This window comes from Carassius carassius, chromosome 23, assembly GCF_963082965.1.
Source record: "Carassius carassius chromosome 23, fCarCar2.1, whole genome shotgun sequence".
NCBI classification, from domain to species: Eukaryota; Metazoa; Chordata; class Actinopteri; order Cypriniformes; family Cyprinidae; genus Carassius; species Carassius carassius.
Window position 1 is genome coordinate 29824948 of NC_081777.1, and position 144179 is coordinate 29969126.

General features: G+C 38.0%; 2 protein-coding genes across 2 annotated transcripts; both read right to left on the reverse strand.

Annotated features, from left to right (window-relative positions):
* Nucleotides 1-13921: 13921 nt before the first annotated feature.
* Nucleotides 13922-81833, reverse strand: LOC132101734 (sucrase-isomaltase, intestinal-like). Its single transcript, XM_059506911.1, has 48 exons — nucleotides 81565-81833; nucleotides 80501-80624; nucleotides 77886-77971; nucleotides 77686-77806; nucleotides 77018-77127; nucleotides 76780-76934; nucleotides 74691-74862; nucleotides 73906-74005; nucleotides 73584-73696; nucleotides 72317-72442; nucleotides 71386-71517; nucleotides 71107-71223; nucleotides 69893-70006; nucleotides 69179-69263; nucleotides 68732-68849; nucleotides 67212-67383; nucleotides 66260-66376; nucleotides 65670-65824; nucleotides 65108-65192; nucleotides 63242-63298; nucleotides 59508-59632; nucleotides 58671-58759; nucleotides 58010-58059; nucleotides 57712-57879; nucleotides 54849-54992; nucleotides 54519-54713; nucleotides 53925-54079; nucleotides 52982-53150; nucleotides 51613-51709; nucleotides 46454-46566; nucleotides 46043-46168; nucleotides 44859-44990; nucleotides 44312-44431; nucleotides 43139-43201; nucleotides 42565-42681; nucleotides 41068-41158; nucleotides 40835-40973; nucleotides 40604-40737; nucleotides 40078-40112; nucleotides 39703-39819; nucleotides 19774-19922; nucleotides 18406-18490; nucleotides 18193-18249; nucleotides 17903-18027; nucleotides 17544-17632; nucleotides 16516-16565; nucleotides 15813-15974; nucleotides 13922-14147 (listed from the first exon to the last, which is right to left on the reverse strand). Exons 2-48 carry the CDS (start codon nucleotides 80622-80624, stop codon nucleotides 14067-14069), a joined length of 5436 nt encoding a protein of 1811 aa, XP_059362894.1. The 5' UTR covers nucleotides 81565-81833; the 3' UTR covers nucleotides 13922-14066.
* A 24305-nt stretch (nucleotides 81834-106138) lies between these two features.
* LOC132101744 (SLIT and NTRK-like protein 3) lies at nucleotides 106139-112898 on the reverse strand. Its single transcript, XM_059506923.1, has 4 exons — nucleotides 112851-112898; nucleotides 111689-112605; nucleotides 111293-111368; nucleotides 106139-110426 (listed from the first exon to the last, which is right to left on the reverse strand). The coding sequence occupies exon 4, from the start codon at nucleotides 110375-110377 to the stop codon at nucleotides 107762-107764; it is 2616 nt and encodes an 871-aa protein (XP_059362906.1). The 5' UTR covers nucleotides 110378-110426; nucleotides 111293-111368; nucleotides 111689-112605; nucleotides 112851-112898; the 3' UTR covers nucleotides 106139-107761.
* Between the last annotated feature and the right edge of the window lie 31281 nt (nucleotides 112899-144179).

A 144179-nucleotide genomic window follows, 5' to 3' on the forward strand; every position in this document is an offset into this window, starting at 1 on the left:
TCTCTCTAACTCTTTCTCTTCCCTCCGGAAAAATACAGTCTATATATAAAATGTGTGTTGTGTACAGTGCTTATTTAAATGGCACATACAATTTCATAATGCATAAAAATTACAATCATATCCTTTTATCTGAAGCACCAATTCCATCCTGCTATCAGAAGCGCCACTATAAATTTCAATTTCAAAATCAGGGAAGAAAATGTCTTCCCTGAATAAAACTATTATCTTAGCCACCTGATACATCACACTATCGCACATGTCTGGAATAACAAGAGCTCCTGGAAGCTGATGACTGGCATGCGGCTGGACGCTCATATTCCGACTCAATTACAACTGAAATAAATTAAACCTGAAAGTTTCAGATCCATTGGCCGGACTGATCTCAACATTAGACCAGTCAACGGGGTTATTTCAGTAAACTAAACCATATTTAAAAAGCACACACAGTCAGCCTGGGTTGTTATAGTTAGCTAAAATTACTAATATTTTATATATATATATATATATATATATATATATATATATATATATATATATATATATATATATATGTGTGTGTGTGTGTGTGTGTGTGTGTGTGTGTGTGTGTGTGTGTGTGAGAATATACATTATTTTCAATTAGTTTAGTTTTAGTACTATAATAACTACAAATAAAACTTAAAATTATATAGTTTTTATTTTTTTATTAGAAACCAAATTTAACAAATCTAGCTATATATTACTATACTGAATAATAATAATAATAATAATAATAATAATAATACAAAGAAAAAACACTTAATATTATCTCAATAATACTAAAATATCAAAAAAGTACTAAAATCATTTAACCAGAACTGTCTGTTGTGACATATGTACTATAATATGATTTATACCATTGCTATGATATAAAACGACTCATATTTTAGTCACCCAACTTGCAATTTGATTGAAAAAGCACAAAGTTGTATAAGTGTTTTTGAGAGGAGATGAAGGGTCATTAAGATGCTTTGAGAGGAAGCAACAATACTTTATAAGAAGTGTCTGGAATATGTCCACTAAAATGATTTTTAGCAATTATTTGAATGATCATGATCATGTCTTTAGTGATATTTCACCAATTTAATGGTTCGCCTCTGTGTTTACGCCTCTGTTGTGGGTGGATTTGATTGGTCCTGTCTGCACATTTCTGACACATCTAACAAACAATGTTGCTGTCTTTAACCTTCAAAATACAAGTGTCAGTGCGTCTTTCATTTCAAACACAAACACATCTACAAAACTACATTCAGAGAAACTTTAATACAACACTGATAAAGGGTTATAAACCAAAAATAAATAGATAAAATGCGATAAAATAATGAAAAATCTTTTGAAAAAAAATAATCTTAGTTAATATTAATTTAAGTAGTTGTATGTTAAATTTATTTATTGCACTGTGAAACCACTGCTATTTTAATATTATATACAATAGTATTTATTAATACTTTGATTTCACTGATTTCAATATATATATTGTGCTTTGTCATGTGCTTTTATAATTTTTCTTTATTGATTTTAGCACATAAAATGACCATTTTTAACCTTTAAGTCTTTTTTGTAAAATCAGATGGACACAAAGGAACCACATTTTAATTAAAATGTTTATTTTTTATTTCAGTTTTAGTTTTAGTAATTTAAGTATTTCAACTTAAACTTAAAATATCTTTTTTTATTTCCATTTAAGTTTTGTTATTTTAGTTAGCCTAAACGTAAAAATAGATATTTATGTTTGTAACGTTAACTAACTTCAACCTAAATTTCAAAATCTTTATATTTAGCTTGTTTTTTCTATTTAATTTTAGTAATTTATTACTTTTTAATTTTTTAATATCTATTTAACTTTAAATTATTTTCATTTATTTAATACTTTAACCTAAACTTGAAAATATTTCTAATTGATTTTTCTTATATTTTTTTATTTCTATTTTAGCTTAGTACTTCAACTTAAACTTGAAAATATTTCTATTTAGCTTTAATTTATTTGTATTTAAATTTTATTCAGTAATAATTTATTCTTTACACTTTTAGTTTTAGTAATTTTAGTACTTCAACGTAATGTTATTTTAATTCAGTCAGTTGTCAAAGTGCCATTTCTAAGTTTTATTGAAGTTTTGTTTGCAAAAACAAATGCCAACCAGAGACCAACACAAATCTGCCTAAAAATGATAACTCCAAATTGACCTCACAGGTCCAAAGCTTAAATGCAGTATAGACGTGGATGAAGGGGGACGTGAAATGAACCGAGAAACTGGCAGGAACCGTCGCTCTATAAATTGTCCTGATTGTCTCTAGAAATCTCCCAGTAAATGTCGGCCCATAAAAAGATTCATATTTTATGTTTATAGACAGTGCAATGTCCTGAAATGATGGTAACACTGATTGCTCACCTGTGACACACCTTGCGGCTCTGTGAGGACAGCAGATGTGTATTAATTAAAGCAGCGTTTAGCTCTGGCCTTGTGCGCTTGATGTCCGTCCACAGCGGCGGTTGACTTTGCGCAACACTCTCTTAACTGACGCTCTGAGTGCCATTATTTCAGGTTCTGTGCTTCACTTATTAATGAAATGGGTCTCTTGGCAAACCCTGTGATTTAAACTGCCAACTGGAATCCCATTCAATCTCAGGGACTTTTGTGGAGCGAAAACATTGAAAACCATTTCTGACAAAACAGCGTATCACATTTGGTTGGTCATGGATGGTTTCTTTGGGGGAACTCTAGTCTTTCAGCAAACTTTTCACAGAAGCCGTTTGAATACATTTTCATTGAATACATTGTCATTTTACATATATATGAACTATTCTATTCTATTCTTAAAATACAATGATTTAACATGAATAATAAAATATTATAAAATAATTATTAAATACATATACGGGTTACAATAACGGGTTAAATTATAATTATTTGATATTAGAAATTATTTTTTAAAATACTAAATAATTATAAAACAATCAAACATTGAATATTTATTATAATTAACTATTATAATGGTATAATATTACATTTTGCATATATAACAAAAAAAAAACTAAATGTGATAAATAGAATTAGGCTATATAAAAATGTAATTAAAACAAAATAATGATTATAATTATTGATAATGAATAGAATAGAATGGAGTAGAATAGTTTTTTTTAGTTTACGTAGAGCTTTATTGATCCCTGTGGGGTAATTAATTTAAGCTTACATGGTGCCTCACATAAAACACTTGACATATACAATTAAAACACATAGAACAAAAGAAGAAAAAAACAAAAACTAAAAAACACTAAAATAAAGTCACCTATGTGTGTTACATAACCGTATTGCTTCATGCACAAAAGTAAATTTATAACGATTAGTAGAGCATTTAATTGCTCTTAAACATCGCCCCAGGGGCATCCACTCAAAGTCCAACTGCAGCGGGTGAGTACTATCTCCTAATATTTTGTGTGCCATCCTCATCACCTTCCATAATAGGAAGTAAGGCTTCTTAAGGGGACACCCATGATTTTAGAGCACGTGCTAACAATACCTTGCAACCGATTTTTGTTTTTTATACACAATGAAGAAAACCAACAAATAAAAGAAAAGGACAAAATGCTTTCAACAAATTAATTATAAAAAGACTTAAGAACAACTCTCTGTACATTAAAAGAATTGAGTTTTCTCAGCACAAACAATCTTTAATGTGACTTTTTGATGATTACCTCAGAATTCTGATCAAACTTTAACTTGATGTCAAAAACCATACCCAGGTACTTATATTGTTCTACTTCCTCTACATGTGTGCCATTAATGACTATCAGTTGAAGTGCTAATGTCCTCCTGCTAAAATTAATAATCATCTCTTTAGTTTTTGAAACATTCAGATTTAGTTTCATATTACTGCACTAAGAGATGAAATTGTACAAAACAGAACCATATTCCTGATCTGAATGTGAAAGCAAGGAGAGCAACACAGTATCATCTGCATATTTTACCAAGTAACTATTATCTTGCAAACTCTGACAGTCATTTGTATATAATATAAACAAAATAGGAGAGAGCACACACCCTTGTGGGGTACCTGTGGAGATATTTACAACATCTGATAACACCTCATTAATCCAAACCCTTTGTTGTCTGTCTGATAAAAAGTTCATAATCCATAAAACTAATCTATGATTAAAATTAAACTGACTGATAAGTTTTTGCCCCAATGTAACAGGTTGCAAAAGATTAAATGCAGATGAAAAATCTACAAACAAAAGCCGTGCAAAAGCTCCGCTGTTTTCCAGATGACGACTAAGAGTATTTATCAAGAACAGTTTTGCATCATCTACTGTACGCCTCTTCCAGCGCGATATGCAAACTGCAGCGGATCTAAAAGTGGTCCAGCAACTGTCATTATATACCTCTTGATCTCTTTTTCAAAAATCTTCATAACTAAGGAGGTCAAGGCGATTGGACTGTAATCTTTCAAGGAATTTGGTTTAGTTTTTTTAGGTATCGGTACAATAATTTAACTTTTCCACAAATCAGGTACCAACCCTTGATCTAATGACAATTGAAAAAGTAACTGGAGAACTTCACTGAGCTGGTCAGCGCAGAATTTCAGTGTTCTACTACATATACCATCTGGACCTGGGGCCTTGTTAAGCGGTGTGGCCTTCAGCTGTCTTGATATATTAGATAAATTAATTTTAAAATTATTAGAAATACTCAAGGTCTTTTTAAAAATGGTTATCTCATCAATAACCGAGGATGTATCCAAACGAGAAAAAAAGTCATTAAACTCATTAGATAGAGTTAAATCATTGTCAATGTTTCCAATTGGAATGTGCATCTTTGGTACTTATGTACTCACTGCAGCCATACTCTTAATTCGTTTCCAGGCAGCTTTAAGATTACCTTGCATGAACACATCCTCAATCTTATTTTTATAATTATTTTTAGCGATTTTAATTGCTCTTTTTACTTCCCTATTTATCTGTTTTTTTCTCCTCATTGGTCCCCACAAGAAATATTCTCTTCTTCTCGTTCAATATGCATTTTAACTCCTTCGTGATCCAAGGTTTATTATTAGGATACAGAGTGATCTTTTCGTAGGTATAACAGAATCAACACAGAAAGTGATATATTTAGAAATGGTAACCACCTGATCGTTCAAATCAGAAGATGTATTCGAAAACATATTCCAATCGGTGCAATCTAAACACACCTTCAAAACTTCAATATTAGAAGTTGTCCATTCTTTCACATGTCGTATTTCTTTCTTCACTTGCTTCACAATGAGAATGTATACAGAAGTCAGTAAAATCAAATTGTGATCAGCTGAACCAAGAGGAGGTAAAGACAGAGACCGATACGCTCCCGGGATGGGACCGTAACTATCCAAGGCTTTATCACCGCGAGTAGCGCAGGTAACATATTGATGATAGCCTTTTAGATGTTTGTCCATAATACAATTGTTAAGATCTCCTACAACAAATTTGGGAGCATCTAGGGATAAATTATCAAGTTTCTCTAGAGTATTTTTAACAGTCTCAATAGCCACATCAAAGTTGGCGCGTGGGTGAGTATATACCACAATAAAAAAACAGCTGAGGGAACTCACGAGGGAGATAAAAAGGACGTACAGATATTGCAATGAGTTCGATATCTGAATTACAAATCTTAAAACGCACCATTACTGTTTTACACCAGCTTTCCTTAATATAAACACACACACCTCCTCGACTTTTGCCTGTTGTATGTTTGTCTCTATCAAGTCGAATAGGTGTTCCAAAACCTTCAATCTTTAAAGTATTATTGTCAACTGAATCATCCAGCCAAGTTTCGGTGAATACCATCATGTGACTGTTTCTGTATTCGTGCATAAAACTCACATTGGCTTGTAGTTCATCAAGTTTATAGCGAAGCGAGCATACATTGCTTAGGAGTATTCCAGGCAGCGGGATGAATCTTTGAGCTCTCTTTAGTCTGCGTCGAACTCCACCTCGCTTCCCGCGTTTCCTCCTAGTTTTCCTTTTCGATTCCTGAGTGTTTGCAGAAGACTGGAGAATTTATTTGGGAATCTCCCAGGCAGGGTCGACAAAGCCGGCATTAAAACGCAGAACCATCAGGTACTCCCTGGTCAACACTGGCACGCTCTCCACCAAAACTCCGCCATTCACCAAGACGGTCACATTTCCCCAGTTGATCAGCAGTAACATAAAGAGCACCAACTTCCACAGACTTATCATTTTCTTAGAAAGTGATAAGAACGAATTAAGAATGATAAAAAATATTAAAAACAGGACAGAAACCAACGTACACAGTTGAGGCACACACACAGCTCAGCCAGTCACCGCAAGAACAGCGCCCGGAACCCGAAGAGAAGAGAAGAGAAGAGAAGAGAAGAGAAGAGAAGAGAAGAGAAGAGAAGAGAAGAGAAGAGAAGAGAAGAGAAGAGAAGAGAAGAGAAGAGAAGAGAAAACTACTAAATACATGACAGTAATAGATGCTGAAATTAACTTTTTTCAAATATTTGTTGCAATGTGGAAAGTTGATCAAATGGATATTAATAATAATGATAATTAAAAAAAAATCTAATCTGTAATATCATGTGAAATATGATATGAAGTTCATCACTGTTTTCAACTTCTTAGTTGTAAAAAAATACTGCTCAGATTAAATTCCAATTCTATCATCTGACTATATATATATATATATATATTATACAGAGTTGGCAGACAAGCTAGGGTTTAAAAATAGTTGAAGAATGAATCTTGTAGTGTGAACAGAAACTAACACAGTGGGGAATCAGTGAAGGAATTACAGGAGAATCAACTTTGTAAATGTGTAACATCTGGTTTGAAATGTAAAGCTTCACACAGTGCTGGATCTAAACGCTAAAGGTAATAACCTGAATGTGAGCGCACTTATCCGTCCTCAGGAGTCATACAGTTCTCCAAATCAACACTCTCCATGGCAAACACCCAACTAAAAGCAGATAAAATCACAGCAGAATGAATGTGGAGGGTCAAACAGAGACACCATATCAATACAAAGTTTTAAGTTTGAGACAGACACCAACAGAGAAAAACTTTGCCACCCTTTAAAAATTTAGTGCAAACTTGAGTTCTTTCAATAGTGATAAAAGCCTCATTTCAGAACAATATAGTCATATATTGTCTTATTTCAATTAAGAAATATACCAAAAGTTGTATTTTCTGATAAATGTTATTATTGTTAAAATTAAACCATACTTTTATTTCATATTCTAAGCAATAAAGTATTATATAAATTATATTATATTATAAATATAAATTATAATTTATATATTTTCATTTTATATAATTTATAATATTATCTATTATATATTTGATAACTATATTTATTTTATTATTTTTTTATTTTAATAATATATGTAACATACACAATTAAATTATATAACATTAATTATATATTTTAATGATATATAATTAAGATTATTATAATTCCACATACATATACTCATGATCACTCAAAATATAATATAATATAATATAATATAATATAATATAATATAATATAATATAATATAATATAATATAATATAATATAATATAATATAATATAATATAATATAATTAGTGCTGGGCAACAATTTTATTTTATTATCGCGACAAATCACATTATTGTCTACGATTAATTGCAATTTATCGCATTGTTATGCAAAAAACTAATAATGCATTCAAAAGCAATTTTTACATTTAAAAGTACTGCTAGATGAACAAAAGTGCAATAATATTTGGTTTGCAAACCCTTTAAACAAATAAGGTGCTTTTTTACAGCCATATTCCTTTTACATAGTATCAGTTAAAATATTTCTTGTAAATCTTAACTTATAACACTAATGTTATTAAATTAAATATATAACAAGCTATTTGTCACTGCCAGGACATTAACTTTTTTCTAGAAAATATTTTGTAGTTTGTTATAGTCCAGAGTCTCGATCATAACATTATAACAGGCACCTTCCTATTGGAGACCTGCACGATCGCGGGACAACACTTAATGTGTGGGCAGAGACTCATGTGTGCGGGATGCCGGAGAACAATTATTGTGTGCTCACAACTAGGCAATCTTTACCCCCAAAGCCTGGTTCGTTTGACTAGTATGATTGCTCTGTTTAGCAGTCCCTGGCTCGGTTGGGAGAGGTGGGCAAGAGCACGGTTCAGTTTTGTATAGATCAGTGAGTGTGAGTGCTAATCGCGCTGGAGTGCAGATCTTGTGATATGTGTTGCATGATTGAGTGAAAATTTCTGAGCTGCAAAAGCGATAGATCTGTAAAGCAATATATTGTGAGGGACGCATGTTACCATGTACATGTATGACTCAAAATAATAAACCACAAAGTTAACAAAATGATTCACTCCACTGTGTTGAGCGAGAGCTCTTCTCTGCTGTCTTCACGTGCTATCGGAAACTTCCTATTTCCAACTTATAAAGTCATGATTGAGCTCGTTGAATTCTTTTCTGTTAAAAATAACAGTGGACAGTGGTTTGTGAATGCTGATGCTTAGCCTAAATAATTTGATCAGTAGCATTCCCTCCTGTGACCCATGATTTGTCTGTATGTGTATTCAGAGCCAGTGAGCAACGGACTTTCACAATAATAATAAATAAATAAAAACCTGCATTAACACCGCAGTAAAAATAATTATCGGCTTTTTTCAATTAATGCCTTATTGCGATAAAAACCCGCCAATTTGCCATAAACATTATATATAAAAATAAAAAATAATAAAAAATAATAATTCCCACGGTTTTCAAGAAACGTTACAATTCCTTGCTGACAGTGGCTGTTTTCAAAATATTGTAGACTTTTCATATAAGATTCTGTGACCCAGTTTTCCCTCATGTTTGATTGTGTCATTTATTTCAGTTGTGTCTGGTTAATTATCCTCATTTGCTCATATTATTTGTTTTGTTTTCAGTTTGTCGTTCAGTCTACTACGTCCCTACGTGTGAACTGTACTTCCTGTCCATCATGTGTTTGCCCTATTGTGGATTATTAAATATAGATTTTTTGCATTCATCTTCATCTTCTTTGTGCGTTTATCTCACCGTAACTTGACACAACAATGTCAAATTATTCGACAATTATTTGTTATTATTAAAAATGATTAATGCTCATGATTAAATCATATAATAATTGACTAATCAAATTAAATGTAAATAATAAATATTAAAATAAAATATGTGCATTAATTGTGTTTTGCTATTTTGCAGAACCTAAACAAGTTATCCTTTTTCACATAAGTAGGCTATACATTATTAAACTTCATATATATTCTGATTGCTTTCGGGTGCTATTTTTCCTTTCAGCCAAACTGTTTGTTGCTTAAAATTACTGTTATTGCAAACTACAAATCAGTATGCGCGCATGTGGGAATCGCAGAGAGACGCAAGCACAACAAACAGTGTTTACCCGCACAATTCACAGCAAAACAGAATAATATAATATAATATAATATAATATAATATAATATAATATAATATAATATAATATAATATAATATAATATAATATAATATAATATAATATAATATAATATAATATAATATAATATAATATAATATAATTAGTGCTGGGCAACAATTTTATTTTATTATCGCGACAAATCACATTATTGTCTACGATTAATTGCAATTTATCGCATTGTTATGCAAAAAACTAATAATGCATTCAAAAGCAATTTTTACATTTAAAAGTACTGCTAGATGAACAAAAGTGCAATAATATTTGGTTTGCAAACCCTTTAAACAAATAAGGTGCTTTTTTACAGCCATATTCCTTTTACATAGTATCAGTTAAAATATTTCTTGTAAATCTTAACTTATAACACTAATGTTATTAAATTAAATATATAACAAGCTATTTGTCACTGCCAGGACATTAACTTTTTTCTAGAAAATATTTTGTAGTTTGTTATAGTCCAGAGTCTCGATCATAACATTATAACAGGCACCTTCCTATTGGAGACCTGCACGATCGCGGGACAACACTTAATGTGCGGGCAGAGACTCATGTGTGCGGGATGCCGGAGAACAATTATTGTGTGCTCACAACTAGGCAATCTTTACCCCCAAAGCCTGGTTCGTTTGACTAGTATGATTGCTCTGTTTAGCAGTCCCTGGCTCGGTTGGGAGAGGTGGGCAAGAGCACGGTTCAGTTTTGTATAGATCAGTGAGTGTGAGTGCTAATCGCGCTGGAATAAATTAAATAAATTTCAAATCAGACCGAATTGTTTCAGTTCGACTCAACACACACACACACACACCTGTCACAGCCAATGTGAAGTGAAGCATAAGCAGCTGCAATTACAAGGTATCGTCCCTCTCTGCCCAGTGTCGTCTGTGGCGCGCAAGTGAAGGGAAAATTGCGTGGGCGCGCCGCCCTGTCACCGAGTGTCACGTGGTGAAATGACTCGTGAGGAAGCGGCATGTTATTGGATCTGTCAGCGATTTAGTGTCGCGTTAAGATTGACAATACAAGCGTGTGTGTGTGTGTGTGTGTGTGTGTGTGTTTGAGATCAACCCAGGCCTTCTGCATTTCATATTTATTTCAATCCCAGCAACGCATTTCTAAGGACAAAACATCCATCTAAGAAAACTATTAGCTTTATTGCTAGTAAATTAGCATAACGGAAAGCTATTAATACTGAGTGTTTTTTTTTTTTTTTTTGCAAGATGCACTGTCTAAAAGTTAATTCAAGTGAATTGTTAAATAGACATGCTAATGAAGTACATTGGTTAAAGTAGACAAACAATGGACAAAGCTTCTAGCATTTATTAATCCTATATAATAATATTATATATATATATATATATATATATATATATATATATATATATACTAATACTAATACTATGTGTGTGTGTGTGTGTGTGTGTGTGTGTGTGTGTGTGTGCAGGGGCATAGCACCAAATTCTGGGCCCTGTATACTCTCAATTTCAGTGGGCCCCCTACACATGCCATTGTACGATGCGGGTTAGCAAAATGAAAATTCAATTTTGAATGAATTTTTTATTTTTTATTATTTGAATATAAACAAGTATAAATAGTGTTTAAATCTATAATCAAATCAGATTATAGTAATGACTGGTTCTTTCATTCACCACCTGAATTGATGCATTTGGCCTACTTGTGCTCAAATACCTTTAAACCTTAGGCTACATCGGGTTCGTTTGTGTACTAACATTTTGATCCATGATACTTATGCAAGTTTTAAATTAAAACATTTATTTTTGAACAGGAGAACACGAGACAACTGTACCCTCAGAAACCAATCAAATAAGCTAAGCCTGCCATAATGAAAAAAAAAAAGTCAACTATAAAGGAATAACCTTTCAGTTGTGTAAATTCCCATTAATTCCCTTACATTCCTGTTAACTCCCATGGAAATTTTCCAACTTTGAAAATTCCCAGAATTTTGCAACCCTATTCATTGGCTTTGATAACATCATGAACTTATTGAGCATTGACTATAGCTTTTAAGCACAATACTGTTTGTTACTGAAACTGGTTAATGTTGGCAACCTGACGTTAGGCCTGGCACATAATTTACTTACAGCAACAAGCAGCCTGGTTGACAAACTAAGCTAAAGATTTAACATTAGCATACATACATTAGCAGCAGCTGTCTGGAGTTGACTAACTTTAATTGGATGTAGGTGCATAACAAGCAAACTCAGTTCACCTTTTGGAAAGAAAGCAGTCATCAGCTGCTTCCCCTCATTCTGCCTCCTTTCTTTTTCCTTCCTGTCTTTCTTTTTTTTTGAAAGCCCGATTTGGGCTTTTTTTTTGCGCAGCATGATCAGGCTCCCAGGCTGTAGACCGCTTAAGACTCACTGCGTTTTTTGTTTGCCGCCGGCTGCCGTCTATAAAAAAAACCGCCCATAGAGTGTCTGGCACTGAGTTCATTCTCTCAGTTGGTGTTATCAATACATTTTGAAATGAATAATGACATCAATTGGAGGGCCCAATTAATTCAAATTAGGCTACAAAAAAATTAAAAAATGTAAAAAAAAAAAAAAAAAAATTGATGGGATTTCAAAGGGCCCTCTCCCTAGACAGGGTCCTGGGTAGTCAGGTCCACTTTTCCCCCCACAACCACGCCCATGTGTGTGTGTGTGTGTGTGTGTGTGTGTTTGTATTTTCAGTTTTCATATTTAATTTGAGTAATTTTGTTGTGATTGTGTAGGATTTTTATTATTATTATTATTATTTTAAGTTTAGTTTTAGTGAGTTTACTTCAGTATGTTTTAAAGTGTAGGTTTTTCATCTGTTTGTATTATTTCAGCTTTCTTGCAAATAACAAAAATAATTTTTAATAGTTTTACCCTTAAGCTAGTTGACAATAACAACAGTCAAACAATAAAAATTCTATACATTTTAATATCATTGATATATATATATATATATATATATATATATATATATATATATATATATATATATATATATATATTTACTCTATACAGTATATAGCTTAGGATATATATATTGGTGAATTGAATTCACCAATTAAATTGTGTGCTATCCAAGTGATATCATACTAAGTTAGACTATATTTGTAGATTTATCTTAAATTTTCACAATGAGATTGAGACGTATTGAGAAAGTTAATCATTGATAATAATAATAATAATAATAAAATCATTATTATTCATTATCCTATCATGTCACATCTGTAATCTGCGTGAAAACAAAGGGTTAGTGTTCTGGATCAGCGTGTCAATGTTTTCTTTGCGCTTTTGTCCCTAATCCATGTTTTGTCTAATGTATTCCAGCATACAGACGTCACAAACACTCACAATCACATGTTGATGCTTTGAAGTCACTTGAGTGTGCGTTTCATCTTTCATGTCCTCTTTTTGTTGTTTCCCTCTATTTTATTTTTTCCATTTGTACTTTTCTCTCAATCCCAGTCTTTGTTTGGAGCGTTGGTTAAATCAAGACAACATTCGCTGTCTGTTTTTGATTTATTTGAATACGATTGATTGTTTTAATGCACCTGACTTCTGACTGATGTCTGAATTGCGTTGCGTGCATGCAGGAAAGAAACAAAAAAAAAGAAGCAAATATTACCATAAAATCAGCAAGTCAAATCAGTCACAGGCTTCCTGAGGTTTAAATCAGTTTATTGCAGTTTTAAAATCTTTCTTCACGTTACAGCTGTATTATTCTTTCATATATCGCTTAATGGACAGTATTGAACTTCAAATGGTAAAATTAACACTACCAACTCAGGCACAGCTGATGTTTTTATAACACTGAAGTGTGAAACTTTGTATAAACTCCATGAATAATTGTATGTTTCCTCACTGCCTGACTAGAGAAGGAAAACTGCTCTTTTTCTTGTAAAACCCCCAGAAAGCAGGACCGCTGTCCTCTGCTAATTAAATACAAGCTCTGGATAAACCCCTTTCACATAATAGAAAACCCAAATAATTACAGTCTCAGTCAGAACGGCCGCATCCTGTTTCACACTTGGATAAAAAAAAGCTCCTCAATTATCATTGTTTTTGGCTAGCGTCTAAATATCGAAGGCACTCCCTTCCTGCCCTCTTCCCTGTGGCGTCCATCTCTCCAGCTCGCAATGATTGCCAATTAGAGCAGAAATCAATTTACAGTCTCCATTGCTTAATTGATATCATTATGTTTACTGTAGAATGAATAATTGATTATTGTATCATCATCACCGCCACTAAGAGGTTCTCTCGTTAAAAAGCTGTGATTGTCGATAATTAAGGGTTATCATTATATTCCCACTTTCCCAAATGCCGGCATAACAGATCCACCCTTCCAAGTCCAGCCTGAAGTTGCACAACCACTTATAGTTTCTAAAATCAGATCCAAATCAAAAACAACGTCAGACATTTATTTTAGAAATAAAAAATTTCATATTTTAAATCCAGACGATATCCATAAAAAGCTTCCAACAGAAATGTTAAATAAATTACTAGTTGACTGAAAATTCATAAATAAAAACGTAAACAATCGTTTGATTGCTCTTGTCTCAAGCTGCTCTCTGTAGACTTGTGTCCATGACTAAGTTTTGTTCCAGGTGATTTTGAAAGGTTTTTCGATGGTGTGAGATTGTGATGAAGCGTCAATATTCAGCTCCTGAGTCTGAGGGAAAGGAAGAGAGAGTTAATCCAACAGAAAAAAGCATATTTTCCAAACAAAATGAAAGCTAAATTTAGCTCTACATCTCTTGCTCAGCAATGGATCATCTGCAGTGAATGGGTGTCGTCAGAATGAAAGTCCAAACAGTTTATAAAAACATCACAATAATCTACAAGTAATCCACATCACACCAGTACATCTCTTAACATCATGTGAAGCCAAAAGCTGCATATCTTTGTAAAAACAAATCCATTGTTAAGGTGTTTTAGCTTAAAACATTTGTTTTTGGCCAAAACATGAGTCCATAATCCATAACTCCTCCTCCAGTGATAAAGTCCATTTCCTGTATTCCTTTCACATCAAAATCCACCAACATATTTCCTCAGCTCTGTTTCGTACTCTTGTTGTTTGTAAATGATGGTTGATCTGTGCATATTTCTCTGCTGATTCAGATGAGGCAACGTTTTCACTGGAGAAAGCTATATCATGGATATGTTTTAACCAGAAACAACAGTTTTGATGGATTACAAACTTGCATCTTTTCACTTCATAAGAAGTGGTGTGGATTATTTGTGGATTATTGTGATGTTTTTTATCAACAGTTTGGACTCTCATTCTGACGGCACCCACTCACTGCAGGTGATGGGATGCTAAATTTCTCCAAATGTGTTCCCATGAAGAAACAAACTCCTCTACATCTTGGATGGCCTGATGGTGAGTACATTTAACTGTACATTTTCATTTTTTGGGTGAACTATTCCTTTAAGAGTTTAAACGCGTGTGTGATTACAGACCAATTCAGTCAATGACCTCATAATAGCATGATGAAGAAAAATAAAAGATATTCGAGCGGATCGTTGGGAAACGCCACCTCTGATCTGACATACGCCGCTGAGGGCAAACACACACATGGAGACAGATGGAGCTGCCTTGCCTCTTTCAGACTTATTATGCAGTCGGGAAATACTAAGAAAGATAAATGATTTGGTGTGGGCTGGAACACTAGTTATTCAGATTCACATGCACACAGTTTGTTTGTCATCCCCCCCCTTCGATTCTTCTCATGACTCGTATAAATCTCAGGCTCTGGAACTCCAGCCTGCAGTCTTATTAATAGAAATGGTGCGGTCGATGCACATAAAACTTTTAAAAGATTTTTTTTTAAACAGTCCAGGAGAATGTAAACTTCTCTATTTTATCAACCTCAATGTGCATGGGCAAAGGTAGGGAGGACTAGGAAAATATCTTACATATAATATAAACTATTTTACATTTAAATCATTTAATTATTCATAGAAATATTACAATTAAATAGTTTTCAATATAAATAACAAGCATTTATACATTTCATATAGTCATATAAATGTAATATACAACATACTCGGCAAACACATGGCAAATACAGAGCTTCAAAAACAATCAATTTAAAATGACTAAATTACAAAAATGTATAAATAAAATTTATACAATTACCTGGTATTTTATATTTTTAAACATTACAAGGTCACATGATTTATTTACTTATATATTTTCAATTTAATAAAACTGAATATATATATTAAGCAGCACTCCACATGAAAAGTACCATTTTTAATAATTGTATCAGTGGTTTTGACAGCATGAATGGTAAATGAATGGTAAAGTATATGTCTGCATGAACCACCTCACCTCAGGGTTATATTTGAAAACCAAGTTGGCATCAGGTTTCCCATTCACTGTCATGGTAACCTGAGTGACACTGCTTGTTACTCCCCAAACCCTCACGACACCCAGGGTCAGTCTGTCAGCCTCGGCCAGCCCATTCATAGAAACCTCACTGGTAAGAGTGCGCTATAAACATAATCACACAGCACAGCTGTTACACACACATGCCAATTTACAAATAATTAGGGCTGACATTAAAACATTCTGGTACATTAAATGGACATAATGAACATATGACCGATTTCTTAAGATTCTCTCACTTAGATATTAGTAGAACAGAATGAATAATAACAGAAGGTAGTTGTTTCAGTATTTATGTAACATCTGTGGTGAGACAACTCAACCTAGCTGAGTCTGACCTCGTTTTACAAACAGTTCTCAACTCCATAGGGCCGTGTTTTCCCCACCGCTCAAATAATCTCAGCACATACAGTACGCCATCAAACCCACAGGATGTCCAGAGAGCTCTGACCTGGGCCAAGTGGCCTTGAGCTGCTAAAGCATGAAACAGTTTTGGATCTGGATTTGTTTATAAATAGAGAGTGGCCACAGATGTTTGGCTTCAAGTGTGATGGACAATCTTGGACTCCCTATTGGTTCTAATGACCACAGTCCAAATAAATCCCAAAGAACTGCACACTGCACTCTTCAAAACATATTAACTTACATCAAACACAGAGAAAGATGTCAAGAGGTATTTGCCATTCTGGACAGTATCTGTAAGAAGAAAGAATAGACAAGAAGAGAGGAGCCACTGTGATAAATGTTTTTAGAATTATCTACATAAAAATAAATAACAACATACAAATACAAATATATAAATATATGCTTTCAGAACAGGGTTTTACTGATTGCATTGCTGATAAGACTTTAAAATAAAATACTGTATTTTACCATGATAGTATTAACTATGAGAAAATTTAAATTAACAAATCCAACACAGGCTCATTGGTTTCTTTGCTAAACTCCAAAAACACGCCTATACTATACTTAGAATTCACTGCAGTTTTGAACTAAAATGAAAACCACTGGAAGTAATTCTCTAACAACATTTATTCCTTTTCACACAAGTTACAGGAGCAGATTAGTGGTAAATCAAGACTTATTTTCACGTGTTTCTTTGCACAATACTATGTAATGACCCCCAGAATGCTTTTACCATAGTGCATGATGAGTGCAATGCTGTACCGGGTGCGCTACAGAACAAGTTTACTACATCAGCAAATCCATATGGAGCTGGTTAAGTGTCAAAATATTTTATTTTAAGTATAGAAAAAAAGAAATAGTTTTTATCTATTTTATTAACCCTGTCATTAAGGTTTAACTTTGGTGTTAGTGTAGGTGTTGTCAAACGCAACAGAGCATGAACCTTTTAGTGTAACTTACTGGACATTTAAATTCTGAACTGCCACAATATATGCAACCAAGAACCAACGTTGCAAAAGTTAGCTTTGTATGTTTTTGATAATAATGAATGCAGCTTTAGCACTACTCCCTGAACATTTCATTTTTAAAGTGTCCCAAAATGCTGCAACAAGCAATGTAATCATTTTATAGAATTGTTGTATTTCCACATATTTCCAGTGAAGCGGGTTGAATAAATCATTAATGGAATTGGAAACATCAAGCGGAGTCAAAACCATTAAATTCCCCATGATTCCCATTCCTACGGACACACGACCAAACAAAACTCACCGATTCCCTCTCCATCATCCCAGAACAGGGATCCCTTTGCTGCACCTCCATCATCAAGAGCAACAATCAGACCAAGAGTATTCTGACGACTACAAGAAAAAAACAAAACACATTAAACAAACATACAACATACTGTACTGTATAAACATACAGCCACTCACATTTACATAATAATAATTATTCAGTGTTCAGGCACTTGCTCATCTTGATAAACAACAGTGTGAGATCTCTTAAAAGAGGAGAAATTGGAAAATGGGGATATAAAAGAAAACTTGGCTGTTTGTGGGGCAAGAAGCCTATGCAAGTAAAGCAAAATGGCCCATTGAAGAGGTATTAACACAGATGTAGCCTCTCTTCACCTGTAGTGCGTGTTGTTCTCTGGTTTCTGCCAGGGAAGAATGTGGCCTGCTCTCACATGCAGGTTAATTTTGTCTAACGGTGTATCCATATCCACAAACTCTCCTCCTGTTCTTATAGCTTTACCCTGGATGATAAATCACATACAAGAAGATAAGAGGCTCCAATATATAGAGGACAATGTACCGCAGGCAGAATTTGTTTCAGAAACTAGTTTCATTATGACTGGTTGTTAAATTGAATTGAACGCTTACTAATAAAATGCTTACTTGCATGTTGGTAAAATGCTTACCGTGTGGTAATCGTACCAGACGCCATTTGGCAGGTATCCCTTGACCACAGTGACGCCCTTCACAAAAAAAAAAATTAATGAAACAAAAGTCATAAATAATGACCCAAAAAATAATAAGAACTATCTCCTAGTATCTCCTAACTGACTGAGTATTCAAATTATAACTAATGTAGTATTACATTAGTGTAGTAATATAGCCAGGGTGTTTCATACCAGGTCCAGAGCAGGTGTGATTAGAAGAGCGGGACCCCAGAGGAACTGTTTGTCAATGCCCCAGGTTTTTTCATCTGTGACAAACCTACAGTAAAGAACACAGTACTGAGAACATCATCCACTCAACACTGTACAGTTCATGAGGGAGAGAACAAAAAATGAGCAAGAGGGAAATATAGAGAAAGAAATGAAAACATGTAGAGGTTGAGATGCTGAACAAAATAGCAGATTCCGGAAGAGGAAGGATAGATGGGTCAGAGTAGTGATATCAAGATACAGTAATATAAGTCCAATACAGACACAGAGCATTTGGTCCAAGTTCTGATTAGTCATTCCCATGATACTTTAGGGGAAATGTAATTGAAACGAGAGGATGGACTGAAAATAGTGTCAGAAAGAAAAGATGGTGTAATGAAGATATATTTGGAAGGAGCAGGACATGAATGAAGGTCTTACAGAGATATTTCACACAAAAAGGAAACTTCTGTCATCATTTACTCCCAGACCTCGTTACATTCACAGAACTTCACTAACGTTCTGGCAAAGTTCTCTCAAAGTTACAAACAAGTACTTTAAGTAACGTCAATAAAATGTTTGTTCAAAGTTGTGTGGTATTTAATAATGTTCTCTAAACGTTACCAAAAAACATTTTATGACTCAAAGATAAAAAAGGGTTCTCAAGCATCAAAACAATAAAAGTATAACACAGCTTTAATTTTTTTCAGACATTAGAATGCACCCTGTTTAATTTTATTCATTTATTTTTCTGAGCATCCACTAGGTTTGACCCATTTGTCAGCAGCAAGTTTTTAATAATTTACAATATTATAAATTTGATGTTCACTTATTATTATTGTTTTTTTATAAATGTATTTTAACATGTAAAGGTCAGAATAAAGATGTTGTTTCATTTGTATGTACATATTTTTGTTATGCTGAATGCAGTGGAACATTATTTCATCCATATTTGGACATTTTATCTCCACAGAAGTTATTTGAAACATTAAAGTAGACACTTGACATGATTTAAGATGCTGTTTGCATTTATAATGATCCCTTTTGTTAATGTATTTGATGCATTCTAAAAAATGTGACATCTCATATTTGACCCATACACATTTTTCATGTTTTAGTAGAATTTTTGAGAGTTTTTAAATGACACATTCAAAGGTAACATTCGCACAATGTTTGCAAAATTCTAAAATGGAATGTTCCCTTAATGTTTGCATAACCAAGAAGAAACATTTCTAAATTGTTCAAAGTCACATACAGTTTTTAAACTTTTCTTCCTTTTTTTATGGTTTTGAAATTGTATGAGGGTGAGCAAATGATTTTCTTTGGAGGATCAACTAAATGATGGACACTTACTCGTGCAGCATGGGTCTGACCACAGTGTTTCCGTGCACGTGGGCTTCATACATCAGTGTGTACAAATACGGCAGGAGGGTGTAGCGAATGTTCAGCACATCACGAGACATCTCAGCAAACTCTGGTCCCCAGGCCACGGGATCCTGTCTCTGTCAAACATCACAAAACTCATCACATCACAGTCATTCAACACTGCTGAAGAAAACCTGAGTTCTCATGCAAAGATCACTCCTCCTTCCTTGCAATGTAAATACTAGGATTTTGTGGTATATATTTTAAAAAGTTTAGTTTTGAGCCTGCTCAATAATTGTATGGAGCTATTTTATATACAGTTGCTTTTCAACAATATTTATAATGTAAATTTGAAGTGATTGGATTAAATTAGAATTTATTGGAAAAAAAGATTATTTAATAATAACAAACTTATCACACACACACACACACACACACACACACACACACACACACACATATTTATAAATGTATGCATTTAGCAGATGCTTTAATCCATCAAATTTTACCTATCATGTTTTCCTGGGGAATCGAACCCCCAACCTTGCGCTTGATAACGCAATGCTCTACCAATTGAGCAACAGGAACACTATATATATGTTTTTTTTTTTCTTGAGTATATATAAGCATATTATCAGTATTTCATTAGGTATTTATACTTTGCATTTTCTCAGTAACTGATTTATTTATGATCTAGCTGCAAGCAGATAGATCTGGAACAACACCACGTGTCCTGCATTATGCATTGTGACACTATGGGAATAAATACTTTAGCCCTGAACTATATTTCGTATTTGCACAATCCAAATCTGTACAGCTGTGGCCCATTGAATCCAGACATAACTGTACACCCCGTTCATCATCTGTGCCCGGGCGCATGTGTGTTTGTGTGTACAGACTGAATATTAGACAGACAGAGCGAGAGCGAGGCTGTGGCCTGTGTGTGGGTCTGAGTGCTATTAAGAGCCATGGGTGTGAGTTAATGCGCTCACAGATATAAAGGTGAACTATATCTGATAATTATTTCTCAAGTGCCACACGTTCACAGGTCTGACCACTAATGCATGTGTGCTAACACTTAAACATGAACTAAACACTTTATGAAGTGAGAACTACTCTCAGTTTCTATATGTTATTCTTAGGCCTAAAAAAGGCTCCTCTAAATGTCCCTTTAAACAATCTGCATGAGATATTAAACCTCATTTTCAGAGAAATATTCTTGAATAAAACTATATTTAGTCTTGTTATTAAGATGGTTATGGTTAAAATAAGTAAATAAAAATAATAATAATAATTAAAGCTGCAAGCAGCATTTACCGGGGTTCAAGCATTTAAGGCCTCTGAGGTAGTCACAGTCAGACACATGCACTGAAATTAAATGATTAAACTAGTTTTTCAGAGTTTAGATGTCATTTTCAGGTTTCACTGTAATCATAATGTGGCAAACATTTAAAAACTGATATATATGTATAAACAAAATGGAAAACTTTAACTCAATGAGATTTAAAATTTTGTAACAGTGTTTTTTGATTGTTTAGGCATGAATTAATGAATCCTTTCAACAGTACTGTTTAACTTAGCTGAATGAGCCCATTATTGGTCTTCCGCTGCCATCTAGTGGTTATAAATGGCATTTACTCAAACAACAATGTGTTTTTAAACATAACTGTTATAGTGTTATTTTTTTTTTTGCCAAATCTCTCTTAAATTTTGCATGCTTGTTTAGAATGAAATTATGCATTATTTTACAGTTTTGATAATTTGTGGGCTTTCTTGTTTGTATTAATAGGCCTTTGTGTACACTATGCAAATAACATATTATAAAATTACTGGTTTATAGTTGTCCAAATGCAATTGTTCAACATGTTTTTGATAATTATTGACCTTCAGAGTCTAGAGAATTGTACTTCAGTGGTGTTATTGATTTTCAGCTTAAACCCTATCACTAGTTTGCCAAAGTAACTTTTTAAAATAATCTTGAATATTTAATTAACAGCTTTATTGACAACATTGGTCCCAGAGGCAAAGTTGTTCAGAATGAGGAGATCTATCATATGATATGAAGATCTAGTGTTTTTGAGTGAATATATGAGCATTTTCAAACAATTTGAGGGCATTTACCATATAAATCTTGTGTTTTGAGACCTTTTCTACTGTTATAGCGCCACCTATGGTCCGATCTTCATGAAACTTTGCATGCTTGTTAAGAGTCACCTGTTACATGATTTCACCAAGTTTCATAAAGTTTTGAGTTTTCGTTTAGGTTTTATAGGCTTTGGGGTGTGTTTGGCCACACCCCTTTTCTAAATTACCCCTTTAAAGCCAACCAAAGTACAAAATTCAACATTTTTTTGATAATTATTGATCTAGAGAGTCCACAGAATATTACTGCAGTGGTTTGGTTCCAATCGGACAAAAAACCTAGGACTAGTTCGCAAAAGTAGCTTTTTAACATATTTGTGAATAACAATTGATCGATTTGATTGACAGCAATGGTTCTTGAGACAAAGTTGTGCATTATGAGGAGATCTATCAAATGATATGCATATTGTGTTGATATGTGAAACACCACGTGATTACTGAGCCATAAAACTCGTTAGCGCCAACTAGTGGCCGATTTCTTTCAAAATTCGTACAGACCTTAAGGTTCATGAGTCGAACGTACCCAGCGAGTTTCGTTCCGATCAACATCTGTTAACCCTTTCAAATAGGTGCCTAAAATTTTTTGGCCAATGGCGGCCATGTTTTTTGAGATATGCAAATGTCCTCATAGGTACTTGTGCCCCTTCAGACCAAGACACTGCATACAAATTTTCAAGTCGATCGAGCCAACGGTTGCCTAGTTATAGCCGTTTATGTGTTTTTTCTTTTTATAGCGCCCCCAAGTGGCAGAGGTGTGCAATTTTTTTTATTTGACCAAAGTTTTAGCTCATAAAAATGTTCAGCAAGTTTGGTTAAGATATCTCATTTCATTCATGAGTTATAGCCTGTTGCGTAAAATTGGTCTTCGACTTTCGAACATTTTGGCATCCCATTACGACAGTGAGTCGAAATTTCTACTTTTTTTTTGATAATTATTGATATGCACTGGCCAGAGAACATTTCTGCAGTGGTTTGGTTCAGATTGGGCGAAAAACCTAGGACTAGTTCGTAAAAGTAGGTTTTGGACATACGTCAAATTTACGAAAAAACGAGGCCTCCTAGACCCAAAATCAGAGTGACCGTTTTTCATTTCGCATGACCCAAGGATTCCAGAAATGTTAAATTTTTGGCTCTATCACAAGCGCTTTAGGAGCTATTAGCTAAAACGCATTTTCGATCACTGTAGCGCCCCCTATTGGCCAATTGGGCTGAGACTTTAATAGGTTCTCCCCAAATTGAGCTCTATCATCTGACCAAGTTTCAAGTCTCTAGGCCTTACGGTTTGGGCTGCACGTTCAGTTTTAGGGGAGAAGAATAATAATAATAATAATAAAAATCCTAACAAAAACAATAGGGTTTCAGCACTGCGTGCTTGAACCCCTAATTAAAGCTGCAAGCAGCATTTACCGGGGTTCAAGCATTTAAGGCCTCTGAGGTAGTCACAGTCAGACACATGCACTGAAATTAAATGATTAAACTAGTTTTTCAGAGTTTAGATGTCATTTTCAGGTTTCACTGTAATCATAATGTGGCAAACATTTAAAAACTGATATATATGTATAAACAAAATGGAAAACTTTAACTCAATGAGATTTAAAATTTTGTAACTGTGTTTTTTGATTGTTTAGGCATGAATTAATGAATCCTTTCAACAGTACTGTTTAACTTAGCTGAATGAGCCCATTATTGGTCTTCCGTTGCCATCTAGTGGTTATAAATTGCATTTACTCAAACAACAATTTGTTTTTAAACATAACTTTTATAGTGTTATTTTTTTTTTTGCCAAATCTCTCTTAAATTTTGCATGCTTGTTTAGAATGAAATTATGCATTATTTTACACAGTTTTGATAATTTGTGGGCTTTCTTGTTTGTATTAATAGGCCTTTGTGTACACTATGCAAATAACATATTATAAAATTACTGGTTTATAGTTGTCCAAATGCAATTGTTCAACATGTTTTTGATAATTATTGACCTTCAGAGTCTAGAGAATTGTACTTCAGTGGTGTTATTGATTTTCAGCTTAAACCCTATCACTAGTTTGCCAAAGTAACTTTTTAAAATAATCTTGAATATTTAATTAACAGCTTTATTGACAACATTGGTCCCAGAGGCAAAGTTGTTCAGAATGAGGAGATCTATCATATGATATGAAGATCTAGTGTTTTTGAGTGAATATATGAGCATTTTCAAACAATTTGAGGGCATTTACCATATAAATCTTGTGTTTTGAGACCTTTTCTACTGTTATAGCGCCACCTATGGTCCGATCTTCATGAAACTTTGCATGCTTGTTAAGAGTCACCTGTTACATGATTTCACCAAGTTTCATAAAGTTTTGAGTTTTCGTTTAGGTTTTATAGGCTTTGGGGTGTGTTTGGCCACACCCCTTTTCTAAATTACCCCTTTAAAGCCAACCAAAGTAAGAATTCAACATTTTTTTGATAATTATTGATCTAGAGAGTCCACAGAATATTACTGCAGTGGTTTGGTTCCAATCGGACAAAAAACCTAGGACTAGTTCGCAAAAGTAGCTTTTTAACATATTTGTGAATAACAATTGATCGATTTGATTGACAGCAATGGTTCTTGAGACAAAGTTGTGCATTATGAGGAGGTCTATCAAATGATATGCATATTGTGTTGATATGTGAAACACCACGTGATTACAGAGCCATAAAACTCGTTAGCGCCAACTAGTGGCCGATTTCTTTCAAAATTCTTACAGACCTTAAGGTTCATGAGTCGAACGTACCCAGCGAGTTTCGTTCCGATCAACATCTGTTAACCCTTTCAAATAGGTGCCTAAAAATTTTTGGCCAATGGCGGCCATGTTTTTTGAGATATGCAAATTTCCTCATAGGTACTTGTGCCCCTTCAGACCAAGACACTGCATACCAATTTTCAAGTCGATCGAGCCAACGGTTGCCTAGTTATAGCCGTTTATGTGTTTTTTCTTTTTATAGCGCCCCCAAGTGGCAGAGGTGTGCAATTTTTTTTATTTGACCAAAGTTTTAGCTCATAAAAATGTTCAGCAAGTTTGGTTAAGATATCTCATTTCATTCATGAGTTATAGCCTGTTGCGTAAAATTGGTCCTCGACTTTCAAACATTTTGGCATAATTATTATATTATTATTATATTATAAATGATAATTATTGATATTCACTGGCCAGAGAACATTTCTGCAGTGGTTTGGTTCAGATTGGGCGAAAAACCTAGGACTAGTTCGTAAAAGTAGGTTTTGGACATACGTCAAATTTGCGACAAAACGAGGCCTCCTAGACCCAAAATCAGAGTGACCGTTTTTCATTTCGCATGACCCAAGGATTCCAGAAATGTTAAATTTTTGGCTCTATCACAAGCGCTTTAGGAGCTATTAGCTAAAACGCATTTCCGATCACTGTAGCGCCCCCTATTGGCCAATTGGGCTGAGACTTTGATAGGTTCTCCCCAAATTGAGCTCTATCATCTGACCAAGTTTCAAGTCTCTAGGCCTTACGGTTTGGGCTGCACGTTCAGTTTTAGGGGAGAAGAATAATAATAATAATAATAATAAAAATCCTAACAAAAACAATAGGGTTTCAGCACTGCGTGCTTGAACCCCTAATAATAATATAATATATATGCCATTGCCTCAAAATAAAATACTCTCACAGTATATTAAACATAAATTCTCTGAAAATTTGCCTTAATATCTTATGCAACTAATCTTGCCCAAATGATATTTAAATGAGCTTAAAACTGGAAAACACAAAGGTACTCTTTAAGAAAAAGATTTTTTGCATTAAAGGCTTTCAGCGTTCAAAAAATAAATGTATAAATAAAAGACCATATATAGTAAGTATTTTTGTAGGAAGTAACATTAATATTAACAAGTAGCCAAGTTTATTTTTATTTATGTATTTATTATTATTAGGGGTTCAAGCACGCAGTGCTGAAACCCTATTGTTTTTGTTAGGATTTTTATTAGGGGTTCAAGCACGAAGTGCTGAAACCCTATTGTTTCTGTTAGGATTTTTATTATTATTATTATTATTCTTCTCCCCAAAAACTGAACGTGCAGCCCAAACCGTAAGGCCTAGAGACTTGAAACTTGGTCAGATGATAGAGCTCAATTTGGGGAGAACCTATCAAAGTCTCAGCCCAATTGGCCAATAGGGGGCGCTACAGTGATCGAAAATGCGTTTTAGCTAATAGCTCCTAAAGCGCTTGTGATAGAGCCAAAAATTTAACATTTCTGGAATCCTTGGGTCATGCGAAATGAAAAACGGTCACTCTGATTTTGGGTCTAGGAGGCCTCGTTTTTTCGCAAATTTGACGTATGTCCAAAACCTACTTTTGCAAACTAGTCCTAGGTTTTTCGCCCAATCTGAACCAAACCACTGCAGGAATGTTCTCTGGCCAGTGAATATCAATAATTATCAAAAAAAAAGTAGAAATTTCGACTGACTGTCGTAATGGGATGCCAAAATGTTCGAAAGTCGAGGACCAATTTTACGCAACAGGCTATAACTCATGAATGAAATGAGATATCTTAACCAAACTTGCTGAAGATTTTTATGAGCTAAAACTTTGGTCAAATAAAAAGAATTGCACACCTCTGCCACTTGGGGGCGCTATAAAAAGAAAAAACACATAAATGGCTATAACTAGGCAACCGTTGGCTCGATCGACTTGAAAATTGGTATGCAGTGTCTTGGTCTGAAGGGGCACAAGTACCTATGAGGACATTTGCATATCTCAAAAAACATGGCCGCCATTGGCCAAAAATTTTTAGCCACCTATTTGAAAGGGTTAACAGATGTTGATCGGAACGAAACTCGCTGGGTACGTTCGACTCATGAACCTTAAGGTCTGTAAGAATTTTGAAAGAAATCGGCCACTAGTTGGCGCTGACGAGTTTTATGGCTCTGTAATCACGTGGTGTTTCACATATCAACACAATAAGCATATCATTTGATAGATCTCCTCATAATGCACAACTTTGCCTCAAGAACCATTGCTGTCAATCAAATCGTTCAATTGTTATTCACAAATATGTTATAAAGCTACTTTTGCGAACTAGTCCTAGATTTTTTGTCCGATTGGAACCAAACCACTGCAGTAATATTCTGTGGACTCTCTAGATCAATAATTATCAAAAAAATGTTGAATTTTGTACTTTGGTTGGCTTTAAAGGGGTAATTTAGAAAAGGGGTGTGGCCAAACACACCCCAAAGCCTATAAAACCTAAACGAAAACTCAAAACTTTATGAAACTTGGTGAAATCATGTAACCGATGACTCTTAACAAGCATGCAAAGTTTCATGAAGATCGGACCATAGGTGGCGCTATAACAGTAGAAAAGGTCTCAAAACAAAAGATTTATATGGTAAATGCCCTCAAATTGTTTGAAAATGCTCATATATTCACTCAAAAACACTAGATCGTCATATCATATGATAGATCTCCTCATTCTGAACAACTTTGCCTCTGGGACCAATGTTGTCAATAAAGCTGTTAATTAAATATTCAAGATTATTTTAAAAAGTTACTTTGGCAAACTAGTGATAGGGTTTAAGCTGAAAATCAATAACACCACAGAAGTACAATTCTCTAGACTCTGAAGGTCAATAATTATCAAAAACATGTTGAACAATTGCATTTGGACAACTATAAACCAGTAATTTTATAATATGTTATTTGCATAGTGTACACAAAGGCCTATTAATACAAACAAGAAAGCCCACAAATTATCAAAACTGTAAAACAATGCATAATTTCATTCTAAACAAGCATGCAAAATTTAAGAGAGATTTGGCAAAAAAAAAAAATAACACTATAACAGTTATGTTTAAAAACACATTGTTGTTTGAGTAAATGCAATTTATAACCACTAGATGGCAGCGGAAGACCAATAATGGGCTCATTCAGCTAAGTTAAACAGTACTGTTGAAAGGATTCATTAATTCATGCCTAAACAATCAAAAAACACAGTTACAAAATTTTAAATCTCATTGAGTTAAAGTTTTCCATTTTGTTTATACATATATATCAGTTTTTAAATGTTTGCCACATTATGATTACAGTGAAACCTGAAAATGACATCTAAACTCTGAAAAACTAGTTTAATCATTTAATTTCAGTGCATGTGTCTGACTGTGACTACCTCAGAGGCCTTAAATGCTTGAACCCCGGTAAATGCTGCTTGCAGCTTTAATTAGGGGTTCAAGCACGCAGTGCTGAAACCCTATTGTTTTTGTTAGGATTTTTATTATTATTATTATTATTCTTCTCCCCTAAAACTGAACGTGCAGCCCAAACCGTAAGGCCTAGAGACTTGAAACTGGGTCAGATGATAGAGCTCCATTTGGGGAGAACCTATCAAAGTCTCAGCCCAATTGGCCAATAGGGGGCGCTACAGTGATCCAAAATGCGTTTTAGCTAATAGCTCCTAAAGCGCTTGTGATAGAGCCAAAAATTTAACATTTCTGGAATCCTTGGGTCATGCGAAATGAAAAACGGTCACTCTGATTTTGGGTCTAGGAGGCCTCGTTTTTTCGCAAATTTGACGTATGTCCAAAACCTACTTTTGCGAACTAGTCCTAGGTTTTTCGCCCAATCTGAACCAAACCACTGCAGAAATGTTCTCTGGCCAGTGAATATCAATAATTATCAAAAAAAAAGTAGAAATTTCGACTCACTGTCGTAATGGGATGCCAAAATGTTCGAAAGTCGAGGACCAATTTTACGCAACAGGCTATAACTCATGAATGAAATGAGATATCATAACCAAACTTGCTGAACATTTTTATGAGCTAAAACTTTGGTCAAATAAAAAAAATTGCAGACCTCTGCCACTTGGGGGCGCTATAAAAAGAAAAAACACATAAACGGCTATAACTAGGCAACCGTTGGCTCGATCGACTTGAAAATTGGTATGCAGTGTCTTGGTCTGAAGGGGCACAAGTACCTATGAGGACATTTGCATATCTCAAAAAACATGGCCGCCATTGGCCAAAAAATTTTAGGCACCTATTTGAAAGGGTTAACAGATGTTGATCGGAACGAAACTCGCTGGGTACGTTCGACTCATGAACCTTAAGGTCTGTAAGAATGTTGAAAGAAATCGGCCACTAGTTGGCGCTAACGAGTTTTATGGCTCTGTAATCACGTGGTGTTTCACATATCAACACAATATGCATATCATTTGAAAGATCTCCTCATAATGCACAACTTTGCCTCAAGAACCATTGCTGTCAATCAAATCGTTCAATTGTTATTCACAAATATGTTAAAAAGCTACTTTTGCGAACTAGTCCTAGGTTTTTTGTCCGATTGGAACCAAACCACTGCAGTAATATTCTGTGGACTCTCTAGATCAATAATTATCAAAAAGATGTTGAATTTTGTACTTTGGTTGGCTTTAAAGGGGTAATTTAGAAAAGGGGTGTGGCCAAACACACCCCAAAGCCGATAAAACCTAAACGAAAACTCAAAACTTTATGAAACTTGGTGAAATCATGTAACAGGTGACTCTTAACAAGCATGCAAAGTTTCATGAAGATCGGACCATAGGTGGCGCTATAACAGTAGAAAAGGTCTCAAAAACACAAGATTTATATGGTAAATGGCCTCAAATTGGTTGAAAATGCTCATATATTCACACAAACACTTGATCATATTATAGATCTCCTCATTCTGAACAACTTTGCCTCTGGGAGCGAAGATGTCAATCAAACCGTTCATTAATTATTCAAGAATATGTTAAAAACCTACTTTTGCGAACTAGTCCTAGGTTTTTAGCCAGATCAGAACCAAACCGCTGCAGTAATATTCTCTGGACTCTCTAGATCAATAATTATCAAAAAAATGTTGAATTTTGTCCTTTGGATAGCTATAACAGGCTAATATAGAAAAGGGGCGTGACCAAAATACCCAAAAGCCTATAAAACCTAAACGAAAACTCAAAACTTTATGAAACTTGGAGAAAACATGTAACAGGTGACTCTTAACAAGCATGCAAAGTTTCATAGAGATCGGACCATAGGTGGCGCTATAACAGTAGAAAAGGTCTCAAAAACACAAGATTTATATGGTAAATGCCCTCAAATTGTTTGAAAATGCTCATATATTCACTCAAAAACACTAGATCTTCATATCATATGATAGATCTCCTCATTCTGAACAACTTTGCCTCTGGGACCAATGTTGTCAATAAAGCTGTTAATTAAATATTCAAGATTATTTTAAAAAATTACTTTGGCAAACTAGTGATAGGGTTTAAGCTGAAAATCAATAACACCACTGAAGTACAATTCTCTAGACTCTGAAGGTCAATAATTATCAAAAACATGTTGAACAATTGGATTTGGACAACTATAAACCAGTAATTTTATAATATGTTATTTGCATAGTGTACACAAAGGCCTATTAATACAAACAAGAAAGCCCACAAATTATCAAAACTGTAAAATAATGCATAATTTCATTCTAAACAAGCATGCAAAATTTAAGAGAGATTTGGCAAAAAAAAAATAACACTATAACAGTTATGTGTAAAAACACAATGTTGTTTGAGTAAATGCAATTTATAACCACTAGATGGCAGCGGAAGACCAATAATGGGCTCATTCAGCTAAGTTAAACAGTACTGTTGAAAGGATTCATTAATTCATGCCTAAACAATCAAAAAACACAGTTACAAAATTTTAAATCTCATTGAGTTAAAGTTTTCCATTTTGTTTATACATATATATCAGTTTTTAAATGTTTGCCACATTATGATTACAGTGAAACCTGAAAATGACATCTAAACTCTGAAAAACTAGTTTAATCATTTAATTTCAGTGCATGTGTCTGACTGTGACTACCTCAGAGGCCTTAAATGCTTGAACCCCGGTAAATGCTGCTTGCAGCTTTAATTATTATTATTATTCTTCTCCCCTAAAACTGAACGTGCAGCCCAAACCGTAAGGCCTAGAGACTTGAAACTTGGTCAGGTGATAGAGCTCAATTTGGGGAGAACCTATCAAAGTCTCAGCCCAATTGGCCAATAGGGGGCGCTACAGTGATCGAAAATGCGTTTTAGCTAATAGCCCCTAAAGCGCTTGTGATAGAGCCAAAAATTTAACATTTCTGGAATCCTTGGGGCATGCGAAATGAAAAACGGTCACTCTGATTTTGGGTCTAGGAGGCCTCGTTTTTTCGCAAATTTGACGTATGTCCAAAACCTACTTTTGCGAACTAGTCCTAGGTTTTTCGCCCAATCTGAACCAAACCACTGCAGAAATGTTCTCTGGCCAGTGAATATCAATAATTATTAAAAAAAAGTAGAAATTTCGACTCACTGTCGTAATGGGATGCCAAAATGTTCGAAAGTCGAGGACCAATTTTACGCAACAGGCTATAACTCATGAATGAAATGAGATATCGTAACCAAACTTGCTGAACATTTTTATGAGCTAAAACTTTGGTCAAATAAAAAAAATTGCAGACCTCTGCCACTTGGGGGCGCTATAAAAAGAAAAAACACATAAACGGCTATAACTAGGCAACCGTTGGCTCGATCGACTTGAAAATTGGTATGCAGTGTCTTGGTCTGAAGGGGCACAAGTACCTATGAGGAAATTTGCATATCTCAAAAAACATGGCCGCCATTGGCCAAAAAATTTTAGGCACCTATTTGAAAGGGTTAACAGATGTTGATCGGAACGAAACTCGCTGGGTACGTTCGACTCATGAACCTTAAGGTCTGTAAGAATTTTGAAAGAAATCGGCCACTAGTTGGCGCTAACGAGTTTTATGGCTCTGTAATCACGTGGTGTTTCACATATCAACACAATATGCATATCATTTGATAGATCTCCTCATAATGCACAACTTTGCCTCAAGAACTATTGCTTTCAATCAAATCGTTCAATTGTTATTCACAAATATGTTAAAAAGCTACTTTTACGAACTAGTCCTAGGTTTTTTGTCCGATTGGAACCAAACCACTGCAGTAATATTCTGTGGACTCTCAAGATAAATAATTATCAAAAAAATGTTGAATTTTGTACTTTGGTTGGCTTTAAAGGGGTAATTTAGAAAAGGGGTGTGGCCAAACACACCCCAAAGCCTATAAAACCTAAACTAAAACTCAAAACTTTATGAAACTTGGTGAAATCATGTAACAGGTGACTCTTAACAAGCATGCAAAGTTTCATGAAGATCGGACCATAGGTGGCGCTATAACAGTAGAAAAGGTCTCAAAACACAAGATTTATATGGTAAATGCCCTCAAATTGTTTGAAAATGCTCATATATTCACTCAAAAACACTAGATCTTCATATCATATGATAGATCTCCTCATTCTGAACAACTTTGCCTCTGGGACCAATGTTGTCAATAAAGCTGTTAATTAAATACTCAAGATTATTTTAAAAAGTTACTTTGGCAAACTAGTGATAGGGTTTAAGCTGAAAATCAATAACACCACTGAAGTACAATTCTCTAGACTCTGAAGGTCAATAATTATCAAAAACATGTTGAACAATTGCATTTGGACAACTATAAACCAGTAATTTTATAATATGTTATTTGCATAGTGTACACAAAGGCCTATTAATACAAACAAGAAAGCCCACAAATTATCAAAACTGTAAAATAATGCATAATTTCATTCTAAACAAGCATGCAAAATTTAAGAGAGATTTGGCAAAAAAAAAAATAACACTATAACAGTTATGTTTAAAAACACATTGTTGTTTGAGTAAATGCAATTTATAACCACTAGATGGCAGCGGAAGACCAATAATGGGCTCATTCAGCTAAGTTAAACAGTACTGTTGAAAGGATTCATTAATTCATGCCTAAACAATCAAAAAACACAGTTACAAAATTTTAAATCTCATTGAGTTTAAGTTTTCCATTTTGTTTATACATATATATCAGTTTTTAAATGTTTGCCACATTATGATTACAGTGAAACCTGAAAATGACATCTAAACTCTGAAAAACTAGTTTAATCATTTAATTTCAGTGCATGTGTCTGACTGTGACTACCTCAGAGGCCTTAAATGCTTGAACCCCGGTAAATGCTGCTTGCAGCTTTAATTATTATTATTATTATTTAACAAACATACACACACAAAAAAATAAGATTTTTTTTTTATTATTATTATTTTTGATAGTGTATATCCAGCCGGTTATTATCTCAGAATAAACCAGACAGAGTGATCAGGACCCCGACACGAAGCGTCAAATTAAATGGACATTTAAGGGAAACGGTTCAGTCAAACCACTTATTATATTATATTCAAACCCTTAACTCGGTACTAAGCAAAAGCACTTTTACTGCCTCAAGAGAGAAAGGTGACGTTGCCAAGTATGGTGACCCTTACTTTGAATTAGTGCTCTGCATTTACCCCATCCAACATGCACACACACACAGAGCAGTGAACACACACACACTGTGAACACACACCCGGAGCAGTGTGCATACATTTATGCTGCAGCGCCTGGGGAGCAGCTGGGAGTTCAGTGCCTTGCTCAAGCGCACCTCAGTCGTGGTATTGAAGGTGGGAGAGAGCGCTGGACACTCACTCCCCCCACCTCCAATCCCTGCCGGTACGAGATTCAAACCCACAACCTTAGGATTATGAGTCCAACTCTCTAACCGTTAGACCATGACTAAGCTTTGTACATCAGGATTTGGAAATTATCTGCCATTCTTCTTCTCACCTCTCAAGCTCTGTCAGGTTGGATGGGAGCAGACACACGTGTTCAGGTTATTCCAGAAATATTTGATTGGGTCAAGCCCAGGCTCTGGCTGGGCCACTCATGGACATTCACAGAGTTGTCTATAATCCTCCCTAGGGACATTGTCCTGTTGGAAGGTGAAATTTCTACCTACATTACAGTCTACCTGAGGTTTTGAATGCTCTGAACTAGGTTTTAATTAAGACTTTCTCAATATTTTGGTGCACTGAGCTTTTCTTCTACTCTGACGAGCCCCTCAGTCCCCACTGCTGAAAAACAGCCCCACAGCACAAGGCTGCTACCAGCCAGCAACAATAATAATAATAATAGTAATGGCAGCCTAAGCAAACAGACTGAATACTGTTGGGTTTATATTGTTCTTACCCTTCTGACCTCTAGAATATTTAGTATTGTCCCCTTTCTCACTCATATAGTGAAAACGTCTAAGGTTACGTATGTAACCTGGTTCCTCGAAGGAACGAGACCGCTGCGTTGAGAACAGCATGGCGTCTCTGAATAACGTGTATAATCAATCCAATGGAAGGGCGAGACGTCATAGCCGGGTGACGTCAGAGACCAGGAAGCATAAAAGCATGAGCGGCGAAGCCGATAATCAGCCTCAAAGGATGAAGCAAGCGCCGGCCAGAGATGCCGGAAGTGTGGCACTGCGACGCAGCATCTTGTTCCTTCGAGGAACCAGGGTTACATACGTAACCTTAGACGTTCCTCTTCAGGAACTCGAGCTGCGTCAAGAACGAATGGGGAACGAGAATGCCCACGCTGCCAGACTTTCAAATCTCTGCCTAGTGAGGAAGATCACAGCTAAAGCAAGAGAAGTAGCATGACAGAATTCGGGGACAACCCGTCCAATGGCCAAACTTCAGAAGGAGTGAGTCTTGACCCCTAGGAGAGGGGTCCATGGCCGCCACGTAGACCTTCAGGGTGGAGTGGGTCAACCCTGCGGAGAGCCTGCAGGAACTCCAGCACTGTACCATCCGGGCAGTTAACTGGGTCGAGCTGGCGGTCTCCGCACCAAGAAGGGAAAAGCTTCCACTTCAAGGCATACAGTTTCCTCATTGAGGGAGCTCTGGATTGGAGAACGGTCTTACAACCTCGGTTAAGAGACCGGAAGCTAAGAGTTGTGCCTCCTCAGAGACAACACTTACAGCCTCTAAGCTCCATGCGGGGGCGCACCCTCCGCCTGCGAGAGGAGATCTCTCCTGACGGGAACCTCCCATGGAGTGCCGTCAAAAAGAGAAATCAGGCCCAGAAACCATACCCGGCCCGTCCAGAACGGGGCTACTAACAGCAGCCGGACTCCGTCCCGGCGCACTCTCTCCAGAACTCCCGAGAGCAGAGCAATCAGGGGAAAAATGTACAGATGAAGCCTCGGCCATGTCTGTACTATGGCGTCCAGCCCCAGTGGCGCTGGATGAGTCAGAGGAAGCCAGAGGGTACAGTGCGATGTCTCTCGAGTCGCAAACAGATCCACCCGAGTCTGCCCAACATCTCCAACTCTGCTTCATCACCTCAGTGTGAAGCCGCCATTCCCCTGGCCTCGGCCCCTGCCTCAACAGGATGTCTGTTCCCATATTAAGATGCCCAGGAATGTGAACTGCTCTGAGCGAGAGGAATTCGTCCTGGGCCCACACAAGGATCTGGTACGCTAGTTGTATAAACGGCGTGAGTGCAGACCTCCTTGGTGGTTGATGAAAGAGACCACCGCTGTTCAGGGACTGAGCCACAGCATCAGTACTCTCGTAGCTGAAGTCTCCTAAAAACGACGGTCCTCAGACCCACATCGTCTGCTAGGAAGACTAGACCAAACCCTGCTCGGGGCAGGACCCCGTGAAGTACACTTGGCAGGGGATCCCACACCGCCATGTGACCTCCTAAGGGAACCAGTCTCGCGAGACTGGCCTCTGGTGCGCCTAGAGCCACTAGCTCGGTGCCCTGAAGCGGTGGACCGGCAGGGGACGACCGTACTAGCTGCTCTAGAGACCTCCGTAGGGGTAGCGAGCCTCTCAGCACCGCTACGTTTCCGGGCGGTAACTGAGAGAAGCGACCGCAAGATCGCATGCACGGACACACTCCTCGGAGTGTGCCCGGTGAGAGCGGAGCACTTAACAGCGAGAAAAGCACAATCAGCCCCCCGAGACTTGACTGCGCAAGCTCCACTCTTCATTAATGCTGCTTATGTTAATATTAGGCATAATATGCTTGTGTGACTGGTGCTTGTGCAACTGGCAAACTCATAGACGCCTTTCCACATCAATCTCCTCAGAGAAAGACAGGCAGCGCGTCGCGCCCTCTCATCGGGGAGAAAGTACCGCAAACGCGGGCTTCCGACCACCGAGAGCGAGCGCCGGATCTGGTGGCTAAGAAAGAAGATAAGGACTTGTCCGTCTTACCTTCCTTCCAGCAGATCCGAAAGCGAATCCCGCGAGCACAACCACCGCTCCGCCCTCGGCGAAAGAGGGGCTGGCACCGTGAGAAACACCAGTGAAAGCTTTCTCCTCAAAGAGAGCCTTCTGAGAGTGAAGCAAAGGCTCGCATCACAGCCGTCAACTCCCTCCAGAGCTGACACTGCGCGCTTCACTCTCAAGCAGACAACACACGAGCTGCGTGTGTCCCTACCTTTTTGTTTTTTTGTTTTTTGGCAGGGAAAACACACAGCCTGAACGCTGCCTGCTCTCGCCCAAAACTTCTCTTGATTGAAGCTTTGACAATGTAGTTTATCAGTGGACAAACAACACTAAATAAGACTCACAAACAGATAGCGACTGACACACACACAGAGCGCTTGCTGAAGACACAAGGCTGATTACTGGCTTCCCCGCTAATGCTTTTATGCTTCCTGGTCTCTGATGTCACCCGCCTTTGACATCTCGCCCTTCCATTGGACTGATTATACACGTTATTCGGAGACGCCACGCTGGATGCGTTCCCCATTCGTTCTCGACGCAGCGTCTCGTTCCTGAAGAGGAACTCCTTCTGCTAATGTAATGGGGAAATCTAATGTCTCTGTGTTAACGTGTTTGACTAAACTAGACCTTCCTCCAGTTAGAGCCAACTGCTGCTCGCAGACAATAATCCAAATTATTCCAAATGTACTGCCCTCTGACTCCATTAGCATATGACTTAGCATGATGGAGAGACGGACGAACTTGGAAACACTTGCAAGAGTGTAAGAATTATGAGCCACGCTGCAGAAGCCCTTCTCTCTGTATCTCTCTCCTTCTCTCTCTCTGGCAGCTGGCAGAACATAAGAACATTTGTACTGGCAAATGACTGCCAGATATTAGGAGCAAATAAGGTCTTATATAATAAGTCTTTCTGAATTTCTTTCAGTGTCTGTACATCTATCATTTACACCCCCACCAGCTTGTATTGCACTTGAACTTGAGCACACAGTTTCTATGAAATGGGTGGTTGGAGCTGACAATTTCACAATATTCTGCAAAATCTTCTGCTAAAGAAATACTTTTCATAAGTATGTCAATTTCTTGATCTTGTGGAATTGATCTTGTTTATAATTTTATAATTGGAAAACATAGACACTTTTTAAGAAAATTTAATTAATTTATTTTGTTTTATTGTTTTCACAGAAACCAACTTTTATTGCTTGGACCTTGTTTTTCAACAATATTAATCATGAAAAATGCCATGAAAAATACTTTGAATGCTTTAAGTGAAATTATTCAACTTTTAGAAGTACACTACTATAAAGATGACACAAAACTGACTACATTAAGTCTCTGTTATTCACTATCTGACATTTTTTTGTCTCTATCACTTAGAAATTCAGGCCACCTTGACGCTCTCCATCCGTTTGTCTCTGGATGACCTTCCGTTTGCCTGCATAGCCACATTAAAGCTAATGACATCTTGGAGGGGTAATTACAGCAGCAAGGGGACGTGCAGGGATAAACACGTCCGGCGCGGGGTAGAGGCCAGCTGAGGACAGTCTCTTATTGAAACTGTCATTGAGACATGCAGAGGACACATCCACACCGGACCAAGTGAATGACTCGGCAGAACACCAGCAGAAAATGTCACGCAAACACTACTCTGCACTTTTGTTTTAATAAAGCCCTCTAAATTCCCTGGTCTCTGGCAGTGCATGTCGAATACCAGAATTAATACATCTCATGCTATTTTAAAAGCAATTTTGTTAGCATTTTTACTTCTGTGTTTTATTCTAGCCCAAATCCCAAAGGAATATGCACATATAATATTGCACAAATGTTTTTGCTTTTTCGCCAGTTTTATTGAAAAAGACAAATAAATGATAGGGAGCAGATAGCAAACGCTATGTCTTCGACCCCAATTTCTGTCATAATTTGCAGCAAATCCTGAAGGACTGTAATAGAAATTCTCATATGATTGTAACATAACATAACACAAAAAAACCCTGATCTTTTAGTTTCCAATACCTTTTCCAAAAGGACTGTCATAATTACCAACAAGAAAAAAAAGAAAAGAAAAAGGATAGCGAGGTTTAAAGAAATACTGACGGATTTTACAGTTCCTTCAGTTTCTCTACAAATGTTCCTTTAACCATTCAGACATCAATTCCAATACAATAAAATAAGAATCCTGCAAATGAAATAAAATAAAAATCTTAAATTAAATAAATAGTAAATTAAATATTTTAATTAATTGTTTACATTAAGTTTATTTTATTTGAGATTAATTTAAATAAATAAATAAAAATAAATAAATAAATAAATAAATAAAAATAAATAAATAAATGATCTGTGCACATCCTTTTAGGATTATTAGGCTACATTTCCACTGCAAATACTATCTGTTTGCTCGTCCTTTGTTTAATCACTCTTTTAGCAAAGCCGTTTCTAAATGACTGATGCCCAGGAGGGTTCTGAATAACTTTGAGCATTTAATTATACCCCATATATATCTGTTAGCAACGAAGCTGCCACGTCCGCTCACTGAAGAATTTTCCCCACACCATATCGATCTCTCTCACTCCCCGGGCGTATTGGATTTTTGTGACAGGTCCCAGCTCTTGCAAAGGTCACATTTTAAACAAGTTCCGGAGTGAATACCTGACAGCCCACCTGTCTACAGATGCCAGATATTAGTCAGAGGCCGTGTGGGAGGCCCTTTTCAATTGCCGCTGTGTGTTTTGGAGCTACTGTATGTCTCAGTGATCAGGGATCATTTTTTACTCTCTCAGGGCGTCATACAGACAAGCGTTAATGTAGGAAGTTTTCATCGCTGCTCAGTCATTGACATTATCTTGTTTCACCGTGTGTTTTGATGCCCGTCACTCACTGTCACTGATTATCAGGCTTAACACCATACAAGGCTCAATTAAGGTCCATTTCACACTGTTTGCGGTAATGGCCCCACATGTCCCCTGTCACGTCCATCAACTTTCTGAGCATGATTAAGCTTAATAAAACCAAAATTGCTTGGTGAAATTGTCATAAAAGTTGAACTGTAAATAATAATAATAATATTACAGTAGTAATATTCCTTTTAGGTTATTTATTAATATTTTAACTTAGTAATAATAATAATAAAATATATATATATATATATATATGTTTTTTTCTCTCTCTCATTTAAATACTAATTTCTGTATTTTACAATAGTAATATTTCTTTAGTTTAATATTCTTTTAACACAAATAATTATATTATTTTATATTATATTTTACATGCATATAGACCTTTTTGGTCACACTTTATTTTAGGGTCCAATTCACACTATTAACTAACCTTTAACTATAACTTTTGCCTCAATTAACTCCTTATGTGATGCTTACTTATAGATTATAAGGTAGTTGTTAAGTTTAGGGAATTGGGTAGGATTATGGATGTCATGCAATATATGTACTTTATAAGCACTAATAAACAGCCAATTTGTTAATAATAGACATGCTAATAAGCAACTAGTTATCAGTGTGAATTGGACCCTATACTTAAGTGTTACCACATTTTTAATGTTTAATCACTATTTTTTTCTAATTATATTGTATACCCCTACAAACAAGCCCATCACAGTTAGAACTGTGTTCTTACTGGCATGTTGATGGTGTTATGGTTTCTGGAGAATGGATAGAAAGCTCCAAGCTGCATCCAGCGCAAGCACATCTCATATTCAGCAGTGTTAAAGAAGCCGCAGATATCAGCCCCGGTCTGAAACACAAGCGAAAACGGAGAATGAGAATCGAAAAGAGACATAGAGAGAGAGAGAGAAACACAAATATAGATCTCTGTAAAAACAGCTCCACAAGTGCCCACTCCAAAACATTAATAAATAAACTCTATAGGCAGTATAATGGCTGCGTGCTAGTGTAATGTACCCAGTTTAACTAAAAACATTGTTTGATAGGAAATAAAGCAGTAATTAAAAATCAATAGCAAGTGCTGCAGCAGGGCGAGGAATGCACTTACGTAAGGGATGCCAAATATGCTGAACTCCATCATGCCTGAAAGACAGAAAGAGAGAGGAGTTTGGTTTTCATGGATCCAGATATCCAGTTAATGCACTGAACAGTACAGTAGATGTTCAACAAAATCACCATGTTTAATGAGGGAGGTGAGTCAAAAACTAAAGGATAAGGACAAACAGTTTGTATATAAAGCTGATTGCCCATGCTAAACTTGTTGCCATGTTCTTAGAGTGTTCTGGCTGGTTTGTTACTGGCCTGTTTTAAGAAGTCTCTATAATAATCTGAGGCAAGGTTGTGTATCTTGCTGTCCTTAATTTGATTCCAAGTTCTGTTGTGTTCAGTTTAGCACTTGGTTTTCTGTGTTTTTTCCCCACTTGCATATCTCTGCTATCTTTTCTTTAACTCTGGCACCATATTTAAAAAAAATGTCATGACATTTTTGATGCCTCATAAGACCAATACATTGAAATTCCATTGCAGAACTGTCCTAGCTATGCTTATCTTCCCACAAATGAATAAACACATACCTATGATGGACTTCAGAAGCTGGTCCCAGGCGGAGTAGTTGTCTCCCAGCCAATGTCCTGCCCAGCGTCCACTAGACGGGTATGTTGAACGGGTAACTATGACACCTCTCTTTCCAGTTGTACTAAGCAAAGCACTGGGTAATACACATAAAAAAATATCAGGATTTAAAAATCATTCCAGAACAACTAAGTAATAAAATAATATTGAATACAGAGGAACAGAAAACTCACTCATAAGTGGGTTTTGTGTGAGCCCAGCCATACAAGTTGTGGACATCGTAATGTTTGACACGTGTGCCGTCAGCCAGGATCTGCTCGCTGTTCATGCATAAAGTCTTGTGCTTTAGACCTCTCTGCATGGACTCCAGTGCTGGGTAAAGTCACACACATCCCAATTAATTCTGGATGTAAAATGCTAGATAGAAGTGTAAATGTTGCCCATTGTGCACTCATTAGTAACTTACGGGGCATGTATGGAGGATCTTCTAAATCTTTATTCCCTAGACAATTTTCTCCAACGGTGCCATGCACAAAACTGGCCGGCTCATTCATGTCCTCCAGAAAGCAAAACACAATGACAATGTTATGATTCAAAGAATGCAAAGGAGAAAACTGTGAACGTATGCAAATGAATGCATAAATGTTCTTGCACAGCTTACCATGACTTTGTCAAATAGGACATATTCCACAATCATCAACAAGATTTCAACAACATTCCTATGAATCTATAATTTCCCTCCGAATTTTGAGGTATTTATCGGTAACAGTTAGAGTTAGATATGTTGCTTTAAGAGCAACAATGGCGTGCAATGGTACAAATGTGCTCAAACAATATATTTTACCATATTTTTTCATAAAACTGACTGTTTACTTGTCTGCTTACCCCCAGTAAAAAACGTAATACATTTAAATACATTTATTTAATACTAAGTACAGTTTAAACCTATTAACATTTTAGTTACTGATATGAAAATTATAATTAAACTTATTTGGATTACTACTACTGATGAGGACTGCATAATCTGTGAATAATATCAGTCTTTAAATTCAAGATATTTAAAGTGTACCTGAAGTGTACTTGCAATAATTCCACTTAAGCACAATCAAATATACTTCAGTATATCTTAGTTGTGCACTAATTCCACACAATTTAACGATTACTACATGCTGATTGGATATTACAGAAGTACACCATTCTAATTTGAGTTTATTTCCCAGTAAAAAAAAAAAAATAGTTCTTCCAATTTAACAGACTTTAAGTATACCAATTTAGTATACTAAAAGTACAATTGCAGGGTATTTTATTAAGTACATAAATATTTAAATGTCTTTGTAGTATACTTGGTATGAAATAAATGTATTTCAAAAACATTTTAGTATAGTTATTTTTCATTAGGTACATGAAACTGTATGATTTCTAAGTTTCTGTCTAATCTTTCATAATTGAAAACAAACTTTGCAGTGGTATGTTTAATGACAAAAATAGTTTGTAGAAGCCTTCAATACAGTTGCTAAATATTTTTTTTTTATATTTGGGGGGGGGGGGGGGGTTGTAGACATAGTCTCAGAAAAAATATTTGCCCTAATCTTATTTTTCATGATATCTTCTTCAGATTTGAAATAGAAACTCATGAGACATGTGACTTTCAATCAATACATTTTCTAGATTGCTCCAGGTCTGATTTCATGTATTTTTATATTAAAAATCAGTGCGGTAAAAAAGTTTTCAAGGCACTTCAGTGTCTATAACTTTTAATATTTTTGTGGATTATCAAATCTGGTTGATAAAAAATAAAGCCCAAAGGGTCTTCTTTCCAAAGACACCAAAATTATGTGTGTAACTAACATACTAACATAATTAGTTACTTATAGTTATCAGAATGTCTAATCAAAATAAAGCATAACTTTACATTTCTTTGCTTTTCATTCCAGCATGAAAATGAACAAGACAAAGCACTCACGATCCAGAGTCCGTCAAACTTCATGATGTTGTTGTAAAAGTCTTTAATCTGCTCTCCCCACCACTCTGCTGTACTGGTCTTGAAGAAATCAGGGAATGCTGCGAAAGCTCTGAATAGCTGAAAGTTGAAGTGAAACAAACATTCTTAGAATTGCTGCAGGTTTGATGCAGTGGTTTAATGATCACTACATGCTTTTTGGAAATTACAGTAGTGCAAAATGCTTATTTATTTAAGTATTAATGTGCTGGTTCACTTCTGATCTGTTCTCATTGGCTGGTGGTGTGTCTTCTACATGCTGATTGGCTAAAATAATAGTGGGAGATATAGTATAACACTATTTTGTGCTAATTGACTGGTTGTCACGGTGTCTTCTTCATGCTGATTGGTTGATCGTATCTATGATGTCACCTTCATCTCTATTGACTGCGTTTGCAATTATAGCCCATTGTACTGATCATTTCTGAATGAATAGACTTGGATAGGGGGGACAAGAGAAAAGATGTCCGGTTCACTGATTAAAGAGAGATAGAAAGAGTGTGATTTATAGAGATAATGAAGTGAGAGAGGCAGATACCTCTACTTGAGTATCCCAGTCCAAAGAATTGTCCACAGTGATATTGGGATAGTCAGGCCATACCTATGCCAGACAGAAGAGAATACTTTGACAAGCCTTACACTGTACATTGATTAGTTGATTTATACACATTTTAATTTGCCTCTGTTCGTAGAGATTTTTATACAGATGCCAATTTTTTTTTAGGTTGGATAGAATGTGTAATCTCTGACCCAGTTTGTTTGCTGGCTTCCATGACTGCAGTATGATTTATTTTACACCAAATGGCAACATGGGGTGCCAAAATATTATTGGGTACATTGGCAGAGGGTAGAGTAACACAGACCAAAAGAAAGCAGACATTCTGTCACATTTAATATTAGAATACCTGGCTGATGTGCTGTTTTTCAAAGAAAAATGTATGTGAACTTAGCATGTTTCCTGAATTTCTGCAAACATATTATGTTATTTTATGCTTTAGTGCAGTCAAAACTTGCATTATGCACCTTTAACCTCATTTAACTTCAACTCTGAATTCTACAAGCATTTGAAAATAATCTTCATTCACCATTTTGGAGATGATGTTCAACTTCTAACTAAAGTATGTGTTAATTAATTCCCCTTCCAGTGGTTATTCCCAATTAAGACTAAATTAGAAAAAAATCCAATTTAAGACTTTCATAATAAAACATATCAAATCATAATGACAATATCCTTGTTGCCAATGACATCATTTTTGGAGGGGGAACAACAGCACAATTAGTTTTGAGAATTTGCAATTGATTTGATGATCAATGCCGTTTTTCTTTTTGGTATCATTTGGTTTGTTTCATTATAAAACATACATCCTTTTTGAAAAAAAAAAGTAAATTGGTATGACAATATACAATTTAAAAAAAATGCTTTAACTGCTAACTGTCAAACCCTCAGTGAGCAATGGCAAACTTACTGTATTCCTATGCTAACAGGCAATGATAATCGTTTAGATAATTGCATTACACTTTTTTTTAAAATAACAACACAAGAAAACCAAGCTACAAATATACTGTTCAATGTTCAAAGTTCAATGTACTGCAAAACACGAAGGACCTCAAACTAGTGCCACAGAGCAGAGCAAAATATTCTGTCAACAAAACTATGAGGCATTGACTCAGAATCAATATATGTTCCTCTTCCCCCTTGTGTTTGTCATACCTTCCCCCACACAATGTCATTGCTGAACTCAGAAGGCCATTTGATGAAAACGTCTTTTTGAATTCCGGTCTCAAATGCAGGGTAGGAGCCTTTTGTCTCATTGCCCGCTATCGCCGGGTCCTGAAACATACAAACAAACAAAGCATGTAAAAATGTAGTAGAAGGAAATCCAAGGCACTCTTCTTAGAATGTCTTTTATTTTCTAACATGAAATAGCCAGTCCAAAAAAGGCTTTTTATAGTTTTCTAAAGAAGAGTGCCTTGGATTTCCTTCTACTACATTTTTACTGAATTCCCGACCCCAAAGAGCACCTTCAACAAAACCCTTTTTTTTTTTTTTTTTTTTTGAACTCCTTGAGCACCCTGGACCCCTTTTTTCTTTCAAACAAAGCATGTAGTTCTGGTACAGAATACATTTCTCTCTATGCTTCTAGCCAGAATAAGAAGACAGTACTGATGTCAGACTACTTCGATCGCTCTGTTCTCATTACAGTTACCATTTCATGGAAACAACTTTGTTTTTCCCAGTAATTGAGAATAGTTTGTACCAGGATGAAGATGAAACGCATTCCCTCAGCTCTCATCTGGTCCACCAGAGTAGGCAGTTCTTTAAAATTATCTTGGTCCAGCGTAAAGTCCATCTGCCTCTCCATGTAGTCAATGTCTGCATATTGCACATCCTTTAAGGGATCAAAGGTCAATTATTATGATTATTAAACTTAAATGTAAACTTCCAAAGTGACTGAGAAATTAAGCGAAAACTAAATAAGGCCTTTTGGTTTGATACAAAATGAATGGTATTATGTTATAAGCAGCTCCTATGCATTTGCTAAGGTGTTTTGGGTGCTTGGGATGGGATACTTTCAAAATATGTTCACAATTACTGATCAGATTCTAATTAATGTAACTGATAATTTTACACACACATACACACACACACGTATATGCATACAATATTTTATAGTCCTACAATTATATAGCCCTTAAGTTCAAAAAGAAGAAGAAGAAGAAAAAGTAACATTATATATCTTAAAAAAACATTGGTATGCACACATACAAATTTAGTTCAGAAGATTGTGAATCGTCTCCCTTAATTATAGAGAAAATATTAATTAAAACTACAAAAAATAATTTTAATAAATAAATAAAAAACATGAATAATATGAATAACTGATTTTTTTATTAATAAAAAAAAACTACCCACTAACTCGTTGTGAAATAACTGGCTTTAAGTTATTAATTATGAAAGTGTCTTCATCATTGGTTTTGTCCATTCATAAGCTGCCAAGTGTAATTTAGTTCCAAGATGATAAAGTTCCTATATATATTTCACACCTACAATACATATTCCAGACGAGTACAATACAAAGAGTTAGGGGTTTGTTCAATTTGTTAGCACAACCTATGTGCAATTATAAATACCAATGGTGTTTTTCTTAGAAGAAACTTCTAATAAAAGGACCATGAAGGCTTTTTTATAAAATGTATGAGTCGGTGACTCTCTTCATTTACCATTTTAAGTCTTAATATAGCTACAGAATGTTACATTTTTATCATTCAGGTTGCACATCCCAGCAAAATAACCAGTTGAGGTATTTAAAGTGAGAAACGCAATATTCCTGAAGTTCTAATGCAAGTTTTGAAGGTCGTGAGAGTTACGTAAACTGTGTGATTGTTGTGTTCAGAAGGAGAGTGAAAGACACATGCACAAACTACAAGATGAGATTCTTACATAAGGTATTTGAGCTGCTTTCATGTCTCTGTAAAGATCTGCGATCTCTGTATCATTGGAGTAGCCGTAGCGGCAAAGCTGGAATCCGAGCGACCAGTAGGCTGGAAGAACCGGGCGGCCGATCATCTGTCAGACAAAACGCACAAACCGTGAGAAAAATATTTGACATTTTATGCAAATACATTTTAGGACATAAATATTCAAGTGGCTAAAGAGAATCTAATAGCCCCTTCTGTCTATGTGACAAGCAAGCTTCCTTTAGATAAATATTTATGTATTTCATTTAAGCATTTGAGTTTTTGGATGTTATTTTGTGTGTGTGCTTAGATTGAGTACACTGTGGGCAATGAGGCAGAGAGACTCCAGCTGCTAAACCTCATCAAGCCAAGAAAAACACACACACACACACACCTCAGTGTACTGCTGAACAACTTCTTCTGGAGTGGGTCCCATCACCATGTAGAAGTCCAAGATACCTCCGATGGTGTGGTAGGTCAGAGTTGGAGTAGGTTGGAAGGCCACATCTAAAAGCAAAACAAGAAGAAGGAAAAAAAGAAGAGAAAAAAGGATGAAATCATCCCTGTGACTCAATGTGTCGCATCAGCTTATTTGTTTACACACCTACACTTACAGTCAGCAATAGTGGATTCCCTCTAAAGCTAATATGACAGACAGCACGCTGGACACAGTTTATAACAATGTTTACAACACACACACACACACACACACACACACACACACATATATACAGATGCATCTCAAATTTGAATTTTTTGAAAAAGTTTTTTGTAACATTTCAAAAATGAAAAAAATGTCATGTATTCTAGATTCATTACATGTAAACTAAAACATTAGTTTACAAAAGTTTAGTTTTTTGTTATTGTTTACATTTTGATGATTAGAGCTTACAGCTCATGAAACTCAAAAATCTGGTATCACAAAATATAAGAATATTTCCTAAAATAAAAATAAATAAATAAAAACAAGGATTTGCAAAACAGAAAAGTTCAAGTTCTTTAAAGTATGTTCATTTATGCATTCAATACTTAGTTGGGGCTCCCTTAGGACAAACTCCATGGAAGGGATCCGCCTGTGGCTCTGATCCACTGTTTCTCATCTTTCTCTTTAAAATATACTATATTTTCCATATGGGGTTCAGGTCAGGCATGTTGGCTGGCCAAACAGGCACAGTAATATTGTAACCGTCAGAGTTTTCGCTGTCCTGTTGAAGTTTGTCCCTCTGCAGCTACGGTAGTCCTCTGACGTCACCCAGCTAGCCGTGAGTGGCTAAACAACTCATTTGCGTCTAGGTCAGTTCCTATAAAATAGTCTGCACTGTTGGGCTTAGAGAGATTCTCTGGTGTTCAGATACATTTTGTTACTGCTTGGGTATGTGGTTTTCCTGTGCAACGAAGGTATGGTAAATGTTTATATGATGTAGCAAGCTAAGCATTTATATTGTATCTAATACTGGGCTATTGGAAAATAGGTGTTTGACTGATTGCCAGATGCTTCCGGGTAATCGTGCTGTGTATTACTGAAGGTATTATTTGTGCATTGTGTATATCAAGCACTAATTTTAATGATTTTGTGTTTGTAGACAGATTGCTCCTGCTGCTTTGCCTTGCCCAAATTAAGTTTTATAGATATCTTTTCTTTTCTTTTTTATTGTGGTTATTTTGCTGTAGCCTCCGTCTACATATCTATCCGACTGATATGGTATTGGCTGTACTAGTGGTGTATAGTTTTACATTCTCTATCCACTCTGGTAGTGATAACTTTCTTGTAATTTTCTTCCTTTTTCTAGAGTACTAGAGTAGCTGCTCATAAGAGAGGTTCCTGGTTCCGTCCTCGCGCACTGCACCACGTATTGTAGTGGTAATCTGCACTTCACAATATTGATTGAATCATTGGCTTGTAGTGGTTGTGCCTGTCTGTGTGTGTGTGTGTGTGTGTGTGTGTGCACGTGATCGTGGGCTACAGTATCCAGAGCACGGGCGGTGAACGTCACGCGTATCCCGGACAGGTAACCTGCCTTGACAGTGAATCAGTATTTTCTAATTAAATTGTTAATCGTATTGTCTCTTGTAACAGCCAATACCAGGTCTAGTCTCTCGTTTTAATACTGTGCCTCCAGTATGACGATGTGACTCTTGTATTATACTATTGTACAATAAAGTTTTGTTATTATTTTTATATTGAAAGCACGTCTCTGTTCAGTTCATCTTTGGTGTATTGCTACGAACCTGCTTGCCTTCGATTAGATAATTAGCAGTTAAGGTGCAAAGTATATCCTGGTGTGAGAGGCACCAGGTGGCGTAGTCAAGAACCTTTAAATCTAGATCTGGTCAAAGATATATCGGGTCACAATATCATGGTCAGAAAAACCACTTGGAAGTGATTTTGGCACTGTGGGCAGGTGCTAAAGTCCTGGTGGGAAAATAAACAGCATCTCCATAGCTTGTCAGCAGATGGAAGCATAAAGTGCTCAAAAATCTCCTGGAAGACAGCTGCATTGACTTCGATAAAACACAATAAACCAACGCTAGCAGTTGTCATGGCCCCCTTAAAATCAAGCAACTTGGATTCTCTGCCTCTGTAGTTTTCCTCCATACTCCAGACCTTGATTTTCAAATGAAATGCAAAAATTAAATTTTTCCTGGAAAGAGGGCTTTGGACCACTGAGTCCAATTCAGTCCAGTTCTTTTTCTTCTTAGCCCAGGTCAGATGCTTCTGACGTTGTTTCTGTTTCAGAAGTGGCTTGGTAGTCCTTTTCCTGAAGACGTCTGAGTGTGGTGACTCTTGATGCACTGACTCCAGCTTCAGTCCACTCCTTGTGAAGCTCTCCCAAGTGTTTGAATCGGATTTGCTTGTTAGTATTCTCAAGCTTGCGGTCATCTCTGTTGCTTGTGCACCTTTACCTACCCATTCTCTTACGTCCAGTCAACTTTGCAATTGCAACTTTGCAACTGTGATTCACCCTCTTTGTGTCAATGATTGTCTTCTGGACCAAGTCAGCAGTCTTCTCCATTATTGTGGTTTCAACGAACAAGAGACACCCGGAATTTATATTGTAGGGTTGGTCATTTAATGAAACTCAAAAGTAAATATTCTAATATTTTGTGATACTGGAATTTTGACTTTCATTAGCTGTAAGATCTAATTATTAAAAATTATTTTTCATGTAATGAATCAAGAACATATACGAAAGTTTAAAATTTTTAAATAATAAAACCCTTTTTTTTTTGATGCACCTGAATATATAATTCCCTTATTATCAGTAATAATTACTATAAAATTCTCATTACTGTAGAAGTTTTTCTTTATTTTTCATTCCTTAATAGGACTAAAATTCTTCTGTGAAGTAATTGGCTTCAATATATTCATTATGAACGTGTCTTATAAATAGTTATAATAATAAATAATATGAATAATATAAATAATATATTTATTTTATTTATTATATTCAATCTATTTTCCAACTACAATATAGATGTGAAGTAATTGGCTTTAATTTATTATTTTAAAAGTGCCTTTATTGCTTTTTTCTGTGCACAATCTGCCTATTTACTATTAGCTATTTAAAAAAAAAGGAAAGATTCCTTCTCAAGCACTCAAGCACATGCATAAAGCTTGCCACAGAGCACCGGCAGAAGTAATTATCATTAAAATTTTAATAATTCATAAATGATAAACTAGTGCTTTCTTTGTTCTCGATCTGGGCGACACTGACTCATGATCTCCTGTGTGACTGTTTCATACAGATTACATAATCGGAGAATATTTGTCTTCCATTTGAATTGGTTTATTTGAAAGTAGACATTTCACTTTCTATTGATTTTTTTTTATGTCTATAAAGCAAACATACACAGAGTTTTGGAGTTTCGCACTCAACTTCACTCAGACAGATACAGCAGAAAGCGCATCGTGTTTCTTTCATTATTTTACAAAAGCGCAATATTTTGTTGCTATTTTGAGTGCACAAAAATAAATGTAGAGTTTGTACAGATGCAAAAGATGTATTATTTTTATCTGTATGACCAAAAAAGAGGGTGTATTTTAAAGTGCCCCTATTATGCCATTTTTAAGGTTGCTAATATTGTTTTATGAGTCTCCTAAAACAGGTTTACATGCATGCAAGTTCAAAAAACTAGTTTTCTCAATTTGTATATTTGTTTTACCTAATTTCTAAATTATCCGTAAACGACTCGTGCATTCACAAGCACAACTGGAGCAGTACATTTCTCAGTGGTAAGTGTCAAGTATTAATAAGTTTGTGGTAATTATAAGATATGATAAATCAAATTTACTCTCACAACGTAGGATACAGCATCTTCTCGACATGATGTTAACCACACAGAAATGTTACTGTGTTTGTGGGTGGGCACTTACTTACATATTTCAGATTATAAGCAATATTTGAGGACGGTGAATAATAGGTGAGTGTTTGGATGTCCTTTGTGATGTACTGGATAGCCTACCACATAGAGCAGCCATTAACAATCTGCGTGTGGACTTTGCCAATGTGGATTTTATTAAGTTTTTTTTTTCTGTGACTAAGCGAATAATACAATTTTGGTCGATTAAGCCTCTTCTGTCTAGTCGACTATTATGGGACAGCTCTAAAAAGAAATGTCAACACATTCAATAAAACCTTCAAATCATTTCAGAGGTCTTTAACACTTCCATTTCTGTTTCATTCTGTATGCGTTGAAGTGTTAAACACATCTGTATTCAAATCATAGGGCACTACTTTGAATTTCTCTGGGTAAAGTGAACCACATCAAAGCTATTCTCCTGTTGCGGTTCTCAGGATGCTCATTTACTCGACTGCCTGTGCATTTGTGTTTATGTAAGAATTAAAATGTATGTGAGTGTTTGCGAGACGGCGGTTGAATGCAGAAGACTTTCTGAGAGCACAATTCTGTTAAAAACCCTTTTCAACAGCACCATTATGTGTAAGCAGCTCAAGAGAAACTCCTGCAATAAGCATAAGCGTTCCTCACACTAAAGCTCAATGACAGCCTCTCGCCTCTGATAAATAGCGACCGCTCTAATCACAACCTTAAGACCTGCTGACAAAACTCACGCCAGCATTGGAGCCAGTAAAAGATGGACTTATTTGTTCCAATGCTAAAGATGCAGCTGACTGATGACATTTAGTCTCATAAATAGACAATCAAAACATTGTTCCCGGAGATACTGTGCTGCCCTTTACATAAAAAGAAATGTGAAGGGCACATACAATTTTGTTTTTTTACAACTTAACTCTGACTTACAGAAAAGTCTGGAATGTCTTTGTTCTGTTCTACAAAAGTTTTTCTCGATTCTCTCCAATGCATTCTGTTATTGTCATCTAAATTAGGTATTTTACAACATCATAATGTTTTTGCCGACCAATTGGAACAGATTTTGCACCAAAAGCATGTATATGCTGCTTTAAAATGTCTCTATTTCGCAGTATCCATATATATATATATATATATATATATATAGAAACTGAAATCAGGGTAAATTGTTTTTTTGGTCCAGGTGAAACACAAATGTTTTGTGTGTTTGGTTTCACTTACCCATAGCATTGCTGTTGAGCAGGAGGACGCCATGAGCATTTTTGGATTTCTCCAGTCCCATATAGAATGGATGAACTCCATAGCTGTTCAGCTTATACTGCAGATGGGGAGAAAGAGATTAGAGTTTGAGTTTGTGATGCGATTTCAGTTGTTCTCAGTGTTAAACAGACAATTAAGTGTTAATGAGAGATTTTTATTTGGCTTAAAGGAAAGAACCCTGCGAATTTTAAGCATCATTACTCCAGTCTTCAGTGTCCCATGATCCTTCATGTGACACTGAAACTGTATAACTTTAAAACCAAATACAGATGCATATATACAAGAATTTAATACCACCACTACTACTACTAATATTTTTATCATTTCTATTTTGTGAAAATATTATTTAATTAAAAAAATCTGAAAAAAAACAAATATAGAAAATGTAGTTTATTTTAATACTGTACTGTGAAAAAAAAATTTGTTAATGTGTAAATATGTAATATATGTGACCCTGGAGGTCTTAAGTCGCTGGGGTATATTTGTAGCAATAACAAAAAAAAAAATTGTATGAGCCAAAATCATTGATTTTTCTTTTATGCAAAAAAATCTTTATGATATTAAGTTAAGATCATGTGCCATGAAGATATTTTGTAAATTTCTTACCATAAATATATAAAAACGTATTTTTTGGTTAGTAATATTCATTACTAAGAACTTAATTTGGACAACTTCAAAGGCACTTTTCTCAGTATTAGATTTTTTTGCACCCTCAGATTCCAAATTTTCAAATAGTTGTATCTCGGCCAAATATTGTCCGATCCTAATAAACCATACATCAATGGAAAGTTATTTATTCAGCTTTCAAATGATGTATAAATCTCAATTTCGAAAAAAAAAAGTACACTTAAGACTGGTTTTGTGGTCCAAGGTCACATATATTTTAATGTGAATATGTTTTAATGTTTTATGTGACTATGCAAACATACATGTTTTATGTGTTATTTTTGATGAGAAAACACCTTGCAAACATTAACTTCCTCAGAATAAACGTATTTCATGGTGGTATTTGTTATACATATAGTTAAATTCATTTAAATTTAAAACATCTCGGAGAAAGGTGGCTTTTATTACATAAATAATAAAAATAATAATAATGTCAAAATGTATTAAAAACCAAAATAAGCTTCATTCATACTATGATCAACTATTTTATGTATGTATGTATGTATTTAATGTTTGAGGTAAACTGTCATAGCATTACTGCTTTTGATTGCCGTATTGAGTGACCAAACCATACACATGACCGTCTGTACTGTGATGTGTATAGTTCAGATAACTTATCATTCAGGAAGGCTTGCAAAACATGACCACTGGTTCTGACACTTACCCCTGGAGGCTGGTCTTTCGCAAACAGGCCGTATTTGTTGAAGTTGAGGTTATGTTTATAGGTAGGGTGCTCTGTTTCACCAAAACCATAGACATATTCTGTGGGAAGGCGTGTGGAGATCTGAAGGAACTGATCGGAGAAAATGAACCCCGGCACGGCAGAGTTCCATCTAGAGAATGAGATTCAACAAAACAGAACACTCAAGATGTTTCCTGTCTTCTGAGGAACAAGTTGCTTTCATCAAGAAGGCTGACTGTGCTTTTATAGTCCTAAAGCTCACAGAAAACCCTGCAAGTGCACCATCAGCACCGCTATTCAGAGCTATTTCTGCATTCAACTCCTTTACAGCACTGCTTCGTTGCTTTTTCTAATTAATTTGTACATGAAATACCTTTGGGAACTTTGACATACAGTAGGTGGACAACCAGAATGGATAATAAATAGTATTCCTTTTAGATGAATGCATTTAAGAAGAATTTAATATATAAACTGTATATTTATTTATATTTATTATATGTATGGATTTTATTTAATATACAAATGGTATATTCCATTTTTATTTAATGCAGTTTCTAAATAAATACATAACATGAAAAACATTTATTCATTTAACTTAAACAGTAGAGCATGTTCATAGCAATGTCAAGGTCATGGGCTCAGTTTCCAAGAAATATATGAAGCAAAAAAAAATCCTTGACTGCAATATAAAGTTGATTTAGATCTGTCAAATGCATGAATGTAACTGCTAAATGCATTAATATAAAGGTATTGTATAAGGTGAAATGGTGAAAAGCCTCAATACATGGTGACAGCAGAAAAAATACCCACTATAACTTATAACTTAACTTACTATGTAGTTACCTTGCAGTTACCTATTAACTACCACAACATTGCCAAAAGAATCTCTCTGAACTCTGTTGTCAGAGTAGTTCAGGTTACTCACATCACTTCTTCTGTTCCTTTTCTGATCACTTGGATCCCAAATGGTTTGTCATTGATTTGAACCCTATAGTCTCTGTTGTTTTCCACTGTTTCTGGTGCGGCTGGCAGGTCAAGGGGAATGGGGACCTCGTAGCGTGCATTTTCTGGGTCAAAGATCTAGATGAACAGCGACAAAATCAGTCATAGTCTTAATCTCAGTCAGTAAATATATTAATTTATTTTCTTAATTCCCATTCCTAAAAAAATACAAAATAAAAAATAATAATAATAATATGATAATATATTAAATTAAATAATGGGGCATGGCACTAGTAATGCCAATGTTATGGGATCGATTCCCAATGCTCCCTAAAATTAAAGGTTCGAAATCTATGGTCCCATGAATAACCTCAAATGTCTGTAGAACCTTTCTATTGCACAAAAGGTTCTTTATAGTGGAAAAAGGGTAAATGTGATAAATTGTTACTCTAAGAACCATTTACCGAAAGGTTCTTTGGGCCAAATGCCTGAATTTAAATATATATATTTTTTTTTTTAATAAATGGATCAATTCTGTATTTGTTTTCGTCTTAATCCTAAATTTAGAAAAGCATACCTTCCAACGTAGGCTTCTTCCACTCAGGTATGTGATATTCACCCGTAGCTTGCTGATGTCTCGAGATCGAGAACGCTGACTTGGGAATTCAGTATTGCGGTCTATATCTACAGTGATGCCGCTTAGTGTCTCAACCTTTTTGCTGGTGATGTAGCCGTGGTTCTCGGAGTAATAACACTTAGGGATACTTGATGGCTAAGAAAAACAATTGTGTTACATAAAATGAGACAAAAGTACACATTTTCCATTCACTTTCCATATACAGACACCAAAACATACTGTCTATCTGAAAATAACAGGGTTGAATATTGCGTATCGTCTCTCACATACCTCCCAGATGCAGCCGCGGGCTTCACATTTGGCCTGGTCTTCACTCCCTTCAGGATAGCAATCAATACTTGCAGGGATTTTGGCATCCCAGTTGACTGTGTAGTCCTTCCCAAGTTCCAGCTCCAAATTTTTCAGATGTAGCACCTAGAAGACCAAAAATACTCAATAAAGTACCTAACAGCAGACCTAACAGATTTTCTTTACCTAACAGCAGTATGGCTGTATGACATACATGAGTTGTCCAGAACGCCTCCTTGAATACAAACAAAGTTGTGTCAATTGTGAACGTAAGAAGTTTTGATCTGCTTCTCCATTTTGCATCCCCTTTAGTATGGAAGGTGAATGGGGCTAAATGTCTTTAAATAGAATATGTAAAATTTGGCCATGTCAAGACACAGTGTTCGTCAATTATGAACACATTTCTTTTGTATGTGTATTCTGGCATCATTTTCTTCATCAGTTTCAGTCGGTAAGTTTCTTTAGTATGTTTTAAGACACAGAGTTTTACCGTGTTAAGACAATGAATTTGAATGTGTCTCTCAATGCGGGCACATTATCGCGATGTTCAAATGTGTAATACTTTTTAAATTAGATTTACCTCTAGATTTATTCACATATTATTTATTTGTTTTAGTTCACTGCTGCATTGCTTTACTGATATATACTGTGCTACAATAAATTAATTAATGCTACAATGTAAATTAAAACTTTTCTACCGGAGAAAGAATATCGAACTAAACAAATAAAAAAGGCATGGCGAATCACCACACAAGACTGACATCACACACAACATAGGTCTGACGTTTGCAGGCATGCAGTCATACCAGTGTACCATTAAGACATCCTTTATTAATAAACATGACATCTGGTGTTTGTATACGTATATAACGATGTATCACTGTATTGCATATGCAAATTTAGTCTCAAATACAGAAATTTACTTGGCTGGTGTGCATGTTGTCATATTAGCATGGACAAACAGCACATGTTGACGTGGTCAAATTTCACGTTAACTTTAAAGACTTTTGTCCCAATCTGGCTTCCATATATTAATATTACACAAAAGACAGCAGGTATATTCAAATCAGAATCCTATCAAGTGCAGATGATGCTTTTATTTAAAGTATGTGGATGACAACAATGTCAAACACTGTTGCATTTGCGTTAGTTGGAGGATGAGCCATAAATTACAGCAGCTGACATTAATGTGTCATGCGTAGTTTAAGACCAAAGTCTGCACGTCCTCGTGTTGTCATTCCAGGACCTTGAGCTCTGAGAGAAAGCGATGCCCTTCATCATAGGCTAATGCGTGTGTGCTTTGAGAGCCCTGACAAATTCAGTTTCTGGTCTGTGAGCATCCCTGGACACTCACTTGGAATGACAGGGCCTCTCCTGGTACCGTAGGGAATCCTGGTCCGTATTAAACAGAAGTCAGGCTTCATTTTGTGGACATGGTTTGTTGGACTGGCTCGCAGTCCTAATTACGTTACTTTGGCTGTGATTTTTATTTTTTTCATTTTTCAGTTCGTTTAGAGATGTTCTCCGAATGTCAAATTACCAAATACATTTCTGAGAATTCTGTAAAGCCCTTTGAAGGACTGCTATTTTCAGATGGCTTTTTGTTGAGAAAACCTTGGCTTTAATAAAAATATTAGATTGAGGTTTCTGTCAATTTATCTGCCTGTTGGCTTTCATTTTTTTTTTTACTTCAGTTGCAATGCATCATGTTTGCATACTGCTGTATAATTCAGTTCAGTAATGCAAAAGTGCTATTACGTTGTGTTTTTTATATATATTATATATATATATATTATCACAATGCAAAAACAACATAAATGTTACTTTCGTTGCAAAAGTGCACAACTGAAAGTGTGCAAATTTAAGCATACTTCATGGTGTTTTTTGTTGCATATTTGTAAGCAAACCATATTACTAATATATATATATATATATATATATATATAGTAAAACTTTAGAATAGGTAACACTTGTTAACTATTAACTACGACATTCTCTCAATAAATTAAAGGTAATTGCTAGGTTTAGGTATTGGGTAAGATTAGGGATGTAGAATAAGATCATGTAGAATAAGGCATTAATATGTTATTAATTAGCACTAATACATGGCTAATATTCTAGTAATAAGCAACTAATAACCTATTCTAAACTGTTACTATATAAATATATTGTTAGCTTGGAATGTTAGCATTTTTATAGCATTATTATAGTTACTCAAGTTAAATCCATTAAAAAATAAAAATAAATAAATCAATACTAGATATAAAATAAATGTTATCAAAGTAAAATAAAAACTTATTTCAGGTAGTTGCCAAGACAACATTTCTTATTTTCATTTAACTGCACTTGATTTACTAAAATAACTAAAACTGAAATACAGATGAATAAAAACTATATAGACATATTTGAAAAAAAAAACAACAAAAAAAAAACAACTACTTATAAAAAAAAACCTACTAAAACTTTTAATAAAAATTATACAAAAGCAAATATACTATATAAATGGAATCTGATAAAAAAAATATTAAGAAAATTTGAGTATAAAATAAAAGAAAATTGAATTTACTAACTTTCTAAGCTAAGTGGTTGCAATAAATTTATTTTAGCTACTTTTAAATAAATTCAGTTGAATAACTTTAAAAAATAATATAAAAAAATGTAGCTGAAATAAATAGTTTGCAGCCAATAAACCTAAAAAAAAAAAAAAAAAAATTTCAGTGTAATATCTCTGTAATACTAAAATAACACTAACTACTTTATAATTTATGTCCATTATACCCTGTTCTATTTTAAACATTTTGACTTTGATGGTGAACAGAAAACTAAATATTAAAACTATGATTACCTGCTTGTCATATTGAATCTGGGAGTCAGACAGAGAGATAACAGTGTTGCCGTCTGAAACGGTCACAACAGCAGGAGCTGCAGTCACTCCCAACACCGTGATGTTCTCAAACTTCAAGTTATTTGGATCCCGGTATCCATTGTGGGCAACTTGCATTGACAAAACATCCTGATCCAGCCAAAAAAACAAAAATTAATACAATTATAAAAAAGATTTTTGTAATTGATGGACATGCAGTTTAATGTAATCTAAAAAAACAACAGCAAACAAACAAAAATGTGACTTTATGATGACGTACATTAGCCACGGAAAACTGGTAATGAATGTAATCACCAGATGCAACAGTATCTAATAAACAAACAGAAGGAAAAGTTATGAGAGACCAATCAACCTAAATCAAACAAGGATTATTTGTTTTTTCCAATAAACAGTTGGATAAATCTAAAGATTTCTCCTCAAAAAGACTATTATAAGAGGCAACAACAAGAATGAACCTGTGACCAATTTGAAAGAGTTTCAAGCCAGTGTTGCTTTTTCACTACATCTCACATTCGTTGCTCAAATTCATGTGTTTTTATGCCTTGCAAACTCAAACATTTAGTTTTTCTTTGCACTGTTAATTTATTAAACATTTTGATGTTGCTAATTTTTGGGCTCATCCAAGCTAAATGTTTGTTTCATGAATTTATACCTATCATAAGGTTAAACTATAACTGTTCTTGCAAATTAAAAATATTACTTAAAAAAAAAATCAATTAACTTTTAATGAAATGTAATTAAACATAAAAGGGGAAACATTGAAGGAATTTTAAGCAAAAACCTGAACTTCTGACTCAACCGTTTTTATTTAGAAAAAAACATTCTTGTTATACAGTTGTGTAAAAAGTAGATTTTTGTTTCTGACTGTGAACTGTAAAAGAAAAAAACACGTTTTAATTAATAGCAAGCCCCTAAAATACCTCGAGAGTCTCCGTCATCCCAAAATAGCTCGCCTGACGCAGCCTTGTTGTCATTGAGTGCGACGATCAGTCCCATGGGATGACGCCGGCTGAGGGAACAAACAACTTTCATCACACAAACCTACAACTTTTTACCAGAAACTGAAGAGCAGATAGAAATTGGATCCTTTGAAGTTCAGATGGGATTCTTGTTTGTGAATAATATGTCACAGACACCGTACAGCACACCTGGGTGAATTTTAAATAATTTTTAAGTATCATCCCTACTTTGAATGCTAGCGCACCCTAAAAGATACATTAAAAGATACAGTGCATTGCTGAAGGTGTCTTATAGTCAGAGGGAAATAAAAGCACTATAAAATGAATTGCTATTGCACACAGAGAAATTCAAACAATTTTCCTAACATTAAATAGAAACTCAGGCCTCATGCAGATGAACAGGAATGAGCTGAATGAAAACACTGAACTACCACTGACAGGATTAATAAACAACCAATAAATGTCTGAAACACAGACGCAGGTGCGCAAAAAGCACAACACCATAAATATTTATCCGTTCTCAATATTACACACTAAATTTGAAATCTTAAATGTTATAGTGATGTGCAGAACCAAGTACTGAATGGCTGTCATATTCATATACTGTGGTAATTCAAAGAATCCTGCGGTATTTGTACAAAATACTATAATACAATAAGATGCATGATGCATTAGATGTGTTTAATGGTTGTATTTTCATGTATAGGCTTTAGTGACAGAGCAGTAGTTTAATATGAGCATTTTTTAATCATTTAAGGCTATATATAGGTTTTGTTTTATTATTTTTTTTTTTTGTACCTGTATGTAGTGGTGACATCTGGTCTCTGTACAGGCAGAATGCCTCCACCTCTCAGATGCAAACCAATTTTATCTTCTGGCAGGAGCATTTGAATTGTTGCTTTGCGATCTGTAATCTTTACCCCCTATTAGACAAACCACAAATCACATTGTAAACATATTGCATAATACATTATTGTTTAAGAGTTTTTGTATTGATTCAAATGTAAATATATGTAATATAAAATATAAAGTTTTGATATGAATATATTTTATTTAACAGATTGGATTGCTGGATTTAGGAACAGAGTCATAGTTTCTACCAAACTATAAACTTACTACAACAAAACATTGGTATAAAGAAAATGTAATTGTCACACACCTGGACTCATTTTGTGTGTTTTTGCCCCTGTGACCCAGTTTCTGTCTTCCGTGTTCGGTTTGATTAGTTCCCAGGTGTGTCTATTCTATTTCCGCATGTGTTCCATGTCCCTGTTAATTTAGTCATTTCATCCACCTGTGTTTTCCCTATTATCCATTGTATAAAAGCCTTGTCCTTTCAGTTCTGTTTTGTCAGGTCTACTCGTCTACTTGTTACTCGTCTACCTGTTTTACTTGTCAACTTGTCTACTTGTCCGCTTGTTACCTGTTACTTGCCACTTGCCACTTGCCACCTGTTATTTGCTACCTACCTTGCCTATGTTTGATTTAATAAATCCTTGTTTCGTTTATCCCTCGGCTCCGTGTTCCTTCCAGCAGCGTAAGCCGTGAGAGAAGACCCGACCTAAAAAGTTAAAAACTGCGTGTTTTCCCTCCGTTTTGTTTTCCGTTTTTTCACAGTCTTTTTCTTTCCGTAGTGTGTCATGGATCCCCTCTATCGCCCCGAATACCTCCTCCTCCTGCTGGAGCAGGAGGGACTTTCTCTCGAGGACCATACTAGACGGTTTCTCTGGCTAGCTAATGCCACCAGCTACCTGGACCACGCGCTCTGCACCTTTTATCACGCCAGCCTGAACTCCAGGTGCAGAGCGTTGTCGCCCGAAGATGGTCCTCGGGAGGATTTTGCCGCATTCATAGAGTGGAATCTGGTGAGAAATGGGTCACCTCTCACGGTCGGCCCAATGGAGGATCTCGCCAGGTCCACTCTGGACCCAGAGCCCAGCCTACAATCTCCCCACGGTACGCGGCATAAGCCCGAGCCCACCGATGACGGAGAGCCAGAGAGCAACCCGTCAGACCAGGTGCGAGAGCCGGCGACACTGCCCACCACGAGGGAGCAAAATGTGGAGCGCCAAATGGGTCAAAATGAGGGGGTTTCCAATTCACCTATGCCAGATCCTCTGTTAAGCCCAGGACGGGCTCCTGATCTTACGTTAAGCCCAGGACGGGCTCCTGATCCTCCTTTAAGCCCAGGACGGGCTCCTGATCCTCCTTTAAGCCCAGGACGGGCTCCTGATCCTCCGTTAAGCCCAGGACGGGCTCCTGTTCCCCCGTTAAGCCCAGGACGGGCTCCTGTTCCCCCGTTAAGCCCAGGACGGGCTCCTGTTCCCCCGTTAAGCCCAGGACGGGCTCCTGATTCTCTGTTAAGCCCAGGACGGGCTCCTGTTCCCCCGTTAAGCCCAGGACGGGCTCCTGATCCTCTGTTAAGCCCAGGACGGGCTCCTGATCCCCCGTTAAGCCCAGGACGGGCCCCTGATCCCCCGTTAAGCCCAGGACGGGCTCCTGATCCCCTGTTAAGCCCAGGACGGGCTCCTGAACCCCCGTTAAGCCCAGGACGGGCTCCTGATCCTCCGTTAAGCCCAGGACGGGCTCCTGATCCTCCGTTAAGCCCAGGAAGGGCTCCAGCCCCAGAGCTTACTCCAATGCCTGCTCCTCCAAAATTCCCACCCTCCCACCCACTCCTGCCTCCTCCTCCGCTGGCGTCTGGCTGCCCCTCTGCTCGCCCTCAGCCTACCATCATTGTGGTGCGAGCTCAGCGGGACCGCCATCCTCCAGCGACGTCTTGGTCGGCGTCTCCCTCACCTTCGCCTCCAGCCTCTGAGGCCTGGACTCCGCCTCGGCCCGTTGACCCGTCGGCTCCACCATGGCTCCTAGCTCCTTCCTCTCCGCCGTGGCCCGGCAGTCCGCAGGCTCTGCCTGGCTCCCTCGTCCCTCCGGCTCCGCCTTGGTCTGGCGTCGTCCATCCTATGCCTCGGGACTCCACTCCTCCGGCTTCGCCTCATCCCTCCGTCCCTCCGGCTCCGTCAGGCTCCTTCATCCCCTCGGCTACACCTCAGTCCTCGGTCACTCTGGCCTCACCGCGGCCTTCCGGATCCACATCGCCGCGTCAGTCACCAGAGCCATCAGTTCCGCCTAGGACCTCCGGCTCCTCCCCGTCACCCTGGCTCTTCGGCTCTCCGTCTCCGCCTCGGGCTCCTCCTCCACTTGCTCCGTTGCCGTGGGTCGAGTCCCTGGAGTCGGTGACCATTCCTCCTCCATGGCTCCTTCCACTGTCGGCCCCACCTTGGGCCGTTATGGCTGTGGCCTGGGTCCTGCTGGGTACCTCCTGCTTCAAATCCTTCCTGTCTCCATCCCTGGCTCCTCCCTCCGTCATCTCCTCCCTGGCTCCTTCCTCTGTAGTCCCTGTCTGCTGGCCCCCTCCTGGGAGGCTGTCCTCCACCGGAACCTCCTCCCAAGTTCCCACCCACGCCTCCCTTTGTTGTTTCTACGGTGCGAGGACGCACCTACCGGGAGGGGGGAGTACTGTCACACACCTGGACTCATTTTGTGTGTTTTTGCCCCTGTGACCCAGTTTCTGTCTTCCGTGTTCGGTTTGATTAGTTCCCAGGTGTGTCTATTCTATTTCCGCATGTGTTCCATGTCCCTGTTAATTTAGTCATTCCATCCACCTGTGTTTTCCCTATTATCCATTGTATAAAAGCCTTGTCCTTTCAGTTCTGTTTTGTCGGGTCTACTCGTCTACTTGTTACTCGTCTACCTGTTTTACTTGTCTACTTGTCTACTTGTCCGCTTGTTACCTGTTACTTGCCACTTGCCACTTGCCACCTGTTATTTGCTACCTACCTTGCCTATGTTTGATTTAATAAATCCTTGTTTCGTTTATCCCTCGGCTCCGTGTTCCTTCCAGCAGCGTAAGCCGTGACAGTAATAAAATTACATAAAGTGACAAAGATATTCTGAAAGCTTCTTACACTGTTTGACAGAGATCCCATAATAATTTACACTCATATTATCAAGTTGTCGCTATGTTTTAGTAGTAACAGAGCTTAACAAAGATTTACTTTCAGTATGTTTTTCACCTCACACACTGTATGCATTACCCATCTCTAGCTCGAGACCCCTCACAACCTCTCTCTGTCTGTGTGACTAGGTCAATGCCGAGATGACGAGACAGACACTGTGTCTCTGCTCTTTCTACAAGTCATTTCAGATCCAATCAGGTTCTTCGTGTTGCTCCTCTCCATCACACTCTGTCTCGCCCTGCCAGGGCCCTGATTCGCCAATCACGACTTCTGTAATCAACCCGTTCTGAGACGCGCAACACACAGACGCAAGGGACCGATCCTATCAGTGATCTGATCGGTGCTAGTTAATCTGGCTCTTACAGCACTAACCAGACTCTAGAGATGCGTAAGTGAAAGCCTCTGCCTCACACTCACAATAGGAACAAGAAGACAATGGTTTCAAGCTGATTTTAAAGGCATAATTCACCCACAAATTAACATTTACATTAACATGCCAGAGGATGGTCTTACCGTTTCAAAGTTGTACCAGATGGCATCTGGGATATAGGCCTCCACAAATTCAACTCCCTGAAACAATAATAAACACAGAAAAATCAGCTGTACATACAGATAGACATTATGTTGATGGTTTGATCATTTGCATTATCCATTAATCTAATGGGCAGAGGTTTGGTCTTCCTGTCATGGTTTTTCAAGCTTCAGAAAGAGCGAGATATCGGAGAGTAAGAAGTTGACAGAAAGCGAAGCAGCAAACGAACCAAAAGAAAAGAGGATTCATTCCTGTGCCTGAGGGAAAACCCACTGTACACTTCAGATGGTGGCACTCAAGTATGATATTCATATCAAGCTGAAAGCACTGTGCACCGAAGACCTGACCATGAGTGACTTTAAGATAACAAAAGTGTGTGTTAAAAAAAATAAATTCAAATGCATAGTTAAACTCTAAAATCTGATTGACTGAGCCAAGTTTGAAGTTCTAAATACAAACATATAAGAAGTATAATCATTGGTTAATAAATATATTACTAGTTTCTGTACATGGGTTTGTTATATTTGTTATAAATTATCAAACAACACACAGGGATGTTTCTTGTGCTTGTTTTAACTTAATTCTAGGGATAACATAAAATAAAAATAAATAAAAAATAAAATAAAATAAACATATACTCTACTGTTCAAATGTTTTATTTTTTTTTAAAGAAGTCACTCTTTATTCACATGATACTTCAGAAATCATTCTAAATGCTGATTTGCTGCTCAAAAATTTGCTTATTTTTATTATCAGTTGCTGAAAACATTTGTACCACCTAATATTTTGCAGAAAACATATGAATTGAAAGTTCAAAAGAACAATATTTATACCTGTACGAACAATAATTATTTTGTAAATAAATGCTTTTACTGTCCTTTTTGATTAACTGAATGTATCTTTTTATGCATGTATTATTATTATTATTATTATTATTAAATCACACCAACCCCAAAATTTTGCACGATAATGTATAGGAAAATACAGATAATAAGTCTTATATTTTTTAGAATGAGTAAAACTGGCCTTAAATATATAAAGACTGTTCTGTCATTCTCAAAGCCACAGACCTTCACACAGTGGTGGCTTCTCCCTCTTTGAAGCTCACCAACATACTTGACTCTTTAATTGAGAGCACGCAATGATTAAGAACATTTGAGCACTTAAAAAAGATGGCTAAGACGACAAAAAAATCTGAAGGTGGGAATAGATTTCCCTACTCAAAACCCATGTTGAGAAGATCAAAGTTCAACTGATCTGCAAGTTAGATGTCGGGTGTCATTAAATTAATGCTTGCAAGATGAAAAACAACAGCAGTTTTTCTTCCCTGCAACTTGTTATAGCACCTTACAACTTTTTTCGTTCCACATGGTCCAGTAATTATCATAATCTTTTATGCAGCTGATGCATATGGATTTTGCCGCTGATTAAAGTGTTTACATCACATGCGCTCTCTGAAGATTTGAAAAACCCCAAAGCAGGCATCTTTTGACGTATGTGCATCAAACTTTCTCAAAACGGGCCTTTTGCCATGATCTCATGGGAAGCTCTTTGAACATGAAGAGTCTGTTTCAGTCACATTCTTGATAAAATGCATGAAGCCACATTAGACTCTTCAAACAATTCATCACACATTTTCACATGGCCGCAATCTATATTCAGTTCTAATTTCTTCATAATGAGGTCGACGATCTCATTAGAAAGAGAGAAAAGGAGGCGATGGAAATGAAAAGAGAGAGAAAAAGTCCCATCTTCCTCACATTTTTCCCAGAGCAGGTCATCCACATGGGATTACAGGAAGTCATATAACAGTATGTGTGTGTGTGTGTGTGTGTGTGTGTGCTCACAGGATCCAGCACAGGTGTGATGAGAAGATGTGCTCCCCACATGAACTGTTTGTGCACTGCCCAGGTTTCACTGTCAGAATAGAACCTGCAGAGCGAGAAACAGTTTTTAAGTTGTTCCTGACATCTGAATTTGAAACATGCAAAAACAAGACAAAAACAATAAATGAAACAAACAAAACAAAACATGCCAAAACAAGACAAAAAAAATCACATAAAATAAACAAACAAAACAAAGGAAACAAACAAAACAAAACAACAAAAAATGCCAAGACAAGACAAAAAAAAAACAATCAATCAAATAAACAAAAAAAAACACAGAACATGACAAAACAAGACAAAAAAAAAATCTGTGTCACATGATCCTTCCAAAATCATTCTAATATGCTGATTTGCTGCTTAAAAAACATTACTTATAATTATTATTGTAATTATAATTAATAAGTATAATTATATATATAAAAAATTATAATTATAATTATGTTAAAATAAGTTGTGCTGCTTCAAATTTTATGGAAACTGTAATATTTTCTTTAGGATTCTTTGCATGTGCGTACAAACTCACTCATGCATCATGGGACGCACTACGGTCTCTCCGTTAACATGGGCCTTGTAGAACAGAGTGTAGAGGTACGGCAAGAGCATGTATCTAATGTTCAGGTAATGCCTGGAGGTGTTCACCACGAGAGAGTCAAAGCCGTATGCTGCAGGGTCCTGGTCCTGTTAGAGAGGGACATAAAACCAGTCAGGGGGAGTAAGCTGAAGAGCAAAGAGAGAAATGGATTTTACTGTGTGGATACTGATAATATGTTCATCATGGCGGAGAGCCATCGGTCGCAGAGACAGCCGTGGAATGATTACTCTCCAACTAAAAGGTCAAATCTTATTCATCTAATTTCACCAAGAATATAATTTTCCATTCATCCTCATTTGCCCTCTCAAACTCTCGCTCCGGAGTTCTGATTGCTTCTCTCACGCCAATCTCACAATAATGATTAGAGAAATAAATCTTCTACAAATAGCATTTAAAGAGAGAGGACACGTTTGTAATTCAGAGCCTTGCCATTGGGCTAGAAACCAGTAGCACAGATGTTTGAAGAGGATGATGCTTCGTACACCTTGAGATATTTATGAGTATTTAAGGGCGATACGTACCGCATAACCTTGTGCGTTGTGGTTACGGCTGAAGGGGTAGAACGCGCCCACTTGCATCCAACGTGTGCAAAGCTCCTCCGTCGAGTTGTCAAAGAACCCACAGATATCCGCACCGATCTGCAGAATAACATCATGAGATTCAGTGATTCAGGGAAAAATCACTCCTTATCTCAAACATTTCCCCCCAAATATGCAAGGCACTTAAATGGAGATCAAATGGGCACTCATTATTTTAGATATAAAATCAAAAATGTCTCAGATTGTGCTCATATTTACCAAAATACCAAAATCTGCATTCTGCAATTAAAAAGTATAAAATATGATGTAATTGATAAAAATATGATACATTTTTATTTATAATATTTTATACCTTTTTACTTTTACGAATTATACTTATGACTTATTTGAATCCCTCATGACATTTTCTAAGAAGCATCTAAAACAAAGTTGATACTTGACTGGACCAAACATGAGAATCTACTGATGTTTAAAAGACAATAAAAGATAATAAAAGAAAAAAAAAAGTATTATAATAAAAATAACTTGATTTACCCCAAAATACAGATCACCAAGCATTTTGTGATTTATATTTTAGGGTAAATCAAGTTATTTTTATTATAATACTTTTTTTTTTCTTTTTTTTTTATAACAGCACATATCTGGTGCATATTGCATATTGCAGCAATAAATGTTTACATCGTCCATCCCATGATAAATTCATTGGATCTGACTGTTGAGTCGGTCAGTCAATGTTAACTCAATTCAACCTGAACACGGAGTCTGAATGCCCAATCAATTTCTCATTGCATTTCATGGAAACTCAATCAAAACCAAAAGCTTTCTCCAAACACTTTTCATGTCACTCAGTGGGGCTATTGTGTTATGAAGACTGCTGTCTGCCATTGATTACCCTTGTTGGAAACGACATTTAGTTTGGAGTCAAACCACTTACATAAGGGATTCCGAAGAGGTTAAACTCTAGCATGCCGGGTATCGCCCACTTAATGTCATTCCAGTTGGCACCGTTGTCTCCCAACCAGTGCCCAGAGTATTTGCCCACCCCAGGGAAGGAGGAGCGGGTGAAGACCATGGAACGGCTCGTCCCAAACGTTGCTTTTGACGCCCTGGAATCAGAAACACAATATTTGATGCATCGGGAGTATTGGCACCACAATATAACAAAGACACAACGCCGTTGGGTGGCCTAGGAATGCACAAAGATGACAAACACACAGGCAGGAGTTAAATGTGGGAGTTAAGCAGAATGAGAGAGGGGGCGTAGAGGAAGGAGAGTGGAACAAATCAATGATGTAGAAATTACAAGATGAGTAAAACAAATTTCTTGCTGAAAATGAAAACAGGGGAAAAAAGAACAAGCACAATACTTGTAATAACTCTCTTCGCCCCCTTTGAGGAAAACATCCTGCCATATGACACAACTGGCCATACTTTAGTGAAACACTGATTCACGGGTGACGCTGCTTGAGTCACCAATGCTGTGACTGACTCATACCTGTCGTGTGCTGTCCCTCATTCATCAAATACATCAATTCTAAACTGTTTAAGTTTGTCTTTTTAATCATCTACTGCATGCACAAAGAAAAAATAAAAAAATAAAAAAAATTTTGCATTCAACTGACTTCATTTATTATTATTGTTATTTTATAACTTTTTTTTAGAAATTCTTTAGAAATTAAAATAAATTGCTGAATAATAATAATAATAATAATAATAATAATAATAATAATAATAATAATAATAATAATAATAATAATCTTGTTATTAGAATAAAAATAATAATAATTATTATTATTAAGATTGAAAATGATTATAAATTATTATAAAAATTATAAATGATAATTTATATTCATACATATAATATTTAACTTTGAATTAAATGTGAAGTAAATACTAAAAAGAAAGGAATAGGTGTTTAAGAATGGATAATACAAAAACAAATGAAAACATTACATAACTCTCTAGTGCATCTCGAAGCTCATATCACAGTGCTTCAAAGTAAAAATATGCATCCTGAAGTAGAAAAGAAAAGAAAAGAAAAATGACCTCAAGGATGTAGTCTGACCTAGATCCTTTTATTGGTTTATTAAAAACAATCCATGCATTATTAACCATGTATTTTTCAACTTAAATAAATCAGGTGCTTGCAAAATGGAGAAAATAAGTTTGTAATCCGGAGGCAACATGATGCAATAGAGGGCTAAAGAGAATTTAATAAAAAGTACTTTAATATATGTAGATATACACGAACATTCACAACATTCTTCAGCCAACCAGATCACTATCAAATTATTCAAAAACATAATTCCAAAATCTTCATGATTATGATGTCACAACCATGAGCACATTAACATTTGACTATCCATCTGCAGTAATCATTCTGACTTGAAAGCAGCATCTGTCAATCATAACAGAGATCATTTGCATACAAAACGCGGAAAAACCAACACTTACTTGTCAGTGGCCAGGACCATAGAGTACCCATACAGACTGTGGACATCATAGTGGTTCCCCCATTTGTGTTTAGCATCCATGCATAAAGTCTTACTGTACATCAGGTCATCGAGGATACCTGTATAGTTGAATAGAAATGATGAGGACGGGCGTCTTCTCTACAAAGGTGACGCTAAATGACAAGGATCTTAATGGGTTGTACTGTCTTTTGTCGCATCTACTGATCGCATCGCTCGCATCCAGTGTAATGTTAGATGCGGCGTTAAATTAGGTTAAATCATAATGGAAATGTGATTGAGTGAATAATGTCATCACGACATAACTAATACTAACAATATGTGTTTGAAAAAAATAAAATAATTGTCCTCTGCCTTTTCTTGGGTGCATTTTAACCCAGACCGCTAAAGAGAAAGTATACATCTATCTGTAGATGCATTTGAGACTCACTTGGGGTGAATGGAGGATAGTTGAGTTTGTTATCAGCGCAGCCTTTAATGCCTCCCTTCACAAAATTGGCCACCTCATTCATGTCCTTAGAAATAAAACAGCAATTAGTTCAGTGCTCCCTAATTCAGGCGGCTAATTGTCTCAAGATGAAACCAAAACCCTTTAGGAAGGCTTTAAAGTCAACATGAAATGGCATCCACAACCATTTACTTTCATAAAATGATGCACTTCTGAATTGGAATCATAGGGCTGGACTTGATTTTATCAATCAAGAAATGATTGGATGGTGTAAAATAAGTTTTTTCTTTGACAGTAGTGCTTGATTGTAATATTTGTAACATACATATTGTGTAAAGCTGCTTTGAAACAATATGTACTGTGAAAGTATACAAATGAACTTGAATATAATCAAATCGAATAGGAGACTGATGAATTGCTGCTGTTAGCAAGGTCGATTTTGATTTCAGCTTGACTTAAAAGCTTTTGCGCTTTATATTGTATTCTAGATCAGATGTTTATAGAGCTTTGCTGTGTTCGAATATCATGATTAATACATATCGATGCAGTGACATAAATAGTATTGATTTTGGAGACTAGGAAGTTGGAGATCGGATTCAGAATATTTTTTACAACCTTTCGTGACCTTTACACCAAGACGTAAAATGGTCAGGTTCAATATTTGCTCATGGGTAATGATCTCTGCGGGTTACTTACAATCCAGAGAGCATCATGCTTGACTTGCTTGTGGAACCGGGAAATTTCATCAACCCACCAATCAATGCAAGCCTGGTTAGTGTAATCAGGAAACACAGTTTCCCCTGGCCAGACCTGCAACATGAGATGGGAGAACAACGCTTAATTGTCATGAAAATAGTTTAAACAAAAAACACACACAAATACAAAATGAAATAAATAAATAAGAGATTCACTCACTAACATCACAATTGGTCATAGATGACATTTAGAGCTGCAAAAAGCCCAGCCTGTCTACATGTTTCTTTTTATTTATGGCTTTAAGTTTTTAAGTGAGTTATTTTCTGATCTCACGTGGCTCTGAGCTGCATGAAAGCGTGATATTAAACTCTAATGCAAAATCAATGCAAAAACTGACCTGAAATAAAACCATAAAAAAGCAATTAACATCTGCCTGTGCCTAATCGGCTAAATAATCACAAGTGATATTATCGACATATGATATGTGCCTTATTGCCCTGAGGGGTGACTGACATATGATCTAACTCAAGGTTACAGATGGTAAATTAATGGTCTCTCTCATGGCAAATCACATGGCAACTCCAGCTGTTCTTCATTCATGAAGTTCTTCATTTATGTCTCTTATCTTATTCTGCTTCATTCTAGATTTTATACAGTACAATGCTAATTCCTACACTAAGTCGGTACAATATAACTGTCTCCCAAAACAGCACTGGCCAATTAATAACGTTTAATTGGTAAATTAAATAAATACATGAATAAAAAAGTGAATAGCATTGGGAATTGCAAGGAATGTAATGATTTTGTCTCCAATTCTGATTCAACCCCAGTCTTTCAGCTCTTTTTAGTAAGTAGTACAAATTTTCCATTCCAAAATAACTATTTATACTTATGTCCCTTCTGCTCAAAAAGGCTGCATTTATTTGATCAAAAAATCAGTGTAAATTGATTGAAATACAGAGGTTTTACTGTATCTGATTTACCTCTTCATGCTGTGTATTTCAACTAGAAAAGACAATGCAATGCCATTCACTACGCAAGTTCTACATCAGTGTAAAAATTCAGATGTCCTACAAAAATAACTAAAACCAAACGAATGTAAATCATTTAGTTCAGCATTTTGTTTTGTTTTTTTAACCAGTTCTCAATCCTAAACCCTATTAACAATTAACCAATGTAATGCCAAGATCAGGAGTATCTTCTGAGGATCTTACCTCTCCCAGTAAAGGTGTTTCTCCATCTGGTTCAGTGACCCAAGCCTTAGCTGCATGTCCCCTCTCAAGTGCTTCATAGGGTCCGTTTATCCTTTGACCTGTGGATACGGCAGGATCCTACCAAGAAGAAAAAGTTTTGAGGTGTTTGACTCCACAAAATCTAATTCAGTAAGGGGTGTAAATTTATGACTCAATACTCATCCAAAACTCAGAACTAACTTGGCGACCTATAAAACTCTGGATCTCAGCATAAATGAAGCTGCAATCTCAATGGCTCACCAGTATGACGATGTATTTCTGCCCTTTATCATGCATGTAGTCAGCAAACTGAGGCAGCTCTGCAAATTTCTCCATATCATAGGTGAAGATCTTTTTGTTCTCCATGTAGTCAATATCAGTGTACTGGACATCCTGGAACACAAAATGATGCTGATTCAGCTTTCAGTCATAGTACAAATAACATGAAATCATTTTTTCCACTCTTTGAATATCCTGTCTCACTTTAAAGTCTAATTATGGAAAAATAAAGGGTTGTTTATTGGCATTGATGGTTCCATGAAGAACTTTTAACATTCCGTTGCACAAAAGTATAAAATTTTCTTAAAATGTTATTTAGGCTAAGAAAAATAATGATTCTTTTAAGAACTAATTAGTTCTTGAAAGGCCTTTGAGGAACAAAAAATGGCTCTTCTATGGCATTGCTACGAAAACCAGCTTTTGGAATCTTTATTTTTAAAGGCATAAACAGGTTGTTAATGTTTGTTTCACTGCAGTCTTGTCCTTTAGAATCAGCACCTTCAGCCTTTACGATGGAAATTGCCTCTTTTGCATGCTGACATTGTAGATTCACTCTTGTCTGTTTTGATTTTTCTGGAAGGCTTGACATCAACTATCAGCAGATGGTGAGTTTCTCCTGCCAGTAATTTTCTAATGCTAATCAGGCGGAGATGCAATATCCTGACATGCTAATGTCCTCTTTGTTCGAATTATATCAAACATTGAGCTTCAGTCCATCTTTTGGCAATTAGAGCCTCACCATAAGGTGCTAAACGCCTCTAACTGTGTGTATAGGTGAAATGCACATATGTGCAGTCATTATTCATGAATCGCTAGGCTTGGTTCCATGTTCTGGATTGTGGCTTTGAAGTACTGGGTGGAATCAAGTTTTATAGAACAAAGCGAGGACCCTCCTTCTGTTCCTGGCACTTACATACGGAAGGCCGGCCTGTCGATTTCTCTCCACGACTTTCTTCACCTCCTCCAGGCTGCCGTAGTCCCAGCGAGAGAGCTGGAAGCCCAGAGACCAGTACGGAGGGATGAAAGGCCTGCCAATCAGCTGGAGACACATAAAGCAGTTTTAAACACGCTGAACATCACAGGGCTCCCCTCAGGCTTATCTGAAAGCCTCATTTAGGCCTTTATGATTTTGTTTCAACTTTCGGCAAGAGCTAATGGCAATTAGCATTGATAAAGTTTTGTTCATGGCATGATCCTCATCACCTTGTCAGCAATTTTTTCAATAATGACCGACTAACTGCTTATTATGGCAACTAACTAATAAATAAATAAATACATATATTAACTATATATCTATGTATAATTTATATATTTGTTATTAATTTAAATGTAAATTTTTATTTTTAGTTATTTCAGATCTAGAAATTATGTATTGGCAACTAGCTGCCTCCTATTTCGTTTCACATTTAAAGTCCTTTATTATGGTTTTAGTTTTTAGCTTAGTTTTTGTGCACAACAATAACTTGAAATTGAAAGCAAATATTGATGTGATTTGAAAATTTTAAATGAAATATGATTTTGAATAGGACAATAGTCACTTAACGCAGTTTGTTGAGAGTTGTGTAATAAATTATCATATAATATTTTATGATTAGAATTGATCATTGTTACAACTTATAATTTAAAATATTTTAGTAATTATTTTACTAAGACATTTGAATGTAAAATGCCACAAGTGACCAGAATCACAAGCAAGCATTTCAGAAGGTTTTTTTTTTTTTGGTCAAAATATTTGACTGAAGAATACTATGACTGACCAATAAAAATATTTATATGTACATAACATTTGTGAGAGAATAAACATCTGACAAATTCCTTTACAAGCTATACATTATATATATGTATATATATATATATATATATATATATATATATATATATATATATATATATATATATATATATATATATATATATATATATTTTTTTTTTTTTTTTTACTACTTTATAAGATTTTAGCTTTAATTCTTTTTGGAAAGTGGAGAAATTACCAGAATGGAATTAAAATGACCCTATTAGATTTTCTCCCATGTACAAGTTTCACCGTGTTCTAGCATGAGTACTATCCATCATGCTGCATCTCTATAGTAAAAATAAATAAATAAAACATTTCTAAAGTGTTTACAACTTTGCCTACAAGTGTCAAAGTGTTTCTATTTCTATCCGCCCGCAAATCTCACTTTCGTGAACTCGTCCACCACTCTTTCCGGTGTTTCTCCAACTAGGATGTAGAAATCCAGAACCCCACCAATAGTCCGGAAGGTTACGGCCGGAGCAGGCTGAACTGTCACTTCTGCACACAGCCATGAACAGACAGATGTAAACAACTTAAATTGCTCTAATTTGCTAACCTTTAACAAAAGCAGCCATTCCAAACCCACAAACACACTATACACTCTGTGCACAGACATCACAAATCATTTTATTAAAGATTATTATGACTTCAGCCAAAGGCAAAGCTCATGATTGTGACCGACAGTGCAAAAGAGAGGGTCTGTTTACCCATAGCATTGCTGTTCATGAGGAAAACACCAAAGGATTGTCCACTTGCATCTTCCAGACATGTGAAATAGGGGTAATGGCCATACAGGTTGTGTGTGCCCTGCAGTAAAAAAAGACATTAAGGTTTGTGACGGTAAATTTCAATCTTTTAATCAGTTTATCTGGAAATTGATCTCACAGATGTTACACTGTACAACATAAAAAGAGTGCTACATGTGATATGTTTATAATAGATAATATGGTAAAGTCAATCTGATGACACTGGGTTATAAAAAACTAAAGTAATATATACAAGTCAGATCAGTTAGAAATAGCTATTAAAGGAAAAGTTCACTACAAATAATATTTCTGTCATCAGTTATTCATTCAAACGTTCCATACTATTTAACTTGAGCACTATTTCAAGTCGTCTGAAATAATTACATTATTTTAAGTAAATATCCGCTGTAAATCGTACCTAGACCGCCTCAGAAAAGTAGTAATGTTTTTCTAAATTATTTGTTTGTGAATCAGACTGATCCAGTGCTTGACTCAATGATTCATTAGCATCAGTTCTCAGAGAATAAGGATTTTAATGTCAGTCAAATGTCTTTTCAGGATTTGTAATTTGGTTCATGAGTTTTATTAACTATATTTATGATGTTTTTGCATCCTTTTTGAAGCTTCAAATCCTCAGTTCTACAGAGTGGCCATGATATTCTTCAAAAAATTTGGCTAAAAACTTCTATTTTTACTGAAGAGTCATACTGTTTTGGAATAGTGAAAATCTAAATGTTATAACTCACCCCATTGGGAAAAGCATCTCTTGTGAAGATAGGCCAGGTCCTCCAGTTGGTGTCATGACGGAAGGTCTGATGGACATGCTCTCCAAGGCCATAAATATTGTGAGAGGGGAGTTTAGCTGAGAGCTGAAGGTACTGATCAGCAAAAACCAGTGGCCCAATGGTTGTGTCAAACCTGACAGAGCAAGAGAGGAAGAGATGGTGTAAAGAACAAGTTTTCGCACAGTTCAGTTTGTGGGTGAATGTCATGAAACCTGTCAAGAACATGTTCACTGACCAATAGAAACATGAAAACCACATGAAAACATCAGAATAAATGAAACACACTGATAGATGGGTCATCGAAAGATCATCTGCTGCAACCACGAAAACAATTTCCTGTTCTCAAAACCTAAACTTTTTGCTGTGAATCATTCTGTTACGTGTGCATCTTCTTATCTAAAACTCTACTAGGAATTTTAAAAATAACATCAATACAGATAAGATTAATGAGCTTATTACACACATCCACTCCTTCTGATATATCAGTCCATGCTTAAACCTCTTTAGTCATGAATAAAAACAGCATTATTAGGCTTCTAAGTCTGACTTTTTATCAGACAAAAGATTACCAATTACTGATTGTTTTGCAACACACATGAAGATATGACTATGGTCACGTAAAAGGAAATGACTTTAAAAACAGAATCAAAAATTTTTTTTCATAAAAATGCTCCATTTCTGTACTTTATATGGCAAATCGCTGTTTTCTTTGGTTTAAGATCTACTTCTCATTGAGCAATCCTGCTGTTGAAAGCTGTTTTAATAAGGACATTTCATGTGGAATCAGTGTCTAATTCGGATCATTATTTTCATCTTTGATGTATGTATAAGCTCTTGCATCTGCAGTGTTTGAGCATTGCAACAGCCGTCATACAGTTAGTGCTTCAATGTAAAACAGAACTGCTTTATAATGAAAATCGGGTGTTACTACATTGAGCATTTCCTTTGATACTAGCCATAAGGTCAAAGGTTAACAGTTTGTTGATTACTTTTAAACTTTTTTGTATATTACCATTCTTTAACGTTGACTTTTAAATGCTGAAGTTACATTCTAAATGTTTACATTTAAACTTTCAATTTTCAAACATTATTTTGTTCAGTTCTGTTGACATAATATTGTTGACCATTACATTAACTTTTTTAATTAAGTTGTAGTAACTTTGAAATTGTCTGTTATGAGTCTGTTGTTGAAGGGTTTTATTGTGCTGAATAGTAAACACTACACTGACTCTATTAGCAATGACTGCACTAATGCCAATGACAAGTAATATCTTTCTTATTCTTTAGATTTACATGCTAAATAAGTTACATTTAGAATATGCTAGGCTAGTTACTGTCCTGATTTTAAAGAGGTAAAACTATCACAGGGTCCCAATGTAATTAGTTGGAACAAATCTTTTTTTTTTTTTTTCTTTTTTTTTTTTTTTAGCAATCGACTTACAAATGTGTTACGAATTAAGTTATTCCAACTGCATGTAGATTGTTGGTTAAAAAAGTATTTCATTATAAAAAGATGCAAACTGTAACTGAGACAAAAGCTTATTTTTTAGAGTGTATATGCATCCAAAATGCAGTGTCACTCTGATTTCTTTAATATTTCTTTAAAAAGGTCACTGAAATAAATTGCTTTGGTGACAGATGCAACATTCATGAAGCAGGCCTGATAATGATCAAATTCAGCTCAATTTCAGAATCAGGACTCATAGCCTTCCTGACATTTTTCAACAGTACACAAAAACACACAGATGACGGCAGACAATAACAAAAGGAAACAAAGCAATTTCCATCAACAGCACGCAGACAGCAAGATGAAGACCGGCTGCTTTACAAAAAGCTTGCTTGCATTGCTTCAGGCTTCTTTCAGACCTCGCCGGATTCCCTCATTCTATTTATGCCTCTAATTTCTGTCTTTTTGTGTTGTGATTGCTCTTCATTTAGTCAAAGAAACACTCGTGCTGCATTGTTAGCAATGCACTAAGCTCACAACAAAGAGTCGACATATGATCTGTGCGTGAAAACGAAGAGAAAAGACGAGAAGCTCCCCACTCACAAAAGTTTTTGAGGAGATGTTGTTCTCCAAACTTTCAGCCCAAAGGGTTTCTGGATCAGCTCCAGTCTATATTTTAGGGGTCCGCTGGGAGTGTCGGAAAGTGACTGCACATGCTCGTGAGGAACCTCGAACCTTGCTTGATTTGCATCAGTGATCTGGTAGACAAAGAGAACATTGCACAGCATTATAGATGTGTTTACATGATGCTTCGGCTATTTGTGTCGGTTCGTAAACAGACCTTAAATCGAAGACGGTTTTCTGTCTGCATTTCAGCAGAGAAGGTCAACTGTTTAATATCAGCTCCAAATAGAGATGGAGCATCCATTCTTGTCAGCTTGGCCTCAATATCTGCAGCAAAGCAAACATTTTCCATGAGGTCTTTGTGAAATATTTGCTCTACTTGCTACATGGTCAATTGGAAACTTTTCAAAGTACAATAGAAAGCAGATTTGAATTTAATGGCTATGTATTTAGTAAGTCTGATTGCTCAGAAAAGTAAAAGCAAACTTACCTTCGACAATCCAAATGATTATATTGTTTATATTCATCACACAAACATGTACAAGTTGCATAAAGAGTTTATTGCAATCCCCAACCCTTTCTAAAAGCAGCTAACAAGAAGCCTTGAAATATTTCTATGAAAACAATTTATCATTTTTTTGTCATTACAAAACCAAGGTCAGTAGAGTTTGTTTCACAAAATTTCACCATATAATAGCATCATGAAAAGACCCAATTCCCCTGATATAACCTTGCACAATGGTGATATCTTGTGGCAATACACCACTCCCAACTTTAAAATAATCTCGGAATAAGAATAGAGCTAATAAAAAGACTTATCTAAAAGCCAGTGATACGTATCATAATGTTTTATTACGGCATCATCACGGTACAGGCTGAACTCACGTGTGCTGTCTGGCTTGCTTTCGCTGACCACGCTGTAGCCGTGGTTTTTGGAGAAAAAGCACCAGGGGACATTTGTCTCACTCAAGGGGCTCCAACAGCAACCCCTTTCCAAACATTTTTGCTGTAAGGACACATACGAAGATTTAGCAAAGGATGCTGGGAGTTTGTATGGAATGTGGGCCATATCCACTGCAGTTTACCTGGGAAGCGCTGCCATCTGGGAAACAGTCCACTCTCTCTCCCTCTGGAATGTTGGGACATTCTGGGATGATGTCTGGATCTGATCCTGAAGCAAAAGATGAGGAGAAATTGACAAATATAGCAAAATACCATTTTGATACACTGGTATATTTTTATTTAAGCAAATCCAAACCAATACAATAAAGCTTGTGGTCAATGAGATTTTTAAATGATGTTTAAATGTTTAACTCTTATGCTCACCAAAGCTACATTTGCTTGATCAAAAAAAAAAAAAAAATCAAATATATATATATATATATTTTTTTTTTTTTTTTTTTTTTTGTGCAAAGCTTAATATTAATAAGCCATTATTCAAGTCTTAAGTGTCACATGACCCTTCAGACATATTCCATTACTGATTTGCTGCTTTAGAAACATTTCTTATTATTATGAATGTTGAAAACACTTTTTTTTTCTATTTTTCTTTTTGATTACTTTTTGAATATATAGGCTTAGGTGAAAATAAGAATTATATATATATATATATATATATATATATATATATATATATATATATATATATATATATTTATCAATGCAAAACTTTAGTTTAACTTTTGATCAAGTTAATCCATTCTTGCTAAATTAAAGAATTAATTTCTTAATAAATATCAAAATCTATAATGCACTTGTGACCACACATCAGATGAATTCTTTATTAATACTACAAGTTGTTTGGTAACTATATGTGATTTATTTAACAGTAATGTCTTTTAACACATTACTTAACTTAAACTTAACCCTTAACTGTTGTACAATCTAGTAATCAAACACTGGCTTATTGCCATACACCATAAACATACAAGGCCAGAATTCTTCAAACGTACATATTACATAATCAGACAGACATTATTCTGTAATCATTGACCAAAATCGTATATTAAACACAACCACATTTCTCCTAAGAACATGCTACATATGATGTTTTCCAAAAATCTGTTTGTTCATTTTGTAACCTGATCTCCATCGGTACCCTTGCACCCCTAAAACAAGGTCATCTGAGAGCATAGAGACTCGCCTCACCCAAACCAGCTGTCCCAGGCTCAATTTGTGCCCTTTAAATAAAAACCACTTTATCAACATCAGGGCGGTACATTGAAATTGAGAGTGACAGCTGTCATAATAAGGCAGTCTGTGCGTGCTTGAGCTCGTGCCCCATGCCAGCCATTAACCAGTGCCTCTGCACTCTGCTTTTGATTTTGTCACTGCTGGGTGTCCTTGATAACAATCAGGATGGACATATTCTTTATACTTTCGTGCAACATCAAAGACTCACATGTTTCACTGTCCTTGATGAGGTGGCTGCTGTTTTTTTTTTTTTTTTTTTTTTTTGGTAATACACTGCTCCTGAAGAGCTGCAGTCCCACAGTATGTTTGCCCTTGGTCCACAATTTAATGTATGTATAAAAAAGTATACAGTATATAAAAAATGTGTGATATATAATTAGTAAGGTAATATATTTTGTGTCTAATATCTTAGTTAAACATGAGAAAGGTCATTCTTTCTATACTGGATACGATTTTGGATACGTTATTAAATGTTTTTTTGTCACAATATCACAGTTAACTGAACATAAGGTGAATATATGCATGTATGCATTTATGTATGTATGTATGTATGTAAAGAACTTTGTTGAACTGATATTCTATTATAGAACTGTGTTGAACATTAGACAATTAATTCCTACTATACTGGATAAATGATTAAACTCACAATGTTGTTAACATGGATATAATATTGGTTGTTTTTCTTTTGTCATAAAATCATAATTCAGACAGGGTGGATCTTAAAAAATTTTCATTCTTTTAAATGTTGTTGTTGTTGTTGTTTTTTTTATCTTCTAAAGCAGTTCTACACTGTCAGCAATGATTTTCATATTCAGTATTTTTGTCTTGTTTTCCAGTTCAAATATCAAAACATTATTATCAAGATGTTTATTTGTTAACTTCAGAAGAAAGTCTTGTTTTGTGAAAAATGTATCAAAATTAAGTTTAAAACAAGAAGAAATATCTGCTAAAGGGGTCTGAAAATTTAAAAATCCAAAAAGAAAATAAGTACACACACACACACACACATATATATATATATTTATGTAAAATGTGAAAATGTTGCTTTGGATCTATTTAATGCATCCTTGCTAAATAAAAGTAATTATTTGTTTATTTTTCTTTAAATATAGAATAATAAAATCTGGACTTCCTTTACTAAAACATAAAAATGCACTTCTGACCACACATCACTTCTGACCACACAAATACTATGTTTTTAAGCAAAAACTCACAAACGCTCAACACATTTTTCAAAAAAGAAAAAAAATTAGAAAAAAACACAACTTTTATACTATTCTTCTATTTTAGAACTTTTATTATTATTATTATTATTATTATTATTTTAATTTTCAAAGAAAACTTATTTACATTGAAATACTTTTGTAAATTAGCCTATTGGTCTTGCCAAAGGTTTCTAACATCCAGATGTGTTTTTATCCCTGCAGAGTTTATGAATGCATGTTTGTGTCTCTGTATGAGCCTCTGTAGTTGTTGCAAGGCAAATTATTGGGGTCTGGTCACCTACCTTCTTTCATAGTCCCTGGTTCCCCAGTGGCCAGTAAAACGACCATTGCGACAGCAACCACCAACACCAATGAAAACAACATCATCAGGGAAAACTCCAGCCCTGAGAAGTGCCGCTTTCCCATCTGATGAACACACACACACAACCATAAGCATCCTATAGTTCATCTCCCTGCACATCTTTGACATACACAGTACATGTCCTTGAGTCTATGTATGAAATGCAAATGCTAATGTACAAAAGATTTTTGTTACTTCTCTCAATACTGTATTATTTCGTACGTGTGTGTTGCCCAATTTGTGTTTTGCATGTTTTGTATGCTTCTTCTCTATTTGCATTCAAAAAGAAGAACTTCATGCTGCATTCATCTATTCTGTTTGTTTTCAGCCAGATAATACCATAATCTACACTTTATATTGTCTTCCATCTTTACTTTGAACTCAGTCTTTTTCAACAAAACACTGGCGTATTTAAAAAAAATGATTGTTTGCTTGAAAAGACTCACATGACAAGACAGAAAAGCCACATAATTGTTCTTACGGATCAAACAGTCTCAATTTAATTTCAGTTCTTCAGAGTTAAACTGATTGTTTTTCATTTTCACAGCCGCTTGTGGGGTGAAACAATCCAATGAAGATAAAATGTTGCAAGCATTGTCATCTTGTTAAACAACTGAACATTTGTATGTGCAGCAAATGGCTTATTAAGAGTCATAAACATGTCACGATAACAAAAATCATCTTTTTACAGCAACAAACATGACTGCGTTTAAGCTATAAGACTTATACAAGAACATCTTATAAATAAAATAATTTATAGTAATTATGTTAATGAATTTTATAGAATAAATAAAACATCTTAGTAAATAAATAATATTATATTAAATGCATATACTATATATTATGATTGAATGACTGTCAATTACGTATATACTGATAAGTGGACAAATTTTTAATGCAAAAAAAAAAAGATATATATATATATATATATATATATATATATATATATATTAAAATATTACAAAAAAATATATTTTAATAAATTTAACATTTTATTTTTACTACCTTCACTGCTGTTATTTCCTTCCTTTTTCAGTCCTGTGCACGAGTTGAAGTCAGAACACACTGAAGAGGAGTAGAGCTGCACCCACTGTTTTAAGTAGCTGTGAAATTAAAGTCCTCAGTAGGTGTTTTTGTGATTTACAGCTTTACAACCAGAACTTAAGTTATGTGATGGTTTACCAAAGTTCATGGTTATGGAGCAATGCTCCTCAAGACAATCCAAGAATCATTCACAGACTGATCCAAATCCAGAAGCATTTCTTCTCTCTTCACTATGTAAGAGTCATCTTATCCACCTAAAATGATATTAATGGCCACTTTATCACTGCATTGTTTATCGTGACATTTTACAATCCTCCAAGCTGGGTTTAGCTGTCAAATAACTGAGCTGTTGCGGGTCTTTAGCTCCACATCTGTGATGAACAAAAATAATTTTGCAAGATATTTTCTGTTCCAAAAATATTGCATTAACTCTTTCAAAAAGCTTGAAAGAAGCAATTAGATGAGGCTGTTTTCATGAGACGTTCAAATTTAAGCTGGAAATGTGTGATTTCCTTTCAGTGATGTGTTGAACGAGAGCTTAGAGACATAAACTTATTCGCAGACTAAGTACATTTTAATGAAGAAATTACACGTGCCATTTATGAGCCTCTTTAAGACTTTTTAAGATTTTACGATTTGAGGACTGATCTTTGACCCGAAAGGATGGGCAAATAAGGGACAAAAATGCCTTTCTGAAGGTGTGTTGAACTTTCTGCATGTCCACACTGCAAAAAAAAAATAAAAAAAAAAATATATATATATATATATAATGGTCAGAGAGTCGGACTTGCAATTGAAAGGTTGTGAGTTCGAGTCTCGGGCCGGCAGGAATTGTAGGTGGGGGGAGTGCATGTACAGTTCTCTCCCCACCTTCAATACCACGACTTAGGTGCCCTTGAGCAAGGCATTGAACCCCCAACTGCTCCCTGGGTGCCGCAGCATAAATGGCTGCCCACTGCTCCGGGTGTGTGTTCACAGTGTGTGTGTTCACTGCTGTGTGTGTGTACTTTGGATGGGTTAAATGCAGAGCATGAATTCTGAGTATGGGTCACCATACTTGGCTGAATGTCATGTCACTAAAAAGCCAAATATATTAAATCTTGTTTAATGAACAATTTAGTGATTTTACGATTAAAACAAGGAAATATCTGTGAGTTGGTTAAGAAAAATGAACTTAATTTATTCATTTCAATTAATTTATATATATAAATAACCATTTATTTTATCAAGACATAATATTTTGTCAACATGGCGGCAGTGGCTCAGAGGTTCATGTAGTTTGTCTACAAACCGTAATGTTGGTGGTTCAATCCACAGCTCCACCTGACCAAGTGTCGAGGTGTTGTTGAGCAAGACACCTAACCCCAGCTGCTCCCGACGAGCTGGATGGCGCCTTGAATGGCTGACACCGCAGTCGGTGTATGAATGAGTGAGTGAATGGTTGAACGTGAGGCAAATTGTAAAGCGCTTTGGATGGCCATGTGGTCTGTTGAAAGTGCTATATAAATGCAGTCCATTTACCATATTTTGTTCGACAGCAAATGTTCACTTTTTTCTTTTTTTCATTCATTCATTAATTCATTCATTCGTTCATTCGTTCATTCGTTCATATTTAGTGATAATATTAAACGCCACCATCCTATAAAAGAAAACACATAAACAGAAACACTAACCTACTCCAAAAAGAAATGGCACTTGTAATTACATTTGTATTCACATTTATATAGAGCAATTATAACCAACATAATACCTAAAACCTAAACAAATAAATCAAATAATGTCATTTAGGTAATCCCGTTTTTTTTTATTATTATTATTATTATTTTTTTTTTTTTTATATACAAAACCCATTCAATGTGAAGAATATAATACATATATTCCTACAACAACTACTACTAGAAATAATAACATAATAAATAAATAAATAATATTTAAATTAAATGAATTTAAAATTAAGATATATGATTAAATTAATGTACAGTACATTCCTTAATTTAAAGGGAACCAAGTTATTTTTACCCCATTTTTCTTGTTTTAAGCATAAAGTCACTTAAGTTAGATTTTGTTTTATTTATGTTTTCAGTAAACGACTTATCTTGTCATTTTGCTTCTCAATAAATGTATCTTGATTTGTGAATGTTTAGACATGTGTATTTGACAGTGTTGGGGAAAGTTACTTTTAAAAGTAATGCCTTACAATATTGCGTTACTCCCTAAAAAGTAACTAAATACGTTACTTAGTTACTTTTTATGGAAAGTAATGTGTTACATTACTTTTGCGTTACTTTCACGTTACTTTTTAAATATGAGCAGGGCTTGATGGTTTTTAATATAAGAAGTTCTATTTATAGCAAATGTAAAAGCCCTTTCACACCAAAAAGTGTAATGAATAAACCTCAGGCTGAAGGAAAAGTAAATTCAGGTCTGTACAGTAGAACACAGGAGAAGAAGGTTCAACACTCTTCAGCAATAAAAAAAAAACAATGAAGCACAATTGTTAGTTTATCTAAAGTCATTTTTTAATTATTAGTATGGTTGAACTGGATCATTAAAGGTCAGCAGCAAAGACACTGTTAATAAAATGGGAATAGATACATTTGTGTTATTTAATATATTTAGTTATAGCAGGTTTGCGTCATATTCTGAGTTTGCATTTCACTGTTTTGATTAATTTTGATGAATACTAAATCTGTTTTGTTTTTTGTTTTTTTTTGTGAGTGGGATGAATTAATGCACATTCACATTTAGTCTAGAATTACAGTAACATCATGTTCACACAGCGCACACAACGCCTCCATACTTCCGATTTCTCCCAATATGGGAACGGGAGGCTTGTCAGTCAAAAAATGGGAATACAAAGTAACTGGCGTTACTTTTTTGAAAAAGTAACTCAGATATTTTCTTGTAAATTAAAAAGTAATGCGTTACTTTACTAGTTACTTGAAAAAAGTAATCTGATTACGTAACTCGCGTTACTTGTAATGCATTACCCCCAACACTGGTATTTGAAGATAAGACAAAAATACTGAGAAAGAACTTAATAGTTTTGCAGTGTTGATGTATTGTTGATGGACTCTTAGAAGTTTCATTGAGAGCATATGACCACAGTTCAATCCAGTCGCTATACCCACATCTTGTTTTCTCTGAAAGCTTACCATTTGGGGTTATCAGTTCTACAGAAAAGTGCTGCGTGACGGGACTCAGCCAAACCCAACCCATAGCCTATAGTGTGTTTTAGCACTCGAAACTGAAGCAATCTCTCAGATATAACAGCTTGCTACTCTGTGGGGATGATACCACTAGAGTCAGAGCTAGTGACTAGTGAGGCATCATGCTTTCTCCAGCGAGTTAGCGTAGTGATTTCTCCAGATGCGCCTGTACGCCCACAGTAAAGCTCTGATGGCCATATCAGGTTAAGAGCAACGAGCAGCTATCACGACGGAGAGGAATCAATACCTCACCACTGAATTGCCAGTTCTACTTTCAGGTACCAGAATTGGATTGGAGCTGCAGGTCTGACATGTGAGAATAGATTTGGAGTCGGCTGTGGGAAAATGGATGCAGAACAAAAGTGAAACGGAGAGCTGTGCCGAAATTCCGAAATCCAGCCAAACTGCGCTGAGAGCGGAGACTGCAGTAGAGAATAACGGGAGACCAGGAGACAGCATCCCTGAGAAGAAGAAACATGATCGACATACAACTGATTACATATCATTCTAACAACAAGACACACAGTCATTGATTAACAAATGCACATAACAAATCTGCATATAAATGATACATAGACTCAGTTATTTAATTAGATATATAAAACTAAATCTGTGTATTAACACACACACACACACACACACAAATAACATCGTCATCATCATCATTAGATTAATTTAAAATCAAATTATTGTAATTAATGATTTATAATAATATATGATTAATTCATATTTGATAATTAAAAACCTTTATTTTAAATATTACATAATCTTTGTGGTAATAATCATAATAATACCCATAGATTCAGGCAAAAAAAAAAAAAAAAAAAAAAATATATATATATATATATATACATATATATATATATATATATATATATATATATATATATATAACAACATGATTGGGTATAAAAATAGCCTCTCAGTATGTCTCTCAGAAGTCAAGATGGGCAGAGGATCATCAATTCCCCCAATACTGCGGTGAAAAATAGTGGAGCACTATCAGAAAGGAGTTTCTCAGAGAAAAATTGCAAAGAGTTTGAAGTTGTCATGATCTACAGTGCATAATATCATCCAGAGATTCAGAGAATCTGTAACAATCTTTGTGTGTAAGGGTCAGGGCCGGACTGTGGCAAAGTGGAAAACTGTTTTGTGGTCCGACGAATCAAAATTTGAAGTTCTTTTTGGAAAACTGGGATGCCATGTCATCCGGACTAAAGGGGACAAGGACAACCCAAGTTGTTATCAGTGCTCAGTTCAGAAGCCTGCACCTCTGATGGTATGGGGTTGCATGAGTGCATGTGGCATGGGCAGCTTACACATCTGGAAAGGCACCATCAAAGCTGAAAGGTATATCCAAGTTCTAGAACAACATATGCTCCCATCCAGACGTCGTCTCTTTCAGGGAAGACCTTGCATTTTCCATCATGACAATGCCAGACCACATACTGCATCAATTACAACATCATGGCTACGTAGAAGAAGGATCTGGGTACTGAAATGGCCAGCCTGCAGTCCAGATCTTTCACCCATAGAAAACATTTGGTGCATCGAAAAGAGGAAGATGTGACAAAGAAGACCTATGACAGTTGATCAACTAGAAGCCTGTATTAAACAAGAATGGCATAACATTCCTATTCCTAAACTTGAGCAACTTGTCTCCTCAGTCCCCAGACGTTTGCAGACTGTTATAAAAACAAGACGGGATGCCACACAGTGGTAAACATGGCCTTGTCCCAACTTTTTTGAGATGTATAGATCCCATGAAATTTAAAATCAACTTATTTTCCCGTTAAAATTATAAACTTTCTCAGTTTAAACATTTGATATGTCATCTATGTTATATTCTGAATAAAAATTTAAATTGAAATTTGAAACTTCCACGTCATTGCACTCTGTTGTTATTCACAATTTGTACAGTGTCCCAACTTTTTTGGAATCGGGTTTGTGTGTGTGTGTGTGTGTGTGTGTGTGTGTGTGTGTGTGTGTGTATATATATATATATATATATGATTATTAAACACCTTTCTTTTCGGATATTGCATAATCCTATTCACAGCTTTAGTCATATTGTACAGATTTCCTTTACATTTCTGTTAATGTCCTAAAACACCATTGTACTATTAAAATCTATACAGTCCTCCTACTAGAAATGTTTTGTTCTGACAGACCCGTTTTATTCATTCATTCATTCATTTATTTGTTTGTTTGTTTGTTTGTTTTTGCATCCAAATGGAAAAGAAGAAAAACATTAGAAACCAAATTGTGAAGATTTCCAACAGAAATCCTGCCCACATTATTTTCTTTTCAGGTTTTTTTCTGACTTGAACTGGACTGACATGTTCATATCAGCTCCTTATCTTAATTATATGTGCATGAACACATAAAACCTTCCTTATCAGCTCATGATAGAACAATAATGCGAGTGTGTATAATAGTACAATGTGTGATATAATACAATAAAATCACATGCAAGCTACCTTCCAAAGTTTCATCTTGGACTCTATCCCCTAATGATTCTCCAGTTTTTCACACTGATCACACTCACAGAGCGGCTGTGACAGTCCTTTATGAGGGAAATAAAGTCATACGCTAGATCTGGATAGAAGAGGGTTTAATAATTATCAGGTTGGATGTCTCTCAGATGAAGGCAGCGGTGGACAAAAAGTCATCAGTGCTGGACTCTGCACATGAGCAGATATTTATGGGCAATCACACGAGAATGCTGGCAATAATACAATAATACATGACACTGTGAATCTGAGACGTTTGGGGACAATGTAGGTTTTTGTGAAATAGTTCATGTTTTCAGCAAGAACTGATCAGATTAATCATAATTTTTTGATGTAGTTAGTTGTAATAGTATTTCACAATATAAGTGATTTTACTGTGTGTGTGTGTGTGTGTGTGTATTACTGAACCAAACATTTGTTTACAATTGTTCTTTAAAATACAATATAATAGACTTAATCATATAATAATAATAATAATAATAATGGATGGAAACCCAATTAAAAAAATATATTTACTTTTACTGTATATTTATCAATTCCAAAAATATACCAGCAATGGAAATGTTTTACTAGTCTTAAAAAAAATAAATAAATTAAATGCAGTAACCCAGCTCACAAAATATGTTCCACGTTAGCATGTTTTGCTAATGTTCCACATTATGTTATGAAAATGTTATTTCTGAATGTTCATATTTTGTTTTCTTCTAGGATATGCGATATGCGAAAATCATCCCATTCCAAAATTATGGGAACGTTACTTTTCTAAACATTAACATAAAAAAAAGAGAAATGTTAGATGAATATTCAACTAACATGTTTCAGAAAAAAAATCATCTTTCATGAACGATGAACAATGTGTAATTTGTGTGTGTGTGTGTGTGTGTTTTACTTTAGTAAGGATCAGGTAACATACCTGAAGAATGTTTGTTTACAATTTTGCCAGGACGTTTACCAAAGATCTGAGATCTGATTTCCTGTTAGCTGCATCTTACTGGCTTTGTTAACTTCTAAATCTGCTTCTTCCAGTACACTTTCAACCATACATAAACTTTCTGGCCAACTAATAATGTTTTATTTACTTGTCAACACCAAATTGTACTCGTATTTGGTACTTGGCAAGTGTTAACTCTGGCTCCTGTGTGTGTTCACAGTATGAAAATAGAGTATTGTTGTGTGAGGTGAGAGCTCTTCTCCTGTGTTTATCAGCTCCAGCTGAGAGCAGTAATACACTCTGACAGCTAATTATCTTCTGTACTAGTCTCACAATACAGAGATACAATCCAGCCCTCACACACACACAGCGCTCTCAGCACTCCAGGAAGGAAGTAATCGAAAATCCTTCTTTCTTTAAATGTTTGTCTAGAGTAATTAATCAATTATTTGGTGTTTGGATTTGCCTCAAACATTTTGTGTCGTTGATGTTCTGACATGTGAACTATTAGTTCTCTTACGAGAGTTCTCTCGTACTGCGTCTTAGCTAAGACGCTACGGAAAAAGTCTCTTTTCACGAAATACTGAAGCAAAAAATTATCCTTAATTTTGAATTTTTGTAAAGCGCATTTGCAGCAGTACACAGCCATAGGCGAGATGGCTCGCTCGCTCATTGGCTGCTCTGCAGCAAGTGCACAGCCTATCGAGCGCAGGCTGATGCAATATCAGACCAATTAGGACGCTTCGCGCCCTTCACGTCACTTCTCGCCGAAACGGGTGTGGCCCAACCCTATAAAAGGAGCTCGAAAAGGCTGACTCACCTGAAGCTCACACATCGCTGGATCACGGAGGAAGCAAGCGCCGTCTGAGAAGCATATCAGCGGGATGAGCCATTCTGAAGCTGCTGGCCTCGCCGCCTTCCACTGCTGTTCCTGCTGCGCTGTCCGGCGCCTATATCCTTTATATCCTTGTATGAGTTCGCCCTGCGACCCACACTCATAAAAGAGCTGCGTCTTTTTAAAGATGCCCTCGTGCGGCTCGTGCAGAGCCCCACTCAGCGAAGGAGATCGTCACGTCATCTGCGTCTCCTGCCTGGGTGAGGACCATGCAGCGCTCGCGCTCGCTGACGGCGGCTGCCCTCATTGCGAGTTAATGCCTATGGTGACTCTGAGGACTCGCCGGGCGTTCTTCTCGAAGCCTGCATCATCCGCTGCGACGCAGCGCCGTAAAAAGCGCCGCTCGCAGCGTCTACCAGAACCGCAGCGTCTACCGGAACCGCCTCCAGCTCTGCCGAGCTCGCCGGTTCCCTCCGCTTCACCAGCCTCCCCTGCATCGCTTCCCGATGGTCAGCGTCCGCTGTCTGCCGCCGCGTCATCGGAGGAAGTGGATCTCAGGGCCGCGTCGGAGGAAGAGGACACAGGCTCTTTGCTTGCTTCTGGCAGTGAGGGTTGGGCGAGCTCCATGGATCCCTGAGCTTCACGAAGAAGTGGCGAAAGCTTGGAATGCTCCATTATCGGCGAGAGTTCGTTCATCTGTTTCACCAGCATTCTCCACACTGGACGATGCTAAAAACAGAGGCAACCTGTCACTTCCGCTGGTGGAACAGGCTATAGCAGCGCACCTTTGCCCGCCCTCTGCTGGACGGCGGACTAAGGCGGCGTTGCCATCCAAAGCCTGCCGCATGACGTCATCGCTGCTCGCACGGATCTTCTCTGCTGCTGGGCAGGCTGCGTCTGCGCTGCACACCATGGCCACGCTGCAGATTTTCCAGGGCAATCTCCTCCACAAGCTGGATGAGATGGGACCTGAAGCGATCTGTCTCGCGGATCTGAGGAGTGCTTCGGATCTCTCCCTCCAAGTTACTAAGTCCGCTGCACAGGCCATGGGACGGGCTATGGCTTCCGCTACGGTGGCTGAGAGGCATTTGTGGCTAACGCTTTCTGACATCAAGGAGTCTGAGCGTGCTGCGTTCCTTGACGCGCCGCTGACTCCTGCTGGCCTCTTCGGATCATCTGTCAGCGAGTTTGTGGAGAGATTCGCCGAGGACCAGAAAGCGTCACAGGCGTTCAAGCACTTCTTGCCGAAGCGCTCCGGTTCTGCAGCTAGCCGCCCTAGACCGGCCCCACAGAGCTCTCAGTCACGCCCACCGCCTCCAGCTGCGTCATCGCGACAGCGTCAGCAACGCAGCTCGGGACCCCGTTCTCGCTCTTCCAGCCATCGCCCCGCACCGCGGGAGCCGCGGCAGAGGATTGCGGTGAAGCCAGAAGCCCCGAAAACAACCTAGCACTGCTAGGAAAGCGCCGGTGTATGAGTTCCGCTGCGGCCGAGCTCTCACCCAAGCGCGCCGCTGTTGCAGTTCCAAGAATTGTGACTGTCTCAGCGTCTTCTGCAATGCGCAAGCCTGCACGAGTGCCCGCTTGCCTGCACACAAAAGCCGTTATCACGGCTGACCAGATATTTCCCGAAAAAAGTGTTATTTCTGGTGTTCCGGCCACGGCCGATGGTGCTATAAATTTAGTGACGATGCCCACTGCTCAGTGCCCATCTCCACATATAAGCACAGCCCTTCACACAGGGCTCGCGCCCATAAAAGGGACTCAGGCTGATCGCGCGCACTGCATAGTAAACGTGCCCACTCCTCAGTGCCCACGATCACTATGTCAAACGCGTCATGTGGTTTCTGTAAAAACGAAACCCGTGCACGTTCGTCCGGCCACGGCCGATGGTGCTATAAATGTAGTGACAATGCCCACTCCTCAGTGCCCACCTCCACATGTAAGCACACCCTGCACACAGGGCTCGCGCCTAAAAGATCGACTCAGATCGGTCACGCGCACCACATAGTAAACGTGCCCACTCCTCAGTGCCCACAAACACTATGTCACTCACGGCGCGTGGTTTCTGTAAAAACGAAACCCGTGCGCATACACTCTGCCCAGGCAGACAGCGAGTCAAAAGCAGTAAATGTGCACATTTGCAGCCCACAGTTACTCGCAGACATCACGAGTCCTATGGGACCCACTCAGCCCTCCCTCGATCGGTTAAGCGCCGGGACGGGGTCGGGGGCTGTGATCAGTGCGCTCCCCGCCTCAAATGCCACAGGCGTGACGCCCATGTTACAGCACACCGAAGCGCCGCTGTTGCCCAGGCAACAGAGCGCACTTCGCATCCAGCCCTTAGCCATTAGCCCTTAGCCCACTCCTCAGTGCCCACAAACACTATGTCACTCACGGCGCGTGGTTTCTGTAAAAACGAAACCCGTGCGCATACACTCTGCCCAGGCAGACAGCGAGTCAAAAGCAGTAAATGTGCACATTTGCAGCCCACAGTTACTCGCAGACATCACGAGTCCTATGGGACCCGCTCAGCCCTCCCTCGATCGGTTAAGCGCGGGACGGGGTCGGGGGCTGTGATCAGTGCGCTCTCCGCCTCAAATGCCACAGGCGTGACGCCCATGAATGTTAGCCCTTAGCCATTCATGCAGATGCATGGTCAGCGCTTACAGGGGTTTCGGACTGGGTGCAAGGCATTATAAAGAGAGGCTACTCGCTACAGTTTTCTCGACGCCACGAAACCACGGTAAAAACAGAAGTAGCACACCTACTTCGGGCCGAAATATCAAAACTGTTGAGCAAAGGGGCTGTAGAGCCTGTGTCTCAAGCTCAAAGCGAGGGGGGGCTGTACAGCAGATATTTTCTGGTGCCCAAGAGAGACGGGGGTCTCAGGCCTATACTGGATCTAAGACAGCTGAACAGGGCATTGGTGAAACGCAGTTTCAGAATGCTTACGACCAGGAAGCTCCTCGCGCATATTCGCAGAGGAGACTGGTTCATGTCAATAGATCTGAAGGACGCGTATTTTCAAATACAGATAGCGTCAAATCACAGGCGATATTTGAGATTCGCCTTCGAGGGCCAGGCATTCCAGTTTACAGTCCTGCCGTTCGGCTTGTCCGTAGCTCCTCGTACGTTTACGAGGTGCAGAGACGCAGCGCTCGCTCCTCTCAGACTCAGAGGCATGCGAGTGCTGAACTATTTGGACGACTGGCTAATTCTGGCTCAATCACAAGCGGAGCTCGTGGAACACAGAACCGTTTTACTCGATCACCTCGAGAGACTCGGTCTCAGTGTCAACTGGGCGAAGAGTTCGCTGAACCCCAGTCAGACGATACTGTTTTTGGGTTTAGCTCTGGACTCACGTTCCATGACGGCGCGGCGGTCACCACAGCGCGCATTGAGCATGCAGCGCGCGGCGAGTTCTCTCCGCTGCGGCGTGACTGTTTCGCTCAGAGAATGTCAGAGGATGCAGGGTCTAATGGCCTCAGCATCTCCGATTCTGCAGCTGGGCCTGCTCCGCATGCGCCCCCTGCAGTTCTGGCTGAAAGCGCGGGTACCGAGCGGAGCGTGGGTATCTGGTCGACTGCGTCTCAAGGTCAATCAAGGCTGCGTTACAGCCCTGAAACCCTGGACAGTGATCGACTGGTACCAATCAGGTGTAAGCCTGGGGACTTCCTCGAAAGTGAAGATGGTGTCGACGGACGCCTCCACTTCGGGATGGGGAGCGCTGCTCGAGGGCAGACCGTCCTTTGGCATGTGGTCAGAACGGGAAAAGCTCCAACATATCAACTGTCTGGAAATGCTGGCAGTGGAGAACGCGCTGGCGCGCTTTTGTCCCCGAATCAAGGGCCACCACGTCTTAGTCCGTTCGGACAACATGTCTGTGGTGTCCTACATAAATCACAAGGGCGGTCTCGGGTCCCGAAACCTGTACAGGCTGACGGAACGCCTCCTGGTTTGGGCTCAGTGCAACTTGCGCTCGCTGAGGGCAGTTCATATGCCTGGGCTACAGAATCTGGGTCCAGACAGGCTGTCCAGAAACAACATTCCCACGGGCGAATGGTCTCTACACCCGCAAACAGTCCGGCTGTTGTGGGAGAGATTTGGCAGGGCGGAGGTGGACCTCTTCGCGTCCCACGAAAACGCTCACTGCTCCGCGTTCTTCTCCAAGAACGAAAGCGCGCTGTCACAGAGATCGGCCGATCGTTATGCGCATCTCGTCAGTAAAGCCGGTTCTTTCAACAGACTGAGCAGCTGTTTGTCTCGTTCAGTCGACGTTCCAAGGGAATGGCTGTTTCGAGACAGACTCTATCCAGATGGATAGTTGACGCCATAGCGTTAGCTTACGCTTCCAAGGGCCTTCAGTGCCCACTGGGTGTCAGAGCTCACTCCACAAGAGGCGTCGCCTCGTCGTGGGCGTGGGGTACTGGGATCTCCTTGCAGGATATATGTATGGCGGCAGGTTGGGCCTCGCCGTCTACATTTATCAGGTTTTATAACCTGGAGGTTCCCGCCTTGCAAGCAAGGCTGCTGTCGGTATAGCCGAATCAGGGCCCTGATGGGAATTCTGAGTTCGTGAGCGTTATGCGCTGCCGACTGTTATATGGGCAGTATTACGTAAGACCCGCGTTGCCACATTGGTCAGGCCTTGCCTCGACTGTGTGATGATTGTATTGCCGCATCTACGGGTGCTGCTAGATATGGGACGGAGTGCTTTCCCCCTCTCCTGTCCTGGGCTCTCTGTGAGTCCCTCGGGTGACTGTGCACTGTAAATCCTGGGTGTTGCTTCAGGTTTATTGGTGTGTGATCCCTGCGCGCACAGCGTTTTACATGGGGTTCCCGTAGCGTCTTAGCTAAGACGCAGTACGAGAGAACTCTCGTAAGAGAACGTACTCGGTTACTAACGTAACCTTGGTTCTCTCTAGAAGAGGGAACGAGTACTGCGTTCTCTGCCGTGCGTACGATTCACTCTGGTTCGCTTCGGCTGATATTGCATCAGCCTGCGTTCGATAGGCTGTGCACTTGCTGCAGAGCAGCCAATGAGCGAGCGAGCCGTCTAGCCTATTGCTGTGTACTGCTGCAAATGCGTTTTTACAAAAATTCAAAATTAAGCATAATTTTTTGCTTCAGTATTTCATGAAAAGAGACTTTTCCCGTAGCGTCTTAGCTAAGACGCAGTACTCGTTCCCTCTTCTAGAGAGAACCGAGGTTACGTTAGTAACCGAGTACGTTATCGCTGCACAACCATAAATCAAATTTTTTTACACTGAAATGTAGATGGAAATGCAGGTGGCACTTAGTGTTTGACTTAAGAAAAGTGCCAGAGAGCAGGTGAGTCTATTCACCTGACAAAATCAGTATTCGTTTAATTTTTAATTACCAAGCCCACCCTCTCTTACTCTTGCAATTACACTGTTTTTGTTGTTGTTTCTTGTTTATATGTACTTTTTTATTATTTATTTATTTGCATTTTTTAATTATAACATTTTAATGTAATGTAATATAATTTGCTAGTGTACCTTAAATACATCAATTGTAGGGTTTTAATTGACTTATCATTGTGCAATATACTGTAACACAGAATGAAAAAAAAAAGTTTATTTTTTAACATGTAGTTACATACATACATAAATGTTGGTTGGCCAGTGAAGTCTGATTCATTTAGCCACTGTAATAACCTCTTCAGAAACTGACCGTTCATCTATATGTTTGTTTTATTTTCTGTGTGCCTCTGGTGGACCTAAAAAAAAAATCCTTGTCACTTGCATAGAGTGGCTTCAAGGTTAATCATATCTGCAAGCACAGGTAGATGAGACAGAGCCTAATATGAAATATTTACAGCATTAGACCTTGGCCTCTCTAAACACACCCACCCACCCACACACATGTACCTATTCATTAACATTACTCTGTGTACTTATCAGTGTTTTGGACTTGTTTTCCTTGTTTTACCCAGTCATAGTTCCTGGTTTTCCTTATATGGTCATTTTCCTGTTCTTGTTTAGTTTGATTGCCTTATCCTATGCACCTGTGTTTGTAATTATTCTGTGTTTATTAGTTCTGGTCTGTTCCTTATTTCTTCGTCCGGTCTACTATTTGGTTACACGTGTTTGTGCTAGCTCCCATGTTGGATTTTCCCCTTGCGTTTTGTCAAAGACTGTTCTTGAGTGTCCCATGTCTCTTGCCTACTTCCAGCAAGACTCATTTTGACATTGAGACTTTACATACTGTATACTACCTAATTGCCAGAACACGTCTCACTACGTTGTTTATAGAAGACAAATATTATTCATGTCAGAGTATTCTTTTCTGAACCTTGTTTAATGTTTTTAGTAATAATAATAATACATTAACATCACCATTGGTGATATGTTTTAAGTCTAATATTTTGATATGTGGAGATTAAATGATAATGAAATTATGGCATACATGGAATGTATAATGATTTTATTAACAGCCTCAACTGGATGCAATTCAGGAATAAACTAAAGTCTTTCTTTTTTAGTTAATAAACTGCTATTACATTACTGTTTTTTTTCTTCTGAAAATTAATTTGTGATAAAAATTTATATATGTATATAAAAATATAATAAAATAAAATATATATAATTATTATTAATTTTTTTTAGTTTTTTAGTTGCCTTAGACTTTTGCACTCTGTGAGCATTTCTGGCTAGATGTTATCATTGGATCGGTAGCAGCATCATACCAGTCTCAAAGCTTCTGAATATACCGAATCAATATCTTCATATCTCCACTCACACCGGGGACACACAAGCGGTCGTGCCACACATATGAGCAGATAATGATGCATCACTCATGTCTGCTAATGAATTGTGGTGTAGTGTCTGTTGTTTGTCCCTGAGATGTGAGTTTATGGTGACCCACTTCAGCGTGACCCATATGACACTGAATAGGACAGGGGTATTAAGCACCAAGGACAGGAAGAGAGAAGAACATGAAGAGGTCAGAGAAACTAAAGGATGCATTCAAAAGATAAAAGTACAGACTATATAATAAACATGAATTAAAGGGCAGGTCAAAGTATTTGAAGCATAACTCATTTTAGACTGAATGAATACGAGTAACCAAATATGACGTCAAACTCCTTAAAGGAAGAGTTCTCCCAAAAATGAAAGTTTGCTGAATCTTTACTCACCCCCAGGCCATCAAAGATGTAGATGAGTTTGTTTCTTCATCAGATTTGGAGACATGTAGCACTAAAACACTTGCTCACCAATGGTTCCTCTGCAGTGAATGGGTGCCATCAGAATGAGAGTCCAAACAGCTGATAAAAACATTCACACCACTCCAGTCCAGTCCATCAATTAACATCCTGGGAAGCCAAAAGCTACTTGTTTGTAAGAAATAAATCAATCTATAAGATGGTTTTAACTTCAAACCATTGCTTCAGGCAAAAATGTGCAGCCTTTCTGGAGTGGCAAAGACTGACTGAATCAGTAGAGAAATATGCACAGATGACAAAAGTGATTACAAGTGAACAGATGTGGATGGATTTTGATGTAAGAGAGTAACAGGAGATGCACTTCTTTCACTGGAGGAAGCATGGATTATGGACTTGTAATTTTGGCCAGGAGCCACAGTTTAAAGTTAAAATGCCTTAATGATAAAGCAGCTTAGATAATTTTGCTAAACTTCCCATTTTGTGTTCCATGGAAAATATAATATACCTTAACTTGTTAAATTATTAAGGAATGAAAATAAACTCTTTTGAATCAGAATTCAGCCAGTGCTTGGGTCAGACAGTGGATCATCTTCTACTGGTTGTTCCTTATCATTGTGAATAAAGTTGAACTTTGTCGCTTCGCCAGTGGTTGCTGTCACTCACGTCGCCTCAGATCGCCAACTCTGTTTGAAACCGAATGACTTCCGGTCACTTTGTCGCTTCAGATCACCCCTTAACAAGGTCAGGAAGCCTCCAGCCATTAGGGCGATCAAAGTGCAACATTTATTTGCTCTTCTGGAGCGAGAGTGAAAAACTCCAAAGCGAACACAGACAGAGAAAGACTAAATACACATAAAATACATACAAATGCACAGCACTGCACTTAAGATTAGTCAGCAACATGGAGCAGTTACAGCTGATGCTTTTCAAGAAGGGAAGCACAGATTCAACTTATAAATGCCAGATTTGTCTTCAATTCTGTTTATTTGTAATTTAAGTGTCTGCAGTGCTTCCTTCAAAAGCTACTTTTTAACCCTACGAGGCCTATAGTGTATAATGTTTGATATGCACATTTATAAGGCCCCTAAATTATCAACATTAATACTTCTATATTTCTTCTTTCATGATTGATAATTTACATCAATAATTCACTTAATTAATTAAAACATCCATCTTGTGGTTGACGTCTTTATGCTGTCAAATTTGTACAGATTTCATACATAAGAATTTATTTTTTATAGTGTTAATAATTTTTTAAAATGTACACTTACTGGACTCAAGAAATGTAGGTTAACTTTATTATTATTATAAAAAACTATGTTAAAATGTGAGCTTTTTATATCACCATTAGGCTTTTGAGGAATGCTTATTTGTTCATCTCTCAGTCATCAATGTACTGCATTTGCATTATATTGTTTTGAAACTACAAAGCTTTGATAATAAAACATTTAAAACAGCATTTAAATATGATCTTACTGAGACTTTGTGTGTGTGTGTGTGTGTGTGTGTGTGTGTGTGTGTGTGTGTGTGTGTGTGTGTGTGTGTGTGTTGTAGTAGTAGTAGTCTGTTATGCAGTTATGAAATCTCATTGATTCACATTATAAGAATGTCATTACTTTACTGGCCACATAAATATTAATTGCATAATTAAAACATTTTAGACCATTTAAGAGCTCACCCAATTTTGATATAGAGGAGCTGTAAAGAAAATACAGTGATTAAAAGCCTAATGATCAATAAACATATGCTTTTCTAAATGCAAATAGTGACATACTCTTTTAGTTTTGTGTTCATAATATTATATCTTGCATATTGCCAGATATAACCATTGTAAAATACAGTTCTGTGGTTGATCAATTATTAGAGTTACTAAGCAATTTAACTTTTTTTAAAGTAATTATTAAAGATTACATTTGCAGATGCTTTTATCCAATGCAGCTTAGATTGCATTCAAGGGACACTTGCTTAGTTCTTGCTTCCCTTGGCAATTGAACCCATGACCTTGGCAGTGCAAACAAACAAATAAACTACTAGTTCCATTAGCTTTAGGAATATATTATAGTTAATAAAATAAATAATATATTATAGAATATTTACAATAAATATACTATTTGTACATAGATGCATGCATTATCAAATAAATAAATAAATAAATACTATCTGTGCTTCCCATTTAATCTTAACTTGCACTACATGTAATGTAGGTGTGCTGAGACGTGCACGACACACACATATGCAAACACAGCAGAGATTTCAGCTGTCTGTGTCCTCAAGAGTAAAACACCTTGTGCTGACACAGAATTGTGCAAACACACACATACATCAAAGGGATCCCACACGAAAAATGCTGTGAAGAAAATTCAGTTTCTCCTGAAATGAAAGGCAAGTGAGGAGAACTAGAGGAAGAGAAAAGCAGATGGTGAGTGAAACACACTTAAACACACACACACACAGAGGCTGATCAGGCAGGCGGGGCACGGCGAGATCGGTGGGTGCTGGCTGACCCCGCGGCCACAGGCTGCATCGGAAATGTTGCTGCTCTGTGTCCAGGCATGCTCAGAAAGGCCTGCTGTCAGGATAAAGAGAGAGAGAGGGTGATGGAGAGAAATGGCAGAGGAAGGCTGTCAGAAGGGAAGGCCTGGAGTCATGAATCACCCCAGACAGATACACTCACTGTCCACACACTGATCCCTACAGCCCTCAGACAGAGCCAGAGAGCCAGAGGAAGTGAGCTGGATCTGTGCTACTCAGCTGGTTTTTGTTCAGGACACTTTTTGAACATCTAACACAAAATTGCAAAAAAAAAAAAAAAAAAAAATACAAAATTGTCTTTAAAACCAAACACTGGCATTTATTAATGCTACAATGAACAGCACAGGCTACCAATATATGGAAGCTTGTTTCCGCCAAGCATAAAAAAATAATTGTGACTTTTTATTAAACAATTTTTTTTCACAATTCTGAGTTTATCTCACAATTCTGACTTCTTTTTTCTATAAACATAATATAAGCTCACAGTTTTTACAAAATGTCAGAGCTACTGTATAAACAAAAGTCAGAATTTTGAGATAAAAGGTTGCAATTATCTTTTTTTATTTCATGGTGGAAACTAAAGCAATTGCATGATGCAAACTTAGAATTCAGTGACAAAAATAAAGCCAGAATTGTGAGATGTAAAATAAGAACAGTGTGAAAGAAAGTCTGAATTACGAGATTTTATCTCATTTCAGATTTTTTTCCCCTCACAACTGCAATATATAAACAGTTGAAAGAAAAAGAAAGAAAAATAAAAAAGAAAATTTCAAAGAAATTATTCAAGGTTTTGAAGATGAGGGCATGCCATACAACCTCTATATGTTGACATCTGCTTTATTTCACTAGCTTCTAATAAATGTTTAGGATGAAGTTTAAAAACAACAAAGCTTCTTTGTAGTAACTTAAGTTTAGCAAAAAACATTTATCCACTTTCTGTGTAGGACCGGTTTGCCAACTCTGAATAATTATACATGATTATGTATCATTTATTTAGGAACATAAACATTTTCTGCTTTTTAAGATCGTTTTATGATAATTAAGCACATTTCCTGTACCATTGTAAAAGCTTACAAACAAATAAATAAATTCCACTTTAAGGTAATGCGAATGAGATTGCAATTCAATCAAAAATAATTTGGAAACCAATGTACTTGATTGCCATTAAAATAATATCACTGTACTGAAAATCCTTTAAAGAATAATAATAATAATAATCAGAAGAGAAGGGTGCACATTCTACAATGTTAGTGATCTCTATTTTAAACACTCCATCAAAGCATTGTTACAGAGATATATTTCGCCATCTATGAAAGGTCATCATTGTGAGTTACTGCAGAAATGAGTCACTGGCCTGACTCGAATGGATGGGGGGCAAATTCAGTCACACATGACAACCTGACAGACAGCTGCAGTTTCTCGCCAGATCTCTGCTCCAACTTACACACAATGTGTTGTGAAAACATCATACTGTGAATAAAAAAAGTAAAAAAAAAAAAAAAGAATCTGTAATGTGACAAAGAAAATCGGCCATTCAGATTTTTTTGCACATTTCTAATACAAGGCAATCCCAAATAGTGATGCATGAATTCCATTGTATTATATGATTAATAAATATAACAATATAATTTCCTAATTTTATATAGTAAAAACAAATGAAAACTCTTAAGAATAACCCAAAATAGCAGCAAAAACATTATGAATTTAGTTTTGAGATCTAAAAAAAAGAAAATCTAAAGCTCTCAGTATAAAGAGCCATGTTCAGTTTGACTGGGCTGTTACATCTGCAATAACAGATCTTTGCTGAAAGTGCTTCAGAACCAGAGAGCTCTGGAAACACTCTCGAATGTAAGTGCACAACATCCATTTACTAATTCTGTTGTTTGTACACTTCACATGGATGAAGTCCATGCTGTAAATGGACGAGAACGTTTCAGAGTTTGAAAAGAGAAAATAACTATTCAGCTGCATGTTTACACAGTGTTTTCTGCTTCAATGGTGGGTTACAATGTAAAAGAGAGGACACTGGGTTGCTCAGTGTAGAGGCACTCGAACATTTCAGATCAGAAAAAAAGAAGCCACTTACACAATATAAGTAATTTCAGCTCAGCCTGTGAGAAGGTAAAAGCACAAATTAAAATATTACTTAAATTATCTCTACTGTCCTATACATCAGCGAGATTGAATGTAGAGCAAATGGAGATTTCTGCTCAAGTCATCTGCTCCTAAGATATTCTGAAAAAGCCCCCTTCAAAAAATAAAATAAAATAATAATCTGACATCTCCAGAATGTCTGCAGTGATCTGAAAGAGCAATAACATTTCCCTCTGGAAGACCTTTTATGCAGGTAATAATGAGAGTAAATATGAAACAGATGAAATATGACTGATTCTGTGTTAATTAACCTGCAGGTTTTCAGAGCAGAACTGTTTGCACTTACTGTATGAATCAAGCGAACACAGAACGTAACATCAATAAGGTCTGACTGGCTTAGGCTGAACCAGAACTGATTACACCATAATTTAACACAAAAATATTTAATTAAGCAGCTCTTTTTAGCACCTCCTTAATACTAGTTATTTTAGGATTTATGATCCATTCACTTGTAGAACTGCAAGGCACGCAGGCACACACATACACACACACACACACACACACACACACATACCCCTCTGGGAGAATCTGACAAATCATGTCAAGACTATGTCTGTCATCACCACACATATATATATATATATATATATATATATATATATATATATATATATATATATATATATATATATATATATATATATATATGACAAAAAATATCTACTTTAAATTCTAAAATATGTATGCATTTACTCAATTATATTTAAAAAAAAACAATGTTTACATAATACATTACATTATTTCAGTACAGTGGGGAACTAATGAGAATCATCCCATTCCAGAAAATAAGAACGACTAAATTAGTGGGGGGGAAAAGGAAAGAAAGAAAGTAAGAAATAACACTATGAAATAAAATACAATTTAATGCAATTGTTTCATTTTGATTTTAGGTTGAAATATGATCTAGGCATGGGAATCACACTTCTATCAATAAAAGTTCTATGCAGCAACATAAAAACTGGCATTGTGAGTTGCTTCTGTAAATAATCCTAATTGTATGTTAACAAAACCATTTAAAAACACAAGTGCATACAAAACACACAAGCACACAACACTTCCTCTTTGTGTTTTGGCTGCATGTTAGCAGTCTAGAGGAAGTCAACAGTGCCAGATTGAGGAGTAAATGTCAGCGCCACACTCATTAATGATGTGTCGACGTGCAGCTGTCACACACAAATGTAAACAAACAATGCACTGATTTGCATTTAGCAGGTATGAAAGGGTTTGCTTAAATCAGTAAATGACTCACTGATTGATGTGGGTTTCATCATCCACTGACAGATGATGTAAGTGACCTTGCTTATGCAAAACTGCCATCATTAACCCACTCACGAATACAGCCTAAATATTAAATGGTGGAATAAAGCACACAACTGAATGTTTCCAACTCATATGCATAGATTCAAGTATTTCCCATCACCATAAGCACTTACATCACAGAAAAGAATGCACACACACACACACACAGAGTCACGATCAAGTGCTTGCATAGATATTTCTATCGAGTGGTGGCAGGCACTGCCAGCTTGGATCGATACATTCAGCTGTGTCTGTACTGTTCTGAGGTACATTCTAATAGCTCCGAGAGCCAAAGGAAGTTAACTGCCAGCTACAATACAGTACACAGCAACCTGTTTCCAGCATTCACACCAACCTCTCTGATGCATTATAGCATAAGAGCACTTGGTAATGCGATCAGAACATTTCCAGAAATATTCAACTCCTCGTCTCTCACAAATGAGCATATGTCCGTCTAGCTATAGATTTAACAAATAGTTCATTCAAAATAGAAAATTTGCTAACATTTACTCATCCTCAGAACACCGAAGATGTAGATGAGTTTGTTTCTTCTTCTGATATGGAGAAATTGACCATTACATCACTTGCTCACCAATGGTTCCTTTGCAGTGAATGGGTGTTGTCAGAATGAGAGTCCAAACAGCTGATAAAAGCATCACAGTAATCCCCAAGCAATCCACACCACTTCAGTCCATCATGTATTGCCTTGTGAAGCGAAAGGCTGTGTGTTTGTAAGAAGAAAAAAAAATCCATCAAGACATTTTTAACTTCAAAACATTGCTTCCAGCTAAAATACTAGTTCATAAACCATAATAATGCTTCTTGCAGTGAAAAAATCCATCTCTTGTTGTTTTGGACAGTTTTTACTTGTAAACGATGTGAATATATTTCTCTTTCGATTCAGATGAGATGACTTTTTCACTGGAGAAACCAATATTATGGATCTAAGGCTTGTATTTCAGCCAGAAGCAACAGTTTGAAGTTAAAATGCCTTAATGATGGGTATGTTTCTTTCAAACATGCAGCTTTTTGATTCATAAAATGTTAATTGTTGGACTGGAGTTGTGTGGATTACTTGTGGATTATTCTGATTAATCTCATTCTGATGGCACCCATTCACTGCAGAGGGTCCATGGGTAAGCAAATGATGTAATGCTAAATTATTCCATATTTGTTCCCATGAAGAAACAAACTCACATCTACATCTTGGATAATCGGTGCATGATTCTTTTTTTTTTTTTCTTGAGTGAACAAATTATTTTAACATAGAAAATTTTACCATGGCAAAGCATCAGTAATAACTGCCCTGTAACAGCAGCAGAATCCAGAAAAGTATGTGTGAATGATTTCATAGGCTGCTGCTGCCACAGATACAGTACATGCTGACGACACCCCCCACTTCTCTCCATTTATCTATCTGTTCTAATTCTTTGTCCTACATGAACAGACTGCAAAGAAATCGACGAGACAAAAGAAGAAAGAGAAAACTGCTGTCTGCTCACATCTAAACATCAGCCCCAACACAATGCTATCTAACACAATACTTGCAATTGTAACGAAATTTAGGGAGAGATTTTTCACAAGCACGGTATTCAATCCTCTGTCTCCCTCCTACTGTCTCTCTCCTCTTTTAAACTGAGCTCACACATGCATAGACATGACATGAGAACAGCTTTTCACATGCGGAGACTTGATGTCTATCAGCTCTGATTTATTGCACCTCTGCACTGAAACAATGGGTAATTAAATACATACACACACACACACGCAAACAGTTTTCATAGACAGTTTATGACACAAAATCTGATTCCTGTAATTAACTTGAACTGAAGTTATTTGCATCATTAATGTTGTGTAATGGGATTTAAAACATTTCAGATCGGTTCATAATTCAGAGGAAATAAATGCTGTTCGGTAATGGAAAATGCAAGACTATACATGAATAATTTTAGCAGGTCAGCATTCTAATTTAAAATCAAACTTCAAAACAGAACAATTCTAAGGATAAGGACAGAACTGGAGTTAATTTCTATTCCATTCGCATGCAAAGTGATTTCAGCACCTTGGACAGCAACCTTCAGCGTCGCCACGAGTCATTAGACATTCTCTATTCCCTCGGGCCCTGAAGCCATCTTCACTATTCTGACAACATCTCTCAAAAAGCTAGCAAATACTTGCCACAGTAATGAAAAGCATCTACATAACTCATACAGGAATGTACATATGTTACAGAGACCCTAGAAAGGACACTTAAGCACCATTTAAAATGTCTGAATGCCTTTTTAACACTTTTTGTTTGTAATAAATGAAGTTCATAGTTGTCAATGCGACTAATCTTGAACTGACTGCGTATATCCAATAAAAATCATCAAAACACCCGCTTATTAAAATACATTGGGCAAAAATTCTAAAGAAAAGTGAAATTAATGAAGAAAAACATTCCATTTTATCCCAGATGCAACTTGTTTTAATATTATCTATTTAATGCAATGGCATTTAGACATTTTAATGTCTGTGGCTTAAGTGTCCAAAAACTTTCTGCAGTCAGTGTAGAAATATGACAAGTCATATAACCCAAGCATGCTTGCATATTTCATATTGATTGAAGGTCTTCAATCGATTGCACTCCAATAAACTCCAAAATCCAGTTTCAGTTTGGCACATTCCAGAAGATCTGATTCTATTTGCTGAACTGCATGCTTGGCCTGTTTAAATTCAAGTCTTTCTTCCTCCCCCGTTTCCTTTTTAATTTCCCCCCTCAATCCACCTCCTTGGGTTTTGATCATTTTTAGCTAATTAAGCCCTTTGAAAAGCCCAAGAACAAACCACCAAGAGGAGGAAAAAAACTAAGTGAAATGCAGATTCAGTGCTGCATCTCCCAGAATGCATCACAACAAACCCCCACAGCAACAAAAAAGTGAGCAAAAGACGTCAGAGAAGGCGGCCATGTCGATGGTTCGCCAGGACTAAGCCACAAACCAAACGACAATATTGATGTAGGAAATCGTTCAATACTACAAATGAGCTACAGTTTGTTGACATAAGTCAAGTATAGATTGCATAAACCCCAACCAACTGATCATTTACCAAGCACGGATCTAACAAGCCAAGATTAACCTCAGGGGGATGTATTAGACTGCAAGATGTGGGGAAAACTGTAAATAATCCCATAGGCAAGTTACATGGAATGAAGGTTAATAGCATGGCATGAAATAAAATCTATAGCACTACATTTTTTACAGTTTTTGATTCATTGAATTATTTGTGTTGCATATTACATTGATTAGTGAAGTCAAAAAGGAAGGCTATTTTATAAACGCAATAAAAAGAATTTTAGCCAAAACAAGAATGACTGTTCCAATTACATATTTTGTTCAGGTCAACCCTTTAGAACATCATTCACTCAAAAATGAACTCTGTGGACACCAACATCATATATCATTAGCTTTGCTACCCTTTAGCAAAAAATAAAGTAAGATCATTATGTTGAAATATAGAGACAAGGACAGCCTAGATGTAATCCACAGCAAGATGATATTGTCCCTATGACCGTTACTGTCCCTGAGCGGTTCTTCATCACAGTGAAGAATCTAGACAGCAGCGTTAGCGATCACCACACAATCTCTGAATGACACCTTCACTTACAAAAGTTACACCTATCATTCTACAGAACAAATAATCAAACAAGCTCTGAAGAGAATGCACGGAAGACAGAAATGCAGTTAAGATAGCATTTGCATGCACTTTAGGGCACCACAGTAACAATCATTTATGAATACTTTATGACAAAAGACAAAAAAATAAAAATAAAAAAAAGCACAAAGGCTCTCTGTTTGGACACATTATTGATGTGAAACAGATTTGCACAACAGGGAGTGCTGTTAAATATGGACCAAGCAAAATTTATTGAAATATTCACAAAACAGGCTGGGTAAATGATGAATGTAGGGAAAAAGTATAAATAAAACTCTTGGTGGGTCTTGAACAGAGGAAAAAAAAACTACACTAGTCAGCTGAATGATAAGAAATAAATAAAGAAAGACCATTCTGCATCCTTGACAACCTCAGGAGAAATAACTATAGTTCATAATAGATGATTTCGATGTTTATCGCAAATGGTTATGGATAGAACTGGCAAAGGCAAAAAGACATATTTTTTTGGTTTAAAAAATAGCCACTTTGTTGTCAAAGGGGAGTACAAAAACAATTTTTGTTAGCTAGATCACCCTCTAGTACGTGATTATGTCACTTGAGTCATCAACATTAAAATGACCCCCAAGACGCACACACACACACACACACACACACACACACATACCCACAAGCAGAATTTATATTCAGATGCCATATGCTGCACAAAGTTGTATATCATACCTGAAAAAATAAGTGGTGTTTTCCCTCAAATAATCACACATCAATTTTGTCCACCCACAGTCATGATGCGAGTGTGTCTCTCTTTCTCCCTCTTGAGGACACATGTAAAAGTGACATTACATTAAATATTGATTTCAAATGTTGTGTCATTTAGTAAGCAGTGGACATGTATAGCGACATACCTCACAGAAAGACTCTAAAATCTTTAGAGTCTCCTTTTCTTGTCCAAACCCATCAATGACACTTGCATACAGGCAGGAACACCAGACTGTCTCAACCTGACCCTCCTAGCAGCAGTGAGACTTTGACAGGTTAATGTTTATTTTATAATTTGTCATTTGAAGCACCATACCAATACGTCAAGTCTATTTCTCACAAATAGTATGCATTGGTACCCTTTTTATTTGATTAAAGAATTTGTATTTTTATTAAGAAGGCTATACCAGACTCATAATCACTATACATTGATTTAACATTACCTTTACAATTAAATCTTTCACTGAAATTACAGAATAAATATATGCACAATTTTTTACTTTGTCAAATCTTTGTGAGAGAGAGAAAACATTAAAAGTGCTTCCTAAAAAGCTGTTAGTGATAGTATCCAGAAGCATTTTTCTTAAGAAAGTGCGTTGAACTCCATAAAATCTTGAAGTGTCAATAGATATTCACAAATATTGATCCTCGTCCTTGAGATAGAACTCTGTCTTTTGCTGTATAGAAAATTAAATAGACCACTCAACGGGTAATACGTCACTGTATTTCTATAGCAGTTGAAGTTTTTGCTCATTAACCTCCTTCTGCAGTTGAATGCATGCAGCAAACTGCAAATATTCTACAAACTGTGCCAGGGGCTCTGGAGGTTCAACAAATCGGTTCCGTACAAAAATAATGGGTGGTAACATTGCTGGCTACTCTGAAAAAAAGGCACTTAATTGAAAATTCTGAGTATGGCCTTTCCTCCAAAAGCGACTTGGGGGAAATGTGAGTGTGTATGTGTACGTGTGAAACATATAATTTTGCCATGCTTCTTTTTTGATACATATTCTTTTTGGGCGTGGTGGGGGGTGTTGTTCAAGTGAGTTTACTCTTTTTTTTCTTTTCTTTTTCTTTTTTTCAATTCAATTAGAATCTATATGATTTCTCCAAGACTTCGAGGTAATCCGGCTTGGTTTGGAGTTTTGCCCTTAGCTCGAGGTATTCACTTTGGGTCTGCTCAGGGAATCCTTTCCCCGCAGTGAAAAGTAATGTTTCTTTTAATCTGGCATCTTGCTGTAAATCTGGGTATTGCATTCCAGGGGGATGTGCATGTGCAACGTGCATGTCCTTTAATTTGGGAATGGTGCCGTACAGACAGTCTACAAAACCCACCGTAGGGGTCGGTCTCTGGCTGTCAATCACAGTAGGGCAAAGCACTCCATTCTCGTGAAAACTTGCCATGTCACCTGACTGATTGATGGTGACAATGGTGTTGAGCTGGGAATTGGACACAGCCATCGTCCATTCCTTCTCTTTCTCCAGAAGAGTTCGATAATTACTGTTATTTTCCTTGGTTTCTGCAAACTGCTCGCCCTCGATCTCTCCTTCTCGTGGTTTGTAAATTGGATTGTTACACATTTGAGTCACGGGATGGGGGATGTAGTCGTAGACGTGACCGGGTGGCTTCTCAGGCGAGGCGGTCTGCCTCTCTTCAAAGATCTTGCATTGCATTTGAATGCCTGAAAGGTCCACCTCCTGACGCTTCCTGAAGGGAAGCTTCTTTCGCCTCTGCAGGACGAATGCAAAGAGACCGGCGGCCACAAACACGGAGGAGATGAAGAGTATAAGTAGGCTGAGGATCAGCACAGAGAGTGGAACAGCTCCCGTCGCTGGTGCTTGCCCTAACTCAGAGCCGCTGGTGGCTGTCATGTCATTGGGCAGGACTGGAGAAGAAGCAGTGAATTTCAACTCAGGGCAGATGACCTCAGCCTCCAGGGTGCGCAGATCCTTGCCAAGAGCGAAGTCCGGGGTCTTGCAGGTCACTTCCCCCACAACAATGACAGAGCTGAGTTTCTCGATCCACTGCTTGAGTGGGATGATGTCGCAAGAGCAGTCCCAAGGATTCTGGTGAAGGTCGATTTGAACTATGGAGTGGAGATGCTCCAGGACTCCGCTCACTGGAAGGTAGAGAAAGTAGTTGTTGCGCAGGTTGAGCCTAGCCAGGGAGGTGCCAGCAAAAGCATCCATGGGGAGGGTGCGCAGCAGGTTGTCATTGAGAAAAACCAACTGCAGGTTTGGCATGAGGCTGAAGGCGGCCGGTTGGATCTCTCGAATGACATTGTACTCGAAGTACAGGTAACTAAGCGCCTGCAGACCACGAAACATGCCTGGAGTGAGCCTTTCAATGTCGTTGCCATTCAAGTATAAACTTTTCAAATTAGGTAGGTTCATAAAGGCTCCTTCTTGAACATATGATATCCGATTGTTACCCAAGTGCAATAAATCCAAACTAGAGAAGTTCCAAAAATCCGACCTGTAAATTTTCTGAATCAAATTCCCACTTAGATAGAGTTTCTTGGCATTGAGTGGTCGTGGCAGCAGCTCGGAAATGTTGTGGAAGCCTTTCTCTTTACAATTAACAGTGAGGCCCAAGTCATTGATGTGTAAATTGCACATGCACCCTGTCGGGCAAATGATTGGAATAGGGGGTCTGGTCTGGTAGGCAGCGATTGGAGGCTGATTCAGCCCTGGGTAAATGCTACGAGGAGTGGGTGGTATTTTTGTGGGTCTGAAACGTTTAGTCGGCTTTACGTGTCTCTCTCTGTATTCTACTGAGGAGGCTGTGTTATGAAAAGATGACAACATAGACGAAGGCTTGGTGGGCCAGACATTTTCGTTATTAAACGGTAATCTGGGAATGCCATGTTTGGCCTCCAGCTCTGCTTCAGAGAGTAAAGGGCAAAGTTCGCTTCTCTTGATCTCACGAAGGTCCTTACCGTGTAAATGAAAAGGGTATTCACAAGTTATGTCGCCCACCACTGCTGTGTAGGGGATGCGCTCCAGCCAGGTTTTGAGCTGGACAATGTCACACACACAGTTCCATGGATTTTCCTCTAGCTGGATCTCCATCAAGCTGCGACCAATGTATTCCAATGTCCCTTTATAGGGTAGAATTCTTAAGCGGTTGCCACGTAAGTCAAGGTGCGTGAGAGAAACGGACCTGAATAATAAATTGGGTAGCACGGGTATCAAATTATCATTCAAAATAAGTACTCTGAGTTTGTGCAGGTTCCGAAACGCCCCGCTCTCTATTCTCTTGATGACGTTGTAATCCGCCTGAAGATACTCGAGGCTCTCCAGCCCCATAAAAGTGTCATTCCTGAACACCTCCAGTTTGTTTTCATGCAGAAACAGCTTTTTTAAGATGCTCAGGCCATTGAACGCACCCACATGTATGTCCTGTAGCGCATTATTCCCCAGATTGAGTGACACAGCATTGTTGAGGTGCAAAAAGCTGTTAAAATACAGCTTGCGCATTGAATTCTTCGCCAGATTGAGTTTAAAGGGTCTCGTCCACGTCTGGGAGATCTGGCTGACATTTGTAAATCCTTTGCTGTCGCAGTGGACGTGGAAAATACCCTCCTTGACTTCACAGTAGCAAGGGTCAAAGCAAGGCTCATCTATTTCTTCCGACTCGTCCAACAAAGGGATCGGCGTAGTCCATCCTAAAGCTATTGTGCTTAGCAGAGTAAACCACAGCATCCTTCCGCCAAGTCCTGATGAAGTTAAGGCTGAGAGCCACTTCACAGCACTGCAACAAAACACAGAAAAAAGAGTGTATCAGATGACAAGGCTCAGATAGCGAGTGACAGTTGCAATGTTTTGAGCACAATAAACTACGCAACAGACACCTCCTCCTTCCACATTATGGCACGTTTACGATAGAGATCATGCATTATCATGGGTTTGACATCTTTCACTTGATGAAAGCTTGCACTACACACAAAAACAGAGCTTAAGGGCATAACCACCACTAATGTTTTTAACCACTGAATGAAACAAAGCACATCTAAACTGTTTAATGCATATCATCATTAGAATCTGTCCATTTTGTATCTCACTACATTTGTCACAAACATACAAACAGTAAAAGACAAGAAACATTTGGAAAAATATTAATTTTGTAAATTCTTAATAATCATCCATTTCCATGTTCATGCAAATATCAAAAACATTAAATCAATAAAACTTGAATTAAAAAAATAAAAATAAATGCATACTTAAATCAAATCAACCGCTGCATCCACTTAACATAAAAAAAAAAAAAAACAACAACAATGACAGGTGCATCCCAAGACTGTCGCCAAAACACCAATTAGACCTTTAATGCGTAACGGAGGTTATTTGCTTAGCGCAGATGTTATCAGCAGATCAGTGGAAAAACTCAGAGCCAAATGCTACTGAATATACCACACTCTGTGGATCTCTTAGATTTCGAAAGGAAAAACTAAATAACCAAAAGCCCTCGAAAGATCCTTGTTTTCCGTCAAGAAGAGACTGCAATTTTTCATGAATAGCGCACTTTGCATTTTCCTCCCACCCTTCTCTGGTGTCCTGGCTTAAGCAACCAATTCCAATGTCCTTCCATTCTCAAGCAATAAAGTAGCAGATACCTACTCGGTTTTAGTGGTGTCCAACTTGACATCTCCAGGGTTTGGAGACGGATGGTACCAGGTTGCCTCCGATGGTTGGCTACAAAAAAAAAAAAAAGAGCATGCATTGAAATGAAACGATTTTAAAAATCTCAGTATTTTACGCACACATAAAAATAATACATATATCAATATGAAACTTAACATTAAACTTGTATTTTAGATTTTAGATATTTGTACTAAAAATACTTTTGCTAAAACACCTTTAAAACTGGGAGATAGGTACAGCAATCTGCGCAGTTACATCAGAAACAAATCAATGCATCATTTGATTAAATACAGAGATTATTCTGCGGATCACCCAGGTCATTCTCCCATCTCTAAAAAGTCTGCGAACATCTAAAACGCTGAAAATTCACCTTTTTTTCACCGGAGCATCCGAAATAAGACGAGTTAAAAGATTTCCTGTGCTGTTCCCCTATCTCTCTCGTTCTCTTTCGGTCTCTCTCTGTATCTCTCTCTCTCTCTCTCTCTCTCTCTAAGACCAAGAAGAGAGAAGATGAAGACGTGATTTGAATAAAATCTCCTTTTTTTCTATAAAGGTTTGTTTATGATGCCGGTTCGTTCAGTTCTGGAGCTCAGTTCCTCTTCGTGCGGTTCTGTTCGGTTTGTCCCACTGCTGCGCTGCTCGCGTCTCTCATCGTGCCGGAGAAAAGCTTCGGATCGTCACGGAAATCAGCTTTAAGAAAAGCGAGCAGGGAGGGAGAGGGCATAGAATGGAGAGACGGCGTTGGCGGAGAGGGTTGGGATGGAGGAGGCACGAGCTGTTGAGCGCGCTGAGTGCCGCAACGGGAACGCGCGCGCATCAGTGTTCTCTCTCTCTCTCTCGCTCTCTCTCTCTCTCTCTCTCTCTTCATCAGCGATGTAACGTTATTTTATAAGGCGATCTCATCTCCGATTTGTGTTCAGAGATAATTATCACAGGTTATTTAACTCTGAGCTTCATCGGTGAAATCTTCTGAGGCTTTGAATGTCCCATTCAGTTTCGTTGTGCACAGTTTTCAATCTCTCTTTCCTTGGAAAATGTCACTTCGTTCGTTGAAATGTGAGTCCGGGGTTCCTTGGATTCGGAAAAATTACAAACGAATCTATCCAATAAATCTGTTTATTTTTCCTCTGTATAAATTTTGTTTGGTTTTCTCTGAAGTGAAAACAGCTGAGGAGAATTCTTCCGTGTGAAGCTGCGCGCTCTTCCCGCGCCTTGTCTTCCCGCGCCCTGCCTGCAGCGGGCAATCTAGCTCTGCGCGTGGGCAGTGGCGATGACAGGATACTTTTATTCTGCAAATTTACATGGAAATGAGAGAGAGGTTATGGGTAACACTCTGTAATATGATTTATTAATGACATAAAAAACATTCTACTTTAAATAATGCTAAATAGATCGTTAATATAGATCCAAATGGATATGGAATGTAACCTCTGAGGGAAGACCGGGGCTAGCTTATGCACTTTTACTGTGAATATTTCAAAGGCTAAGTTTATTTCTAAAATTCAGGTTCTATCTGTACTATATAGGTACATACTGTAAACTGTAGTCTTAGCTACAAGAGAGAGAGTGAGAGAGAGAGAAAACCATTGAGTATTTCCACCATTTGACCATTTTTTTCCTGAAAACAAACAAACAAAACAGTTAAACACACTTTGTCATTTTGCTGTAAAAAATAATATTAATAATTAATATTAATACAACTGTAAAAACGTAGACTTTACAGCATAAAAAGGGAAAACTTGCCTAATAAAATGTGACAACTTGCGCCAACTGATATTAATGGAAAATACACTAGTTTTAACAACACAGTTTGACTTTTAAAAACTTTTTTGACTGGAAGCCTCTAATTTGTGACAACTTCCCTTTGATAATAGCATTTGTCTTATATGTTTTAGTTTGAATGTAGTTGAACTACTGATCTGTTAATATTTAACAAAAATAATGTTTTCAGTTATTTAATTAAAGTTATTATGAAGTGTTTAGAGCGTAGGCTGTGTTTAAATACATTTATACAAGATTTCATAATGAGATTTGAGTTTCAGTAATGTTCATGAGTCATGCTTAATTGGATTGCTCAAGGACCATAAATATTGTGTTGAGGGTGATGATGATGATGATGATGATCGCAGCTATAACTATCATGACTGTCATTTTGGTTATTACAGATCAGATAAAATCTATGATGCTAATCCAAATGATTTTTTTTTTGTTTTTTTTTTTATGTTGCAGACATAAGACTAGAAACACTTTGACATTTTTTTTCTCATTCTTATCTGTCCTTCTCAGTATATAATTTCCCTAAATAGGTGTTACCAAGTCCTTTAAACAGACAAAAGATACAAAAGAACACCTTTATATAATTGAATTGAATTTATATTTTGGAATTTGACTTGGCTGAGATAAAAAGTTAAATCCAGCACACAACCATTGCATTTTACTGAAATTAATGGACTCCAATTTTCCATCTCTTCTCATTAATATACAAGTTACATATGTGTTCCTGATTAATCAGAATTATGACTTTGAAATCAGCTTGTGTAATCTGTTCCATTATATAAAATATTGATTAGAATGTAGTAATATGAGATTGCATCAAATTTTATTAAAACATTGCTGGTTACTCACTTAATAACAGCAGCACAGCTACCAGTAAACATTTTTTAACTTAACCACCATTATTTTACAGATTACATTGTTATGCCATTATTGGACTGATTTTGAATTTAAATGCAGTGCAAGCACTCAGCACACTCTCATTAAAGATGAGCAAACTAGTAAGTGAAGATTTAAGACTTCAGCCTATGGCAACAAAAGTACTCCAAAACCTCAGGGTCATTGGGGAACATTTGTTCTCTGTTCTCACCTTTCACAATGCACTGACGCATGCAACATAACGCCCCACCTAGAGGCCTCTTTTGATTGGCTGGTTAGTATCAGTCATGACGGCACAAGGTGGATTAACGTCTGCAAGAGAAAGAAGAGGAGAAAAAGAATTGAGGGGTGAGTGAAGAGAAGGTTTGAGAGCCACATCTGGGTTGGTGTGCAGCAGTGTAAAACTGCCAGTCAATCATCTCGTCTTGTGTGAAAGCCATCTTTCATTTCTGCCTCTGCCAGTCACTCCTAAATCCCTTTATTCCTTTTTTGTTCTGTTGTTTTTCTCTTTTATAAATGCCAGTGTACTAAAGCCAGTTCATAACATATGCTGTTCTTTTCCTCCTGCTTAATTTGCATTATTTTTCCATCAGTATGCAATTCTCTAATCACACTTTGCCACTTCTAATCGCCTCTGATGTCACTTCATGTTTTTAATTAATGCTGAAACATGCATGTTGTAATATGGGCAAATGCAAAGTCTCACATCTACGACAGCTTTGCTCTCAGTAAATGCTGCTGTCAATAATGAAGTGCATGCATTTTCTCCATAGTATAAAGATAGAAAATAATGAAATAAAATAAAAAGCCATTTGAAACAGGTTATTATCCTTTTTTTTATTATCCTATTTTTTTTTTTTTTTTTTAAGGTAGGTTTCTTGAAGCATCTCGGAGACATTGCCACAGTTCTTCTGGATTGAGTCTGTCCCAAATTTGTACTGTTTCTTCATGTCATTCCAGACAGACTGGATGATGATGAGATCAGATCTCTGTGTGGAGCACTGGTTGCTGTCAGACTCTTTCTGCAAACAAAAACCTCACTGGATTATTACAATTAATGGCAAAATTAATGTTCGGGAAAGTAAACTGATATTTCCTAGTGTCACACTACAACAAAAGATAGAAATAACCAACTTAAAACAATTTTTTAGCTGGTGAAAATTTATATTTTTATTTATTGACAAAAATCAAGGTATTTATATACTATAATGGCATCCACATCCTTCGCAATGCATTATAGCAGCAGAAGTAATGTGTTTTACATTGAAATGTCTTTACACCATTAAATAATAAATGTTCAAGGTGTCCTTTGGCCTGAAACAACATTTCTCTTGTGTGTTTCTGTCACGGTTCATCAGCCACCCTGGCATCTCTCAGTTCTGAAAACAAAAATATGGCAATGTCACTCACATACAAACTTTTATCACTAAAGTACTTGATATGTCCAGCCTTAAATGCAGCAGCCATTACTCACAGTGACAGCAAAGTGACTTGACATTGGAAAGGTTATTTAAAGATATTGCACTTTGATGAAAGTGGAATGCTTATTCCTCTACACATGTTGGATCTCTAGAAGACCAGAGTCAGTTTGTGTCAACATACTCTTTATTTCAAAAGAAATGTTGACACACAAGTGCATTTCATAACTTTTCACCCAGCTAAGTACAGTACAAGACCACCAGGATTACAGGATTACTAGAACATAGGGTAACACCCCCCCCCCCCCATATATATATATATATATATATATATATATATATACATATATTGTGTGATGCAAACTTGAATTTTAAGCATTACTCCATTGTCTCCATTGTCACATGATCCTTCAGATTTGCTGCTCAAGAATCATCAATTATAAATATGTTAAAAACAATAAATAATTCTGAGACATATTTTTCTGGATTCTTTATTGAATAGAAAGTTCAAAAGAACAGCATTCATCTGAAATAAACTTTACTTTAAAATATCCTTGCTGAATAAAAGTATTCTTCTCTTTCAATGACATATATATCTCTCTTCCCGACTTCAAACTTTTGAACTGTAGTTTAGTTTCACTTTATGATTTAAATTCTGTCTCTTGAATAAAACTTCTAGTTGTCTACTTTCAAAAGAGACTATGAGTTAAGCCTGTATTACAAAGGAATCATGAACTTCTGGCGTTTTTGTCTGAGTATGACATTTTCTTTGCCCCTCAATGTGAATTCTGTCTGGGTGATAATAAAACATAATAATATTAATAATTAAAAAATAAAATGTCCAATCCCTCTCAGTTTAGGGACCAATTCACACTATTAACTAGTTGCTTTTTTGCATGTTGCTTGCATATTAGCTATTTATTAGTATTCATAAAGCACATATACATCCATGATTATTTTCTAGAACTCCTGAAAAACCTAATACCTACAACAACTAGTTTATTTGCTATTAATTAAAAGATTGAGGGAAAACTCTTATAGTTATAGTAAATATATGTGTTCCCTGACCTAAAGTGTTACCAGTTTTTGCCTAATTCTACATTTCTATTGTTTATCAATTGTCTTTCACTCCATCTCCCTTTGTGATTATATCCTTCATCTTTGACTGGTGTCTGAATTACCACCTTGTTCATTATTTCCTTTCTTTGAAAGTGAGATTACACAGTATTTTGCCAGAAGCTGGAAAAACATGCCGCTTGCTTGGCTGGTTCTACCGTGTTCCAGATCTTTTGCTGAGGTTTCTCCAAGGCTGACCCCGAACATCAAAAGCACTCCAAAAATATCAAGTATGACGGGGCTTTTTTAAAATTCTCTTTGATTCGATGTTTTAGTGTGGAGCCGGCTTTCTACTCAGTCTCTGGGTCAAAAAACCCTGCTCTTCTTCTTCAATGGGGTCACAAGACATTATCCAGAGGATTTTCCAGAAGCTAGTAGGATGGCGACCCAAATCTCAAAAGATAGCTGTTGACAGGAACAAAAAGGCATCCTGGGGATATGTAAGGTAATTTTTATATTGTTTTAACAATGATTTTCACATCCAGCCACCAGCTTTGGAGTCTTTTAACGTTCTCCTATTATGCCATTTTTATGTTTCCAAATATATTGTTTTGGGAGTCTCCTACAATAGGATTACATGCACACAAGGTCAAAAAATGCTTTCGTTTTCTCAAAATATGCATTTAATATCACCTAATTTTCCAGCGATTATCAAACGATTTGTTTCGAAGCAGATCAAAGATGCAATCTTTCTAAAGCCCTCTTTTCTGTGAGCCTGCTCTGCTCTGATTGGCCAGATGGCCTAGTCTGTTGTGATTGGTCTACAGAGTACAGCGCGTGTCAGAAACGATAGGCCTATTTCAATAGCTCTGTATTTTTAACGCTCTATAGAAAATATAAACATCTATTATTTATCATACTTACAGGCTGTGATTCAGTGGAGCAGATGGTCCAAATAAACATGACACTGATCCATCCTTCAACAGCAAGCGTTTTGTGAATCGTTGAACTCCCCGAGATTAGACAAGCAGTCTTCAGTCTTCAGAAAATTACTATTAATAATAATATTAATAAAAAAAATAATAAAATAATTATTTACATTTATATAGCGCTTTTCTGGGCACTCAAAATGGTTTACATAGAAGGGGGAAATCTCCTTAACCACTCTCCTAAAATGTCTCCATTTTAAAAGTTAGTCTGTAAATAGTGTTTAGCATGGGACAGCTTTCAATCTCCCAAATGGGAGAAAGAAATTAGCTTTGTCTGTGTCCCCCAGCCACCCCCCCCCACCCCCAGAAGCAGTTTGCTATGGCCTAAAACTGTCCCATTTTGCAAGCATAATATCTCAGACGTATACTAATTTACTCCGAATATGAAGCACTAGAAAAAAATGGGAGAGAGAGAAGGGTAAAATCCTGCAGAGGAACTACTAATAGGCTGAAATTTAGCATAGTAAGCTGAAACGTTAATAGCCCCATCACCCTCAATGCCCACACCTTTATAAACACCTTTTCTTCTCTGACAACGAGAGTCTGCAAGAGAACTAGGACACAATTAATCAGATCCATATGGGTGAAAAGAATTAGACTGCAAGAATGCATTTATATCACACTGTGACCAATAGCTGACAGCCAGTGCCGCCATCAACTAGATTTTTACCTTTTCTGGAAGAAATATGAGTGGTACTTGAGGTTGGTCAAAGTCAAAAGAGTCATGGCTCAGATGCCTCCTTCAATGCTTCAAGGATTTTTAATGATGTGCCAGTGTAAATTCCAAAATTCGAAGAGAATATATAAGAAACAGCACATGATTTGAGGTCTGAGTCACATCTGAAGCACAAACATGGGTCAGGGTTTTGTTCAAGGTATGAGCAAGAGCAAATAGCACTCAAAACAAGACCTTGCGCTTGCTTATTCACAATAATGTGATTATAAACTGCTCTTCAAACACAGAAACCAGGTTGGCCTAGTTTACAGCTCCTCTGTTTGGTTTGCACATCACAACGCTCCCTGTCTTTGGGCCACAGCTGAGTAATTAGGCCATGGTAGTGTTGACTCAGAGTGTGGTGACCCTGTAAAATGATCAACACATTCTGAATTGCTCTCAGAAGGACTAACAGGAAGTGGGAGGATGAGAAAAGGAAACAAAGAAGGTCGCTGAAGATAGGAAAGGTTGAAAGTGACTTAAGTTTGTGGTCAGTTAAATTGTATCTATGTTATTTTAGTATCAATGAGGTACTATTAAAGTTTTATTAATAGTTTGAATTAGTTTTTATTTTTTTAAGTAATATTTTGCATGTTATTTTGTCATTTTTATTTAGGATAGGATAGGATAGGTACTTTGATAATCCCTGCAGGTAATCTGGTTTGAATGAGCAGCCAAACATAGACATACAAACATAGTAAACACAGAAAAATAAACAATTTTTAATACAATACAATAGATATACAAAAATATTCACAATATATAAACAGATAATTTCCCTTCAGATTACACTGGGATAAGGTCAAAGGTGCCTCTGCATCTGAGAGCTGCGTTATACACCATAACTGCAGTGGACACAAAAAAACATCTGTATGATTTGAAATTTATAATTACAAAATAATATTATACAAATATTACTAATAATAATGTAATATATAATTTTTATTATTATATAATTAATTATAATATTAATTATATTATTATTAGTAGTAGTAGTAGTAGTAGTATTATATAATAATAATAATAATAATAATAATAACAATAATAATAATAATAATATATTATTATTATTTGAAATTAAAATGCATTAGAATTATTATTATTATTATAAAAATCAGCTTTAGTTTCAGTTATTTTTGTAATCAAGTTAAATTAAATAAAAAATTATAAACATCTCCTAGGGAAGTGTATAAGTGTATATTTGTATTATTTTATTACTGTTAAGTTTAATTAACTTGTGTTTAAGTAAGAAAAATGTAAAGGAAAATCATTACTTATTTTCATTTCGATCATGTATGCAATTGATAAAAAGTGTCATTAAAGACATTCATAATGCTACAAAATATTTTTAAGTTCTTTTGAACTTTCTTTTCATCAAAAAATCCTAAAAAATAAAAAATGTATCAGTTTCCACAAAAAAAAAAATTAAGCAGCACAACTAATTTCAACATTAATAATATGAAATGTTTCTTAAACACCAAATCAGCATATTAGAATGATTAATAATAATGATAATAATAATAATTAAACTATTTTAAAATTGTAAGAATATTTCATAATATTTTATTGTACTATGTACAGTCTTTGTGAGCATACGAACAATAAACTTGTGAACAGTGAATAATACTGTCAAAAAATTAATAAATAAATACAGAAAATTTTCACTTTTGCATTAGTGTCTATATCCCTAAAGATTTTGGCAAAAAATAAAAATAAAACTACATGGTCAAAGGAATTTAAAAAAAATCGCCCCATCTAAATTTTTCATAACTATTGTATAAACCATTTCACATGAAACATTTTGACCTGTTGCCCCACCAGAGGTCAACTAGAAACTGTGTGGACATGCTAATTATCACAATTATCTTGCTCGAATCATCTGCTGCCTAAAGGCCAAACATCAAGACAGAAAATTCCCCACACTGCCCACAACAACCACAGGACAAATGAGAGACACTGATTGCAAACTGACGGTGAAGAATCATTGCTTAAAAAAAAAAAAAAAAAAAAAACTGTTTAGTAATTACTGTAATTCATGATAATTTATCTAATTAAAATGTAATATGAAGTGAAGAGTTAATGATGTGTCAAACATCAGATGTGAAACACTGAACAGGACATCACAAATTTGCATATTCAAGCATTTCTTAAACCTAAAGGTAAAGCTGAGCTGAATAACTTAGATCAACATTCTTTTTGTGAACTAATCCATCAAATTGAACTATTTTCTTTTTCTTTGTCATGTGGGCAATAATGGAAACATAATGTAGATTAAGATTGAGAGAACTGGGCATTTTGTCTTTTTTTTTCTGACAAATGAGAGGAAATTTTCTTTAAATTAGCATTGTACTATTGCGAGAATTGCAACCTTACGGGAGGAGTACAAAACGCTTGTTAGTGCAAATGAGTTTGAAATGACGGCAATTACGGTAATGACGACAGTCACGCAGATGACAGAGAATATGATTGTTTACTGAAGTACCACAATTTGTCTGTAAATCAAGTCTTTTTTCTTTCGAATGAGACCATCTGCTTTCTATTAGGATGTGCATTACATCCAAATTCAACTGTTTAAAAAAGTTTGGTTCAAAATAGATAAAACTGGCCATCAAAAGAATTACATAAAATACCAATTAATGATTTTATATAATAACGATTAAGATATTATATTATTCTCTTATTGTTCACCCCAACATTTTAATTTTAATTTTGTACTCACTCTCAGGCAATCCAAAATGTAGATGAGCTTGTTTCTTTATCAGATTTGGAGAAATGTAACATATCATCACTTACTCAGCAATGGATCCTCTGCAGTGAATGGGTGCAGTCAGAATGAGAGTCCAAACAGCTGATGAAAACATCACAATAATCCACACCACTCCAGTCCAACAATTAATGTCTTGTGAAAAGCTGTGTGTTCGTTAGAAACAAATCAATCATTAAAAGTTCAAACCATTGCTTCCAGCTAAAATAAATGTCCTAACATTGCTTTCTCCAAGGAAAAAGACATCTCGTCTGAATCAAGAGAGAAATATGCACAGATCAAGCAACGTTTACAAGCAAAAACTGTGCAAAACAGTGGATTTTGTTGTGAGAGGACAACAAGGGGATGGACCTTTTCACTGGAAGAAGCTTTATTATAAATTATGGACTGGTATGTTGGACAGTATTTTGGCCAGTTACAAACATCTTGATAGATTTGTTTCTTATAACAAGAAGCTTTTTGCTTCACAAAATGTTAATTAAGGTACTGGAGTTGTGTGGATGACTTGTGGATTATTATGATATTTTTATCAGCAGTTTGAACTCTCATTCTGACAGCGCCCATTCATTCCATTGGTGAGCATGTGATGCAATGCAAACAAACTCATCTACATCTTTGATGGTCTGAGGATGAGTATATTTTCAGTTATATTTCATTTTTAGGTGAACTGTCCCTTTAAAGACCCCTCCATTCTGTGGTGTTCCAGATCAAATCTCTGAATGCGAGAGCACATCCTGTGTGAGTGGTTTTCAAAAGAAAGGGTGTGTTTTGATTGCACATGCTCTGTCTGTCAACTCGACACCTGTTCGCACACCTTCCATTTTGAGTGTCATCACACAACAGGATTTGTTGACATAAAGCGCACTGAAATGGAGAACTGAAGGGCCTCTATTTTTGTCTTTGTGCTTCCCGCCCCAAAATACTACCTTGTCATTCTATTTCCAGCTCTTAATACATGCTGTGTTCAATATGCTCTTTTTTAAAGCATGCAAGCAACTGACTGACACAATAAGGTGTTTCAGGCCTGGGACAATAAATGGGTTTGATACAGCTGAAGTGGATCTTGATCTTATGCGATAGGCATTTTTAGGCACTTCTGTGTGTAAATGTATTTTATGGTTTTACAAACAAATCCTGTGGATATTCAGCTCAGCTCAACAGATTTTCACACTATTACACAGCCGCAAGGAAGGTCTATTGAGGTTCCACCTTTACCCTGATCCCTTAAAGCAGCGGTTCTCAAACTGTGAGGTGCGTGGGAGCCTTTACTAGTTTTAAAATCTCATTTACTTTCTCACATTTAAATCTCCTCTGTGAAAACCGATGAACTTTCTGTGCATATCTTCACACAGGTGTCGAGTGCTCTTGTATAAACAAATATGTATCATTGATGCATGAGGTTTGATTGGATGGACTCCTTTTATGAAACTTTTATGTGCTTTCTGGAGCTTGACAGTTATAATCCTCTCATCCATCACTTTCGTGTTCCATGGATGATTAATTTCACGAGTCTGGGAATTCAGACAGGGAAAACTGAAAACACATATTCAACATTGTTGATGTTGTTGATATTTTTCCCAATAAAGCTGTTTCTAGGATTCAGCAGAAAGGGACAAAAACCAAAAGAATGTAACAAAGCAGGGCTTGACAAAAACAAATTTGAGAACCATTGCCTTAACCCTCATAATGCACTCAAAATCTGTATATATGATGTTTGCTTTCTGGGTCCATTTGGACCCGAAGAATCTGGTTATAAACAGTCATAACTTAATATTTTAAAATAAAACCCTATTTCATATAAAACACATCTGATCAACTTCTTATTAATGAGTAGAAAAAAAAAAGTGTTTCACCAAGTTATTACCATGCTTATACTGCCTTTACTTTGTTTTGGTCAATAAACAAATCTGAGAAATTGTTTGAAATTAAAAATAATAAGAAAAAAAAAACTATGATGTAAATGATATGTGTATTTCTTTTCTATATTAAATAGAAATCATATTTCAATATATCATTGTATGGAATTCCTAAGAGCATAAAATCTGAGAATTACAGTAATCTGAGAAATTCAGTATTATGGAATGAAAGGAATTTAATTAACTGAATTTAATGAAAACTTCATAACTCATGATTGCTGTAAAAAAAAAAAAAATCTTATTTATGAAACCTACATTTTATTCATTCCCAAACATCAAAACAACATAAATATTACTGTGAAAAGTAAATCATTTTACAAGATTCAGTCCCAAAAGAATTTGAGATGTGGGGGAAAAAACCTTCATGGGTTCAAAATTACCCTAACAAATAACATGTAACATATATATTAATATTATTATTGTTATTATTTATTTATTTCTATTTTTTGAGAATATTTTTTGAAAGAACTTTCCTTTTGCTCCCTTTTTAAAAACAATGTCATTTTTAGAAATGTTTTGGGACAAAATAGACCAAAAAACTGAAGTTGAAACTTGTCAAACATTGAAACTTTCCTGATGTACAGTTCTGCAAATGGTATGCAGTTCAAAACCAAACAATACAGGGGGCGGAGGAGGTGGAATCAGACTAAAACATGACATGAGTCATTGAAATCACATACAAACAAAAATGAAATCAATAGCAACAGATATTCAGCAGATAAACTAAAAAAAAAAAAAAAAAAAAAAAAAAAAATATTACCAGCATTACACACTCTACATCATAAAAACACTTGTCTTAAAACAAATATTCATTTTTAAATACAGCCTCATTTCCTAATAAACATTTATTTCATTGCATATTTCTAAAATCAATAAAAGACACAACTGTCTTAGATTTAGATGCAGAAAAGCATTTGAAAGTAAAATGGACTTTTCTTTTTGCGACACTAAGAAAGTTTGGCTTTGGGGAGTCATTTACCCAGCGGATCAATGCTTTTTATCACTCACCTAGGGCTACTGTCGTTACTAATGGAATTATATCAAAACAATTTACACTTTAGCGAGGAACAAGACAAGGCTTCGCTATCTTCATTACTCTTTGCCCTGCTTATAGAAGCATTAGCAGATGCGGTTCACCTAAACAATGATGAGACGTGTATCAAAACAAACCATAAGACTGTTAACATGCAATATCAATTGAGTTTTTACACTTATTGACTTATTCTCCAAAATATCATATAACTCTCTAATGTGGAACAAATCGACCATTATACTGGCATATGGAGAAGCTGAATTACTGAGATGAACCATGAAAGTCACTTTCAATACAGACAATATCACATACCTCTGTATAAATATTTCCCCAATGATATCAGAAGAATTTAATCTCAATACCTCCTTTATAAGCAACAGAAGAAAACTGAAGTATCATGTTATCAGTTATTGAATAACAAATGGCAAAACTAGATAGATAGATAGATAGATAGATAGATAGATAGATAGATAGATAGATAGATAGATAGATAGATAGATAGATAGATAGATAGATAGATAATATGAAATAGACTTAAGCACATGCAGTAGACAACGTTACTGACACCATGCTGAAGATGTTTGTTTCCTACTCCTTCACAAATAGTGTTTTCCTTTCATCTGGCACTTAATGATTCAAGTCATCTCTTGGAATATCTGAAGGCCAAGCAAGGCCAGGTTTTTTTTTTTTTTTATTATCAAAGATCATTAAAACAAAACACAGGAGTAAAACTGAAAGCTTGGTCCATAATTCATGGAGGTCCAGACTTTAAAGTTCTCAATTCTACTTTGTACTAGCCCTTATGAAAATGTACTACAGTTCTTCATAGTGAATCGTATGGCTTTTGCAATGTGAAGAAAATAACCACAGGTACAATGCTTCCTTATTACTGTGATTAATGTGCTGTGATTGCAGATAGTTTTTCCTAACAGTTTAAATAAAAATATATGAGATATCCCTGAACGGATTATTTAATATAATCATTACTACCAAAACAACACGGTTACCAGATTTTCTCTTATTTTTCCTTTCTGTTTAGAAGCCATTAAAGTTGTTCAATGTAGGAAAAATAATCAACAACCACACCTGTTTCTGCCTCCAATACATCTCTATTAGGAATAAACTGCCACCAAAATGTCTTATTAAAAAGCAATTAAGCAACCAAAAGCATCTAAATATAAAGAGAATTCCCGATGGTTGTATCTTATATCACTAAAAGCATACAGTAAATAATGCTGCGTTTCCACCGAAATTACCCGGAACATTTGTACCAGGAACTTTTTTCCCCCCAGACCTGTTGCTTTCTGCGTTTCCACCGCGGTGTAAAGTACCGCGAGAAGATTAGGCAAATAGACTGGTGACGTAGGTCTGCGCGCGTTTCTCAATACAAAGTACGCTGATTTTGGAAGTGCATTCTCGGTAGTTCAGACTTTGTGAATTCAACTCGGGAGTGTGATGTCCGCGACGACGCAAGTCCAGTAAATCTGCAAACAGCAGTGTACTTGATAACTTCAGTCAGCTCGTCTTGGCTACTGCTATTTTCCTCTTTGTATATTTACAATAAAACGAAATAGGATATCAAATACCACTGCCTCCTTTCGTTTTCATTTAAACATAATAACAGCTGCAGAAATGTACTTAGTTCAGGGATATGTGTATATATACAGCCATTACAATGAAACGAAATATTATATAGATTTGCCTTTTTTATTTTCATTTTAACATATAGATAAATTGAATACAGACCAAAGATAACCTGTTAGATTTACCAAAAAAGAAATATATTTTATGTTTAACCACTAAAGAGACATCAGAGCTAGTGTCACATATCAGAAGGTCTAGCCGGGGTGAGGCTGCTTCTCGGCAGATAGATGATCACTGAGCTCCCGCTGGTCGCGTGGAGCTCACCGTCTCCGAAAAATCACATTTTTAAATAGGCGCTGTCTTTATAAATAAACCACAGATTTGAGTTTTAAACAACTACATTCTCGCCTGAAATACTTTTAAAATTACATTTCATGACACAATAATAGTAATATTTTGAAAATGTTGATCTGAATAAATGGTGGTTGAACTCAACCAATGCTGCGTGAACTGCGCCCAAGTCCCGCCCCCGAAAGTTCCGGAACTTTGAAAAAGTACCACCTCGCCAGCAGGGACTTTCTGAGGGGCATTTTTTTACCCGGAACTTTATTTAGTTCCTGGTTCCTGCGGTGGAAACACACCAAATACCAGCCCAAAGTCCCTAGTTCCTGGGTAAAGTTCCTGCGGTGGAAACACAGCATTACATACACATTACACAGCATAATATACTGTACAATCAGTTCTACACAAACATCAGAATCAATAAGTTGCCTAAATCACTCAAATCAATTCTAAACCCCTTGGTGGACCACTATTAGCCTTTAAATGCCATCAAGCCAAAATATTATTTTATTTATTTATTATTATTATTATTATTATTATTATTATTATTATTATCATCATTATATATATATATATATATATATATATATATATATATATATATATTTTTTTTTTTTTTTTTTTTTTTTTTTATGGTCACCAGGTCATTTTAAAAGACCGTAACAGCACAGTAAAGTTCGCTTCACAGTAGTGTTTTCCCAGTAATGTTCTGCATTTTTGTCTATCTCTAGTGATTTATGCAACAAATCAACCTACAGTATAGCTTCCCACCATACAGTGTTCTGAAATGTTTCTAAAAGCTTGAAATTTTCAGTTTTCTTGCCGTGTTTATAATGTTATGCAAATTACAAAAAAAGAGAAAGAAAACCATTTCTAATAACTTTATTTTCACCCAAAATATAATTATTTTTAATTTTTTATCTTAATATTCTAAGAACATTAATATGTAAAGTTTTCTTTCTTGTCATGATCAGAATATCATTAAAAGGTTACAAAAATGTTTCTCACAAAATTCTACTAAGTTTTTCCATCAATAATATAACATTGTTTGAACATTTATGTTTACTATTCTAAGAACATTAAAATGTCCAGTGTTCAACGTAATTAGAATAAGGTTACAAAAAACTTTCTTAGAATTTTCAAAATTTCAATGTTCCAAAAATGTTTTCTCTCTGTGTTATAAGAACACATGTCACATATTTATGAAGTTATAAGACCATTGCATAAACATTACTCTAAGAATGTTTTGTCCTATTATTTATTTAGCTTTTAAGAAACTGATAGCTTGGAACAAACGCCTCAAGGTTACGTATGTAACCCTAGTTCCTTGAAGGAACGAGACGCTGCGTCTAGCGCTTTGGGGAACGTCCCTGACGAGACCGACTCTGAATATCGTGTGTAATCCGTCCATCGGAAAGGCGTGACGTCACGGGCGGGGTGACGTAGCGACCAGGAAGCTATAAAAGCACGTGCCGTGCAGCTGGCCTCAGCTTCGAGTAGGGAAGCAAGCGCCGTCAGGGGTGCCGGGAGTATGGCTTTGCGACGCAGCGTCTCGTTCCTTCAAGGAACTAGGGTTACATACGTAACCTTGAGGCGTTCCTTTTCAGGAACTCGAGCTGCGTCTAGCGCTTTGGGGAACGATGTGCCACCGCTGCCAGACTTCCAAATCCCTGCCTAGTGTGTATCCGAAGAGCACAGCTAAGACGAGAGAACAGAAGAGCCCGGCATGGTTCGCATGTCAAGATTGTAAAATCGGACAAATGTGGAGGGCGTGGACCACCCCGCAGCGTTGCAGATGTCCAAGAGGGACACACCTGCTGAGAAGGCCTTAGAGGCCGCCATATCCCCCGAGTAGAGTGAGCCTTGGCCCCCAAAGGAGGGGGAAGACCAGAGGACTCATAGGAGACGTTGATAGCCTCGACTATCCAACGACTAAGGGTCTGCTTGGTGGCAGGAGAACCCTTGTTAGAAGGACCATAGCAAACAAGCAGTTGGTCGGATTTTCTCCACAGGGCAGCTATGTGGACGTATGCGTCCAGTGCTCGCACTGGACACATACAGTTTAGCTTCTCTTGGTCTGGCTCCCGAAAGGGAGGAGGACAGAAGGCCTGCAGTACGATAGGTTGTGGTGTGACAGAGGGAACCTTCGGAACATAACCCGCTCGAGGGTGTAAGAATGCTTTGGCCATACCAGGGGCAAAGTCTAGGTAGGTAGGGGCCACCGAGAGGGCCTGGAGATCTCCAACTCTCTTTAGAGAGGTGATTGCCAATAACAGGGCAGTTTTAATTGTTAGATGTCTGTCTGAGATGTCTTGGATTGGCTCGAATGGAGCTTTACAAAGAGCCTCTAGCACCACAACCAAATCCCAGGGGGGAACACGGGACCGTACTGGAGGTCTCAGCCTCAGTGCACCTCGGAGGAAACGTGTAACTAGGGGGTGTCTACCCACTGACTGATCATTGAAAGGGACATGGAAAGCAGCTATGGCCGCCACGTAAACCTTTAAGGTGGAGTGGGATAACCCCGCAGAGAGCCTGGCTTGTAAAAACTCCAGAACTGTACCAACTGGGCAGTTTGCTGGGTCAAGCTGGCGGTCTCTGCACCATGAAGTGAAGAGTTTCCACTTCAGGGCGTACAGTTTCCTCGTAGCGGGAGCTCTGGATTGGAGTAGGGTCTCAACAACCTCGGTTGAGAAAACCAGCTGCTAACAGTTGTACCCCCTCAGGGGCCACACCCACAGCTTCCACAACTCCGGGCGAGGGTGAATTATCGTGCCCTGCGCCTGTGAGAGTAGGTCTGTCCTGATCGGTATCTCCCACGGAGAGCCGTCGAGGAGCGAGACTAGATCTGAGAACCATGGTCGGCCCGGCCAGAACGGGGCTACTAATAACAGACGGACCCCATCCTGGCGTACTCTCGCCAGAACTCCCGGGAGCAGAGCGATAGGGGAAAAGCGTACAGACGAAGCCTCGGCCAGGTCTGTACCATAGCGTCCAGTCCCAGAGGAGCTGGATGAACTAGAGAGAACCAGAGGGGACATTGCGATGTCTCCTGAGTCTCAAAGAGGTCCACCTGGGCTGTGCCAAATACTCTCCATATCTGCTTCACCACCTCGGGGTGAAGCATCCATTCCCCGGGCCTCGGCCCCTGCCTCGACAGTATGTCTGCTCCCACATTCAACCTCCCAGGAATATACACTGCTCTGATCGAGAGGAGTTTGCCCTGGGACCACAGAAGGATCTGGTGTGCCAGCTTGAACAAGGGGCGTGAACGCAGACCCCCCTGGTGATTGATATAAGAGACCACTGATGTGTTGTCGGTGCGCACCAACACATGGTGACCTATCAGGTCTGGGAGGAAATATTTCAATGCTCGATAGACTGCTAGCATCTCTAGGCAATTGATGTGCCATGTCAGATGGCGATCGCTCCACAGACCGCGGGCAGGGTGGCCACTCATGACCGCACCCCAACCGGTGAGGGACGCGTCTGTCGCTAGCGTTACACGGCGACAAGGAGCTCCCAGCACCGTGCCCTGATTCAAGAACCAAGGTTTCTTCCACATGTCTAAGGCACGAAGGCACCGCCGCGTGACCTTGATAACTCGAAGTGGATTTCCCCTCGGGGAAAAGCCCTTGGACTTGAGCCACCACTGTAGGGGTCTCATGTACAGCAGGCCAAAAGGTATCACGTTGGACGCAGCTGCCATCAGCCCTAACAATCTCTGGAATTGTTTGACAGTGAGTGACTGGCCTTCTTTGACTCTCTCGACTGACGTGAGGATCGACTCGATCCGAGCAGGAGACAAGCGTGCCTGCATCGTGGTCGAATTCCACACTACGCCTAGATAGGTGGTTCTCTGAACTGGAGAAAGTACACTCTTCTTGGCATTTAGTCTCAAACCCAGCTCCCCCATGTGTGCGAGAACGACATCTCGATGTCGAACCGCCATCTGCTCTGATTGAGATAGAATCAACCAATCGTCGATATAATTTAGAATGCGGATGCCCTGCATACGGAGGGATACCAGAGCCGCATCTACACATTTCGTGAACGTGCGGGGTGAGAGTGCGAGGCCAAAGGGAAGTACTCGATATTGATAAGCTTTGCCCCCGAAAGCGAACCTCAGAAACCTCCTGTGTTGTGGAAGGATGGATATGTGGAAGTATGCGTCTTTGAGATCTATTGTTACAAACCAGTCCTCGGATCTGATTTGAGCTACAACCTGATTGACAGTGAGCATTTTGAACTTCAGTGGCATAACTGAGCGGTTCAGGAGACGTAAGTCTAAGATCGGACGCAACCCCCCATCCTTCTGTGGAACTATGAAATACCGGCTGTAGAATCCGGATTCCCTGTCTAGAGGAGGGACCACCTCGATGGCCTCCTTCCTTAATAGGGTATTCACTTCTTGTTCCATAACCAGAGCCTGCTGGGGGCCGACCACAGTCGGTGTAACCCCGTTGAACTTCGGTGGTGGATGACCGAACTGAATACAATAGCCTCTTTCTATTGTACGCAGGACCCACTGAGATACATTTGGCAGTAGCTTCCACGCTGCTAAATAATCTACTAAGGGAATCAGTCTCTCGAGACTGACCTCTGGTGTAAGAGGCCCCCGAAGGGGCGGCAAGCATCCCAGCTCCGCTGCGCTCACGGGCGAAAATAACTGGGAGTAGCGCTCGCTGGAGGCCGCTGCGCCCTGAAACTCTGGCAGGGTTGGCAGGCCGACCTCCTGAGGGCACTGAGGTGAGACGGGCACCGTATAATGAGGTGGACCGCGCTCTACCCCAGCAGGGGCTGCCCTCTGGATCCTGGCGTCAGGATCTTTTCGTCGAGGACTTCCGGGCTTCAAAGACAGATCTTAAATCGGCTTTCGCCCTAGAAGCCCCCGACTCAGAGCGTCGCTGGGGCCCTCGGTCCCGACGTGGGGGAGCACGAGCGGCGACACTCTGTTTTTGTACTTCCCGGTATGAGGAGCCGGTATGTGGCGTGGTCATCTCCCGCCCAGATGCACCAAGAGAGCGACGAGGGAGGATACTCTGGAATGCCGCCGCCTGTTTGCGTGCCTCCTGGAACCTGTCGACGACAGTGTTGACTGTGTCGCCAAACAGGCCCGAGGCTTGAAGCGGGGCGTCCAGGAGGCAGACCCTGTCTCTTTCTTTTATCTCTGACAGGGTCAGCCACAAATGCCTCTCCGCGGCCACTAAGGCTGCCATAGACCGCCCAATTGCGCGAGCGGTCTCTTTAGTGGCGCGGAGGGAGTGATCAGCGGTCTTTCTGAGTTCTTCTATATCTCCAGACTTAATCCCCTCCCCCTCATCGACATCTCTCAGCAGGTCAGCCTGATAAGCTTGAAGGACTGCCATAGTGTGAAGGCAAGCCCCAGCCTGACCTGCTGCCACATAACCTTTGCCCACTAGCGATGATGTAACTCGAAGAGGCTTAGTGTGCAATGTCGGAGCCTTAAGAGACGATGCTGAGCCCGGCGACAGATAGCCCGCGAGCGTCTGTTCGACCCGTGGCATCGCTTTATAACCCCGCTCTCCCAGCCCCATCACGTTGCCATAATATAGTGAATCGGGGCCGAAGACGCGGGTTGAATAAGGGTGGTTCCACAATCTCGATAACTCATCGTGGAGATCGGGAAAATATGGAAGGCTCCGACGTGGAGGTGGTTGCCTCGGCCGCAGAAAGCGTTCGTCTAGTTTGCTTCTCTGCGGCTCGGTTTGTTTTTCAGCAGGCCATTCGATTTTTAATTTATCTACTGCTCGCGTAACCACCTCCAACAGCTCTTCATACTGGGGCGACAGGGGTGGCGAATCCCCAGCAACCGACTCCACATCGACCTCCTCGGAGGAAGAGAGGTGAAGAGTTGATCCCTCACCCTGGGGGGAAGAAACCGACGAGCGTGCTTCCGAACCCAGGGTTTGGGCGCCGGATCTGGCAGATGAGGAAGGAGATAAGGACTGGCCCGTCTCCATTCCCTCTGACAGATCCACCTGCGATCCCCACGAGTGCAGCAGCCGCTCTGCCTCGACAGAAGCGGGGCCAGCACCGCGAGGAACGTTGGTGAAGGCTCCCTCCTCGAAGAGAGCCCTCCGGGATCGAAGCGTCCGCATTGGCAATCGCTCGCAATGCGGACAGTCGGCCCCCTCGAGAGCCGACTCAGCGTGCTTCGATCCCAGGCAAGCCACGCACAGACTGTGTGTATCTCCGCTGGTAATGTAGCGAGGACAGGGAGGAACACACAATCTATAACGTGGCTTGGAATCGCCCTTCATATGTTTGGTCTTTTGCTTTTGTTTTGGCATATTGAGCTGTTTTAGCGATCTTTTAATGGCTAAGGGACAGACAACAATAAATAGGACCAACGGGACAGACTTTTGACATGCACACACAGAGCGCTTGCTGACAGACGCGAAGCTGAGGCCAGCTGCACGGCACATGCTTTTATAGCTTCCTGGTCGCTACGTCATCCCGCCCGTGACGTCACGCCTTTCCGATGGACGGATTACACACGATATTCAGAGTCGGTCTCGTCAGGGACGTTCCCCAAAGTGCTAGACGCAGCTCGAGTTCCTGAAAAGGAACTATGTTATTTTCTTAAAGATGAAAACATATTTTAAAGTTGTGAAATAAAAGTTTAAGGCTTTTTTCGACTTTCAAAGGCCAACCTGTCAATGGATAAATGATTATGAGTAATAACCCACCATCAATGTCACACATCAGCTAAAGTGCTCTTTCCACCGTCTCCTAGCTCCACCCTCTCTATATATTTGATTGACAGTTTATCATCCAACTGTCATCATTTACACACGATGCCCTTGCCAGAAAGGGATTATGTACAAAGCACAGGGGAATTCATACCAATGGGTGCTGATAAGTCATCTGTGATTGACAAGAATGAACCTTCGGCCATGTTTTCCATGCTGAGCAGGAGCTTAAACGTGAAGGTGTGGAAGCTTATATGTGTTCATGTATCTGATGTCACCCTACCAGAAGCTTTAGTACCAACAAACCCAATGAATTTGGAAGGAAAGTCATTTAGAACTTACCACTTGTTCCAAATAGTATGTTTTTCCTCAGAATCTGCATTTTCTGCATGGGATGATTTCCATTCTGAAACTTTAAATGACATAAAGGACATCTTTAGACGGTCGAAGACCACTACTCTACTTCGAGAGCACCACACTGAAGTCAGATGCTGGTTTGTTTTCTTCTCTTCCAATGGTGTTTGAGTTTAGCCTGAGGAAGAGGAAAAAAAGAGTGAAGATGGTTGGAGAATAAACAGGTGTACTCTGAGAGAATCAAGTAGACAGAGGAAGATAGAGTAGCTGAGGGACACAGAGGGATTGATGGTGCGTTGCTCTATGTGTATGTGTGTATGTGAGTGTGTTCACTCTGTTCATTGGCATAGTTGAGAGATACAGCAGGCTCATTGGATTAGACTGATTCCTTCCTGATTTCCCTGCAGGTCTCCATCCAACAGGAAAAGGCACAGCGACGAATGCTCAGCACCCCAATAAGACAATAAACCATCTCCCCGTGTCCTTGCAAACCTGCACTGTGAGGGAGAAACAAGAAGTTTGGGAGGACATCTTTGAGGTCAAGACTTAAAGACAGTATAAAACATAAGAAAAGAAAAGAGAAAAAGCTAAAAGAAAATAAATGGGTAAATAAATGAATACATACATTCATAAATACGCTACCGTTCAAAAGTTTGAAGATATTTTGATAGTGTTAAAGGACGCATCCATTTGCTCACCGAGGCTGCATATATTTGATGAAAAATGCTAAAGAAAAAAAAAAATACAATTGGAAAAGTGAATAAACATATATATATATATATAATTAATGTTGAAAACATCTGTGCTGCTTAAAACTGATACTTTTTTCCTTTTCTTTACTGACAGTATTCTTTGATGAATAGAATGTGCAAAATAATAATTATTATGATATATTATTTATTTATTTTTTATTATTATAATTTCTTTATGAACTCTTTATGTAATTGTGTATATCCAACCAGCCAGTCATATAATAACAATAATAATAATAATAATAATAATTATTATTATTATTATTATTTAACTGTACTCATAAAGTTGTATTGGGCTCTAAATCTATTATTGTTATTTTTTTAAATACAATCTAGACAGTTTGGGAGGTTTTCAACTTTCCGCATTCAAGTAGATAGTGTACAAACTTGTCTTGTAGGAGGGACTTTGGTAAATGTTTTCTGCATTTATCTGAACATCCTCTCACCCCCATCTGATCACGTTGTGCTAAAAAAAAGCTTGAATGGAACGCAGAACGGTGAAAAGAAAGAGAAGTAATTTCTAGAAATCCCAGTGACCTCGGGCAAACGCAGCAGAGGCACCAGAAGTGGGCGGGATCCACCGAGGGGGATGAGATCATTGGCTGTGGGCAGGATGGGGGCAACAGCAGGTCACAGTGCTGCTCTGTGATTGGCTGAGGCGGCTGGATCGGGGTGGATGAGTAAAGGGTGTGATGCTATGGGCACAGAGATGGAAATGCCTGTGCGTGTGGGCAGCTCTGAGCCATAGAGTGCTGTGTGGAAAGCTTTTGATGTTTCTCTCTGAGCTTTTCACCCTTCCTCCCTTATTCATTAAGGGCCAAGCTGGAAGAGTTTATAATTATATGCTTGCTATGAATATAAAGCACATATTTTTATCAGTGCAAAATAGCACCTCATCACCACAGCGGTTTGCTCCCACCAGCTTCTTTCTGTGAACATAAATGTCAAACTTTCTGAGCATTGCAAGGTTTTGAGTATCTTTCTGCCACCTTAATACATCTTTAACCACTCTTACCCTGTGCTTTGCAAAAACCTTCAACCTTAATCGTATCACAGCCAAAAAAGTCTAGTGTTTACAGAAAGTATTGGATCTCAACCGGTGTTTAAAGGAATCTTTCATCCAAAATGGATCATACATCATTTACTCAGCCTCATATGGTTCCAAATCCATATTTTTTTCTTCGGTGAAACACAAATAGAGTTGTTCTCTTACGAGAGCTCTCTCGTACTGCGTCTTAGCTAAGACGCTACGGGAAAAGTCTCTTTTCACGAAATACTGAAGCAAAAAATTATCCTTAATTTTGTATTTTTGTAAAGCGCATTTGCAGCAGTACACAGCCATAGGCGAGACGGCTCGTTCGCTCATTGGCTTGTTCTGCGGCAACTGCACAGCCTATCGAGCGCGGGCTGATGCAACATCAGACCAATAAGGGCGCTTCGCGCCCTTCTTGCCACTTCCCGCCGAAACGGGTGTGGCCCAACCTATAAAAGGAGCTCGAAAAGGCTGACTCACCTGATTTTTCATCTCTTCAGCGAAGCTCACGCATCGCTGGATCACAGAGGAAGCAAGCGCCGTCTGAGAAAGCACATCAGCAGGACGAGCCATTCTGAAGCTGCTGGCATCGCCGCCTTCCACTGCCGTTCCTGCTGCGCTATCCGGCGCCTATATCCTTTCAATTCTGTTATATCCAAGCTGTTCTTTATGTGTGTGTGTGTGTTCGCCCTGCGACACACACTCGTAAAAGAGCTTGCGTCTTTTTTAAGATGCCTTCCTGCGGCTCGTCAGAGCCCCACTCAGCGAGGGAGACCGGTACGTCATCTGTGTCTCCTGCCTGGGTGAAGATCATGCAGCGCTCGCGCTCGCGCTCGCGCTCGCTGACGGCGGATGCCCCCACTGCGAGCTGTTGCCATGGTGACTCTGAGGACTCGCCTGGCCTTTTTCTCTGAGCCTGCATTCTCCGCTGCGCTGAGGCGCCGTAAAATCATCGCTTCCAGCGGATTCCAGAACCGTCTTCAGCTCAACCGAGCTCGCCGGTTCGCCCTGCTTCACCGGCCCCCCCTGCATCGCTTCCCGGTGGGCAGCGCCCGCTGTTTGCCGGCGCGTCGTCCGAGGAAGTAGATCTCAGGGCCGCGTCGGGGGAAGAGGACACGCGCTCTCTGCTAGGTTCGGGCAGTGAGGGCTGGGCGAGCTCCGAGGATCTTGCGCCTTCTGCTCAGAAGCTCAGCAGACGAGCTGATATCGAGCACACTGATGATGCTAAAAACAGGATCTACCACTCACTTCCGCCGGTGGAACAGGCGATAGCGACGCACCTTTGTCCGCCCTCTGCTGGACGCCGGCAAAAGCGGTGTTGCCATCTAAAGCCTGCTGTGTGACGCTGCGTCGGTGCTACTAACGATGGCTGCTTCATCGAAGCGCAGGTGTACGAGTTCCGCTGTGGCCGAGCTCTCACCCAAGCGCACCGCTGTTTCAGTTTCAGGAATTGTGACTGTCTCAGCGTTTTCTGCAATGCGCAAGCCTGCACAGTTGCCCGCTTGCCTGCACACAAAAGCCGTTATCACAACAACTTCAGCAACGCAGCTCGAGACCCCCGTTCTCGCTCTACCGGCCGTCGCCCCACACCGCGGCAGAGGATTACGGTGAGGCCGGGAGCCCCGAAGCCATCCTAGGAAAGCCATCTACGCATGCTGCATGACGCTGCATCGGCACTACACACGATGGCTGCTTCATCGAAGCGCCGGTGTACGGGTTCCGCTGTGGCCGGGCTCTCACCTAAGAGGCCCGTGCATGTACGCTCTGCACAGGCAGACAGCGAGTTGAAAGTGGTAAATGTGCACATATGCAGCCCACAGTTACTCGCAGACATATCGAGTCCCACGGGACCTGCTCAGCCTTCCTCCAGTCGGTTAAGCGCCGGGACGAGGTCGAGGAGGAGCGATCTGCCCGCTGTGATCAGCGCGCTCCCCGCCTCAAATGCGCAGCACACCCGAGTGCCTATCCAATCGGTTAGCCTTCAGCATCTGTCGTTCAAGACAGTATTCTTGTTGGCTCTCGCTTCTGTGAAGCGTGTGGGTGATTTGCACGCGCTCTCGGTGAGCCAGTCGTGCTTGGAGTTTGGGCCCAATGACTCAAGGGTCATACTCAAACCTAGGCATGGTTATGTGCCGAAATCCCTCAACACACCGTTTAGGGCTCAGGTTATTGCCCTGTCTGCCCTGCCGGTGTCAGGGGAGGATGGAGACTCGAGTCTTCTTTGCCCTGTCAGGGTTTTAAGAGCTTATGTGTCTCGCTCTGCTGCCTTTCGGCAGACGGAGCAGCTGTTTGTCTAGTTCGGTGGACGTTCCAAGGGAATGGCTGTTTCGAGACAGACTCTATCCAGATGGATAGTTGACGCCATAGCGTTAGCTTACGCTTCCAGGGGCCTTCAGTGCCCGTTGGGCGTCAGAGCACACTCCACAAGAGGCGTCGCCTCGTCGTGGGCGTGGTCTACTGGGATCTCCTTGCAGGATATATGTATGGCGGCAGGTTGGGCCTCGCCGTCTACATTGATCAGGTTCTATAACCTGGAGGTCCCCGCCTTGCAAGCAAGGCTGTTGTCGGTATAGTCGAATCAGGGCCCTGAGGGGAATTCTGAGTTCACGAGCGCTATGCGCTGCCGACTGTTATATGGGCAGTATTGCGTACGACCCACATTGCCACATTGGTCAGGCCTTGCCTCGGCTGTGTGATGTCATATTGCCGCATTTATGGATGCTGCTAGATATAGGACGGAGGGCTTTTTCCCTTTTCTGTCCTGGACTCTCTGTGAGTCCCTCAGGTGACTGTGCACTGTAAATCCTGGGCGTTGCTTCAGGTTTATTGGTGTGTGATCCCTGCGCGCACGGCGTTTTACATTGGGTTCCCGAAGCGTCTTAGCTAAGACGCAGTACGAGAGAGCTCTCATAAGAGAACGTACTCGGTTACTAAACGTAACCTCGGTTCTCTCTAGAAGAGCGAACGAGTACTGCGTTCCCTGCCGTGCGCACGATTCACTCTGGTTCGCTTCGGCGATGAAATAAATCAGGTGAGTCAGCCTTTTCGAGCTCCTTTTATAGGTTGGGCCACACCCGTTTCGGCGGGAAGTGGCAAGAAGGGCGCGAAGCGCCCTTATTGGTCTGATGTTGCATCAGCCCTCGCTCGATAGGCTGTGCAGTTGCCGCAGAACAAGCCAATGAGCGAACGAGCCACAGCGAGTTCTTTCCGCTGCGGCGCGATCGTGTCGCTCAAACACTGTCAAAAGATGCTGGGTCTCATGGCCTCAGCATCTCCGGTTCTGCGGCTGGGCCTGCTCCGCATGCGCCCCCTGCAGTTCTGGCTGAAGGCTCAGGTGCCGCGCAGAGAGTGGGCGTCTGGCTGGCTGCATTTCAAGGTCGATCAGAGCTGTGTTGCGGCTCTAGCACCTGCTAGGGCAGAGCATATCCACAAACTCATTGAAAATAACCAAAACAATCCAAGGTTTTTATTTAGCACAGTGGCTAAATTAACAAATTACCAGACGCCACCTGATTCAAATATTCCACCAACGTTAAATAGTAATGACTTTATGAATTTCTTCACTGATAAAATAGATAACATTAGAAATACAATAGCGAATGTAGATTCTACAGCGTCTAACACTTCAGTTTCATCCATCGCACCCAAAGATAAACTGCAGTGCTTTACAAATATAGGACAGGAAGAGCTAAATAAACTTATCACTGTATCTAAACCAACAACATGTTTATTAGATCCTGTACCCACTAAATTACTAAAAGAGCTGTTACCTGTAGCCGAAGAACCGCTTCTCAATATCATTAACTCGTCGTTATCTTTAGGTCACGTCCCAAAACCATTCAAGCTGGCGGTTATCAAGCCTCTTATTAAGAAACCAAAACTAGATCCTAGTGTACTGGCAAATTATAGGCCTATTTCAAATCTTCCATTTATGTCTAAAATTTTAGAAAAAGTTGTGTCTGCTCAATTGAGCACCTTCCTGCATAAAAATGATCTGTATGAAGAATTTCAGTCAGGTTTTAGGCCCCACCATAGCACAGAAACTGCACTTGTTAAAATTACAAATGACCTGCTTCTTGCGTCAGATCAAGGCTGCATCTCATTTCTAGTCTTACTTGATCTTAGTGCTGCGTTCGACACCATAGATCATGACATACTCATAGATCGATTACAAAACTATACAGGTATTCAAGGGCAGGCTCTAAGATGGTTTAGATCCTACCTGTCCGATCGCTACCATTTTGTTTACTTAAATGGGGTGTCATCTCATTTATCATCAGTAAAATATGGAGTGCCACAAGGATCCGTCCTAGGTCCCCTTCTATTTTCAATATACATGTTGCCCCTTGGTAATATTATTAGAAAATACGGAATAAGCTTCCACTGTTATGCTGATGATACTCAGCTATATATTTCAACGAGACCAGATGAAACTTCCCAATTATCTAAGCTAACAGAGTGTGTTAAAAATGTAAAAGATTGGATGACAAATAATTTTCTCCAATTAAATTCAGATAAGACAGAGATATTAATTATTGGACCAAAAAACACCACACAGAATCTTGTAGATTACAATCTGCAACTAGACGGATGTACTGTTACTTCCTCTACAGTCAGAAATCTGGGTGTTATGTTAGACAGCAATTTGTCTTTTGAAAATCATATTTCCAATGTTACAAAAACTGCATTCTTCCATCTTAGAAACATTGCCAAGCTACGAAACATGTTATCTGTTTCTGATGCAGAAAAGCTAGTTCATGCATTCATGACCTCTAGACTGGACTATTGTAATGCACTTCTAGGTGGTTGTCCTGCTTCGTCAATAAACAAGCTACAGGTAGTCCAAAATGCAGCAGCTAGAGTCCTTACCAGGTCAAGAAAATATGATCATATTACCCCAATTTTACAGTCTCTGCACTGGCTACCTATTAAGTTCCGTATCTGTTACAAATTATCATTACTTACCTATAAGGCCCTAAATGGTTTAGCTCCTGCGTACCTAACTAGCCTTCTACCACGCTACAACCCATCACGCACCCTAAGGTCACAAAACGCTGGACTTTTGGTAGTTCCTAGGATAGCAAAGTCCACTAAAGGAGGTAGAGCTTTTTCACATTTGGCTCCCAAACTCTGGAATAGCCTTCCTGATAATGTTCGGGGTTCAGACACACTCTCTCTGTTTAAATCTAGATTAAAAACGCATCTCTTTCGCCAAGCATTCGAATAATGTATCTCTTAAATTGTGAGTGTAGCTGCATCTGCATTTTTATTCTTTAGCTTGGGTTAAACTAATTTTACTTTGTTGGATCAGCAGCTATGCTAATGATGTCTCTATCTTGTTTCTATGTTTTGCCACGGGATTTACATCCCGTGGTAACTAGGATTTACACAAGCTCCAGTCTGTATCCAGAACACCTGAGAAGAGATGATGCTGACCCTCAGAGGACCCCAGATGATCCTAACCTTGAATCAACAAACAGAACTAACAATTATTGCTACATGTGTGACTGCATCATATAATTACTATTAATTAATAATATTGATAGTTCATCATCTAGCTGACTACGTCTTGTATTATTATTATTATTTTTAATTTTCTGTAAAGTTGCTTTGTAACGATTTGTATTGTAAAAAGCGCTATACAAATAAAAATAAACTTGAATAGCACCTTGGACAGCGAACGGCTGGTACCGATCAGTTATAAGCCTGGGGACTTCCCCGAGTGTGAAAATGGTGTCGACGGACGCCTCCACTTCGGGATGGGGAGTGCTGCTCGAAGGCAGACCGTCCTTTGGCCTATGGTCAGAACGGGAAAAGCTCCATCATATCAACTGCCTGGAAATGCTGGCAGTGGAGAACGCGCTGACGCGCTTTTGTCCCCATATCAAGGATCACCACGTCGTAGTCCGTGCGGACAACATGTCCATGGTGTCCTACATAAATCGCCAGGGCGGTCTCGGGTCCCGAAACCTGTGCAGGCTGACGGAACGCCTCCTGGTTTGGGCTCAGCGCAACGTGCGCTCGCTGAGAGCAGTGCATGTGCCTGGACTGCAGAATCTGGGTCCAGACAGGCTGTCCAGAGGCAATGTTCCTACGGGCGAATGGTCTCTACACCCACAAACAGTCCGGCTGTTGTGGGAGAGATTTGGCATGGCGGAGGTGGACCTCTTTGCGTCCCACGAAAACGCTCACTGCCTCGCGTTCTTTTCCAAGAACGAAAGCGCGCTGTCACGGAGATGGCCGTGCTGCCCGCTTTATGCGTTCCCTCCCGTCTCCCTCCTTCCGCAGGTGATAGAACGGGTGAGAGAAACGAGATGTTCAATACTGCTTGTAGCACCTCTTTGTAAGAACCAACCATGGTTCCCAGATTTGATGCAGTTAGCAGATGTCGCCCCGTGGCCGGTACCGTTGAGGAGGGACCTCCTCTCGCAGGCCAGGGGCTCGATTTGGCACCCTCAACCGGAGTTGTGGTCCCTCCATGTGTGGGCGCTCAACGGTTACCCGCTGATCTCGCAGTGGGAGTGCTAAATACCATCACTCAGGCTAGAGCTCCGTCGACACGACGTCTGTATGCCTCGAAGTGGTCGGTGTTCTCCAGCTGGTGCACAGCTCGAGGTTATTCACCCCTTAGTTGTGAGGTGACGGAGGTCCTCTCCTTCCAACAGGAGCTGTTGGATAAGGGCAGAGCCCCATCCACGCTCAAAGTTTATGTGGCGGCCATCGCGGCGTTTTCTGAAACGGCGTCCGGTCAGTCAATAGGAAGGAACGATTTAGTCATCCGGTTCCTCAGAGGAGCTAGGAGGCTGAATCCTCCCAGACCTCCGTCAGTCCCTATGTGGGACCTCGCAGCGGTTTTGGAGGCCTTGAAGGGTCCCCCTTTTGAGCCTATCCAATCGGTTAGCCTTCAGCATCTGTCGTTCAAGACAGTATTCTTGTTGGCTCTCGCTTCTGTGAAGCGTGTGGGTGATTTGCACGCGCTCTCGGTGAGCCAGTCGTGCTTGGAGTTTGGGCCCAATGACTCAAGGGTCATACTCAAACCTAGGCATGGTTATGTGCCGAAATCCCTCAACACACCGTTTAGGGCTCAGGTTATTGCCCTGTCTGCCCTGCCGGTGTCAGGGGAGGATGGAGACTCGAGTCTTCTTTGCCCTGTCAGGGTTTTAAGAGCTTATGTGTCTCGCTCTGCTGCCTTTCGGCAGACGGAGCAGCTGTTTGTCTAGTTCGGTGGACGTTCCAAGGGAATGGCTGTTTCGAGACAGACTCTATCCAGATGGATAGTTGACGCCATAGCGTTAGCTTACGCTTCCAGGGGCCTTCAGTGCCCGTTGGGCGTCAGAGCACACTCCACAAGAGGCGTCGCCTCGTCGTGGGCATGGTCTACTGGGATCTCCTTGCAGGATATATGTATGGCGGCAGGTTGGGCCTCGCCGTCTACATTGATCAGGTTCTATAACCTGGAGGTCCCCGCCTTGCAAGCAAGGCTGTTGTCGGTATAGTCGAATCAGGGCCCTGAGGGGAATTCTGAGTTCACGAGCGCTATGCGCTGCCGACTGTTATATGGGCAGTATTGCGTACGACCCGCATTGCCACATTGGTCAGGCCTTGCCTCGGCTGTGTGATGTCATATTGCCGCATTTATGGATGCTGCTAGATATAGGACGGAGGGCTTTTTCCCTTTTCTGTCCTGGACTCTCTGTGAGTCCCTCAGGTGACTGTGCACTGTAAATCCTGGGCGTTGCTTCAGGTTTATTGGTGTGTGATCCCTGCGCGCACGGCGTTTTACATTGGGTTCCCGAAGCGTCTTAGCTAAGACGCAGTACGAGAGAGCTCTCATAAGAGAACGTACTCGGTTACTAAACGTAACCTCGGTTCTCTCTAGAAGAGCGAACGAGTACTGCGTTCTCTGCCGTGCGCACGATTCACTCTGGTTCGCTTCGGCGATGAAATAAATCAGGTGAGTCAGCCTTTTCGAGCTCCTTTTATAGGTTGGGCCACACCCGTTTCGGCGGGAAGTGGCAAGAAGGGCGCGAAGCGCCCTTATTGGTCTGATGTTGCATCAGCCCTCGCTCGATAGGCTGTGCAGTTGCCGCAGAACAAGCCAATGAGTGAACGAGCCGTCTCGCCTATGGCTGTGAACTGCTGCAAATGCGCTTTACAAAAATACAAAATTAAGGATAATTTTTTGCTTCAGTATTTCGTGAAAAGAGACTTTTCCCGTAGCGTCTTAGCTAAGACGCAGTACTCGTTCGCTCTTCTAGAGAGAACCGAGGTTACGTTTAGTAACCGAGTACGTTTTTAAGAAAGTTAAGGTCCAAGGAAAAATAAAACAACATTGAGGTGCAAAAAAAATACCTACTGTATTATATTCAAGTTAACAGAAAAGAATGCATTACTTTTCAAATGTTTGGGTTCAGTAAGGTTTTTAATGTTTTTTAACTAATACCTCATTGATTTGATTTTAATTTTTTCATATATTGAATATATCCCTGTGATCATTCAGCATCATTACTCCAGTCTTCAGTGTCATGATCCTTCAGAAATCATTCTAACATGATGATTTGCTGCTTTAAAAAAATCATTGCTATCAATGATGAAAACCTTTTTGCTACTTCATATTTATGTGGAATCCATGCATATTTATTTATTTATTCATTCATTTATTTTATAAGAACCTTTTGGATTTATAAAAAAAAAAAAGTAAAACTTTGTTAAATTTTTTTTGAACATTATAAATGTCTTTTACTGTCACCTTTGAGCAATTTAATGCATCCTTGCTGAATAAAAGTAAGCTAAAAAAAACAAAACAAAAAAAAATCTTACTGACCCAAATTTTGTAACTTTATCATAGCTCTCAAATTTCAGATCACATAAAAATTTTCCACAGTGCGATTAGTATTAAGATAATGGCTGTTAGCATTATGAACATTCTTAGACTTGGATATAAGATCTAATAACTATTTAACAAGCAAACACAACAATTTGGTGTAGAAAACAATTTTCACTCATAAATTGCTAGTAAAACATACTCCAGTAATCTTTGTTTATTTACAACTAACCGTTTTTGGAATACTGTATCAATCAATCAGAATGCTGCACAGACAATTGTTTTTCCAAAAACAGTCAAAACACTTACATACCTTCGTTGTTTCAGAAGCCAAGGAATTACGAAGCTGCTCTGCTTTATGAGCCTATTTAAGCTCAAACGCTGCTCACTTTGAGTGACAAGCTTAACAAATGATCTGAGGGATCTAAAATTCACAAGTCAGGACTCTTGAACATATTGAGTCTTTTCTGAGTATTTGTGCCCTTGAGGGTCAAACGGGCCATATGCTGAAAGTCTTGGAGGTGGTCGAGGTTATTTCATGAGCTTCCAGATGACCCTGGATCAGTGGAGTGTGTCATAACCAGCCTGGGTAATTTCCCCATGCAGGAGTGTCAGATCAGAGCTCGCTTCAGCAAACACACTGAGGCCGTGCACCTATTTAACATAGTCAATTAATGTTGACACACACTGGGGGAGGAAACAGGAAAGATACATA

What these genes read in the sequence shown, in the direction of transcription:
- LOC132101734 (XM_059506911.1), bottom strand. Translation starts at nt 80,624, where the DNA reads ATGGGAAAGCGGCACTTCTCAGGGCTGGAGTTTTCCCTGATGATGTTG. An exon ending in GAAGAAGCCTACGTTGGAAG is followed by an intron (nt 54,080 to 54,518) that starts GTATGCTTTTCT and finishes CTGTTCATCTAG; the next exon opens with ATCTTTGACCCAGAAAATGC. An exon ending in AGTTTGACGGACTCTGGATC is followed by an intron (nt 41,159 to 42,564) that starts GTGAGTGCTTTG and finishes TGCTTTCTGGAG; the next exon opens with GACATGAATGAGCCGGCCAG.
- LOC132101744 (XM_059506923.1), bottom strand. Translation starts at nt 110,377, where the DNA reads ATGCTGTGGTTTACTCTGCTAAGCACAATAGCTTTAGGATGGACTACG.